Genomic DNA, 144,179 nt, shown 5'->3' with positions numbered 1-144,179 from the left:
GGATGTCAGCCCATTATGACAATATCTTGTTTTTTTTTCATCTATTTTTACCAACAGATTGATTTTTCAGTCCTGCTCCTTCTTGAATATTTAATTTTTGTAAATGTTGGAATAAAGAAATCATTGTAGGCTGACTCATTTTTCAAAGCCTTTTGTTTTGCTGGTGCATTTTGTCTGTTCCAAACCCCAGAAAATAACTAAATATTATGTTTGTATTGTGAAAATGTCTTTGAGTATTGATGTTATATTTTCACTCTATCGCTCACTCTCACGACAGGGACAGGACTGGTCTGGCCGCTCAAGCTGTGGCCTCTCTGATTTACTCAGGGATTCATTTCAATCTGACTCCATCTGAATTGGATTCCGTTAGAGGCACACGGTCGGGTTTGCATCTTCGTCAGCGGAATTTTGCGAGAGGAGAAAAAAGCCACCGCAAGCAGGAAAAAAACAGAAGACAAATGAAAAGACATGGAAAGGAGAAAGTGGGGGGGGGCTGTGTGTGTGTGTGTGTGTGAGGAGAAAAATGAAGGTTTTTGTCTGAGCTCCACTGTGAATCACCACTGACGCACATTAGAAAATCATTTATTAAGAGAGGGATGTGTGAGGAAGGAGAGCGAGGAGAGAAGGGAGCAGAGGGAGTGTGGAAAAGCAGGGCCTACCAAAAATAGTAAGAGACAGATGTCTCAATTTGTCAAATTATACCGGGATACACATCCACACACACATAGACATTCTTTCTCACATACACACACTATCTAACTATCAGTGTCCTCAGTAAATAGCAGTGGTGAAGAACACAAATCCAGAACTTGTTACATAGTATATGTATATATAAGTATAGATAAGCATATATGGATCATTCTACTAAAATGGTTCAAAGTTCAAAACACATTTCAGACTTTTAACTGACTTGGATATGGCGTGACCCTTCCTTAATTATGTTTATTTTATTAAAATAAATGACTGAATTTTTCATTTTGGCAAAAAGAAAGCAATCACAACACCATGTTTCAGTAGTGATGACAATTTTAGCTAATTTTGAGCATAATTCAAAAATGCTAACCAGTGCATGAATAGCAGACATAGCTTTGAACAGTTGTACACACATAAAATCATTATATTTTTCATTAAAACACAAACAAGTTTACTTAATTGCTGGAAATGTGTTTTGGTGGTGGCAGTTCTTAATGTTACACACTAATTTTCAGATTTTCGGACACATTTGCTTATCATGTGGCCATGAGAGACAGGGATGCAGTCTCACTTCCTGCTTTAAAATGCAGGGGTGTGGCTAAAATCAGACTCCGCCTATGTACTAAGGCAATAATTTCAACATCTAGTTTGTGTGATGCTAATTGCTGTGTACAAGCTTCCATTACCTGTTAGCTACACTAACCTCGTAGCCCCACTGCAGCGCTAAGGAAGCAAACTTCAGACAACAAACAAATTTTTGACTGACTGCATTTGGAATAATGTGAAAATTGCATAAACTGTTTTTGCACCAAACTATTTCTTTAATAGCACTGCCCTTACAAAGCAACATTAGCTTGCAGCACCTCACAGCAGAATAAAGCTGACTTCTTTCCACCTGTCTAAAAGAGCGTTATCTCTCCTCTCCTCTTCTCCTGTTCTCTCTTCTGTCCTCTCCTCTGAGCACAAGGAAACAGTCTCTTTATCACCCCTTCCCATCACACCCTGAAACAGGATGACTTTTCTTCTTTTCCTTCTCTCTCTCTCTCTCTCTCTCTCTCTCTGCTGGTTGCTAATGGAAGATATACAGTGACATAGTAATGATCTCTGCGTAGCCAGGGTGCACAGGCCCTATCGATCGGCCCCTGATTTATAGCAGGTTACGCTTGATTATCGGGCCATTAATCAGTCTTGGATTACCCTATCAATAAAGCTGCCAGCCTGGGTTTGTTTGTAAAGTGCTTGTCAGTGTATGTGAAAGGGGGGAGGAGGGGGACGGTGCACTTTTTTTCTCTCCCCGTCCAGACAATTAGATAGAGCTATCTACTCAGCTTCTTTTTTCTGCCTTTTGAGGAGCAGCTTTTTGTTTCTGTATGCAGTTGTATACCAAACAGAGTCAGCACACAATGATAATGTGTACTGAGAAACTTTGATTATTGTGATGTACTCTACCGTTGTTTATCTTAATGTGATCAAATGGGTCTGCTTCTTCCGGCAATACATAATGCACTCGCAATGTAATATTGTAAACCTTTTTTTAATCAATTTTTTTATTGTCTTTATTTTTATTTTAAACCTTTACAGGTAATGAGGCATGAACATATTCATATTGTTAATTTCTTATGTTATCAATGAGTGTATTTACATGCACTCAATAATCTGATCATAATCGGATTTCTGCAGTTATCCGATTATTCAAATGGTCATGTAAACACCATATTTCAATCTAGAAATCCGATTAAGAAATCCAATAAAGAGAGCTGGATTTTAGCGCAGTAGTCAGATTCCTGAGTGCATGTAAACTCTTACTCTGATTTCTTTCTGATTTTTCAGTCTGCGCATGTGCGAAAACAGACCACGGTACCAGAAATGAGCAGGCAGCGTTGCCGTGAGACGGGAGCAAATCACTTTTTGAGAGATGCTGAAACCAACTCCATGCTTGATGAAATGAAGGATTTAAATGTTCTTCATCTTCTAGATGATGTATGTTCATATTTTTAGGTAAAGTGGCGCAATGTTTTAAAAAAAAAGCTGCAGCATGAAGTTTGAATTTTATATTACGTTTATGTCACGTCTTCTTCTGTGAGTTTATTAGCTGGTTGCAAAGCAGAAATCTGATTACTGTCTGACTCATCTAGACCCAGAGTTTTCCCATTATCAGATTGCTCAAGTGCATGTAAACACGCTGATCAGACTACTGACAAAATCTGATTTTCTGCAATTATCAGATTATTAAGTGCATGTAAACGCAGTCAGTGATTATGTAATATCTGATGTTTGCAAGTTTAAGTTCATTTCACATAAGAGAATCATCATGCTTGTTGGATTTGAACTCTATAAGTATTGTAGTAATACTGTTATGTCATTGTTAAGCTTTGGTTGGAAACATAAGGGTTAAAATCACCCAATGTAAAATTGTTCAATCATTTTTTTTTTAAATAGAAACAGCCAAGCAAGCTCTCCCAGTGTATTGGACTTCAGGAGCCAAACTGAAGGCCTTGCACATTAGATTAACTACCAACATAATTAATATGCGACAGTGAAGTCAACCAATCACATTTTGGTTTCTAATGAGTGAGACTGTTTTCAGAAATATCATTCCAGGCCTTCTGAAATGTCCTAGACATGTCACTGACTGCAAAAATGAATGGTAGCCCAACCAGTAGGTTTCAGTGAGTTGTTAGAAAAGGAAAACAGCAGCAACGGCTCTGTATCCAAGCTCTTTATAGAAGGCTGCAACATACAAGATAAAATATATGTTAGGGTTTATGATTGTCTTCAAATAGAGCATATAGGATGTCTTTTTACTGCCTTCAAATGTCCATGTTTAATCTTGAATGACCAACAGTGTTAATATGCACCACATACTATGAGAAATCCCATAGGGATACTAGCAGAAATGATCATTATCACTGAGGTGTCTTGATATAAATGTTTTGACATTTATGGCCCAAACTAAAGGCTTAGCACTTATAGTCATGGTTTGCCACTGTATTGCAGTTTACATGATCAGAGAAAATACTGTATATCATTATAATCAATGTAACATAGAAGGCGGTGAACAAATGACATATAACACAAATTCATTGAGTTCGATTCTAACAAAGTTGTTCTAATTAACTGACTTCCACATTTCTATAGTGTCCAAAGTGTCAGATTCTTGTTACATTCCCATGAATGGAGCCTCATACTGTTCATTCTGTCCCTCATTGCTGGAAGCGAATATGGGATGAAATCGCCTTTCCTAAATTAATGTCTGGCTAAAGATATTATTGCTGCTGTTGCTGCCTGTACCTTTACAGCATGCCACGGAGCACGGCATGGTGTAAGATCAGACCCCCATGAGCACTACCTGGAACCAGATTTTTACGAGAGCTAGCAAATTGCCAGTAGTGATTTTCCTATAAAAGCTGCAATAATGGTCCTTGATTTAATGAGTGGCCTGCTGCAGCTATAAGACCTGTGGCAGTGAGAAGAATTACTGGAAGCAGAGTGAACATGTTTGAGGGCAGCTTGATGGCTTAGCTGTACATGCTGAGGAGGTGTAAAGGATGGGTTTAATGGTTGACCCTTCACAGGTATGTGTTATCTCTTACTAAGCATTATTGAGCAGGTGTTCTGATGGACTCACAGGCCCATCAAGTAGATTTCCTACTAAAATAAACACACTATCAGCCAATCACAAACTTGTGGAGTCCAGTTAAGTTTCAGGTACAAAATTGCATTTCTCAGGTAGTAAACATTCCTGAATAATTACACACTGCATAGCTTAATACCTGGTATAGCAAGCTGGCTTCTAAATAGCCTTGCTTAAAATGCTAATTTTAGAGTAAAGTACAAGCCTTTTTTAAAAATGCTATCATGCTAATCATAGCATAGCTCTTAAACATGCTGAGTGGTATGTTATGCACATAAACTGATGTTTATCTATTGGTGAAAATCCTTGTCGTTGTGGTTTTATCATATGTATGTAGCAGTTGGCTGCAGATAGACCGACTATAGACTGTAAACAGGGCTGATTTTTTTGTAAAAAGAGAACAAATAAATCAATAAATAGCTTCATAAATAGCTTAGGTGTAGGCTATATGGAAGATGAAATAAGTGATTATGTATAGTGCATTGTCCATCATATTTTGAACGTAGCTCTACTATTTATGAAACAAATAGAAGTGCAAAAAAGGTGGGAAAGTGTAAATTCAACTGTTATATGTGGCACCACTAACTGGTCTAATGTATTGGCAGAAAAAGTGCTAATTCATCATGCTAGTTAACCTAGCAAGGGTTAGCTAAATTAATATTTTTTCCATAAGTAAGCTAGCTAGTCAGGGTTTTGCCCACCAAAAATTACAAGTCTTCACGCTTTTGTTTGTCTGTGTCATGGCTAGCTAACCCAGCAAGAACTAGCTAACCTCATATGTTTTTGTAAGCTATTTGATAGTCAGCCCACCAAAATTACATTAGACTTCAAGCTTTGTGTGTGTGGTGTAGTAAACCATGTCATGGCATGCTAACAAGCTTTAGCTAAATGTTATTTCATCAGTCAAGCTAGCTTGCTATAGTTTCTATCCATCAAAGTGACACTAGCATTCTAGCATTTACATTGTATGTGTGTGTGTGTGTGTGTGTTCGGGGTGACAGACTAAATGTGGCTATCTAACCTGGCAAGTGTTAGCTAGCCACCTGCATAATTCACTAGGCTTCACATTGTGTGTGTATGTAGGCGGGGGGGTAGTGGTTGGCAGACAACATCATGGCTAGATAACCTGATAAGTGTTAGTCAACAGATGTTATTCATATTTTTGCCCACCAAAATGACATTCTGTACCACCTGTAAGAAAAACTTTCTCTGTATGTTCCCATTGAACAGGCTAACACTGCAAAATCTAGTGCAGCACTAATGGGGTTACTCCTGTCAGGAACTAATCCTGATTGTTACAACTCCAAACTCCCTTATGAACGCCACAAAGCCCTTTTGGACATGCAAGATCAGTGGATGGTGGTGTGTACAACTGGCTTCAACATACAGCAGAGTGGTGGTGAGGACCCCGATAAGGCTGGCAGCAGTGAGCACCCGCCCCAGCGCTGTCTGCTTTGTGCAGGGTGCAGTCGCAGTGTAATTGAGGAGTGTGCTTAAACAGGCATTATTCTAAGTGCTGCAAGCTCCCACTGCACGGACGGCCTTTCATTTATCATCAGTGGCACCGGAGAGAGAGAGAGAGAGAGAGAGAGAGAGAGAGAGAGCAGCCAAGTCTACAAGTGTGTGTCAGCATGCGGCTCCGTGGGGGGATGGCAGGGCTAACGACTCCTGCAACGTTCCATCATTCATCTTCTTTTAAAAGCACTTCCTGCTCCTCATTTCATGCAGGCCTGCATCTCCATGACACCCATAATGACGGAGGGCTATTCTCACGTTGAGAGAATATTATAGTGATTAAGTAATGAAAAATTAATTGCAAAGTCTGATGGGCCTTGTAATTTTTCTTATGAATTTGTCAAACGTGGCAAAGTCACAGTAATATTTTTAGGGCTTCGCTTCTTTGTTAGTGACATGGTATGAATAGAGTCGCTCTCTCTAATGCGTCCATTCTGCAAACACTTGCATTTCATTCTGCGAGATGATATAAAAAAGAGGGAGAGAGAGAGAAAGAGAGAGAGAGAGAGAGAGAGAGAGAGAGAGAGAGGAGGGTAAAAAGAAAAGAGAGACAAAAGGAGAAGAGAGCGAGAGAGAGAGAAGGAAATGAAACAATGGGGTAAGGAAAAGAGAGAGAGGAGAGAGAAGAAAGAAAGAAAGAGAGAGGGAAGATGAAAAAGAGATGAGGAGACCGAAAAAAAGAAAGAGATGGAGAAAGAGAAGAAAAAGAAACAAAAAAAGAAGCTAGTAAGCAGGAAGAAGCCAAAGAAGAGAAGAGACAATAAGCATAGAGAGTACAAAAAGAAACAGACAAAAGATAGAGAGTGAGAAATGAAAGAAAGAGGGAGAGAAAGGGAGAGAAGAAAGATAAAAAATAAATGAGGAAGAATGGGAGAGTGAAAGAAAGAGGAAGAAGAAAGAAAGAATTAGAGGGAGAAAGAAAAAGAGAAGAGAGAAGGGCAAAGAGAGAGGAAAAAGAAAGAGAAACAAAGGAGAGAGAGAGAGAGAGAGAGAGAGAGAGAGAGAGGACAGTGGGGTTTAGGTTACTGAGAGAGATTACATTTCAAAAATATCACAGACAGGACAGACAGGATAATCAATCACTCCAGGGAGTACACACACACACACACACACACACACACACGCACACACACACAAACTCACTCACACTTGTGCACACAGTGTGAGTGTGTGTTGAGCAGAATTGGAGTCATAAATCAGTGCTAGCTGTCATTGGGGCTAATGTGTGCAGAGTGCTGGAGAGGGACAGTGGCGAGGCCTTCACGCTGTCCCACGCTTCACTGCCATCTCAGAGAGTGTGAGTGTGTGTAAGTGAGAGAGAGAGAGAGAGAGAGAGAGAAACAGAGAGAGAGAAACAGAGAGAGAGAGAGAGCGTGTGCCGGACCCACAGAGGCTACAAACCTCATTACAGTGACATGGTGCAATTGGCTTCACCATGTAACCTCATCATTCTCCACTCACAGATAAGGACAGTGATCGCCTTGCATTTCTATAGAGAAAGATGTGTGTGTGTGTGTGTGTGTGTGTGTGTGTGCGTGCGTGCTTGTTTTTGTACATTTTCAGGACAAAAGTGTCTTGACTTTTAGTGGAAATTTGCCACAGAAAACACAATGGTCCACAAAATGGTTCTGACTTTGTAAAGTGCTTTTTTACATGTTTAAATGGCAAAGACTTTTCTAAGTTACTTTCCTTCGGGTTCAGGGTTAGACTTAGAAAACTCTTTTTGCACATGAAGTCTTAACAACTAAACATATCAATTTTAGTATTTTTACCGTTTAGTGTGTCCACTTTACCTTAATTACAGCTTCCAGTCTTTTCCTGCTTTCAGTTTTTCAAAGAAATCCGTAGGGATATTTTTCCCCATCTCCAAAGTTCAGTCTTAGAAGCTGGTTACATCTTCTGCTTCTCACAATCGAAATAATCCCAATAACAAATTTAGACTCATCAGTCCATACAACCTTACTTCACAGCACAATGTGTCCAGTTTTAGTGTAATAGTGCAAATGTTCTTCTATTTGGTCTGTTTCCTTTTCTCAGTAACAGCTTCTTGACAGCTACACATCCTTTCAGACTCATAGTGTTGAGTTGTCTTCTCACAGTGGAAGGATGGACAGAAACACCTGTGTTTTTTTCTCAGATCTAAATCTAAAGTTGAGCTTGATTTTCTCCTCTCTCTCAAAGATGAAAACTTTAAGTGCTGTTTATCTGATGGTGACAGTCTTGGTGGTCTACCAGGTCTTGCGTGGTTGTTAGGAGTCTCATTTTCTCTGTATTGTTGTTTTTTTTCGAACTCCAGCCTCCCGTATTTTCTTTTGACTTTCTCCCTGCTTATGCAAGTGACATAAGCAAGATTACCTTATATCTAATCTCCAGAAATATCTTCTATTATAGATGCACATGAGAGAGAAACATGCAAGGCAGCTAAAGTCAGTTTGAGTGGTTGTAGTATATCATTATGATCAAAGTCAGTGAAACCCCTTGGGGGCACTTTTTGTTGGGTGATAACGCTGAAATCATTTTATAAGGCTTTTGGGTAATTTTCTGTAATTATATTAAATTATTGTTGTCGAAACAAAACCTTGTATCTCCAAAAGGAGAATTTTACAGGAGAAGGAAAAAACCTACTTTACTTTTAATGGAACCAGACATTTCCTTTGGTCCATTCATAATAAAATTCACAGACAATGTAAAAGGCCACAGGCACTTTTTATTTCTGTCAAAAACTCAAAAATGCTATACATAGAGATACAAAGTTTTCGACAGCAGTGATACATATATGTATATGGGACATATGTATGACCCCATGTCCTGATTGTCCAAAAATAAGTATATGTGTGTGTGTGTGTGTGTGACATGCTTTATTATCTGCACCTCTTTTTTCACGCAGGCCTGTGTTTCCTGACAGGATTATCCTACTCATCACCTCCCTCCGGATTTGTCCTCTGATGACTGAGGCCATTGCCTTGTTTTTGCAACACATCATCAGTCTGTGATTTATGCAGTTGTCATGAGCACAACTCCAAAGTATTGGATTATATAATTAGAGCGACCTCTAATTTCCTCCGTGTTTAGTTTTTCTTGTCTTCTCGCCATTGAGACGCTTATTCTTCCATTAGCCGCTCGCAGCCTGAGTGTGGTCTGCTGACACGCGGATGAAATGAATGACAGTTAGGAGCAGGGAGAGAATAAACCGGCTATTATATGCTGGAAGGATTTTTCAGTGAGCTCTCCCCTCTTTCGCAGGTTGGGGTTTGTACAGCTGAAGGCTGCGGCAAGGAAAATATTGCAGCGATGACAGTTGAAATAATACGCTTGAATCAACTGTAATGTAGAGTTAATGTTAAACGTAACCTAAGCTGGCCTGATGCGCACATGCATACACATATTCACACTCACACACACTCCCTCTCACATACACACATGCGCACATGAAGACCACCCACAGTTTCTACTGCTCAAAAGTGTCTCGCTTTATTTTTGCAGCTAAATCTTTCTTACTGGCTGAACCTCAGTTATATAAAGTACTGATTTGAAAATATATTACAATTATATGAATTTATGTACCTTTCTATTAAATTTGTTTAAACTGCGATCCCACAGTCAAAAAAATATATAAAAAAACAAAAAATTATCCAGACGTTAGATATGTACAAGGATTATTTCATGTTCTATTTATACTCTAGGCATTAATTGAGAGTGTTAATGAGTTAAATATACACAAAATCACCATTTGAAGTGTTTTTATTGTTTTACTGTCCCAAACCCTAACCTCTACATTTCAATTTGTGAAAATGATGCTGTTTTTTAAAAGATTGATTTTTTTTAAGTGAAGCTGAAAGATTTATTATGGATTCATCTAAAAAAATGCTAGCCCACATTTTTATGTCACTACCGAGGCACAAACATTTTCGTCCACAGGTGGAGCCTTATTTTAGCCACACTCCTGCATTTTAGAGCAGGATGTGAGACTGCATCCCTGTCCCTCATGGCCACATGGTGAGCAGTTAGATCCCACTGTTTTGTGTCCCAAAGTCTGAAAATCTGTGTTTTACATTGAGTTGTCACTACCGAAACGCAAGTTTTCTGCACTTACATAAACGTTTTTGTGTTTTAATGAAAACTATGATGATTCTATGTGTGTACAACTGTTCAAAGCTCTGTTTGCTAGTCATGTCCTGGCAAGCACTTTTAAGTTATGTTCAAAATTAGCTAAAATTGTTGGTGCAGTTTCAGTATGATTATTTTGGTACACTCCTCAAAACATTATTCATTATTAAAATATTTTCATTATTAAAGACAATAGTTCTGTATAGAACCATGAACACCCAAAGAACCATTTGAATGCTTGTGGTCTACACAGATCAGACATAACATTATGACTCCTTGTTTCTACGCTCACTGTCCATTTTATCAGCTCCACTTACTATATAGGTGCACTTTGTAGTTCTACAATTACAGACTGTAGTCCATCTGTTTCTCTGTAAACTTTGTTAGCCCCCTTTTACCCTGTTCTTCAGTGGTCAGAACCCCCATGGACCCTCACAGTGCAGGTACTATTTGGGTCGTGGATCATTCTCAGCACTGCAGTAACACTGATGTGGAGGTGGTGTGTTAGTGTGTGTTGCGCTGGTCTGAGTGGATCAGACACAGCAGTGCTGCTGGAGTTTTTAAACACTTTGTCCACTCACTGTCCACTCTATTAGACGCACCTGCGTTGTTGGTCCACCCTGTAGATGTAAAGCCAGAGATGATAGCTCATCTCTTGCTATATCATCCTCTAGTCCTTCATTGGAGGATTCATATGGAGGGTATGGACTTCTCTCATTGATTATGTAGAGAGGATGATGTACAACTAACCCTGCTGTGTGGAGGCTGTACTTTAGCCTGGCTAACTCGCTGTGAGTCTTTAACATGCATCAAAATGAAGCCAAGAGTGTAATTAGAATAACATAGATGTAAATTCTGTGACTTACACACACTATTCACTGACTGAAAAACACATTTGATGGAAAAAGTCTTTGAGCGTGAATCTTGAGACATATCTGTCCACTTTCAATTCTTTAGCTATGGGAACATGACAAAAGAACTAAAAGCACATTCTACTTGAATCTGTATAACTACATAGAATTCTGTGCTACATGCCTAGTAAAATTACACTGGTACACTTTATCCAATAAAGCAGTACTGAAGGAAAATGAGGAAAATGACTAGCTGCAATCTGTCATTGTGACAATTTTAGAAAATGGTCATTGGTTTAACAATTTAGGACTCTTGGATTAGAAACAACTGATGTAATCAAAAGAAAGTCATATATCTTTCAAATAATTTCTTTCCTTTATGGAAGAAACCAGACAGAATTCCAAATTTCCTACATGCAGGGTTGCTTGGCAGCTGAGGTTATATGAATGGCATTTTCCATAAATAGAGTTCAATTTATGTCCCATTACTTTTTTAAGAGCAATAAAGTGACTGTTGTTTTTTTATTTCTGTAAAAAGTCAAAGGATCTGAATTTTAACTTAAAAAGTCATTTTAACCCTGTTACCAAAACCTATTCCCCCATAAAAACATGTACCATTCCATTTATCATGATTTCTAGATGAATTTGCTTTATCTTCTTGTTTTCTGTAGAATGACCATAAGACAAGTCACTATTCTCATTCTGTTTATTCAATTTTCACACACAAAATTTGGTTTGGCTGCATGAGTAAAGCTTGATCATTCAACCCGGTTGCCAAAATTATTGTTAGAAAAAATGCTCCCTTTCAAGCTAACCGGTCCTGAATGCCAGTTTTTTTAAGATAAATTTGCAATTCTGTTACTTGCAAATCTGCTACCCATTTTTACCATTCAATTATTTTAAATGAAAATGAAATAAAAATAGCTCAGAACAAAGATTTGCCTGAAAACTTTTTGATTAAAATATTTTTTCAACTTCCCCTTCCTCTCCATATTGTATACTTTATATGTTTATTTTACTGCATTATAATTATGATCTCTGTGTTCAACCTTGTTACTCACTTCAGCCCTGTTAGCAGGGTTTCCCTGTTATTCAGTCATTTCTGCTGAAAATAGTCTTAAAACTTTTTATTTAGTTATGTTACAGGGCGTGTCCATATGTGTCCATATAGTAATGAGAGTCATTAGTTAAAATTATTTTTGTTCTTTGTTTAGAAAGACAAAACTCTAAAGGCCTTGAAGTAATACAAATATGAAAAATAGAAAATACAAGAAAAATTTTCATTATTTATTTGAAAAGTCTTTCTTGTTAGACATTAATGAATTTAGTTTATCTCCATAACAATTGGTAACATAATTCAAAAATGCTGTACATTCCAGAAGAAATAGCTCATATAGCATCTGATTTCACAGGTGGGAAAATAATATTTTCTGTATGTTAATAATGTATTATAATAAAATTTTCTGTAAGCACATACTTTGATTTATACTTTGTCAAAAACACCAAAGAAAAAGTAATGTTTAAAGAGTTTGGAGGCATAAATGAACTTTATTCATGGAAAGTGCCAAATATACTCTATAAACCCCAGCAATTTTCATGTTAGCAGCATCTGTATTATGTGGTCAGTAACCCCAGACAATAATGGCAGTGTGTTTCTCTGCAGTTCCCTGTATCCAAGAAGCCCAATGATTGTTGCTTCAGTAAAATTTGTTTGTTTACTAAGTACATGAGAACTTTTAGTTTTAGTTTTGATACTAAACAACTATGCTAGGGCAGATGGCTGATCGAGATTAGGTTGAAAATACTGGAATATTCTTTGTTTATGTGAAATTTAAATGTTTGGGTGATTAGTTCTGCAGCATGGCTCTACTTCCCCTCCAGCTTTTGTTAGTCTGTTAATTATCACTGTTCAGTAAAATACTGAGGAGGGAAAAATTTGTCTGTTGACTTCTTGAAAATGTTAATAAAATGTTAAAAAATAACTCATGATTCTGCACCACCTGCACAATCCAATGACATCATGCTTGTAAACAAAGCAATAAACTTGAGGGTTGGAATCCACTGATGTCATCTTCACTTCTCACAAAATAAACGAGAAGGGGGTATAATTGAGCCTGGTTCAGTTTTATTATAGCTCCTAGAAGCTAACTGCTTCATGTCATCTGTGTTGTTTGCAATAACAGCTCTGTTTTACTGTGAGAGGCAAATCAAAGTGTCTGTGCAGCTTAGTGTACATGTGCTATTTCTAAAGTGGGTCATGTAATGGATTTATAGCGAGGCCGTAATGATACAGTGCTGTAGTTCAAACTGTCTGCCTCTTGCTGCCCACTCTTAACCACATGGGTCAATTCCGAGCTGCCGCAAGTGAGACAACATAAATGCGACTCTTTCAGGCACTGAGTTTCTCTGTGCGTGAACTCAAAGCACTGCAGACTAGGACCTGATCGATATGAACATTCTGTTATCAGTGCTGTGGAGCTCAAAGATGTGATGATCAATTGATATAATTGATCAAGATCAAAAATTAAACAGACTCTAATAGTTTTTGTTAATGTTTGACTGATGGCTGTGATCAAATATGATTGTCAGATAAACAGCAGAAAGGTTTATTATTATAAATAATATTTCAGCACCGTTGTAGGGGAGTGAGGATCTCATTTGAAACGCAGATGCAACAGTTGCAAGCGCCTCATAATGCATCATGTGATCACGTTGAACAACACTATTTCAAACTATTGATTACAAACAGCGATTTACAGTGTAAAGCGAGCCTAAAACCAGCTTTTGTGTTTCAGTATATCAGTATTGGGCTGATATCAGTAGAAAATGCTGGATTGGATGATAGTAGGAAAAAATGAATGAATTAGATCCAATCCTGTAAAGGCCTGTGGCAGCGCTGACAGGGGCTCACCTGTCTGTCCAGTCTGTTGTCTATGCTTTTGTTGTTTTTGGTCATTTGTCTTTGTCTTTGTTTTGGATTTTGTCTCCTCCTTTGTCCTGCCCCATCATCATTACCCACCTGTGTTTAGTTTATTGACCCACCCTTTTTTTTTACTGTTTTCAGGTGTCTCTGGTCATTAGTGTGTGTTTATATACCCTATTGTCTCCATTGTTCTCTGGTCAGCATTGATGTTATGTTGTGAATATACTCCATTGTTTTCATAGCTTGTTTTGTATCCTGTGTTTCATGTTAAGTCTTGTGTTTTCTATGGATTTATCTACTGTCTACACTCCTGCCTGCTTTTTGATGCTGCTAAGACTGACTTAGAGGACATGCACACTTCTATCCTGTCTTCTCGTCTGCCTTGCTGGTCCCCTCATCACAAGCACACTCGCACTGTGTGATGTGATGTTGTTAGCTGTGTATTTCTTCCTGAAGGGTAGTAGAGTGATGGAGGAGTTTCCGCATGATAGCCTACCTTCAGATGTTCAGATGTGCTTCAATTAAAAATACCTTGTTTTAAAACGTAGTAAAAGAAAAGAGCCAATACTCAAGGTTTCAATAACAGTATCAGAAAAGAAAAAGCGGTATTGTGTCATCGCAAGCTAGTTAGCTTTTATTTTTCTTATTTTTCACATAACGTGTGGTTGGCTATGTTATCCTCATGCTAAATGTTAGATATGGATGCACTTTTTTATTATTATTTAAATCATGATGGTGTTTTGAAGTTGACTTTGTCAATTAAGTCAGCAGAACCCATAAGCAGTGTCAATTATAATAGACTGAGGTTGAGGCTGTGTCAGTTACTGGCAAATTTCTTTTTGAACACAAAGTAGGTCAGCAAAGATCCACCTGATAACATTTTTAATGAATCTATGCATAAATTTGACCATGTTGAGTTGATATGGGGAGGGTATGGAGTCTTCCATTGCTTACTGTAGGAAGTTTCCTGAGTCTGGACTTTAGTCTGGCTAGCTCTCACGTTGAGTTATTTCTATATTTAAAAAATGAATCGATATTACAGCCACGAAGAAGGTAATTAAAGTCATATAGGTGTGAATTCTGTGACTTACACACTTATATGTATTTTAAATTTTATGGAAAAATTAATTTCCTTCAGTTTTTTGAAATAAAGAAGTTTGAAGTAACATGTAAACACTGATAAAGTTTCAAAACATATTCCCTACCCAGTCCATAAATGAAAACTAAGCTGCAAAAACAGCCCGTTTTGAATTCATTACTTGTGTGACATCACTCTGAGTGCTTTTTTGAAAGACGGACAATAAGCACAGCCAATCAGAACAGTGTTCAGTTATCTTACATCAGTCTTAAAGGCACAATAACATATACAGCCTGTTTAATTCTAGGGTTAGGATTAGGGTTAGGACATCAGAGGTAAAAAATAAATCACAATGAAAATGTAGGATATCTGCTCTTTAATATCAGCACACTGATACATTGGTCAGGCCCTACAGTTGAAATACACATACAATCCCATTTGGAGACAAAGGTTATACTTTGTGACAGACAGTCAAGAATAGAGAGGTCAGCCACTGAGCAGCCACTGTCAGTGATCCATCATTCCTCTCTGCTAACTCACTTGACATGTGAGTGAGTGTGTGTGAGTGTGTGTGAGAGACACACATGAGGCAGGTATGTTTAATCAATGTCTCAGTGCGGTTTGGAATATGAGTGTGAACTCGTCTTCTTCAAGTAAAGGAAAGGTCGTCTTTGACTCTCTCTCCCTCTCTCTGTCTCTCTCCCAGGTGACTTTGTGATTAATAGTACTCAGCTGTCAGGCACACTCTGCCCTGAATTTCCTCCCACAGTGACACCTTTCTCTCTCAATCTCCATCTCCCTCACTCGCCCCCTCCCCCAGAGGAGCAGAAAAGAGCTCACTCACACATTATCCAGGAGAGACAGGCCAAAGAACAGAAAGGGGGAAAAGATGTTAGAGGAGTCTCTCTTTGAACGGACCACTTAGACAGGTTCTGGACATTATGCTGTTGTCTGCTCACTTTTAGTCTGGCACCCATGTGTCAAACACAAGGCCTGGGGGTAAAGTCAGGCCTGCACAATCCTATTCGGCCCACAAAATCATTTGAATTTTCTATTAATATTAGCCCATTCCACCATGTACTGCACTACAGTTCCCAGCATGTACTGCAACATAATATGTGCTCCCACTCCCTCCCAGGTGCCAGGTGTCTAGTTCAAGTGAATGTTCTAGTTCAAGTTCTGCAGCTAATGTAAACTATTGTTTTATCTAAAACAATTTGTTTTATTTAAAATGGTTTTTGAATCATTCAAGTATTCAGTGCCTGTTTTTACTGTTGTAGTTTTGGCATTTTTTGAACAAACAATGGCCAGTTGGGGTCATTAATATGGCCCTTTTAGTGGTTGAATTTTGACACCCCTGGCAGATTCCATCACTGCCAGATTCCATCTCCTCTATTACACAAAAAGTAAGCTTGAATTAGTATGTAAACAGTGAATGTGTAAAAGCTCAACATTACACATCAGTTTAAATGCATTAAGTTTAAACACCACACACTGTCAGATTATGCACACATAGTCCCAACCAATGGTTCTGATTCACAAAGCCTCGCAAGAGTTTCTCATGAACTGCTACATTGTAGGATTTTTCGCAAATTAATGTGACTTTGGACCTAAACAAATATGGAGGATGACAGCGAGGCTGTTGCTTTGCTGGTGGTGGATTCTTTCTGTGCAGAAAAAGCCAAGTGGAAGAAATAAATAAGGTATGTTTTACAGCAAACATTCTACAGACATTCATGCTGTTGCCACAACTCAGCAAGTTTATCCTCCTTTTCTGTAGTCCACTTAGTTCTTGATTTAGCTGCCATGCTTCTGCCGTACACCTGTTTAACTTGGCTCTCATTGGTTGACAATCTTTCGGGTATGACATCATTGTTGTGTTTTACACCAGAGTGTCCACCCCAGACTATAGGATAGTGAGTCGTAAATACTAACCATGTTTAATATTTACGATTTAAAATTAAGGCCCTGACTGGACTGGGAGTATATCGAAGGAGTAAAAGATAAAACAGACAATCAGAATCAGAGTTCTTTCAAGTGTAACAGTCTTAAAATCACAGTGACAAAAAAGCCAGTTCAGTTCTGAGGGAAAAGAGCAGTCAGAAATTGTTCATGTAAAAATGAATCATTACTGTGTACATTAAAAATGAACAGAACTGGGCAGCCACTTGTGGGCAGACAACAGGCTCTGTATTTACAAACCACCTCAAGAGTCAGAGTGCTGATCTAGAATCAATATTTTTGACAATGAGCTTTATAAATATAGAGGAATCTGATCTGAGATCAGTCCTGTTTTGTGATTATCAGATCTGGTGTTGTCTGAAATGGCTTCTCGCACTATTGAATTTTTGCTCATTTTTATAGCTCACAGTAAGCTACACTGTGCTTATGCTTTGGCAAGTCTGTGCGACCATAATGAAGACCTGGTTGCATTTTAAGTGCATTAAGAGATGTTTTAGGGGTATATTTTTGCAGAAATAATTTGGGGTATTTGGGTGACCATTGAATTCTAGTGTGTGTTAGTAATGTAAGCCTCATAGCTCCAATTCTAAACAAAAGAAGCAGAAATTTGGACTCCAAAAATCTTGACTGATTGACCACGTCTGAGGTAAGTGGAAAAATTGGGTAACTTTATCTATTGAATTATTCCTTTAAGAAATGACAAAAACAGCAAAAAGTATGGCTTTCTCTCACTTTTTACTCCTTGTTTCAATAAGTGAAGAGTGAGAAATAATTAAATTATAAACAAAGGCCTTGTACAATGGGAGACCTAGGAGGCCTAACGTCTCTAAGCATTAGCATAGTTAACTTTTTCATTCTGGCTTATTTCTGACTTTTCTGTCCCAGAAAGCCCAAAGTCTTATAGTGCAGATGGTGGCCTTAATACTTGCATGCACTGAATAGCTGTGAACATTTTAAAGTGTTAATGACTGCATTTAAAGTTTATTAGGTTACTCCAAAGCCGATTGTTTAGCCAGTGTGAGAACAGTCAACAAGCCTGCACAAGGAGGCATGAGAAACGCAAATAAAATCTTAAGAGTCTTGTTAATTATGTTGTCAGCCTACATGTCCCTTTATTGTATCTTCATCTGACATTTACACCATTGTTCCCCCAGCCTGCATGCACGAACTTTTATCTGCCAGAGGAGCTGAAGGGCGTGTGAGTGTAAATGTGTGTGTGACACACACCTGATCCCCAGTCTAAGGCGAACTGTCAGTCTGGGCTGATGGTGTGACAGCTGGGTGACAGGGGCAGGCCGGAGAGCCCGGTGACAGTGAGAGATCTGTCTCTCTCACTCTCCCTCACTCTTTCTCTCTCTTCAGCACCTCTCCTACTAACCCTGTTTCTCCTGCTGCCTCCTCTGTCTCACTTCGCACACACACAAACACGCATAAATGGATCTAAATGGATGCACATGCAAACAGAAATACGCACACGTGTCTATATTTTTTATTAAATGTTAAAATCTACAATAATACTTCAGACCTTTAAACCAAATGCATTACTCCACATACACTGTTTTATGGTTAAAGGGCTCATACTCTAGTTTTTGTGTCTTATTTTGTCCCCTGAGGTCCAGTTATAACATTTGCATGGTCATTTTTTACATGGCCGCATGGCCACCTGTCTCATTAAAGGGCTCATAGCATAAGAAACCAAAATGTCTTTAGCCACTTCTTTTGGATATCTGGATCCTTTGAAAGGCCCCGGTAATCTGTTTCCTTCCCAACAGCTGTGAATAGCACAGCATTTAAATGTTTTCTCCAAATCATCTGCCCTACTAGCCCTCTACAGACTGTCTGCTGTAACAGCACACCTTATCACTTCAAAAGAAAAAATGTTTTTTAAGGGTTTTTTTAGTAAAGTCGATGGTTCTATATAGAAATATGAACTCTAGAAGAACAATTTGCATGCTTAAATAGTTCTTTGCAACGGTTTTTAAATGATTCTTTGTAAATAGCATGGTGCTATATAGAATCATTTTTTTAAAAGGTTTTATATAGAAGCATATACAACATTTCCCTTCAATCTGAAGAACTTTTCCACCATACAAAGAACCATTTAAGCATAGATCTATATAGAACCATTTTCTTTACCAAATAACCCTTGAAGAACTATTTTTAAGAGCATAGCTCAAAACAGCATGGATGTTTTATGGGCCACTTTAATGTATGTTAAATGCTAGCTCATAACATTTATACAGCTGCAAATTCATCATTTTAATTGCTTGTTGTCTTACTCCTCATGAAACAGAAGACCAAAGGTTTTTGCCTTGGCAGATGACATTACATAATTTTAACAAACCAGTGATCTCGACTGTAAGGTCCACTTGACTGAAGGCAGAAGCATAAGAAAATATCCAGGCATTAATTAAGGGTCATTTAAATGATAAATGGTTAAAGAAATACAGACATATTAAAAATGCAGAGTTATATATCTTGCCTTTTGGCCACAATTAATTTTCGCTCATTTGTGAAAGGATTTCAAGGAGAAAAAAATGTTTTTGGCACTATTTCACTGCCATATAATGCAGCCTAAGTGTCAAATTCTGGCTTTCTGACCACGGGATCCTAGAAGCCTGGAAAAACAAGTGGACAACATTGGCCTGGAGACCTATCACTGGGGTTTGGACTGGATCAGTTGACCTGCTAAACTGTTCTTTCTCTAGAGTTCAGTATTATAGTGCGTCTGTAACGTTACACACTCTACAGACTGAGAAACAATGGACCACATCTTTGAATATGGATTAAGTGTATAGCTATATAGGATTAACAGAGTAACCTGGTAGAGCTTTTGTGTACTGTGATAACTGGCTCACAAGCATATGTGGGATTCAAGCGTTCATTTAACATTGGGTATCATCTCCCCAAAGAGCATATGCAGACAGGCAGAGAACACAAAACCAGACAGTTCAAAAGTTCTTCCATTTAATCAGCACAAACCACCTCGTGCTCCCTCCTTCATCAATCTTGAAGGTGCTATTTGACAGCTTTGCCCCACTTCATGAGTTACTGTGCTTTCACAAAAGCTTGATAAATCTGCCCTCTGGTGTCTGTGTGCTGTCGTGGGGCAATCTTCAGAACCTGTAGTGGGAGAGCTGCATTATAGCCTGGGATACTGATAAAAGCAGTCAGTGCTGATAACTGAAGACGTATATGAACACATGTAGTGTGATTTCATGGTATATCATTACAATATGGCACGGTTATATCAATCTGTGAGTGTACATATATATATATATATTCACAGATGGATATAACAGTACCATATTATAATGATATACCATGAGATCACATTACATGTGTGTAGTGTGGTAGTGTGTTCATATACATAGATTCACACACACACACACACACACACACACACACACACCTTCTGTGCTATACCTTCGGCACAATTTGCTGACCACGCTGGACAATGCCTGTGGGAGACCTATAGATACATCAACAAGCACCAAACTAACAAGCATAGCAAAATTAGAGTTGAAGACAAAAGTCAGACTTTTAACTGACTACAATCCATTTGCTTTGAGTGACCATACACCTTAATCTTGTTTATCTTATTAAAGCAAATGACAGAACATTCAATTCACTACCGAAATAATCATAACACTACCGAAACGTTACCAAATGTTTTGGTACTGACTGTTCCTATGGTGACAGTTTTTGCTAATTTTCAGCGTAATACAAAAACACTAGCTAATTTTCACACTTTGTGACACATTGACTTCAAAACACTGGGATCTGTCAGCACCCAGTCTGCGTCTCCTGCTCAATTTGCACCATGAATGCGCAAACATGTCATGCATGCTTATAGAACATTACCTTTACCAACCCTAACCAGTCTTTATCGCATATGTTTAGGCATTTTTCAGCAGTTTACATTGTTGCTGTTTAAAACAGAGTTTTAAGGTGTGATTATCTACCTTTGCTTCATGTATGACATCATTCTTAGCCTGTAGCTTGAACAGGGCTGGGGAAAAAGTAGGTATACTCTCATATGGCTTCCTATTCCCTATATAGTGTGCACTATGTAGATCATTATATAATCACATCCACACACAAACAGTGCATTAAATGTCTAAATGAAAGTTATTTATATTCAGTCATAGCTGCACAACATCCTGTCCAACATTAAGGGCACAATATGGCTGTAGAAGCCTGTGTGAGGTGCAGATTGGGCATAGTCATAAAACGTGAAGTACACTGAAGTAAAAACAGTATCTTGTCAAGTAAAATTATTTTGAATCTAGTTGATGTATCCAACATTTCTCCTGTTGAGATTGCTGTAAGCTTATTTTAAGATTTACTTATTTTCAAAATTTTTTACTTGTTTAAAGTAATTTTATTAAATAGAATTATTTCACTATATTGGCAAATAATTTTGCTTGTTTTAAGAAATGTGCTTGAAATAAACTAAATTATCTGCCAGTGAGATAATTTTACTCCATAAAATTAATTAAAACAGGTAAAAATGTCTAAAAATAATAATGAAAAATAAATGATCTTGTAATAAGTGCACAGCCATCTCAAAATTAGAAATATTAGATATGTCTGCTAGAATTCAGATAATTTCACTTGACAAGGTATTATTTTTTGCAGTGTAGCATACACATGCACAGTGCAAACTGGGCCGGGGGCACAGATCATGTAGCGACAGGATCTAAGTGGTCGCCATGTGGCCATGAGAAAAAGGGATGCAGTCTCACTTCCTGCTCTGAAATGCAGGGGTGTGGTTCAAAATAAGGCTCCGTCTATGGACTAAAACTCTTTGTGTTTCAGTAATGACATGAAAATGCAGGACCGCATTTTTGAATTTTTTTATTTAAAAAGTATTATTTTAGGGTTAGGGTTTGGGACAGTTACCTCCCAAAAGAAAGTACCCTATAAAAGATGAATTACTTTTTTTCTTGAAATGAAGCTAAATACGTGAATTTCATATTTTGAATGTTTTTTTGATTTTATGGCACTTTTCTCTTCATGTTGACAGTACTTCCTGTCCACTCTGGATGTCCAGCTCCATACTGTGGCACCCTCTCCCGGTTCCTCTTTTCCTCTCTGCCTCCCTGCGGCTCCTCTGTTCCTCAGGGGCGGATGAAGGACAAGCGTCAGAGTGAAGGAGGTCAAGCATTACTGCAGCTATCTAATAACCACGCAGACCCCTGACAAGCCATCTGTCACTGGCTGTGTGTGTGTGTGTGTGTGTACGTGTACGTTAGCCTCTCCATTAGCGTGGCACCTGAGTGATGCTTCTGCCCAGTGCGCCCGCCGCTCATACATCTCCACTCAGACACCTTCCTGTGGAGAGAGGATCAATGCCTCCAGCACCATGCATCATGTGTCACTGGCCAACGCTCGCTTTAATGAGCCCCTGTGTGTGTGTGTGTGTGTGTGTGTGTGTGTGTGTGTGTGTGTGTGTGTGTGTTTTCTTACAATTTCAGGAGAAAATGTCCAGTAAAACTAGAGAAAAACAGAGGCAGTACCTTTCACAACCAGCAAGGTGCTTTGAAATAGCAAATATCATTTCTTTATGTTAAGTTAAGATCAGGTGCAATTTTCGGGTTAGGCTTGTGAGAAAATTTTTTTAAGTGCACTTTCCAAAATTGTATTTCATATGAAAAGTTTCATATTGACACTTTCAACATACTTTAATACATACTAAATGTATTTTTTGGAACAGGCTATGACAAAAAAGTGTGTTTAAATTGTAATTAGGCTGTGATTAAATATATATTAATGCATTTAGTTGTGCTATTGAGTGCTTTCACTTCAGTGCTACATATTGGGTTACACTGCAATTAAAATGCTCATAAATGCATTTTAAATTGTTTTTCAACATCGCTGAATACATTTAAATAATTCAAATATATTATTAACAACTAAACACAACTTATATACATAGCTTATATAATTTATATTATATAACATAAGTAATGTTGAAATCTTATTTATGCTTACAAGTAGTTTTAAACTTGTGTTGCAATGAAGTCACACAATTTTAACAAACAAATTTTACTACACTTAAACATATTTTAAATAGGTGCACCAATACATTTTATAACTAGTTACTTTGATTTATATTGCAACTAAAATGCACAAAAGCATAGTTTAAAATGCATTGCTTTAAACTTCAATGGAATAAACTTGTGTTGACAATCGAATATACTTTTGTTTAACTGGGCTTCAGTATGTTAAGAAATACATTTAGTCAAGAGTACTTCCTTATAGCGCATTAAAGTATAATTTCAAATATGTTACTTTTTGAAAAATACATAAAGGTATATTTTAGGTGAATTTTCGTAAAATAATTGAAACAAAAAACTGTACTTTTAATATTCTCTATATACTTTTGGTATTCTATGCTACTCAGTACACCATGTACTTCAGCGTAGACTTGTGATTTTTATTACATATAGGGTAATGTTTCTGTAACAATTCCTAGATTTTAACTGGGTCACTGGTACAAACTTCTAAGCTCTATGTAATTATATTGGGTAAAATGGAGTTCCAAGGTAGCCTAACTCAATGATACTGATATTTCTAACAGGTTCTAGGTTTTAAGCTGATGAAGAATGTAGTACAATCTCATAAATGGATAGTTATTTGGAGTAACAGGAGATAAATACCAACATATCCTCACTCACCTTTACTGTAAAATCAAAGGTTTAATCAGGAAGGTCAATCTTACAAAACTCGAAGAAAATATTCAGAATCATCGCACACTTTCCAGCCCAGATTTAGTTTTGTTTCTCAGAAATAGACAGATACACACTATACAAAGACATAAGAGTCTTGTACAGCCTTTTTACCCCATTTAATTGTCAGGTACTTGGAGGTTTTTCTGACCTACTTTCCTGCTTAAACATGTGATATTACCGTGAAATGATATGATACATATCCAGGTATTTTACTATGTCCTTTATCAGCTTAATATCTAGAACTTGTTAGATGTTTCAGTGTAATTTTGTTAGATGCTCTGATTACTTAAAATCATTTTACCCAAAATAAATACACAGCACTTTGGAGTTTGAAACTAGAATCTGTTGACCATCGTTGACCATCTGTTGACCATAATGACCATCATTATGTATAGAGGAAAAAGGGGGAGGCTTGCAAGCCAAAAATCACCATCCCAACCGTGAAGCATAGTGGTGGCAGCATCATGTTGCAGGGGTGCTTTGCTTCAGGAAGGACTGATGCACTTCACAAATGGATGGCGTTATGAGGATAGAAAATCATGTGGAAATATTAAAGCAACATCACAAGACATCAGCCACGAAGTTAAAGCTTGGGCACAAATGGGTCTTCCAAATGGACAGTGATCCCAAGCATATTTCCAAAGTTGTGGCAAAATGGCTTAAGATCAACAAAGTTAATGGAGTGGCCAGCACGAAACCCTGACCTCAATCCCATAGATGTATGGGCAGAACTGAAAAAGCAAGTGCAAGCAAGGAGGCCTTCAAACCTGACTCAGGTACACCAGTTCTGTTAGGAGGAATGGGCAAAAAATTCCAGCAACTTATTGTGAGAAGCCTGTGGAAGGCTACCCCAGTTAACAATTATTTTAGGGCAATGCTACCAAATGCTAACCATGTTATGTTAACTTCTGAGCCAATGTGAATGAGATGAAAGAAATAAAAGCTGAAGTCATTATCTCTAGTATTTTTCTGACATTTCACATTTTTAGAACATAGTACTGATCCTATCTGACCTAATAGAGGTAATGTGTACTAAAAACTGAGTTTAAATAAATGTGGCTAAGGTATATGTAAACTTGTGACTATACACATATATATATGATATGTAGGTGTGTGAACATGGTTAGGGCAGTAAAGACTAAATGTAAGCAGGGAGGTAAAGGAAAAGGTGAGCTGGGTGGAGCTGAGGTTGGGATGGGTGTTGAATTTAAGCTGTGCCAAAGTGCTTGGTTTAACTGGATGGTTATGGCCTGTGTTATCTAGGACATCATATGCAGGGCTCAGTTATCAGGGTGAGTGATGAGGAGAGGAGGAGGAGGAGGGGGACAGAGTAACTTAAGTACAGAATATATAGTGAGCGGTGGAATTACCTTAACAGCACTGGAAGGTTTGAGCAGAACTCCTATTCATGGAAATAAATAATAACATAATGATGAAAATGGAGGATCTATCTGATAGACAAAAATATCAATTCTTTGATATTATTACAAGAATAAAATTAAAAATAAATGTACATGGTAAGAAACAAACTGGTTTAATTTAACTCAATTAAATAGTTCGAATGAAACAATAGGCAAATTTTGAGTTTAGATGAACAAAATCATCTTTTAACATCACTGCAAACCTCAAAAATACTTAAAATCAACTTCTGCCATCTTCAGCTTTTTACAGTGAAAGCTTCACTTAGCTAACTACTGAACTGCTCAGCTAGCAGGGTTCATGCTAGATAGTGTTTACTTTAGTGTTAAGATATTGTAGTTAACTGAAATCATTTGCAACCAGCTTTTACAAAAGATCACACATCACTAACACTGGTTGAAATTATGTGGGCCTGTATTGTGTGATAGATGGGGGTATCACTTCACCACTGAGCTGACATGAAAAACCTAAATGCATCTTGGGACGTGGCACTCTCTAAAGACTTTAGTTTTGTAGAAACCCTCCCTGGAGTCAAATCGAGGGCTTGAGGGGCTGCCAATAGAAACTTCTCGACCCTCTTGACCCCTAAAGTTTCTTAGCTATTTTGTTTTCCTCTTCTCTGATTTTCTAGTAGTTTCTGCAGTCAGACTTTGCCCTCCTGTCTTCTGTGTTGCAATTCAGGATGTTCCTTGTAACCCTGACCACCTGTGTTTTGACATCTATTTTGACCACGAATGGTGGAAAATGGCCAAACAAAGTTTGCTGGCAGATGTATCTTACTGCATCTGGCTTATAGCAGATGTCCAGGATTATAGACATTTGAGTTTATCAGGTACAGACTATCACTCACTTGTGAATTTCTGTTTTATGATGTATTCTTGCCTTTGTGACGTCTCTACTAGTCTTTTAATTTATGATCGTCACTGTTGTAGCAATACCTTTTATCTTTAAAATTCTAACTGTATATGAAAAAGGAACAATTTTTAAAGCCCCAGAGTACCTAAAGCCTTACAGAGAAAAAGCTAACAACCAAGCAAAAGCTAACATAATATATACCTGTCAAGCTGTGAGTCTGCCATTTTCCTGAATCCATTAGTTTGTTAATCCATCCATCCATCTGCTTGTTCATTTGATCATTCATTCATCCATTTGTTCATTTTTCTGTCCATTCTTTCTTTTCATTGCTCGACTGTCTCTTCTAGCATTCCCCAAATGTACATCCAGCAGTAAAGTGAATAGGAACCTAACCTTCTCTAAAAGAATATTTCTGCAAAAAATCTCATTTATATGATTTTTCACTTTCCCCAAATGCAGTCGTTCAGCCAAGACATGTTTGGTGTCCAAATTTTGCTTCCTTAGGTTAGAACAGGAGCTGCTAGTCTAACATTGCTAACAAATACTAGAAGTCAAGGCTCACCAGCAAATGTTGTTAGGCTAACAATGAGCACGCCAGAGAGTTTCACCACCTCATTCAGCAGCTGGAACTTTATGTGAGCTTTATGTGACTTTGTAAACACCACTGTGTCATTGCTAGACTGGGAATAGTCCACCAACCAAAAATATCCAGCCAACAGCGTCCTGTGACCACTGATCAAGGACAAGAGGATGACCAACACAAACTGTGCAGTAACAGATGAGCTGTCTCTGACTTTACATCTACAAGGTGTCTAATAGAGTGAGTCTATTAAAGTTTTTGCTGTGCAAGATTTCAGTTATACACATGTGTAACATCCTGTCTTGCCCTGCTTTGTCTTTCTTCGTTTCTGTCTGTCTGTCTTTGTTTATCTTCTATCATATGTCTTGTTCCATGTGCTTTTGTGTACGTAGGCCATGTGCTTTTGTTATTGTTCTGGTCTTTGTCTCCCTCCTGGTCCTGCCTTCTTGTCATCTGTCTCACATGTCTGTTGTCTGTAGTCCTGTCCTCTCATTAGTCCCAGGTGTTTCTGGTTTGGTCTATGTGTATTTATACCCTTGGTTATGAGCTTTGTGTCCACTTGGTGTTTTGTGTTCTCAGGCCCTGTTTCTGTTATGTCTTGTTTGTTTTCTAGTCCTCTTCATGCTCTTTAGTCTTGTTTCTGCTGTGGTATTTCGTTAGTAAGTGGTCTTATTGTTTTGTTACTTTGCATTTGCATCCTGCCTCTTCATCTCCCTCTATGTTACAACACACTTAAAGTAATTTATTGTTGTCCAAATAAATCACACAAATAAACTGTGCTTGGTGTGTAAAGGCCTAAACTTTCATTTTGTGTCAAGATCATTGATTTGACTCAATGTTCATACAATGTTTTTTTTTTTTGACTGTAATATAAAATTTGGAACATTTCTATTGGTCCATTTCTCTGTTTTCAAATGTAAAAAAAAAAAACAAAGCAATGAAATATACTATGCTTGTTATGCTTACGCTCACCTTAATCACCCTGTTGGCCTGTATGTGCTGAGGAGACTCTGAACCCTGTGTATTTTTCCTTGCCCTCTTTAGTTGCACCTCCATCCTTCACCTCACTACACACACACAAGCACGTAGGTCACAATTTTTCTATGTTTTGCACTTCTATGACCCATTCATCTTTTTTTATGATTGAATTCTCGTTCTGCTGCAGGGGGCATTCATCACCGGCCCCCCTCCTCACTCATCATTTCATCCATCTCTTTCTTTGTTAATAACTCCCCCTCCACTCATTTGCCATTAATAAAGATGAACTGACTCCACTGTCACTCACCCCCCCCGCCCTCTTCTTTCTCTGCTATGTACTTTGTCTCTTTTTTTCTCCTTCTGGATTTTGCCCTTCCCCTCACTTTTCTCCCCCCTTCTGCGTGCTTTCCACTTCATCTCACCCTCTCTTTCTTCATCTGTACTTCTCTCTCGCCCTCGCTCATTTTTTTGTCCTCTTGACAGAGACGTCCATCATGAGCTGAGGCCTGGACACCGGCTGCCCTTCGATACCTGCATCATTTGCTCTCTCTCTCTCTCTCTCTTTCTCTACTCTCTCTCTTTCTCTCTCTCTCTCTCTTTCAGTCTGACATATTGGGCCATCAATCATGTTCAGCAGGCAATCAGTTCAGGCCGCTGTGAACCTACTTTGCCTTCGACTATCTCTCTCACACTCCTGCGCTCAGCTCGTCCACAGCTTTTCACATACCATCCCCTGAGTCTGCACTGATTAACTGCTACCATTGAAATCTTTAAATCAGAATAATAAATACAGAACTGTGATTGACCTATCCAGGCTCCGCCCACAAATGCATTCCTTCGTAGCTACTATTGCAAAGTTGGACAAGCAAAAATCCGATCCAACCTAAAAGCGTTGCGCAGTTTGTTTAGAGATGTCCAGTTCTAGCTGGACTGTGTTGGTGTAGCGAATCAAAACTAGTCTGAAAACAATAATGAATTTGTCCTTATGGTCATGAGAGAAAATAATTCCTAACAGTGTGACATGCATACAAAACTAATCTGATTTAAAATTAATAATGCACTCTACATTTAGGCATTTTGACAAAAACTGAGGGGTGCACTACAGTTTCTCTTTAAATTTTGGTCAGTGTTTTGGTCAGCCTGTCCAACCTAGCAACAGTTGCTTTAAACTTATAGATAAATCAATACAGAATCTTTTTTAAAAACACAAGCTATTATTCTACAGTACTTTGTAGAGGTCCAAGACCACCTTCGATTTTTTGATTTCCAGTTAAAATGGCAGAAAAAAAAAAAAACATATTTGACAGAAGATGACACATAAGCCTCAAAATCCTCAAAAGTCATTATGACAGAGATTTGTTTTCAGTTTTTTCAAAGGGATATTTTTCACACCTCCAAAGTTCAGTCTTAGAATTTGTATTTTCTGCTTCCTGCGAGGGCGACACGGTGGCGCAGTGGGTAGCGCTGTCGCCTCACAGCAAGAATGGCCTGGGTTCAGTTCCCGGCTGGGTGACCAGGGTCATTTCTGTGAGGAGTTTGCATGTTGTCTGCGTGGGTTTCCTCCGGGTACTCCGGTTTCCTCCCACAGTCCAAAAACATGCAGTCAGGCCAATTGGACGTGCTAAATTGCCCCTAGGTGTGAGTGTATGAAAGTGTATGTCTGTCTGCCCTGCCCTGCGATGGACTGGCGACCTGTCCAGGGTGTATCCTGCCTTCCGCCCAATGATAGCTGGGATAGGCTCCAGCACCCCACCGCGACCCAGAAGGATAAGCGGTTTAGATGATGATGATGCTTCCTGCGATTCAAGTGATCCAAACACATTCATTGTCATTAAGATCTGGACTCTGGGGTGGTCAGTCCATTGTTCTGAAAACAGCAGTTTCTTTATTTGATTGTTTTCCATTTTGTCTGTTTCCTTTTCTCTGTAAGAGCTTCCTGACCGCTACACATCCTTTCAGACTCAAAGTGTTGAGTTGTCTTCTCTCAGTGGAAGGATGGACAGAAGCACCTGTTTTTCTGATCTTAAGCAAAGCGGAGCTTGATTTTCTCCTCTCTCTTAAAGATGAAGGTACTGTTTTCTGATGGAGGCAGTTTTGGTGGCCTACCAGGTCTTGTAGAGTTGTTAGGAGTTACATTTTCTCTGTATCTTTTAATCATTTTTAAAACTCTAGTTCTTAAAACTAGAATGTGTTTTTTACACTTATTTTCCTTTGATCTTCCTCTTCTTTATGCACTTGGATTATCTTATGTCTAATCTCAGGAATATCTCCTGAAAGTGTGATGTCTTTTTGTTTTTAATGGCTGTTTTAACTGTAAATTAAATATATGAAGGGTGATCTTTTGCACTGTCTGGTCCATTTGGAATAAATAAAAAAACTCTCAGGGGTTTTTTGTCCCAACCAAAAGTGTTTTTAGAGACAATAAAAGCTTTCACCTACAGCCAAAGTTAATGTGTACTATTAACTGACTCACATACACATATATACCTACAATTAGTTGGAAAAAGAACATAACGTAGGTCATATAAATCAGAGCAACAACCACTCTACCTTCTGTGGAAAATAAAATTTAATGACCATTCATGAATTCTAGCCCTTCATACTTGCTGTAAAAACCCTGCTGTTGTAAATACAGGCCTTCTGTTGGATTTCTGGCATGCTTGAACTCCTTCACATTAAGGAACTGGAACGAGCATACCAAAATATACAGGAAAGAAAGATACCATGTCCTCAAAAATAAACGTAATGCAAACTAACAGCGTAGTCAAAGTCTCCTATCCATTTAAGCAGAGTTTCCCTGTATGTGACACATGTGCTTAGAGTCAAAAGTTTCTCTGAATTTGGACAGTGCCTACGTTTCCCATTAACCCCACATATGATTCCCATTGCACTCGTCATAGCGGAGCACAGCCACATGCCATCGCTCAATATTAGCACTCATGTGTATGAAATGTGCAGAGACAATAATGTAATATTACAGGCATATCAATTATGGAAAGACCCTTGGGGTCAGCTGTGGGGGGCCTGACAGGAAATGGATGGAGGAGGGTGAGTGGAATGACTGCATAAGCTTGATGAGTATGACATACTGTTACCTAAAAATACATCGGGTAACTCACAACAGGATTAGCAGCCATCTTGAGGCTGAAGTTTGTCTGTAATTTTGTCAACTTGTATAGAACAGTATGTCATACAGTATCAGTAACTACACAAGCAAGTCTGTTTGAGATTATTTGTTTGATGCAAATATGCGATGGTTTAGGCATAGAGCATACTTAATGCTAATTAGTGGGGATGCTATTCATTAGCTGAATAGACTTTTGAAGACATTATAGCTGGTGTTATGCCTAAGAACTCCACATCTACATTAGATATCTATGCTATTGCATCTTGTGGTAAACAAAAATGTTCCAAAGCCAATACATTTTGCCATACAGACCCCCTCCTGTATTACAGGAGCCAAAATACGATTATTGCTACAAGCAAGCTAACACTGCTGTGCATTGAATTGACATCATATGACTCACATAAATACCCCACACACACCAGCTAACTTTGTCAAATCTGGTAATTAGTAGTATCTACAGTTTGAGTAGCTGGTGTTGGTTTATAGCACTCTACTGAATTAGTTCAAACTGTGGTCCCAATAAAAAGCTATTTAAAAAAATGATTAAGTATTCAGACCTTAGATATTTACAAGGATTATGCAATGATCTGTTTGAACCCAAGGCATTAATTGAGATAGTAATAAGCTAACTACATACAAAATCATCATTTATAGGGTGCTGTCTTTTGGGTTGTGGCTGTAACCCATCCATCCATCCATCATCTAAACCGCTTATCCTTCTGGGTCGCGGTGGGGTGCTGGAGCCTATCCCAGCTGTCATTGGGCAGAAGGCAGGATACACCCTGGACAGGTCGCCAGTCCATCGCAGGGCAGACAGACATACACACACATTCACACACTCACTCACACCTAGGGGCAATTCAGCATGTCCAATTGGCCTGACTGCATGTTTTTGGACTGTGGGAGGAAACCGGAGTACCCGGAGGAAACCCACGCAGACACGGGGAGAACAGGCAAACTCCACACAGAAATGACCCTGGTCACGCAGCCGTGAATCGAACCCAGGCCATTCTTGCTGTGAGGCGACAGCGCTACCCACTGCGCCACCGTGCCGCCTGGCTGTAACCCCTAAACTTCAAATTATGAAACAATATTTTTTCGGTTTTATCATTTTTTAAACTCATTCTGATTTATTTTGTAAAGTATTCAAAAAATGCTGTCCCATGTTTTCATGTCACTACCAAAACTGAGTTTTAGACCATGGGTGGAGCCTTATTTTAGCCACACCCCTGCATTTTAAAGCAGCTAGATCCCACTGTTTTGAAGTAAATGTTTCCCACAGGCTGAAAATCAGTGTGTGACCTTAAGATTTCTTTTTTACTGAAAAATGTTATGATTTTATATGTGCACAGCTGTTCAAAGCTGCATTTGCTTGTTCTGTACTGGCTAGCGCTTTTACTCAAAATTAGCTAAAATTGTCCCTGCCAAGACATGTGGTAAAGTTTGGTGTTATAATTGTTTTAAAAGAGATAAATCAGACTGTTCAATCATTTATTTTAATAAAATAAACATAATTAATGTATTGGATTATTGAAAGCAAAACATTTTTTAAATCTAAGTCTGTTAAGAGTCTGAAATGTGTTTTGAACTCTGACTTTGAACCAGTTTAGTAGAATGATCCATAATGATAACATTATATTAATTAATGATTTGCTTTGCTTCAAAACAAAGACTAAGAGTAATATATTCGATTGACCTTTCCATGCTCCTCCCACAAGTGCACTATTAATTTCAAATGACACTCATTTTGTATATGTCACACTGTTAGGATAGATCAGACGTAGCTCTTTTATTGCATAATTGAGCTAATGTTAGCACGGCTGCAAATTCGTGGCAAATTAGCTGCAACAAAACTGCATTTGAAACTAGCAACTTGATGTTATGTAGGGAATTTAAACAAATGTCGCTACATTTAGGTTGAATGCCATTTCTCCCAGCATTCTGTAAAGCTTGTCCCACCTTCCAGCAGTTGCTATGAAAGAATGTATATATTGCCAGAGCATGGAAAGGTCAATAAAATCTCTCCTAAACTTCTCTGATGTGCATTGTTGGTAATAAGACTTGAGTTATGGCACACCTTCAAGTATGTCACATGGACTGCGGGCATCGTGATAACTTTTAGATCTCTGCCCCTCTGGTTCATTTTTAGAGATGAAAGTGTGTTTATGCATGCCTGAAATGTTAATGAAATTGAGTTAACTTAATCCAGGGGACAGTGCTGTTTAACAACTGCCATATTCATCCACTTTATTGGATTTGGAACCACTGTCCTGCTCTCAGTCTTCGTCTCTGATTAAACCCAAGCGGAGCTGATTGTTTCAGACTCTCTCCCAAACCATCAGAAGAACTGTTTGACATCTTTGCAGCCCAGCCAAGCCTTTATGTTAAGTGCGGTCACGAGAGGATAAAAGAGTCAGCATGAATCACGGAGAAAAGAGATCACAATACAATGCGGGAAAGAAAAGGGAATTACACCAGAGAGGGAAGCGGACACGCGTGGAAAGAAAGGCACTCAGATGAAGAAGCAAAATAAGGAGAGAGAAAAGAGAGGACAGATATTGCACGGGGAGGGAAGGAACAGGGAGAAGAGATGGGCTTTAGCTGGGGATTGGGGCGGCCACAGCGGGCCTATCATTACCATACATCAGCACAATGAATGAGGCTTTCAGCGAGCGGTAATAAGAATTTGATAAATCATGAGCAGAGAATTAACTAGACGTCAAAACAATGAGAGGAGCCCTGATGGATGGCAAGACGGGACGACACCGATTAGTCTAGCCAGCCAGCGCGGGGAGAGAGGGACGAGCGAAGGAGAGAGAAGAGGGATGAGGGGAGCGAGGGAGGAACAGAAGGGCCAGACAAGGTCAAAAGTGGAACTTGGGAGAGAACAGGCGGGGAGAGGGGGGGAAATAAAAGCCACGGAAGGAGATAAAAGGAGGGAAGACAGCAGGCTGGGGTGAGAGAGGGGGGAACTCATATGAGAAGAAAATACATGGGCATGTTTTTTTAATGTAAAATACATCTCAAATTGTGCTGCATTCCCAAAATGCACTAAAACTACTTCTTGACTTACTGGCTGTATGTAAATACACTTAACCCCTTTTCAAAGAAGCCATAAAAAGCTATTTTCACCCGTATTGGAGAAGGTCCCTCAGTTGAACCTTTTATTTTTTTACTTCGAAAACATTACTGAAATATATATAGATTGAAATGTGAACGATTTACGAAACCAGAAGTGAACTGGATTTTCATCTCTGTAGGTAAGCAAGCAAGTCAAAGGTCATACAGGTCGAACAGGATTTTTCAACATCAGGAAAGCTCTGTTTTTTCTTGGCCATCTTTGTGGAGAGATGGGAAATGTTTTTCACAGCAGGGGATCATCAGCCCTCCCCTCCTCACCCCTCATAGCTCACTAGTAGCTCCACAGAATCACAACAATCCACACACAATAGCATCCTAGTTAATCGGATAACTACAGAAGTCTGGAGAAGCCGTGAGATTGTTATCTTGAGATAACGAGTTAATTATCTTGTTATCTTGCGATAACAAAAGTTGTTATCTCAAGATAATGAGTAAATTAACTTATCTCGAGATAAAGTTTTTATCTTAAAATAACAAGTCAATTATCCTGTTATCTTGAGATTACAAAGTTGTTATCTTGAAATAACAAGTTAATTATCTTTATATCTTGAGTTCATTATCTTGTGATCTCAAGATTACAAAGTTGATACAAAGATTACAATAGTTAACTTGTTATTACAAGATGACAATCCAGAAAATTATAGAAACAGTTCATGCCCCGCCACAGACTTCCCTAGATAACAGAATTAGAAGGTTTTTTTGGATTGTATTCATTAGTAATATAAAATTACAAAATATCAAAAATATCCGGTAGGGGCCTACAGAAAAGGGGCCCCTACCCAATGTGGCCTACACTGTTGAAATATGTGAGCTAATATTAAACTTACAGAGGTGGTTCACTTTAATGTCAGCAAATGTACATTTAACCTGACAAAATCAAGGGTTCTAATATGATAGATTTATGCTGTTGGATGATTTGGCACAATGCATTTATCTGAAGTAGATTTTGTGGCAGTACTGTCATAGTGTTATATGTGTCACAGCATTGTAATGTAACATAAATACTTTAAACAAAAATAAATTATACAAAAACATGTTTGTCATATAGGAACAATGATGGAAGTAGAGAAAAAGGAGGTACACAAAGATAGCCCCATACAGATAAAGCTGGAAGAATAAGATCTAATCTAGTCTCGCATATTCATGGACAGAATGAATGCTGACAGCTAACAGAAACAGCTTTCTCCATTCGCGAACGCACTGAAACTCAAACCTGAGGCACAACTGCCAAAACTATACACAAATCACTTGCACGTTTTCTCCTGTTGACCCAAAATGTAATTTCATAATAGGCTTTTGGCAAAACACAACACATAGTTTTCGACACAGGCCGCAGGCCTAATTGCTAAAATTTCTCGTGTTGAAAGGAAAAGCAGTGATCAATGAGTCAGCGCGAATCACAGAGAAAACAGAGCATGACAATACTGCAAACTACTCACATTCACTGCACACATGTGAAAGCTTATTGAGTAATTGTTCAATGTGCAATCAGGCTTTAACAAAAGGCAACATGAACAATTTTTATATTTGAACAATGAAAACTTCATAGGGAAAGTGGACAACAGAACTATATGACGTGTTATACATGCTTTAGTAAAATAATCAACACTTTTAACTATTAAACTGTACAAAAGTACAAACAAAAAAAGATGGTTACTAGGCTTACTGTTAGCTACAAAACATATTTTTGTCCATTTTATGGGTAATGGTTTGTCATGTGTAATGGTCTGCCAGAAGCCACCTAAGCAAGTCTTTTTAAGATTACTTAAAAACATGGTCTGAGGCAAGCATGTGTTGATTTAGGCATGCAGTTAGCTCAGTGCTATCTGGTGCAGTAGAAGCTTCCATTACTTGTAAGCTACATTAGCCTCTTAGCTCTAGTGAAAAAGTAAAGAAGCTAATTTCAGACACTAAGCATGTCGTGGCTGATTGATTGTATATGAAGTAAATGGAAAACTGTGTACATTAGATTTTTTGCCAAACTGTTCCATTAAGTGAGCCTTAACTAGAGCAGCCCTCCTGTTGTTTGCTCATTGTTCTTGCCAGTATGGCTGTGCGAGGTGAGAACATGAGCTACTAGTGCTCCCGATCTGCTGATGCTCCTGCCGACCATTGCATGTATTTTTCATGAGGCCAGCCTGGGGAGGGTAATGAAATCTGCTGTAATGTTTATAATACCTGCTCTTATCAGCACCGTGAGAGCATGACTCTACACAGCAACACTTGTTTTGAGACAGGATGCCCAGTGACCGTCTTATTATCTTACCCTTCTTCTGACACCCGACGCCAGGTCACAGGTGACCAAACAAACGCTGTGTTGAGGTGTTTAGCTTCTAATATGAATCTCGTATGTCACCTGTGCATTCTAATTTGCTTTTGGCCTGTGTGTTTATGTAGATTTTCAAAGAAATAAGCCTAAATCATCAACCATTCCTGCCAAATAGATGCTAACTTATTTAAAGCTAATAAAGCTAAATGATTTATTGTTTCTTCTTGAAATTGTTCATTGTAATTGTTCTTTTTATACATGAAAAACAGATGATTGTTGAAAATGCAGCCTAGTGTTTTTGAAGCCATGAGCACAAAGCACAAATCAATCGTTCAAGAATGCATGTCAGGAAAATTGTGCAAGTTCATTTGTTCTTGGCCGGTTCATACATGAAAAATGCACAACAGAAATGGTTCATGATCATACAGCCTAGTTTTTCAAGGCCTTAAGCACAAACCACAAATCATCCATCATTACAACAAAAGTTCAGAAATGCATGTTGATATTACCCAGACTGACTTCTGTTATTGTTGAAAATGCTGTCCCATTGCGCAGTGTTCATCTCTGAATTAAAGAAATATAAAGAAAAACATAAAGATATATAAATGAGAAATATAAGTAAGTGGTCTGTCCACCTTATTAAAACTTACAAAATGCTGGCTACAAAAAATCAGAAACCTACCCCAGAAAGTAGGCCTGTATGACAGAATACCAGAGGAAGGCCTGCAAAAAACTGGACAGCACTAGTATAATTTGCTGAATTTTTGCTAAATATAAAGCTGTGTCTGGTATTGTTGAAAAGCTTGACCCACGTCTAGAGTTTAAAAAGTTAAAAAGAGAAACTAACAAAACACGGCATGGTTTTAGAAAATACAAGATCATAAACAGGCTGTTCACTTCATAAAAGCTCATAAAAAACAGGCAGCACTAGTATAATTTTCAGCAAATGATACTGGAATGTTGGTCTGTACTCCAGAACACTAGACGTAGGTCTGTATTCAGAGCTAAATTAGACAGCACTAGTACAATTTGCTGAATCTTTGTTGAACGCAGATATTGCTGAATAGCGTTTATCTCCAAACTGAATAAGAATGGAAAGTAACAACAGCATATTAGAAAAGAACGTCCTGCAAAAGTTCAGAAATGCCTTTCAGGTAAATGGTTTTAATTTGTTCTCGGCCTTTGCATAACCTGTAAAAAGTGTAACAGGGCAGACGTTAATTTTGAGGTTTGAGTTGATATGAAATATTGCTTATGTTCATCTAAACTAAAATTATGCTTTGCATTGTTTCATTCAAAATATTTGTTTGAGTGGGATAAAAACAATGAAACTGCTTGTTACCACAAACCACTTTGACAATGTACATGAAAAACGCACAAAAAACAGCCTCGTTTTTCAAAGTCCTAACCTGAGGCTGTCCTGTGCCCAGCGTTCTTCTCAAAATTGAATTTGTTTGACCGTCTCAGAATTGAATTAAAAAAAGAGAAACTACCTTCAGTGTATTAGAAGAGGTGGTGCTTCCTTGCATGTGCAAGCCTAGAGGAAGCCCAGCCTTTGTGCCTGATGCAACGCAATATAGCGCTGCTTCACATCCCAAAGACAGTCAACATTGCCCCCTGGTGTGCAATGAAAGCATTCCCATGCAGTTACATTCACCCAGTCTATAATCAAATCCCCACTAAACAAGCTTTCTCCTAATATGAACACATATCCATTCACACTGTATGACACAACAACACCTCTCTTACTACTGAATGGCCTTTAAATCTTTTACAGATTTTGGAAAGCCAGGACGCGCACTATTGCAGCGCCTGTGTCTATTAATCCCCCCCTCCCTGCGCCCCTGGTGTCTGCATGTGTATGATTACTCCATGCTGATTTAGCTGTCAGACAGAGCATGTGTTCCCAGTGTGATTTATAGACTGTGGTGTCGAGCCAGTGGAGCGGCGATGAATTGGCCAATATTGCGCCAGGCTCATTTGCTTGGCATTACATTAGAGCGGAAATGATGGCCACACAAAGTCATGTAAATGAGCCTGGAGAGGCTCCCCATCACTCAGCCTGTCAGCCCCTCAGCTCCGTCTTTATTTACTGCTCTAATCACCCTGATCTGCCTCTGGCCGTGACAAACCTGCGTGCAGTCTGTCTCCTGCCAGGCCTCCACTCATCTCAATATACTGTGCTATGATCAGCAGAAGCAGGAGACAGAGAATAAGAGTGATGCTTTATATTAAATCAGTACAGCTTAACCTTTCCTTATGCATATGTGTGGATTTATTCTTTTACCCTGTGAAGAATTGTAAGTATACATTATCATGCTTCATCCTTTGTGAGTTACGGTGCAATTTAGATTCTAGATTGTGACAAGTATAACAGTGCTGCCACCTATTTATAGAGCTGAAGTCATGAGACTGGGGTTGGCTGGAACAGTTTTAATTCCCAGCAGTTTATATGGCAAACCATATGTTACAACATAACCTCACTGTCAGCAAATGAAAGCTTAAGATCTCAAAAAAAAAAACAGGTTGACTGTCAGAATGTATTTACTGAATTTAGCTCCTTTCTAACTGAAAGATCAAAAGCTGCTCCAACATATTATTGGAATAAAAAAGTCACTTATTCAATGGGTGAAATACAACATTTTAACACTGAGCACTGTGTATCATGTCATATGCTGTAATAGGCTAACTGAATTCAGGATGTAGATTAGCTACCTCAACCTCTCTCTGCAGGCCCCCTAGTGGACATTCGGCAGACAAAAATAAATAGTCTCAGATCTGTAATCAGATTAACAAGGATATTGTTGGCTCTCTGTGTGTGAAATGTAGAGACTGTTGAGCCGCTAGTGAGCAATGAGGGCTAAGGGGGAGGGGTGAGAACCCACTGCTGTGAAAACAATTCACACTTCTCAGCAAAGACAGCCGTGCCGAGATAAAACAGACAGCTCAACTGCAGCTTTCTGCAAAACTGACAATTGAAAAATAGCGTTCAAACACAAACATCAGAATGTTGACTTGCTTGCTTACCTACATAGACAAATATCTAGTTTGCTTGTTTTGTGAATCATACAAATTTCCATCAAACTATATTCCCTCATTATTGGAGCAAAAATGCAAAAACGAGTGCAAAAACAGAGGGACACTCAGAGCAGGCCGAAATTGATTTTTATGGCAACTGTGAAAAGGGGTTAATTTAGTATTCTGTTTAGATAATTTCGTGTTCTGTATACTGTATAAATGCTAAATGTAGGGAGACTGGGGCTGGCTGGCACAATTTTAATTCTCTGCAGGAGAAGTCAACCCAAAATCAAAACAGACCGTTTTGGCCTTGTTAGAATGCATGTTTCATAATATCATATCATTTAAAAGACAGAACTCTTGTTTTTCTGTAATCTTCCCTCAAAATGTAATGACTTTTGCTCACCTCTAAAATGTCTTCTGATTTTTGATGACATCACCGTGCTCTAGAGAGTGGACAAAAATAATAACCATGTTTAACCTCCCACCATGCCCATCGTCAAGCAAAATGCTCAGTCAGATCCTTCCTGATACTGTTTCACACTGAAATATGGCATGATACATTAAATGCATTTTCTGATTTTATAGGCAAATGTTTGCTGGGATGGAATTAGTACAGTCATATGCAAAAGTCTGGGCACCCCAGTCAAATTACATATTAGATTTTCTAAGTGAAAATAAGTTAATACATCTTCTACAGACAACACAATTCTGCACATTTTAACATACACTTACTGCTTATTTGCTGAATTTAACATATTGTGAAACAATAAAATAAAATGTGGCCTGTGCAAAAGTTCTGGCACACGTCACACTGTATGTTTTGTTTTTTTAAATATGTTTAATATGTGAAACTGCAAATAATTAGATTAAAAACTGCAGGAAAATGCTATATTTAAGTTTGGTTGTTTATGTTAACTTATTTTCACTTAGAAAATTAACAAAACATCATTTGACTGAGGTTCAAACTTTTGCATACAACTGTATAAGTTGATTAGGTGTGTTTGATTGGGAAAATCACCAAACTGTGCTCTACCCCAGCCCTCTAGAACTGGAGTTGTGCACACTTGCTCTAAAACTTTCAACTTATATGATTATTTTTATCTATATTTTATTTTTTTAATTTTTATGCTTCAAAATGGGTTGAATAGGTGAAATAATATTCCAATAGGCACTTATCAGAATCAATCAATCCTTATTTACTTAATAGTCTTTAGTAAAAGTTCAGTATGTTCTGGTGGAGTGAAGGTGGTTCAATTCATTTTCAATACAAAAACAGTATTTTAACCTATTAATATCTATTAGCACACTACTAAATATTTATTGTTCATATACTTTTAGTTAATGTTCTGTTAATTAGTCTTATATTTTGTATAAATGGCCTAGCAGGGCTAATTCATCCTTCTATTACAAAGAAAAAAGGCTTAAAAATATAGTTTAATTACTGGCATCCACACTGTCTTGATTGCTATTAGCAAACACTGAGAAGCTGATTATTTTGGACCTCTGTGGATCAAAGAAAAGAGGCAGAAATAGCCATAAGAAAACTAAGAACTAGAACTAGAACTGGTTAAGAAAGGGCTGATTTATGTCTAGCGCAAGTTGTATATTCACACAGTTGCTCATTGCATCCCACAATTTTGTTTCAACATATATGTGTTTCTATGTATATTAGCGGAGGCGCACAGATGAGTTTTAGATTAGCTGCTATATGTCTTGTCATAGTTTTATTGCTGTAACTGGAAGAGACCCATCTCTAATGTGATGCTGCAGTATTAGAGTTGTTGAGAAGTAGTGCTCCTTTAGTCCGTCTATTCAATATATCACTTCTTCTATTCAGTGTGTGTGTTTGGATGAGGTGATTCTGGCATACTTCACATGTTGCTTGACATCATTATCTGAGAAACTGGTTAAAAAAGAAACAGTATGGAGTGTTACTTGATAGGGAAACAGAAGTATGTCTTCACATTTGGAATCTTGAATATTATTATGTTGCTATTGTCACATTGTGTTACCTTGTCACTCAGTGTCAGTTCTGAAAGTTTCCTGTTGCCTGTCAGGGTGATCTGACAGACACATACAAACAGACAGAGGGAGAAAAGACAGACATGTAAAATCAAATGGACTGTATTTGTCTTTCTCATCTACACAAACAATACTTCAGTACTGAAAGTACAACCCTAATTCCAAAAAAGTTGAGATGCTATGGAAAATGTAAATGATTGTAAATAAAAACAGAGTGCAATGATTTGCAAATCTCATAGCCCCATATTTTATTGTTTTATTTTCTACCAATAAAAGAAAAAAGTTGACAGTTTTAAACTCTGACTGCAGGTTCAGATCCTGTCACTCTGATATGTATCACATCACAAGTCATTACCTACTTAACAAGGGTGGGTAGTATCCAGGTGCATTTACACAGTTACATGTATACACACACACACACACACACACACACACACACACACACATATTTTGTAAACTGCTTATCCTTCTGGGTCGCGGGGGGGTGCTGGAGCCTATCCCAGAGGTCAGAGGGTGGAAGGCAGGATACACCCTGGACAGGTTGCCAGTCAATCGCAGGGCAGACACACAGACATAAACATGCATACACACTCACACCTAGGGGCAATTTGGCCGGAGCATCCGGAGGAAACCCACAGAGACACGGGAAGAACATGCAAACTCCACACAGAAAGGGACCCCTGGTCTCCCGAACCCAGGACCTTCTTGCTGTGAGGCAAAAGTGTTGCCCCATTTACATGTAATCAGGTAAAAATTTAAATACATTTGCCATTCCCTGAGCTTTTTCAAGTGAGAACATTTTAATATCCCAAGTACATTTGTGAGAACAGGAATCTACTTACTCAGTTACATTTTAGTGATTAACATTTAGTTTCTAATTTAATCTTTTTTGGGGGGGTTAATTTAAGAATCGTATAGTGAAGTCAAACAGTTGCTACAGTTTACTACATAGTGCTACACAACAATAATTATAATACATTACTGAAACACGGTACTACAGGAATATACCAAAGTGAAATATTCTAGATTATCATGGAAGTTGTATACATACTATGGATATCTTATTGTTTCTGGTGGTTTTACTGTAGATTTTTTTGTAAGTAAGATGCCAAAAATACAATTAGATTTGGTCTTTGATTGATAATTTTGCTGGAATTAATATGAAATTCTGACAGTGTTAAGAGAAAGTTGACAATGTAAGTTTTATGTGATTTTTTTTTTCACTTGGAGATTCATCCCTAAAATACAGTCAGTACAAAGTGATGCAGCAAATACTCCAAATTTAATAATTTTGTATCGCATGCTGTTGGCCAGCAGAGCTGTAACACTGGAACTGCACATATATGACTCTTACACACACAAACATGCATCTACACACTAACTGAGCTCTCTGTATTAATGTAGTTATTAAAACTCATGGTGCTGCTTATGTAGATGTAGATCTTTGGATCAATATATTTTTTCATAGTTATAGCCGACTTAACATACTACAGTTATTGGCCATGTTATTGTGTTATTTTCATGGCTGTTTTAAGTATTTTGAGCTGTTCCAGTCAATAAAATAAAGTAATAACAGTAAAAGGCTATAATAAATATTTTTATTTTATCTTAAATTCAGCAAATGACACGCTAAAATTTCAGAAAATGCCCCAAAAAAGTGTGTCAACAAAATGTGACATTGTGGGAGTATATATATGTACCCATACTTTACCACATACACAAAAATAGAGAACATTAATATGCGCATATTTATATATATACACACACACATATATATATATATATATATATATATATATATATATATATATATATATATATATATACGCATATGATTGTTCTCTATTTTTGTGCTGTAGTTTGGAGAGGATGAGCTTTCCTCTGAGAGCCGTGACCATGGAAAGAAATATAAAAGAGAGAATGAAAAGAAAGTGCTGGTCAGGTATGAGATACAGGCATACAGTATTTTTACTACAAAAAAATTATATATTTGCAGTACTGACTCATAATTTAATGAATAATACAGTAAATACTTTATCATAGAAGTTTTCCTAGTGAGTCACAGTGAGCTTTGTTTATGTGTCATTAGTTTTTGACCTACAATGATCGATTAAAGAAAATAATAAAGGCATTAAAAGGGTAACATGATTGTTTTTGTGTCCTCGATCTCCACTTTCGCCACAGTTATTTGCTGTGCTGTAGCGAATGATGAGGATGCAGACAGTCAGGAGCTCAACATGCCTCTCTGTGGGAAAGGGGCTCCCAGGATGAGCTCTGTTGCTCTGCATGAGGAGTAAGTCATCACTCTTTGTGGATTTCAATTTTAAGACCAATAGTTTTATTTGCTAATGTTTGTATCTATTATGAGTAATTAAACATATCAATGCTTTTTTATTTCTGTTTTTGGGAAATAGCATGAGTAAAATGATGAAATGCCAACTAGCCTAATTTGTGTTAATGTCCATTTTAACAGTAAAATATATCATGTGGTAAAGTATGGGTAATTGTGTAACTGAAATGTCTTGGAGAAGACAACATGTTCTGGGTAAAGTTGTTATTACAGCTACTATGTAATAACAACTATGTTCTAACTGGCTGATTATAACATAGGGCTGGGCAATATGACTATATATATCATTATTGTAATAAATTTTGTCACAGTACAATTCAATGTGCTTTTCTGATATTGTACACATCATCAGTGCTTGTAGAACATTGACCAACTACGCATTTTATTATAATGAGAGCAAAGTTATTCCTGCTTAAATGGATTTAGGGCAACATAGTATGCCAAGTATTGAATAAAAATATCATCATTTCATATTTTGATAGTATTTTTAAAAATGTGGCACTGCTGTTTTTTCTGATCCAACTGATCTGAATTTCTTAAATTATTACAGTATTATTAATATAATATTATTATTATACTGAAAAAAGTATTTTTCACACAGTTAAGAGGGTAAAGTTTCTGACTGCATTCCACTTGACATAGGTATGTGTAGTTTGTACCTGTGAAGTTTTTCAGTAAATAATTGGGTTGTTGATCCAAAGCTACTGTAAGACCCCAAAGACCCTTAGAAGTTAGAAAACTGTTATATAAAAATAATAAAATAAATACATGCCTGTAATGCCCTCCTTTTCCCTTTTCATAAATATTAAAACAGATGACAAAGGAGGAATTCAATGAAGTGCTGAACAAAATCTCTGGCTGGGTGGAAGCAGCTGTGAAGGAGATGGTTTCTCCAGCTTTACTTAGAGGTCCTCTGAGAACATTTCAATCTCCAGCAGCCCCCATGGAGTGGAACATGGAGAGACATGCACTTCTCCATCTGAGAGAACCTCCCTCGGCCATAGATCTGTTTCAGAAAAGAGCAGCCACAGCAAAGTCAGAGTATAGCATACTTGAATGATGAAGTGGACATTAAAAGAAGAGAGCAGACACTTCCAACAGAGGAGCTGCTACTGCTGCTCTTCTCTAAAATAGATCCCTGGCTGAGGGAGTTTCTCTAAACCAATTTAGAGATCCAAACCAATAAAACCGTAAAGAACTAGAATTGATCTAAACCAATGAAACCGCAAAGAATGAATCTAAGTGAAGGTCTAAGTGTATATTATGGAGAGGACTGAACTAATATTATTTCTCTAAAATGATCAATGATCAAAAACATAATGAAGAGTTGCTGCATAATAGTATTTATAACATCATCTCTAGTTTGTGGTAATGTGTTCATTATAATATATCTGTAATATCTGTTTTTGTTCTCTCTCCTTAAGGAGCAGCATGAAATCCAGGCTGGATGAAGCCAGTAAGCCACTGGTGGACCTGAAGCACAGATTAAAATGCTTGTTTTTGTTGGGCCGCAGTGAGATGAACACAGCGCCCCATAGTGAGCCTCTCAGAGAATTGTTTGGGATCACAAAGGACAACATTTTCAGAAACATTCACACCGAGGTCAATAATTCCATACATAATATCATGTTACCAAGGATGATGAGCTCTATGAGTAGGAAAACTTCTTTCAACCTCACCTCTGGTATTTTGGATCACTCACTTACGCAGCGGAGACACAATAACTTTACATTTCTTGCATTTTTTAAAACTAACATTTCTGTAGAAAATATATCTATATAATATGGCTTTACATCATGAGGGCTCAGGGACTACAGCTAAAAACACTTTGCACACTAAGCACATTTATCTTTGAGTTAATAAGAGACATTATAAAGGTTCTGTTTTTGAAAGTTTCTCACAGTTTCTGAGGTTACAACTTCTTTTCTTCTCCTGTTACTCTAGATCCCATGTGTCAAACACAAGGCCCACGGGTTACATCAGGCATGTGACACAATCCTATCTGGCCCACAAAAATATTTTTTTATTTTCTATTAATACTAGCTTGTTTCACAAAGTGCTACACTACAGTCCCCAGCATGCACGGCAACATAATGTGCGCTCTGACTCTCCTACCCCAACAACAATCTATGGGACAGTGATTACACCTTAATTCACACAATTCCACACCAGTCGTATCACCTAACAACTAACTGCAGTTCAGCTGATATAAACACTTAACGTCAGCTCAGCAGCTGAGAAATTGAGCACTAGTATTAAGAAACTTGCAGCCAAGAAAGGATGCCAGATGTCTAGTTTGGTAGGTTTAAAAGACTGAGGGACATTTACATTTTTAATATTTCAAGTATTCATGTAATATTTCAAGATGTACTACAAGTGCCTATATTTTACTGTTGAAGCTTTTGCATATTTTGAATAAACAATGGTCAGTTTGGTTTATAGTAAAACGTTAATTAAAAAGGAAATAAAACATAGATGTTCACCGGCTCACAGATTTGTTGAGATTTTTTAATATGGCCCTTTTAGTGGTTGAGTTTGACACCTCTGCTCTAGATGAACTCCACCCTTACCGAGCTACATCATCTTGCATCATTTAAGACAGTTTTTCATTTATGAGATGCTTTCTTGTTGTTTTGAAATTTATAAGTAAAGATATAAATATATTTCATTCATATATAAATAAATATATAAATAAAGCATATATTTATATATTTATTTATGTTTTCATATCAAAAGCAAAAAGCATCTGAAAAACAAGGAAAAGGTTTCTCAGAATAACAAGAGAAATTCTTAAAATCATGACTTGATAAGATAGTATCTCAAAAGAATGACTTAGTATTTTAAAATAACGAGATTCACACAATTCACTTAACAATGCAAAAAAATGAATTAAGTGCCGTTTTTTTCTATTTTAAGTGGCAGGAATGGGCTTCCATTAAATATCGGCACGGGCAGATATGCACATTAATGTTATGCCTGAATCATCCCACAGTTCCCACATCGGAGCATCACCCCAGTGAGCATACTTTCACCTCAGTATGGGTTCGGACTACTGTACGAACTGTAGCCGCCTCTGCCCATTAATGAGTGAAATATTAAGTAATACCGCTTCAGTCTCCTCTGACCCTCGATAGTTAGGTCCCACGGCGATTCAGGAGGAAAGCAGAGAGAGAGAGAGAGAGAGCGAGAGAGAGAGAGAGAGAGAGAGAGAGCGAGAGAGAGAGAGAGAGAGAGAGAGAGAGAGAGGTTGCGGTGGCACAGCAGCTGAAGCTACTCGCGCTATGCTTTCGTTTACAGTATGAAATGAAGAAAATATGGGGGCCAAAGAATCAAGGATTGGTTTCCTCTCTTATGATGAGGCGGTGAAGAGAGGTAAGCAAAGCCGTTGTACCTTTAACGTCTTTAATAAGCCAGCAGTCCCCTGTTTGTGAAGCTAGCAGCGTTAGCTCGCTAGCTCGCTTAGGTTTGATCCACTTAACGCTACATTAGCGACAAGTGGCTTAGCACGTTAGCATCAGCTTAGCAGCTGTCAGCCTCAGTACTAGCTCTGTTTATCTAGCGTTAACAAAGGGGTGCCGTTGTTGTCATCCATCTTATAGACTTTAGTGCATCTGTTTGTACCTGATACTGTTCCTTTACAGTGTCACTGTTAGTTTAGCCTGCATATATTTACACCGTCGAGCAGGCAGACAGTACAGCTGTCATTTAGCTTACAGGCTGATAGCTAGCTAGCCGTTGGAGCTAGCTGCTACAGCTGCAGCGGCAATCTGACTTAAAGCAAATACGCCCTAAATTAATGCACATTTCTGCCACCGAACTGGCAAAATGATATGTATTGCTATTTGCAGTTTTTCTCTTACAACTCTCAGTCCTCTCTGGCCTCGTATATAACATTAGCAGACTTGTTTATAGTCTGAGCATTTGGCTAGCCTATTGCGCAATTGCTGTCAGTGTGAATCAGTTTTCTTAAATCTCCAATCTTAAAGCTGGAATGATCATCTTTAGCTAAACAGCTCCTTTTACACGTCATGCTTGCTTATTTCAGAGCTTCTTAAAACACTGGTTACTATAAACCCTCGTTACCACATCCTGCCATGTCTCAAACACTGCAGCATACCTCTGGCTAATGCACTGATTACATTTTAAATATGTAGTCCGATGTTTTGTTTATCTCATTTTGAATGGGAGACCAAACCTGACAGTGTTTCTGGAGTGTCTGTACGTTGGTGATCCAGGATGTTTCTGATGCATCAGCTAAATTGTTGTTGTTGTTGTTGTTTTGCCATTTTGTCTTGTATTAGGCACCCAAATAGCTTTATTTCTCTCTTTTTTCAGTGACTGATGTTGAGCTCAAAAGGCTAAGGGATGCTTTCAGGAGGACCTGTGGCTTGTCCTGCTATATGAGTCAGCAATGCTTCTTCAAGGAAGTGCTGGGGGACATGGTTCCTCTCAATATCTCCGAGGTATGACTAGTCTAAATCTTCAGCGGCTGTATCTGTAGTGGTTGTTGTGAATTCCTTTGAGTTCACAGTGCAGAAATATGGCCTATCTGTGTGTTGGCTGTGTGGAATGTGCCTCTGCGAGTTTCAGCAGGTGATAATTGACTTTGACACATTTCAGAGTTTCTTGTAAGTACCCTCTGTGAGCATCTGCACCGTAGCTATGGATGGTTTAACTGTATGGTTTTCATTTGTTTTATTTTGCATTATGAAGAAAAACTGCCATGACAGATTTGAAATAAGTTCATCTGAGGCGATTTGATAACCCAGATCACAATGTTTTGCCTGTGTGATGTTTTATGCAGGATAGATTTAATTTCTATTGTAACAAGCATGTAATAGAGACATTATTAATTAAGCCAGTCGTTTTTTGGGGGGATTTTGCTCTTAAAAGTGTTCTGTATAAAACTACACACCTTATTTTACGTTAAACTTATACTGACTGAAAATGTATGCTCTGAAATAGCTGAAATAGCTGATTTGGCCTTTGTAATAAGGAAATTAATTTAGTGTAATGCCTGCTAGACATGTAACAGAATATTGTTGTATCACATATATTGTGGTGTATATTGTATCACCACTGTTTTGTTTCTTTAGGCCATATAAGCTTGATTCATTTAACTGATTTCCATTATTAAAATATGGAGGTGAGCACACGGGGATATGTAAGTGAACTCTGTAACCTAACATGAATACAGATATGGGCATTCTCTATTGTAATGGTGGCTTAAGTTGCCTGTAATGCAGGGTGAAGTTTCTACATGGCTGAAACTGAAACAGTCTGATGAAAATGATTTCACTTTTGTGATTCTCTTTATTAGTGTATTCATGTTGTGTAATCCCAACATGTTAATTCAGATTCATTTATATTGTAGCTGCTTATTTGGGGAAAGATTAGATAAGCAAGCTGCAACACTGTTTGTCCAAAAAAATCCAGACACTCCTTCTACTACTTTACGGTGCATTCATTGCTGACCCAGGTGTAGAATCTTCATAGAAAAGCACTGACAATAGAACAGAACGCTCTGTAGCAGCCACACATGAGCCTCAGGTCACTTATGCCCAATGCGAAGTGTCAGCCAGATGGGGTACAAAGCTCCCAGCCTTGGGCTGTGCAGCAGAGTTGTGTTCTCTGGAGTGATGGAGCTCCACCCCATCTTTGGGATGAGGTGGAGTGGAGTTTGTGAACGAAACATCCAACATCAGTACCTCATCTCACTAATGCTCTCAATCAGATCGTCACTGCAATCTTCCATCTAGTGTTACGCTTTCCACTGCAGTCTGTTACTGCAGCAAAAGTGGTACAACTCCTTATTAATACCCTTGGTTAAAAAAGGCTGGAAGATCAGGTGTCTACAAATGTCCACATATAGTTTAGTGAGTTTGGTAATGATGGTGCCAATTTCCCTTCGGAACATGTGCTGCAGGTACAGAAACATTGCAGTAAATTCTGCCTTATGTCTTTTTACCATGTGCTGTTGTTTTAAACATGAAAAAAACAAGAAAATGACTGATTCTGTTTGAAACACCCCCCCATTCCCCATATTGCACCCCAGTGTTATTTTCTTTCCAGTAAATGCGTTTGCTTGGAATCCAAGGTTATGGGTGCAGTAGTTCAACTATCAAGCTCACTTTCAGAAGTAAACAAACAAACGTTTGAGGGCCAAGCTATATTGAGCTGACGTGCAGAGCGTGTAATGTTTTCAAGCCGTGACTGGATCAGGACGTGCTAGAATATACTGTTTCGTGTTCTAAAGTCATTTTCTTAGGAATGTAGGTCTCCTTTGAGTCTGAGTTCCATTACAACTGTTCATCACTCTTTCAGTATTCTTGTGAATAAATGTCAGTTCTCATGAATTTGAGGCACGTGACCACTTCCTGTTCCTGTACAGGACCCATATCTGTCTCCCTAGATTTTACTTGCAGCTTTGATGCAGTGTTAGTTGAATAGTACTGCAAGTAAAAGACCTTTGGACTCTGCTTTATCTTCTGTCCAACCTGGACTGTTGAACTGCATTCACTCTTTTCAGTCAGTGTGATTTTGGCAAGTAGAGACTTGATGAAAGAGTCTAACTTAAAATATTCATCATAAATATGTTCAAAAAAGACCTTGTAGCAAAAACTAAACATAACATTTTAACAATAAGGTGATAGCAAGAAAAACACAGAGGTTAAAATAACCAGAAGTGATCAGCAAGGCCAAGGAATTGAATGGGAAAGGAATATGGAATGTGATTAATGTGGAATGTGATTTCTTTGGAATGATTTGGCCAGGACCTCATGTACCACAAATCTCTCTAATTGACCAAATCGTATAGTTAAAAAGAGTTTTTATCTCTCAATGTATCATAGCAAAGGGCCTGTATAATTTTTTTAAAGACGGTTTGGTGTTGAATTTAAACACGGTCAAAGTTTTAAAATGTTCTTTTAAAAGCTTCAAAAACAGCCCATTTCCTATTCATTGTTTTTGTAATTTCATAAAAAGCAATACGTTTACATACATCTGCCTATTTAGCCTATAGCAGTTTAGCCCATTCACTCTGAAGTTATAAGGCTTTTGAATGTGCAAAAATACATGGCGGCCAATCATAACAGAGCTCATTTATCAGTCTGAAAGTCACAGTAACAAAAAACAAATTGTTTAATTCTGAGGAATAAAGAAAGTTTGGGAAATGATCATGTAAAAGGACTTTACGTTCACACAAATGTCATAAGTGGACCTCAGTGAAAAAAATTAAAACACAAGAAATATGTTGGATATGGGTGCTTTAAATCTAGCCTATTTGTCACACAGGACAACTGTTTATAACAAATGTTACGTAATAATAAATAAATGATAGACAATGCAAATTTGACTCTGAACAAAAGAAGAAAATTCAAGTAAGTCTTGTTTGATGTCTATTTAAAGTTTAACGATACAGAATTTCATCACGTTAGAACATGTTCTGTGGCATTTTCCTTTTCTTCATAAATGAAGTTGTTGGACATTGTTTACCTGCTCTTCTTTCTTCTTCAGGTCATCTATAGTTCATTTGGTGGCACATCGAAGGGCCTGCATTTCAACAACCTTATCGTTGGCTTGGTGCTGCTGACCAGAGGACGCGATGAAGAAAAGGCAAGATGTGAGTGACCTCATTAACAGCCAGCTGTTTTTCTGCCTCTGCAGGCATAAACTGATACCAGTTATAGACAAAGTCATAAGCAGCAACAAAGACAGAGCTGAAAATGATATGTTTGGTATTTTATCTGATGACTTGTTCTTTTTTATCTTTTGCAGACATTTTCAGTCTTTTTGCCAATGAATCAGGCAGCTATGCTACACGTGAAGACATTGAAACAATGCTGCAAACTGTGGATGGAGAAGTGCATCCCTCGCTCAGGAAGTGCTTTACAGAGGTTTGCTACTCGCAGAAGTTCACCTGACAAAGTTTTTTAGGGAATAAGCAGATTTCAGTGCATTGCATTTTCATTTCTGCAGAAATAATGAATCTGATGTAGTAAAAAAATGTAATTTTTTCTACTTTCATAACTTACTTTTAGATATAATCTGCTGTTTAGAACAAAAATAGTGGATCTTGTGGTGCCTCTTCTGTTGAATTGCATCACATTCATTACAAGACACATATGGCTTGCTGAGGGGTTCACAAAGAATTGGAAGATGGTGTTTCAAACCTAAATGTCTCTGTCATTTGCTGACCTCTAAGTCTGAATGTTTTAGTGCTGCTCAGTGAACTACCTAACGGTTTGTCTTTGTGTATTCTTCCTGTGCTCTGGTCTCTTGCAGGCGGAGAAAGTAAATTATGAGAAGTTTAAGAGCTGGCTGCTCCAAAACAAGGATGCTTTCACCTTCTCCCGCTGGCTCCTGTCAAGTGGGGTGTGTGTGACTCTGACTGATGACAGCGACACGCCCACCTTCTACCAGACCTTAGCTGGGGTCACACACTGTGAGTGCATTGTTGGCATTCTGCATAATCAGTAGGCATTGAACAGTGGTAAAGTAAAATGTAAGAGCTGATTCTCATAAAGTATATGGTGCTCCAACCATAGTCAATATTTCTTGATATGGTAGAACTATTTCCAAAAGTTCACTGTGTCAGACCACAGCATCCTCTTTTTGTTATTATACGGACACTTTCCCAGATCTGTATTGTTTTTGTCTAATCGTAGACTAAAAAATTATCAGTGGTGACTCACTGTTTGCACTGCAGTTTAGCCCAAGGCTTAAATTCAGTGGAATCATCTTATAACTAACTTCAAACGCAGACCACTTTTTTGTCCTGAATTTTGTAATCGCTGAAAACAGAACTGTTGATGTAACTGTTTGACCCCTAATGCTATACCTACCTGCGATTACAAAATCTAGGACCGGAAACTGGATTCAAGGATTCGCAGGAATTGAAAGACTTCTGTTGTAAAGGATGAGTATGTACGGGATGTACGTACCTCAGCTGTAGTGTTGTACTAATGTTACCTTAGCATTGATACAAGCCAGATGTGGCTTATGGAGCACTAAATAAGTAATCCACACAAGGGGTCTTGTATGTAATGATGGGCAGTATCACCCAAAATCACTATATCACAGTGTAATTAAGATTACTTGAGGTTTCTGTATATGTGTTGTGGTGTATTTATGTGTATACATTTTCAAATAAAACAGTTTTGGATGCTTACGTAAACCTATTATGTAGGTTAACAATGGCGTATTACTCTGGGATGTCTCTATTTTTTTTATTAGAACCATATTTAACAATTGAAGCAAATCTAAAATGTTTTTATTTGGAGAAATACTAAAAACAGAAATAAACAAAATATATACACATCAGTATTGCTTTCTAACCATAACAAGATAAGAGAGATGGGGTGGGAGATCAAGGAATTAGCATGTTTTGCACTGTATGTGTACTGTACTGCACTGTATCTGTGTTTATTAGTGGCATACCAGTGTAACAGTAATGACAAAATTTATAACGTAAGAAGAGTTTCAGTGGACTAACCAGTATATCAACCACTATTACTTGCATGCTCTGCTGTTCTGTGAGTGTCTTGTATATAACTATGTCACAGAAGCGAAACCTAATAAATCACTGTATATTGAGCAGTAGAAGAATCTGACATCATTGACCTGGAGAAGCGGTACTGGTTACTAAAAGCTCAGTCAAGAACCGGACGATTCGACCTGGAAACGTTTATCCCTTTGGTATCTCCTCCTATTCATCCATCCGTAAGTGAAGGTATGTGATTACTGATGAGATTTTATTAACTCTTGTTTAATGATTTTAGTTACTGACCCCTTTGATGCCCTCTTTGACTAGGGCACTGTGTTTTTGTGAACAACAGCTATAAAGTCAACTTAAATGAAGGATCGTGAGTTGTGCTTTTGTAATTCCTCAGGTTTGTTCCATGCTTTTGATGAGAACAGAGACAATCACATAGACTTCAAAGAGATCTCCTGTGGGTTGTCAGCATGCTGTAGAGGGCCACTGGCAGAGAGACAGAAATGTAAGTGCTTGAACTTGCTGCTTTATTGATGCAAGATTTTTACCAGCACATCAGTGCGTGCCTTTTGAACAGAGAACTGTTTATATTGTGGAGTAACTCAATCAGCTTTGAAGCATTGTTTTTTTTTTTCTTCTAAACCAGACCTTAAAGTGATAGTTTGCCAGTTTTTCACAAAATTCATGTCCTCATCTCCGGGAAAGCATTTCTGACTGAAAAAGAATGATTTAAATGCACTATGTAAGTCCAGAAATAGTGTTTTCCCTGGTAAACGGTATACAGTGGTAAACAATTCATGTCCAAATGATTTAGTTTAGCATCCAGTCTTCACTTAGGGGTGCCATTTTCAAAAAACAATGACTTACATCCCAAATAATGTTTAAGGAAGGCTCACAGACAGACAGTTTTATTCAGATTACATTTTGGAGTACAACCCTAACTCTGCTTCCAGGTCATGTTCACATTCCTCCAGACTGAAATGTTGACTGCATACTCTCATATTTGAATATTGTTTTGTATCGTGAATGTTTTGAATTGCTTCTAACCAAGTTCGTCGCTTGGTAAATAATGGCAGGTGACTGTGGAGTTAATTTTGTGCCAAAAGTTTCATATAAAACATCCAGAAGCAAAATATTAAGTACCAAAATACTGCTGCTGTGAGACAGTTGATAGACAGTAATGTTTAATCACTACGGAAGGGAATAAAGTCAAGATGTCTTGTTTGGGGGTTATGAAGGCTGTTATGTAAGTCTTCTCTTTTTTTCTACCCACAGAGTGCCTCTATGTCAGTCACTGAAAGGCTTTCTATTTCAGCATGCCAGTTTACAAAATGTGCTGCTCCAAATCACTGTCTTCACATTAATACAGTAAACTGACTTTAGGTATTTGAGCTCTTTAATTCTATTACCAGTATGGCTCTCCTAGTTAGCCCTAGAGGACACTTCCAGGCTAGCATGCAGCTGCATGCTTGAAAGGTGGTACAGTTTCGTTCATTCATAAACAACTAAATTTGTGTTCCTTGGCACAACATGTTCCACTGTGCCGGGGTGGTTCACGGTGAGTGGCTACATGTTCAGAAGACCTGTCACTCCAAATCAGCTGACCAATAGAAAGTGCAGGTGTACACACTCTTCTTGGAACTACCCCGTGTTAAAAAGTGACAAAAGTCAGAAGCAAAAGAGCGATTCCAGAAGCAAAAATATGTCAAAATCAGCAAATAGAAAAATACTGGCAAAATGAGTAATACATTTATATCAGAATAAAAGAAAATGAGTAGTAATCTTTGAAAAGTTAAGTTTTATTTTACTCTGATTATTTGTGTTTGCAACATATTTTGGACATTTTGATACTTTTTATTTTGCTTGTGGATTTTAGTATTTTATTTGAAACTTTTGGCACAAAATGAGCTTCATAGGTGGCATCCCTGATTTTTACGTGCTTGTTAATTTTACATAGCACAGAAGGTCAGGATTGATTTTATCAATAGTGCATAATAACAAGGACAAACTCAAAACAAACTCGCACTGGTCCATTACTTGTATCGGCATGCTCTCAAATAAACATGCCCCTTGGAGTAACTGGCTGCCACAGTGGATTGTGGAAGATGTAATGTTCTTAGTTCAAGTTTATTAAGATGTCTCTGGTAATAAATATGTTGATTTCTCAGACTGTTGTGGGGTAACTTAACCATTCTGGCATGATCTGTTTTCAGAGAGCCCCAGTATTTGCACCGCATAGGTCTGAACAGCAGTGTACCATCCTTTTAAGGCCTGAGACAATATTTACCCAGATTGTAGATCGTAGACTTAACCTGTAATATGCTGTATATATGTCAATAACCTGCTGTTGTTTATGCTGCATTTTTGCCTTGGAACAGTTTGTTTTAAAGTATTTGATGTCGACCGTGATGGAGTTCTGTGTCGAGAAGAAATCCATGAAATGGTTGGAGCGCTGCTGGAGGTGTGGAGAGACAATCGTACTGACTCCATTCCTGTAAGTTTACATTTACAGGACATTAAAACATTGTCTCAGGTTACAGTATCCTTCAAATTTTTTTCATTGTATTAATTATTCATAATTTTTAGATTCTGGCTTAGTTATGTAGCACTAGCATTAGCATTAATATCCTTATGCTGCAGTTGCCAAGTTTACCCCCCTTACATTTAATTTTTTCTCTTTTTGCAGGAATTGGAGTCCAGTGTGTTGGATATTGTTGAAGACATTCTTAGAGTACATGACACTACCAAGGTATCTTTGTGCACTTTTTTCTTTAGTTGTTAGAAGCCTACACTTATTATTATTATTATTGTTATTTTTATTATATGGATTGTTATTCTAAATAAATGTAAGTACATTATTAATTGCATTCTTAGTTATGTAACTCAATTCTTTTCCTTTTTATTTCTATTATGTATTGACAGGTTTGAGTCTGCATGTTTATTTCATTTTATTTAAAGTCAAAGTATGAGAAACGCATGGAAAAATGTAAAGGTTATGTTTTCTGTCCCCGAAAAAGTCTGCTCACAACAAAAACGTTATATAACAATTATCTCCTCTCCCACTTACCAACAAAAATGTGGGATTGAAAGTTCAGAATCTATGCTTTTGACTAATTTCCTCCACTTGTTTCAGTGAGCTACACTTTTTAAGCATTTATCATCAATTATAATTGTGACTTCAATCAGTTGTACTGACATGCATGAGGGTGTTTACAGCTTCGTTTTGCTCTGATGTTTAGAAGGGCCATTTGACACTTGAAGACTATCAGATATGGAGTGTGCAGAGTGCACTTGCTGCAGAATTCCTGAACCTTCTATTTCAGGTAAGAGTGAACACCACTGTGAATGTATTGATGTTCTGCCATTCTGACTGTCTCAGCAATGGTTTATCCTTTTATGACTAAGAAACTAGTTTTTGCTCATGACTCTTTTAAGGTATGTCACATTGTTCTTGGACTGCGGCCTGCCACTCCAGAGGAGGAAGGACAGATCATCAGGTTCATATCATTATCTCTTCCTGCTTTCTGTTCCTTTTACATCTTTTCCATTCTGTGTTTGGGCTACATGGTAGTCACACAATAAGTGTAGAGACACACTGTGTAAGAAAGTTTAAAGTGCACTAATCAGTGGTCTGTGCTCTGTATGCAGGGGCTGGTTAGAGAGAGAGAGCCGGCATGGCCTTCAGCCTGGAGACTACTGGTTCCTCATCTCCACACAGTGGTGGCAGCAGTGGAAGGATTATGTCAAATATGTAAGCTTAAAACTACAACATGGGTGACAGCCCAAATTCACCCCTTGTTCAGTGCTCACAGTTTGAAAAAGCTCTTAGACGACAAATGCTCTCATTTATAAGTACTAACAACATTGTCTGTCACACTTATCTGTACTCATGCATAACATAGTCTAGTTTTTATTCCATATATTTTACCCAGTAGTCTTAAAGCTTAAATTAAAAAAAAAGGTTCAAGGGTTAGCGTTTATGACATAAATACATTAGATCACATTAAATACAGCTTTGTCATAACAAAGTATAAGTACTAGACAACAAAATTTAGTCATGAAAGGTGCAAATAAAACTATTAAAAATATATAATGTGCTGACATAACTCATAATAATACTATGTACAGTACTGCACAGTACTCACACTAATTTAATTTCTTGTCAAAAGAAAAACTTAATTAAAAATTATTCATTTATCAGCATCATAAAAAAAGCAGAAAACATATTTAACAGAACATTAAATAGAGATCTCCACAAATAAATGTCATAGCATTTCAGTACTTAGTGTGTCCACCCTTTGCCTTTATTACAGCTTCCATTGTTTTGAGAGACTTTCAGTTTTTCAAAGAAATCTGCAGGGATATTTTTCCATTTTTTCACTCCTCCAAAGTTCAGTCTTAGAAGTTGGTTGCGTTTTCTGCTTTTCGCGGTCCAAATAATCTCAATTACACATAGACTTATCAGTCTGTAAAACCTTACTCCACATCTCAGATGTCCAGTTTTGGTGTTCTAGTACAAATTGTCTTCTTTTTGTCTATTTCTTTTTCTCAGTAAAAGCTTCTTGACAGCTGCAGTGACTTGCATGCGCATTATCTTAAATCTTCTCAGAAATGTCTCATTTAGCCATTTAAGATGCACATGAGAGTGAACTTAAAGGCAGCTAAGGTGTGTTTGGGTAGTTGCTTGTGTGAATGTTACTGTCTTTTTGAAGGGGGGGAGCATAATGTCAGTGAGTCCTTTGGGAACAGCTTTTAGATCGGAAGGATGGAAGAGTTAAAGATAGATTTGATCTTGTACTTAGTGTAGGAGGCTTATGTATATGTTTCCTGCTTTTTTCTGACACTGAAAAATGGCTTACTTAAAGGGCTGTTTGGAAATGAAATATACAAACTTGTGCACAGTACAGTGCATGGCAGCTGATCTTGGTGATACTTTGCTTGTAGGACAGCAAGATGATAGTGGTGGAACAGCCATCAGTATTTGCTGCTGGCAGAAGTCCTACATTATCAACTGGGGTGGAACAGAGTGGTCAAGGAGAAAGCATGGCCAGCTCACACTCTTCCTCTGAGGAGAAGTTCTCTGACAACATCTCCAGCGCATCTGAAGCCTCTGAGACCACAAGTGGCAGTAAGTATTCATGTAAATTTCTCAAAGTCTACTACAGGCTATAAGCCACAGCCACAGAAGCCATTGTTTCTCACTCATACGCTTTTATCCTTTCTTCTGCAGGTGTCCTCCCTTCTGGCTCGACCCCCACAGACATCTGCTTCTCACGACAGCCTGAGTCTTCTGAAGCAGACAGTCAGAGCTTCCTGGTGGCTGATGGGAATGTGACAGCCCTCAGACCTGGTGCCATAGACAACCAGCCACTGGTTACCTCAGAGCCTCTCAAGGTGATTCCAAATAAAGCTGTTGATTGCAGTCGCATGTATGACTGTATTGGATTAATGTGAGCTTATGGGCTTATCCTCCATTGATTGATTTGTAGGTTCATATGCTTTTATGCAAAATACTTATCCACTTAAACTGGAGTTAATATGGGCCCACTTCTTCACTCTCTTAACTGCATGGTTTATGTATAGTATTTACTATTATCCATAGAATAATGATTCTTAATATTAATATTAGATCTACAGATTAAGAAGTCATCCTGCTTAGATACAGTCTTACATGTGAAGATCCCATTTTGTCGTTTGATTAATTACCATTATGACTTCTGCCTAATAGGCTCCTACGTTGACAATGGAAGGGGGGCTGTTGAGGCGATCTCCCAACCTGCATCTTGGCCAGGACTTTGAGGTTGTACCTGAGCCAGTCTGGAGGGCTCTCTACCACTGGTATGGAGCAAACCTCAGCCTGCCGCGGCCGGTACGTATAATAATTGCATTATACAGTATAGTAAGTCCTTCTTAATTCTCATTGCAGTGTCTCTGTAGTCTTTATTTATATGATGGTTTACTTCTGTTGGGCAGGTGATCAGGACAAGGGAGATAGAGAAGGCTGAATTGGAACTCTTTCCCAGACACTTGCTCTTCCTGAGACAGCAGCCTCCAGCCCGCACACCACAGTCTAATGGCTGGATCAACATGGGTAGGACTGAAATCTCTAGATAAGCAAATGGAACAAACAACATGCTTGTATGTGGACTCACTGTACTACTGCGATTGAGGCTTGCCTCCACCTCTGATGTACAAAGGGCTGTACAGTAAACTTATTTATAGTTCAGCAATGGCACTGGTTCCCCTAGTAAACCTTTTGTTCTTAGCTTGTCAGCTGGTCAGTTGGCTGTTCCTGGTCGTGTCACATGATTCTTCCATTGTTTAAAGCCTGATGTGAACAGACACCAAAGCCTGGGTGACATAGCATCATTTTTATAAAGGCCTGCAATCAGAAAGGTGGGCTAACCTTTTAGAAATGTGATGCAGAATTTGCTAGTTTTTCCATAGACTGTCAGATCACATAAGGGCTATCATGCCTTTCTATATATATCCCTCAACATGTAATAATATTATGTTAGTGAACAGTTAGACAGTTTTGTGCATGTGTGTTACCTGATGTTATACAGTTTGTTGTATGACTACTCTCAAAAGCAAAGCCAAGGGAAAGGCTATGAAAAGAATCTCTAAGTGGAAGAAGTGTACTGAATCTGTAAAGGGGGAATAACTTCAGCATTGTGAACTCCCTTTTTTTTACATGCGCTTTAATGAACGTATGTGGCCGTACATGAAAGTCACAAGACTAGCAGTCTCTGAGCCCAGTCATGTGATGTCCGTTGCATGTGGTTAGACAGAAAGGCCTGACTTTGAACTGGATGTCAAAGCCAAAGCAAATGCCTTGTGTCATATGCAAGCAAAATGCCTAGAGCAGGTTTTTTACTAAAACTTGCAGTGGTCCAGGCAACTAATAAAACAAAATGTAACTAAAATTATTATTATTTACATTTATTTTACAGTTTTAGATTTTAGAATCGAATGGGTATTTTAGAGGTATGTGCCCGAAAAAAAATACCTTCAGAAGTATTTTACCACTGCTTTGAAAAAATGCTGCTTTCTCATAAGCTACCCTACCTTTTCATAAGGTAAAATAAATTTATTTAAAATAAAGAGGTATATGTGAATATATATAAAATGAGAAAGAGTATTCATATTGAGCATTACATGCTCTTGTGCTGTTAAGGAATAGACAAGTACTTTGGTGGTCTTTTATCTGTCTTTGGGTTTTAATTTTAAATTTTGTTGGCAAGTTATTTAAAGAGATGTGTTGTGCATCAGCATTTACCGTTTTTACTTGGCGAGCGCCACAGACTATGAACAGATGTACATCAGTTTTATACTTGTACTAAAAACCGCATAGTTATCAATTAATTGGTTTTAAAGCGTGATGTTTTCATGATCAACTTCCTTTTTTTACCCAGCCACATTGTTGCTTCACCACTCAAACCAGAAATAGTAAATAACATTAAAAATCTACAAAAATATGTGAAATTGTTTGCTTTCTGACCTGATATCTAACTCTGTAGCTAGTTTCTACTCTGACTAGCTGACTTTGCCTAAGTTGATTACATAAGAGCATCAGATTGGAAAATGTGCAGTAAAGAACTGCTACTGAAGTTCATGTTCATATATGTTGCTGAAATACGACCATTTTTTACATACATAGACTGGCTTTGCTGCAGACCTCCAGTTGATGATCCTGGGTTAGAGTATGCATTGACACGTTATTCAGTATCTGTATTGTTTTGTGATATTTTTTATAATATCTTGCTTTGCGCACTTTAAAATTCACCATTCTGTCGTTGGATTTTCTATTCAGCATGATTTATGTAACTGTCATAAAACTCTCCTGTGTATTGTAGGTAACATGCCATCTCCCAGTGCCCCTCTGAAGCGGGTGCTGGTCTACACTGGCTGCTTCAGCCGAGTGGGCACAATAAAGGACATTCACGAGTACCTGTCTCAGAGACTCCGGATTAAAGAGGAGGATATGAGACTCTGGCTCTACATCAATGAGGTGAAGAGGCTGTGAAACACACACACACACACACACACATTCTCTGCGGTATACAGAAAAATAACCACTGCATTCTCATTCTCATTTCCAGTTTTTGTTCTGTTCTACTTTTTATATACACTAGCATTTGAAAGCTTGGAATCACAATTTAAAAGTTTAGGATCGCTGTTTTCAACAAAATAAAAAAATGCTGATAAATGTATGAGATGATACTGTTATGATGCAAATACTCTACAACGTTACATATTTCAGCTAATGAGTAGGAAACTGTGAAAAAATATTTAGATGCGTCCAGAATGAACAAAGCTGTAAATGATTTCTTAAACTTTTAAGGCAGATGCAAAAAGTATCTATTTTTGTATTTTTTTTTTCTCTTTTCTGTTTCATATTTCGGGCCGTTGTTGTGTTTATTGTGATATGTAAGAATGTGATCTAACAAAGCCTATCTAAGATTTTAACTCAACAGAACAATAATAAGTGTTTACTGTTCTGAACTGAGCTCTGGTTAAGCTAGTGTACTCACTAAAAAAACAAATTTGCATACAGCAAAAATGAAGTCCTAGTACATATTTTATAAGGTGACAAAAAACACGACAACACAACAGAAAGCTGTGGTTTTACACCCTGAAATTGATAAAATGATTGCCACTGGGTTTGTGCACATGGCGTAACTCTCAGGCTGCAGACTGAGGTTAATGACTGAGGAAGCTGTAAAACATTGAAAATGAGGTTATACTAAAATTAGAATCATTAGTAGAAGGCTTTGTATTTGATACATGATGATCAAATCTTAAGAAGATTACTTACCAAGAAATTAGTATAAATAAATAATTCCAGTGTATTACTCATCATTTAATAACTTTTTGGTGTTCCCAAAAAGCTTTAAATATTAAATGAAACACTGAAAGACCTACTGATGTCTAGCCTTTAGTTTTTCAATGTACACTCTACAAGATATTATTGACAAGAATAAGAATAACAACAGTGATTAATATGACATGTGTTTCCAAATTTTTCAATGGTAAAAGAAAATATGCAGATACAAATTAGTGTAATCTGTTCTTTAACAGAATTACTTGACTCTTCTGGATGATGAAGATCACTCACTGGAAGCACTAAAGATCCCTGATGAACAGTACATGGTTATTGAAGGTACTGTTCTCACAAATGATTTGCCATTTTTGTGTATTGTATTTAATACTGGAGTGAATTTATCAATCTTACTTATGTTGTTTGTTTCCTCTTTTGTAGTGCGCAACAAAGACATGAGCTGGCCAGAGGAGATGTCATTTCTTGCCAACAGCAACAGAATGAATAGACACAAAGGTGCAGGGTCACTGAAGTGTTAAAAGTGAGTTCAGTGTATTATATGCTTATGTTTGAAGTTTGCTCATTGCTTTTTTTTTCTACAGTACCTACCGAGAAAGGAGCCACAGGACTCAGTAACCTTGGCAACACGTGTTTCATGAACTCCAGCATCCAGTGTGTTAGCAACACTAAACCACTCACTGACTACTTCACAACTGGGTACCACCTTTATGAACTCAACAGGTATGTGTCTATGCAAACGCCATCTGACCTCTTTGCATGATTAATTTTTAGTATGGTATGCACTTGTATGTTATGCTAGACATCACAGAAGAATTTTTCAGACTGAATTGGACTAAATGACCCATCCATCTTTGGCCCACAAATGCATTCTTTCATTTTAGCTGTTGTTTAACAGAATGTTGGCAAATATCCAATTCACCCTAATGAATTTCAGGTTAGTGAAATCGCTACAAAACATTAAGTTTTCAGTTTAGAGGAGCATTCTGATCTAAAACTAGAGTTTGTTATTTGTTGTGTTATGCAATATTCTGTAGCACAGCCTTGTTTCCCTAAGCCACACTGGTTTGACAGAAGTTTTTATATCTTATTCTTATATTTCTTCTCTTACTATAACACACAGCATGCATTTCACAGATACTTTGTACAACAGCTGGGGATCTCTGTGGTATCAACCAATCCTGACTGCTAGCCCAGGCACTGAGCTTTAGGCTAATATATATGACCAAGCTAGCATGAGTGTAACTCTTCCCTCGGACAGCAATTCTATGTTTATGCACAACAAAATCAACATCGGAGTTTTCAGTCAGGAAAAGGAACCAAATTGAGGTGGAGTAAAATAATATGCTAGTGTTAGCTTTTAGTGTATAAGTCATTTCAGTCATGTGATTAATTATTTTCTATATCATGATGATCATTTGAAGACAGTTACCACAATTGCACCTTTGCAATAAGATATTTGGCTTCCTAGCAATTTGGCATCTTTCTGGAATTGACAGCTAAATAAAAATAATTTTTACCGGTAACAGTCACAAACATCCAATTTGTATGTGAAAGCACTCATAAAGTCTCAGCTCCTGAATTAGGTGAAACTGTCTGTGCTCATTTTACTTTTCCAAAATAGAAAGTAGCCCACCCATGTCATCATTTGCCTATTTTATGAGGAGCAAAATATATCTTTGTCACCCGAAGACAGGCTGCCCGTTTGTACATTTTTGTCAAAACATGAAAAGGCTTGGGAGTCACTGCTATATATTCTTTGTTTCACTTTATTTGTGGTTTTCTTGTTTTTCTCAGTCTGAGATAAGGTGACTCTTCCACCTGTGGATGGTCCAGCCTCTGTATATTTCTTTTAAAAGACCTTTCTTGTAACCATTAATCCATGATAGATGAATTCCATGCAATTGAAATGAGAAATATTTAACATTGTCTCGCACCAGATTATAAAATATTAACATAGCTAGCATTTTGTCAAACGAATAAATAAGATCGACCTAAATATGCAAATGATTTTGCAAATAATTAGTCATATTTAAAATAGCATTTTGTTAAATGTTTACATATTGGCTGCAGCCCCCTAGTGGTACCACTATGGCCCACTTGCAGGCCGCGGCCCACAGGTTGAAAACCACTGCTCTAGAGTTTCTCAGAATTTTGCAATAAAGAAAAAAACCCAGTGAGCAGCAGCTCTGCGGACGGAATTGCCTTGTTGACAGAGGTCAGCGGAGAATGGCTAGCCTGGATCAACCTCACAGAAAGGCTTTGGTAACCCAGCTAACCATTCTATACAATTGTGCCGAGCCAAAAAGCATCTCAGAATGTACACAACATCAAACCTTCAGGCGAATGGGCTACAACAGCAGAAGACAGATTCCTGTTCTGTTTGCCAAGAACAGAAAGCTGAAGCTGTGGTGGGCACAGGCTGACCACAACTACACAGATGAAGTCTGGAAGAAAGCAGCCTGCTCTGTTGTTGTCTGCTGAGACACACTGATGGTAGGGTCAGAATTTGGCATCAGCAGCCTAAATCCATGGACCCAGCCTGTCTTGTGTCAGCAGTCCAGGCTGACACAAGACCACACTGGTTTCATAAACATGACTGTGGCCTTCCCAGTCACCAGCTCTGAATCTAACAGAATGTCTTTGGGATGTGTTAGAATGGGAGATTCATGAAAGTGCGCTTGAAAAATGTGTTGGAATTGCATGATTCATTTATGTCAACATGGACCAGAACTGAGCCTGTTTTGAGAACACAGGAAGACTTACCCAGTTTTTCTACAGTGTTCCTAAAAGTGCTCATTGAGTGTATGCAAACTTCATATTCACTTTCATAAATCTACTCCAAAGAAAGTGTAGTTTTCCTAGTCTTGAAAGTGTAAAATTTAGACAAAAAAATTCCACTTCTGTTTAAACAGTGTGACCTTTCACACGCATACTAAGTAGATATCATTTAAAGTTATTAACTGGCAGAAATTTAGAAGTTGTTTACTACAGTTTCTCATTGAGTTGAATGAGATTTTTTCATTGTTCTGTAAAGCTTGTTCAACCTTGCAACAGTTGCAACTAAAGAAGGCATTTGTGGGCAGAGCATAGGCATGTCAGTTGAATGTATCAGTTGAAGTTGGCCATCGGATTAATGTATTTTCTTGTTAATCCAATACGCCTCTTCCCTTACTTTAGTTTATTTAAAAATGTTCTATTATAATTTTGTAGGTTTGTAGTGTGTCATAATGTATCCATTTCAATCTCTCTCCTGTAGAACTAATCCTATTGGGATGCGTGGACACATGGCAAAATGCTATGGTGATCTGATCCAGGAATTATGGAGTGGTACACAGAAAAGTGTTGCTCCACTCAAACTCAGGGTATGCCTCCAAACAGCTTTTCTCACAATCAGATTGAAGCATACTAGTTTTCCTTATTATGTAAGTATCGATGGAAAGTTAGTAAGGTGTTTTTTTTTAGTGTTTCCTGATCATATTATAATAATCCTCTAGCTTATTTAAAATGATATAGCAAATGTCACTCGAAGATCTCATCTTAATCAGGGTCTAGACACCATAGAGAAACAGGAAGTTTGGCTGCCCATCCATCGTTAAGTAATAGCCATTTTTCTTGATATTATAATAAAATATTTTGTTTAAAACAGTGATAAATGAGCCTCTTACTTGTTGTCAGGAATCCACAAAAGTGTTCTACCGTTCTGGCGGGGTCTGAAGGGTAAAGAAAAGACAAAGCTTTTGAATACTAAATAAAGAAACAAATACCAACATAACTAATGATTACTCAAGTATTCAATTTGTTTGGGCCCGCACTATTTTAACGTAACAATGTATGAGTGTTATTACGGGAGTAATATTAGCTTTGAAATAAAGGCTGCAATGTTTCCACTTTGTGTTGACCCAACACTTAGTCTTTTTACATGTTGCTTCTGTTCATTTTTCAGTGGACTATAGCAAAGTATGCTCCACGTTTCGATGGCTTTCAACAGCAAGACTCTCAAGAACTGCTGGCCTTTCTGTTAGATGGCCTTCATGAGGATCTGAACCGTGTTCATGACAAACCTTATGTGGAGCTGAAGGACAGCGATGGCAGACCTGACTGGGAAGTTGCCTCAGAGGTTTGTCTTTTTATAGTTATTTATTATGCTTCCCCCCGTGTAAATTTATCAATTTCAGCATAAAATATTTCCAGCTAGATATTTTCCAAGCATGTGGTGAAGTTGTTGAGCTGCCTACATAGCAGATGCAATTAGTTCTAATATAAATCTGTGACTTCATAACCCCAGGTGTTTGTGCAAGCACTTTTGCTTATTACACAAGCTTTAGCAGTGAGAATTTCACAGCTTTACGATACCACAATTTTGCAGGTATCAATGCAGAGTGTAATAAAAGAAAAAAATAGACCATGTTGTACAAGAAGGTTTAAAATTATGATACAAAGATAATGGGATATTGGAATTTGGAAACCTTTTGAAATGGCACAGAACAAATGTGGGAATCTTGAAATGCTCAAACAAACATATTAAACATATAAAGGATTTTTTGTGCATAATATCATGATCATATCAATATCAATATCACTCAAGTGACTGAGTAGTAGTTCTCCTGTAAATCACTTAATTATTTTTTTGCAGTATATTTGTTCTGCTATAGTGGTGTTTTCATACCTATATTGCACTCAGTGCTCTTTCTTTTTTTGCTGTGTCCTTTCAGGCCTGGGAGAATCATTTGAGAAGAAACCGTTCTATTGTGGTGGACCTGTTCCATGGTCAGCTTAGGTCTCAGGTCAAGTGTAAAACCTGTGGCCATGTTAGTGCTCGCTTTGACCCATTCAACTTCCTTTCTCTTCCTCTGCCCATGGATAACTCCATGCACCTTGAGATTATAGGTGAGTTCATGACAGCATGATCACATGAAGATAGATTAAATAATGCACGACAAAATGAAAGTGGTAAGAAATGTTTAAAAAATGAAAGTGGTAAAGAGGGGTGGGCAATATGACAATATTTGATCATAATTGTGATAAGTTATGTCACACTCACAATTACAAAGTGACCATAATTAGGGCTGTTTCATTGGATTTAGTGCAGTTTGTAAAACATTAACTAAAAATCATTGTAGGTGTAGTTTTTATTATTATTATTATTATTATTATATTATTTTGTCTTTTCCAACCAAATCTCAGAAAACTAAATATTGTGGTGAATATTGTGTATTGTAAAAATGTTTACAGTGTTGTGATATTATATTTTTGTCATATCGTCCACTAGTGGTGAGACATGTACAGTATATATACAGTATACTCTGTTACACTGTGTTCAACTAACTGTATCTGTGTGCAGTTATAAGGCTCGACGGCTCTACGCCAGTGCGGTACGGACTGAGACTCAACGTCGATGAGAAATACGCTGGCCTAAAGAGCCTACTCAGTGAGCTGTGCCATCTGAAGCCAGAGCAGATCCTGCTGGTGGAGATCCATTTGTCCTCTATAAAGGTGCTTATATAACATACTGCCTAATTTCTTAAAGCTGTGCTGTTTGTGTCCCAAACTGACTGAGAGTTTTTGTTTTAGAATTTTCCATTAGATAATCAGAAAGTGCGGCGTGCAGTAAGTGGCTTCCTGTGTGCATTTGAAATCCCACTGCCTGCATCCCCCTCCTCTGACTTCTCTCCAAAAGAAGTGGCAACTGGTGAGACTGGAAGATTTCTTTAACCTTGGACAACTTTATTTGCACTTTAGCATTTTGTCACTTTTGGCATACGAAAACCTGTTGACCTGTTAACTTTTTATATGAGAAGAAAACCCCTTTTAAAGGGGGACCCTGCAGCCAAAACGAAAAATGTAACCATCCCTACATCTGTTGTAAACATGTATACTTGCCTCTTACTCCGGTGCAGCAGCAGATTCTAAAGCAAGATTTCCTGGTTTAAAGACTAAGGAACCTTGTATCTTGAAGGTGGAAGTATATTTTTTAAAAGACCACAAGAGTTAAGGGTCGGATACTACTGTTTTTCGCTAGCTGGCTAAATTATTCCGTTCACAAAGAAGAAGTTTGATGACCAGTTGAGATTTGTGCTATGTCACTAATGCCAATGATTGGGTGGTGTATTTGCATAATGCATGCTGGGTATTGTAGTGAGAGAATCCTGCTGGATGAGAACACGAAAATGATTCAAATAAGTCTTGAATATGCTGAATACAATATTACATAACATATAAAGTAATCTATGAAATGCTAATTTTAGGCCAAAATGCCCCATTAACATCATTTTGATGCTTATTATGTTGATAGGTGACTTCCCACAGGTAGCAAATGGAACCAGCCCTTCAGTCTCCAGTGGTACATCCCTAAGGCTTGACATAATTCCCAAGGGCATGCCAAATACTGTGGTGCCCTGTAGCACAGATGGTAGCCCTGCCAACGGCCTCCCTAATGGCCACATCATGACACCCCCTGCTGGCCCCCTCTCTGGATACATTATTGCCATCCACCGGAAAATGGTGAGAGCTGCAGTTGACTGTTAAAGTCTTATTTGAATATATTTATTATATACAAAATAAAGAATCATAATTAAAAATGATATGCATCACAAATCTACACATTTGTAAGAATTTTTAAGTGTTGTTGGAATCTAAGCATGCAGTATATTTTATATGGCCTTAGAAAACATAATTGCTGATTATTTTGTGATTTTGTTTTGCATTTTTTTCAGATGCGTGCCGAGTTGTACTTCCTCTCATCTCAGAAAAACAGGCCCAGTCTGTTTGGCATGCCACTGATCGTTCCCTGCACAGTAGATACACGTGGCCGAGACTTGTACAACACTGTGTGGACACAAGTGTCCCGTCTGGCCAGTCCTCTACCCCCTCAGGAGTCAAGCAACCACGCCCAAGACTGGTCAGTGTCTCAGCTATGTAGTAGCCATATCACAGGTTTTTATGCTGTGTGGTTTGGACACATACAGGTTATCAGTGAAGGGTAGTTGGCGTTCTTCAGCCACTCTAATACAACAATGATACAACAATATAAAATGAAAGCAGGTGCCACGCCTTCTGACAGCAGACAAGTGTTCAAAATGTATTATTGCATTGTGTTGCAAAGCCTTCAGGATGACAGCAATGGAACTTTCAAGCCTGTGTATCAAGTCCAAACATGAACAAACTTTCTGTACCGTCAGTGTAAATCCATTTGTTAAAGTCAAGATTTTTTTTTTTATCTAGTTCCACCCACTGGCTAGGTCTCCCCCTATCACACAATGCTACCGAACACATAAAGCACCACCACATCTTTTCAAATTGCTGATAATGCAGTGTAGTTTGATAGCTTAACATGCTTGGAGGAGAACACTAACTGTTATGTTCTGTCACTAACAGTTATGTTCTGTCAGAGGCCCATGTTGGAAAGCATCACACTGGGAAATGGGAGTAAAGGGACGGCAAACCTACCCACCAAGAGAGAGAGAGCGAAGCCTATTATGCTCTCTCCTGAATTAGTTTCTGCTCATTTATTTCTGTAGAGGTGGAACATCAGCAAAATGCTGTGTGACAAGTTAAAAAAAGAAATGGTGCGTCCGTCAAAAACAACACATTGCACAGCGCTCTGGTGATTGCCGCTGGTGTTGACATCTTTCTTGATTATAATAGCAGCATTCTGGTTTTGTCAGCGTCACTTCCTGTTAGGGCAAAGTGATTTGAAATCCATTAGAATAAATCAAGAAAAAATCACAAATTCTCTATGCTTGTGGTTAACAAAGTCATTACTCTAAAATTGAATACTGTATACAGTATATGATAAACTGTCTTTTTTTGTTATTGTCTTTTTGTTTTTTAGTGATGACAGCCTGGGCTACCAGTACCCTTTCACCCTACGTGTTGTACAGGGAGATGGGAACTCTTGTGCATGGTGTCCATGGTACAGGTATGAATGGATGCTTTGGAATTCATTATATACTACTGTTTTTTATTGGACTGAGGTGGACTGTACCTTTTAATAAGAAAAGTTCTGAACCTCTGTCTCCTGCCCTCAGGTTTTGCAGAGGTTGTACCATAGAGTGTAATGATGACAGGGCTGCAGTAGGCAACGTTTGCATAGCAGTTGACTGGGACCCTACTGCTTTGCACCTCCGCTATCAGACATCCCAAGAGAGGGTAAGACCTGAACACCAGTCTAGAACAGCTTCATTCTTTTTTAGCAAGCTCTGGAGTCTGAATTTAGCTAGACATGCTGCACATCTGTGCAATATAAGCTTCATTACTTGTTAGATACCTTCGTAGCTTCAAACACCACACTTCATTTGACTAATAAACTGCATTTGATGAAATGCATGTAAATTACATTTTTTGCCAGACTATTTCTATACTTGTACTGCTACATACAGAGTTAGAAGTACTCTGTAGACTGTAGGTATAAGTAATAAGTCCTGTACAGTAAGTTCTGTGCCTCGCTGTCCTGCAGCTGGTGGATGAGCATGTGAGTGTAGAGCTGAGTCGCCGTGCACAAGCCGAGCCCATTAGTCTGGATAGTTGCCTGCGGGCCTTCACCACAGAGGAAGAACTGGGCGAAAATGAGCTCTACTACTGCTCCAAGTGCAAGACCCATCGCCTGGCAACCAAGAAGCTGGACATCTGGAGACTCCCACCAATACTGGTACCAATACTGCACTTTCTCACAGACCCCAACAAAAATAAGACATTTAATGACAATATGTTTTACATTGCAGGCTGTGAGTAAATATCTGAAATCTAATTCTCTTCCATTGTTAGCTGCAAAACTGTTGTAGTGCAATTAAACTTGTCTGTTGGTGTTCTCTGGTACAGATTGTGCATTTGAAGCGGTTCCAGTTTGTTAACGGACGCTGGATTAAATCTCAGAAAATCGTGAGGTTCCCCAGGGATAACTTTGACCCCAGTGCGTTTTTGACCCCGCGGGATGCAGACCACAGCCAGCAGGGTTGGAGAGGCTGTTCGGGAGAGGAGCTGTCTGAACAGGAACGCTTGTCAAACTCTGGAACAGGAGAGACATACTCAAACTCCACCTTTAGTAGCATGAAAGGTCAGTCTTTAACCATGTAAACATGTAGTACATTAACATCATGATTTGGGCAACAATCAAATTTTCTCTTTTACTTAAACAAAAGTATGTTACCAAAACAATAGTAGCAGCCATCTTGAAGCTTTGTCTATATTTTTGTCCATTGTAGTTAATACCATGTTATACAATGTCATAAACCACAAAAGTCTATTTAGGATTACTTAAAAACAGTTGTTTGAGGCAAGTGTGTTGATTTGAACATGCTAAACTGGTGGCTATACACTTCCATTACTTGTTAGCTACATTAGCCTCATAGCATCAGTACAAAACTAAAGAAGCAAACTTTTGACACCAAATGCTGATCAGCTACATTTGGGCTAAGGGTGAAATTGTGTGAACTATACATTTGGCCAAACGATCCATTTTGCACTGTATTTTGGGCATTTATTCAGTTAAAGCTGAATTCCATGTCCTGTCCACTCAGATTGGGAATGAGAAAAGTGGAATAAAGTTTTTGATCAGCAGCTGTGATTTTGAATTTTGTAATTGTTTAGAATATTGTGTATGTGTATGTATGTGTGTGTTGTGTGTGTGTGTGTGTGTGTGTGTGTGTGTGTGTGTGTATGTGTGTGTGTGTTTGTACTACATAGACTCTCCAGGTTCTGGAAGGTTGCTGTCCACGTCTCTCAGCAGAGGCGGCAGCCCCACCAGCAGCCCCAGAGGCGACAGCCGAAAGCAGGGGCACAAGCGAGCATCCCGGCTGGATTCCAGGCTGCAGCTGTCCCTCAGTAAAGAAAGCCTGGACAGCGGCACAGAGAGCCCTCTGGAGCTGGAGCCCTGTAGCACTAAGCCTGACACCCAGAGTGAGGCTGAAGCCACTGGCCTGGACTCAGCACTGGGTGAGGACACAGGCAGAGACTGTGACAACGCCACGTCTGTTTCAGAACTGGAGAGCAACGGCTGCACTGAAGACAGCATAGACCTGGAGGCCTCACAGGACCAAAGAGACAGGATCTGCCTGGAGCCTATCTATGACCTGTATGCAATATCGGTGAGTGTTCCTACCTTGTATTTTCATACTGTTTGTATTGCCTTTGGCTTTGCAGAGTCTAAAATTCCCTTCCTCTAAAATGTGACTAGGGCCTGATTTTGTCACAGCCTCAATTCAGTTCAACTTAATTGTCATTTCACCAATACAGGGTTGTATGGTATATCAAAACATTCTCAGGCTACTGACAAACAGAAGATATAGACAGAAATACAAAGATAAAAGGTGCATACAGAATAGGTGCGTACGGTTTTGATGTATTAGGTTGATGTGATGATGGACAGAGATGCTCATTAGGTTTGATTCTGATTTGGGGGTGTTATGAAAACACTGTAGCTCTTCTTCACAACAAAAGAAGACAATAAACTACAACCACAGTCTTCAGTAAACTTTACAGATTGCAGCTTAGGGGTTTTATTGTGTATTAATTGGAAGTGTACAGTATGTGGAGGTAAACCAGGTCAAGTGTCTAAATGTAGTACGTATTGTTAACACAGTGTAAGCACAGCATCACAGTTGTCATATTCCCAAAGTAAACAGTGCAGGTAAATGAGCAATAGCATCTTAATTTTCAAGTGTACAGCTTGCAGCATAAATGTTCAAGTATAGAGAGTGTAAAGCTTAAATATTCATATATACAGAATTCCAGTTAAAGTGCAATGTGCATACAGTCCTGTGAGCTAGTGAGTTCAGTGTATAGATATGTTGAGTAAACTGGGAGGGCAGAGTTAGTTTAGTAACAGTCCATATTGTGTGTGTTCATGTTGTGACCAGTTTAACAGCTCGTGGATAAAAAACATTTTAGTAACCTATAATATCAACTGATACATTTTTTAAATGGTCAAAAATTAAAGTTCAGCAATACTTTACTGAATGATATGGCTTCTTAAAGTTCTTAAACACAATTGAACAGCAGAAACTTACAAACTCAAATAATACAATTACAAAACAAAAGCTTAGTGTCCATCTGTATATTTGGTTATTGTTCAAAACAGTAGCGATGTACTGAAATGCAGTCCTGGGCTGGGAACAAATCTCAGCCTTGGACATTTTTCTGCATTGCACTGACTCTAGACTGCAATGACACCACACTACACTCACAGCGACTCCACCACTGGAGTGTCTACTTAGCTAATTAATTAGCCAGACTTAGATAGCTAACCATCTGTAGCCTCCGTTTACAAGTAGACTGAATAAACTAACTAAGTATAACTAACTAAGCACAGGTGTCACAGGCTCGGAATGTACCCCTTCTGCACTGTGGTCCTGTGGTTCCTCACTCTGTCCAAACAAATTGTGTAATTTTTTTCATTTTCTGCGTGGTGTTCAACTGTCTTCCTGTTTCCATTATCATGCACATTTTCACACACCCCCACCACGCCTTTTGGAGGTTTTCTCCATCTCTCTGTCTCACTAGCCTTCACAGTTTACGTTTCCCAAAATATTGGTCAAATCTAATCACCTGTCCTATGGCTATAATTTGTTTGAGCATTTATCTGCTAATATTTTTTAGTTATGCCTTGTATTTTGGCTCTGTCATTTGTGAATCTTTTCATCATTTTAAAAACTGTGGCTACAGATGGCGGCGTGCTCACAGGGACTTTCCTTTTTGCTTCGGTTGTTTCGCCATTTTCTTCTTGTCGAGTGGGATGTCGTGTTTTTAAGTGGTATCAACCTGTTTATCTCTCTTTTGGTATTTAGCATGAACAGTGATTACAAATCACCTGTTTAATATCCTTTATTGAAACCAAAGCACAAGAGATTTCTACACAGCTGACATTTTCATGGTTTAGCTGCTGCTGCTCAAACCATTTGAGTTTGTCTGTGCTGATCAGCGCTGGAGAGTGAAAGAAACCAACATCATTTTTAATCACCATTTTCATTATCATTAAAATGATTTGTTAAACATTACATTTTGACACTTCACTGTAGACATATTTCAACTTTTTTTGGTCTGTTTTTCTCTAGGGATGCACATTTTAGCCACCAATAACGTTTGTTTTTTGGCCGAAAACTTTCAGTGGCTAAAGATTTGGCACATCTTTGTTAGAAACAATATTAGTGCTTTATTGGCAGGATTTTTGCTGATCTTTTGATCTTTAAACCATGGAATCATAATATCAGCCAATTTTATGGACAGTGCGATAAATTGGTTGGGCCAGAATGCAGAGAGATTGTGGCATTGTAAAAACTGAGCTAACTGAACTAATTTTGTAAAAAAAAAATTAAAGTTTTTGGAAATAAGTCATTTTGCACAGACACCTAATGATGCTTTGAAGTTGGAAATCTTGATAATAAAGGGCTATGAAAATGCTTCAGACATGTTATGCCTTTTTTCATTCCTCAAGTAATTATTGCTTCCATGTTTTCAGTGTCACTCAGGGATACTTGGAGGAGGCCATTATGTCACATATGCCAAAAACCCCAACGAGAAATGGTACTGCTACAATGACAGCAGCTGCAAGGTAAGTCCTCTCACACTGAGACATCCAATGGCAAACCTCTTTCATATATTTATAGTAACTTCAGCTGTACGAGTCATTGTGAATGTGTTTGTGTGTTTAATGTGTGCAGGAGGTGAATCCAGAAGAGATCGACACAGATTCAGCATACATCCTCTTCTATGAGCAGCAGGGAATAGATTACTCTCTGTTCATGCCAAAGACTGATGGGAAAAAGATGGCTGACACCAGCAGCATGGATGAGGATTTTGAAACAGACTACAAGAAGTACTGTGTTCTTCAGTGATGCCTGTGCTCTTGTCAGCGTCTGAGAAATGAACTCTCAAAAGATGAAGTCTCTCAGATTGAGAGGAACCCCCCCCGCCCCCCTTTTTTTGTTAATTTTAGCCAAACTGTGGTACTGTCCCATTATTTCAGGCTTACAATCTCTGACAGTTCAAGAATGCATCGGTTCTCCTGACAGTCTCGTTTGTCCTTCTCACACAAGGTTTTAATTTGTTTGTGTTGACCTCTCGTGATTCTGTGTACAGAAGAATTTAGTAAGTGCCGGTCACATACTGTACGAACCATGCGTGACAAGAAACAGTCATTAGCATCAGTATGTATAGACAAGATGCGGTTGGTACTAGTCCTATTTATTGTTTAGAATCTTCGGAATACTTTGTGGCATTGATCATGCTAGTATGATTTAATTTTCAGTGCTATCCTGATCATGGATATTTTGTTATGTAGATTACATATGTTTGATCATTACACATTTCTTTGTAAAGAGGAGTGGAGGATTGTAAGCATTTTATCTTTGTTGTAAGATGTTATGAATACTGGATGCACTTTTATGCTTTAAGTTGCTGTCATTTTATGGTCCCATTCTGCGATGTTGCACATTTTGGCTAAACATTCTATCTACATGTTGAATGTCATTCCACGCTTGTTTACAGAGTGTGTCAGTTTAGCATATGACATAACCATAATGCTTTTTTTTCTGTGACTCAAGCAGTTTTCTCTGTGCCAACAAGTCCTGTAGTAGAGTTTGTGCCATTGTACTGTCATCATCGTCTTCGCTCAGGATACCGGAATTGTAAATTGTGTCAGCATGTCACAGAGGAAATGTCTGAGCACTTTATTTATTCGTAGATTGCAAAAGAAAACATACAAAAAAGAATTCATATGTAAAGGGTTGGACTCTCTTCCACTTATCAGCTGTCTATGGCTAAATATGAAGCGTTTTACAGCGTGGACCTGTATCTTTGTGCTGTAATATTAATGTTAATATCTCTATGCCCAGAGAAGTCAGTCACACAGCAGCGAGTTAAGCAAGTACAATGATTAGTATTGTTTTGATCTTGTTACATTGTGCCACTATGACATATTTAACTTGAAGATTAGTAAACCTTGTCTAAATAGTATTAAATATTATCCAAATGTGGAACCCCAGCCCTCTTATAGTGTCTCTGATTGTCTCTTGCATTATGCTGAGTGGTAATCCGGACTTGGCTAGTAATGCTAATCAGTTAGCAGTGTCTTTTCCTTGTCTGTACCGGTTCTTGGTTATTCCTTCTCTTGGCTCTCAGCTGAGAGCCACTGTAGTCTCCTAATCAGGCCTCTTTTGTTACGTTCATAATCTACTACTGAAATGCTCTTTTTTATATTAACTGTAAACTTTTGTTCATTTGTCCGTATTAAAGTGTTTAATGTAATCCCTCGTAAAGTTGTACCGAGATCAAATGATTTGCACTGATTTGGCTTCTTAAAAGACGAAGATTGTGTACATAGCATTTTTGAAAATATGTGTACTGGAATGTGAAATATTAAAATATGTACTGAATATGAAGTAAAGCAGTGTTAATTAGTGTGCAGGTCAAAGATGAATAGAAGGTTTTAGCACGTTGATTAGGCCCAGCTCAAGTCTACATTTATGCATTGGGCAAATGCTCATTTTCAGCGCAACCAACAAATAAATCATGTTACATAGGAAGGTGAATGTAGCATTAAGGGATGTTGGGATGATGCTTTAATAAACACAAGGCACTCAGAAAAGTGAGTGTGCTTTATAGGTGGCGGGTTAATGCGGTTTGTGAGAAAACAGAGGACTGAGATCATTGATGAACACTTAAAAATGACACACATACACATGCAAAGGTTTGAATTTTGTTCAGATGATGTGTTTTGTTGCTTTTCTGAGTGAAAATTTGTTAACACTTCTTCTACAGAGAGCAAAATTAAATATGTCAGTTTTCTGCCAATTTTAGTGCATAATTTCCGCTTCGTTTAATATACCGAAAAAGTATATATAAGTAGAAAATGTGTAAGTTAAAATATATATTGCTGTTTTCAGAACAAAACCTTCTATCTCCAAAATGGTAACTTTACAGGTAAAGGCAAAAACCTACTTTACTTTTAATGTAAGTCAATGGAACCAGACTTTCAGCAAGGCACTTTCCATGAAATTTTGGGCCATTTCTTTTGGTCCATTCATCACGTAATTTACACATAATGTGAAGGACAACAGGCATTATCAAATTATGTTGAAAACTGACAAACGGCAAAAATGGAGAGTTTTCGTCCCATCAGCAGCAAGATATTAACGTTTTATTTCTTCCAATATGTTAAATTAAGCAAATGAACAGTAGTTGTGCATGAAAATGTGCAGAAGTGTGTTGCCTCTAGAGGATGTTTACTTGTTTTCACTTACGAGATCAACAAAACAGGTAATTCCATCAGGGGTGCCTAAACTTTTGCATACAACTGTATGTACTAATATACAGCAAATTCTTTGTTATGTTCAGATTTGTGTTGAGTGTTGTGCAGCTCTGCATGTTCAAAAACACCCTAGCTTTTCCTTCAAGTTGGATGAGTGACAGGCTAGAGACCAGTCGTCCTTAATATTGATTGGTCAGCTGTGATGATGTGTGGTGCTTTTTCATGGCTCTCAGCAGAAAATTTGGATGTTTTTCAACATAAATGCATGTCTAGAGAAGAGCTTTTCAGCTGCTGTGCACATGGTGCTCTTTGATTAAAGAGCATGTTCAAGAGAAAAGGTGTCATCTGAAAGCCCCAAGCTTAACTGGTGTAGCATGGTGTGCTTCCCCGGGCGGGGAATCAAACCCCTGTCTTCTGCTTAAAGATCTGCCGTTAGCCACTATGCTATACCAGCAGTAAGTTTTCATTGGTTCTGACTGGTGGAAAGGTGAATCATGCCATCACTAAAGATGAACATGCTAAAAAGCTTTCTCTGGAGTGATGCCTTCGAAGAACCACTTTTGATTCCCTAAACTTTTCTTTGAAAAACTGTTTTGGTAAATGGATGTGTGAGGGAGAAGAACCGTTTACTGTAAAGGTTCTATACCAATAACACATTGCATTTATTTTTAAATTTAACATTTAAATTTTTCCTTCTGCATCATGATATATTTCTGAGTGAAACATGGTATCAGGGAGGGTCTTTAATCCAGCTGATATTTTAGCTCAGTGATAGGAGGGAGTGGTGGAAGGGGAGGTGAAACAACATATTATTGGTTAAGGTTATTTTCCCCACTGGTTGGGAATGTAGTTATGCGAGAAAGATGTTTTTGAGGCAAGGAAATGTCATTACTTCAGTCATAAATTTGGGAAAATTAGCATCTTGTCTTTTAAGTAGTATGATATGATGAATTGTGATGAAAATGAATTTAAAAAGTACAAAAAGGTATGTTTTTTTTTTATCAGGTTGACTTCAAGAGTGTTATGTCTTTGAATGACTAAATGACTATTTGAGTCATTGAGTAAGTGACTAAATGACTATTTAAATGCGCTAACCAAAAGAAACCTATGTCACAGTTATACCACTGTTTACAATTATCTTCTTCGGAAGGCACCTTGGAATTGAATATGAAACTTGGAAAGAACTGTGTGAGAAAGGACATAAAGAGATCAGTAGCTCAGCATGAAAAGAGTTACTTTAAAACAAAATGAGATACTTTAAAACACCTTTGGTCATATCTAAATATAATACAAAACAACTGTGCTGGAGGGAAACTAAAGCCATACTGGGACAGTATTTGTAAGGAATTGTATGCCTTTGTAAATGTTGTGGCATCAGTGTAGAATAAGACAGGAGAGGCCATGACTTCCACCATGAGAAATGCTCTTTATTAAACACTAAGGCACATAAACAGAAAGGCACGTACAGAAGCACTGAATTCATGGGCGAGGTCACCCTTACAGTGACCATCTCCCACCACAAACACCCACAAATACACACATCACGCCTTTACGCTGAGAAACCATGACATTTAAACAACATTATGTGAGCCCCCACGTGTCCGCTCACATGGCACACAGTTCCACTCCAGACTGCTGATGGGGTGCCGTCCCACTTCTGACAAAGACTAAGATACAGAGGAGCCCATCATCTCCACAACAAGAAGTGATCTTTATTAAACATCAAGGCACAAAGGCACATACAGAAGCACTAAACTTGCAGATGAGATCACCACTAACCACTAATATGATGTATATTATTGGGGTTATCCCTCAGGGAGCCTGGGACAAAAAAGCGACTTACATTCTTAGTGATTACAATGTCCTGGCTTTAACCACAGACACCAACCATAAGCCAACGGCTAGAGAAGGTTAAATGCTTATTTTTTAATGGCCAAAATAACTGCAAAACGACAATTTGACATTTGTGGTTTTGTGTCCCGGTGGTGTCCTCTAATTGCTTAGATTGATATGCCCAGATAGTAAGACAAGTTTTCAGAGCCGGCCTGCAATCTTTAATATTTAAAGGTTTATGGTATATGGAATTCCAACTAAGCCCATGTCCCTAGAAGTAAATCAGCATACGCTGGTAGAGGCGTATTATTAAAGACAATAATCCTATACTGTGCACTACATTTAAACATTTATCAATGACTGCCTTGTTGTGTTGTGTTGTGTGTTGTTGCTGTTTCTTTTTTTGTTTTGCTTGTTTGTTTTTCTTTCTAATCTCTTTATTTCCCTTTTTTCTCTTGTAAGGCCTTTTACATAATGATTACATATTGTTAAATATCATATTTTATATAAAGGTTAAAAAGGTCACACCCCATGTTCCATTACAGTGTCATTAGACAAATAAAGAAGCATATGTGGCTTTTGCAACCACAACTCTTAGGCCTCCTGTGAGTAAACCATGTATTCTCACATCATTTTATTGGTGTCATCAGAGCACTTACTTCACACTTTACACAACTTGACCACTGTTAAAATGGCAAGATGGAAAAAAGTGTGCACAATGTTAACGTATGTGATGTTTTAACTGACAGGAAAAGAAACTATTGTGCCCCTCCTTTGCCGTCTGCTTTTAAAGGCTAAAGGTTACCTTTTGAACCGGTGGTCTATGTGTATTTGACATTCTAGTAACATTTGTGAGAGAAACTAGCCCTGTTATCCTCCTTTTATCAAGTCTGTGTGCAATCTCAGTTTCTGTTAGTGGGCTTTGGATGCGACGTTTTTGGGGGGATATATGCAGTAAAAAACCTACACATTTCTGTTGCTTTCACTTTATCATGGACAACAACTGTTAGGCTTCAGAGTCAAAATAGTCAACTGGGGAACTGTCATAGCAGCATGAGGTTGTGTGGGTATTATTTGTTTCTTTTTTGGTTTTGTTTTTTGACAGGAAGCCACAACCAAAGTGGGCTTTAAGCTTTGCTGACCTGCTAAAACACTGGATGCAACTTGTGCAACACTTTACATAGACATCACAAGAGGAAATGACAGCCCCCTTTTCTTTAGTAGAACTTATCTCCTGAGTTCACCACAGAGTGAGATGACTCACGACCATGATAGAACACCAGAGCTAATCATCATCTTTCTAAGTAAGTGGGTTTTCTTCTCTTATTAAAAGCAGTACATTGAATGTCTAGGACTGCTGCTTTCCCTTAAAAATCATGACAGTATTGTGACTCTTCTGCAGTCTCGTAATGTTGAAGGATGCAGGTGAAAAATGTTAGCCTGTATCAAAATAATGTGACCTAGTGCTGAGAATTGGCTCAGATAGTATCTAGATAGTTCAGATAGTTAATATTTCTATTATATTATTAGTAATAATAGTATTAATAGTATTGCACGGTGAACACTCGAAGGGCGAGGTTTTGGTTCCCATTTGTTGGATAATTCCTGTATATATTTAGGGAAATTCACCAGTTTATCAAAAATTCTGCAGAATTAAATGGTTAAGATGGAAACACCGTCTTTCAGAGTGGTTTGATGCGAAATGCTCTGTTCTAGAGAGTCTGCATCATTCACAGTGGTGGTGAGAGGAACCGGACGTCTGAACAGCCTAATGTCTCTGAAAGTGCTTTCCCAGAAAGTCTGTAACATGAAATGATTATGAATATGCTGCTTTGTCTCTGAAACACTGTTTTAGAATAGTTTTGAGAGAAGGTTACAGATTGAAGTACTTTTTAAAATCCATTCATGGTGGCAAGGTATCACTTTTTTACCAATGTTAAAAATCGACCTCTATTTTATCTTTAACAACAGCACATATAATAACTCAGAAGTATATTGACAGAAATTTAAATACAGTCACTAGAGTGGGAAAACACATGACATGACTTTTCCATAGTGTCATGAAGAATGTGTGTCAAAATGAAAAGCAATTCCTCTTTACTTACTTTGTTTCACCTCTTCACTGAAAAAAAATCATGAGGATAAGCGTTTAAAAACAGAATGCTGAACTGATGTACGCATTGAATACAGTCAACCTTGAAATGTAATCACAGCTATATTGTAGGGATGCATCAATACCATTTTTTGCAGACAGAGTACGAGTACACATTTTTAGTACTTGCTGATACCAATAACATTACACACCGAGTACTTAGAATTAAGAAGTTTTTAGTGTGAATGAGTGCTATGCAGGCTACCTTAACAGTTCAATCATTAAAATCTAGCTGATTTTAAATGATGTACATTAGCTAGCTATGCTACATTAAATACCTTTGATCGAGTAGCGCTGCATTGGAGAAGTTTTGTTCTAAGAAAAGCACTTCTGTACAGCTGTAAGTAAAGTACATTTCATAGTTTTGATCATCACCTGTCTCTTTCAGCAACAGTCTCTGTAGCCTAGTAACAGCAGAAATTACATCCAAGGCTCCTGCATGTGAGGAGCTCACATGTTGAGTTTTACGTCTTGTTGGAGTCTTTTGATTGGCTGGTTGAGCTGTAGTTGTCCCCTAAAGCCACAAAACCACTATATGATATTAGAAATCTTGTTCTTTGGTGACTTACACTGTATGTTTGAATAAGCCATTGTGTATAGAAAAGCCTATGATTTATATACTCACACTGTATGAAAATGCTCTGTCCAATTAACATGCTTGGTGAATCCCCACCTAAAGCTGTTTCATTCAAAATAACATAGCGTATTGAGCAAACGCTCAATAGGACACTGCCATCGCTCTACAGCCTATTTTACAAAGACACGTATAAAAAGATCAAATTTACTTTAGAGATTATTAAAGTTTATACTGTTTTTTATACTTCAATTCTCAGTCAAACAGAGTAAAGTCTTTAGTCTTTTTAAAAACCTTAAAACTGCAAATGTTGACTATTTCTCCTCCATTTAGCTGGCCTACGTGTCTCCAACCATTTCGGGGAAGTGTTTGTGATTGTGTTTGTGTGTGTTTAAAACACTCTGAAACAGTTTAAAGGGACCAGTAGCTTTGCATCCGACTCTCAAGGGGTCTGCAACATTTCACTGTGCAACAGACCCTCGTTCACTGCCAGCTTGAGCTGTTTGTTTATTAGCGTACACTAAGCTTACATTACATGGTATCAGGTGGTATCAGACTCATTAATCAAAGTACAATAAATAAAGATTTTAAGGCAGCCAGGTTACTTACGTTTTTAAGTTAAAACTCCACATTAGTTTTTACAGTGTACATAAAAAATCATGAGTCTGATGTTTTATGTTAAAAATGTTTATCTAATATTTTGTATTTGCAGACCACAAACAATATATTTTAAATATTGTTTCTTTTTTGGTTTTAAACAAGAAGAGTTCCACTGAAAGATTATTCAGTTTGTAAAATACCTAAAACTATAGATACAGTGTTTCGGTGTTAGCAGGACGTTAGAGGGGAGACGTGTGGATGAGCTGGTTGATGCTGAGAGAGCGGAAATGTGCAGAGGACTTAATAATGTCATTATTGAGGAAACATCTCTGTTTTTGACCTTTTTTTCACTTTCTGTTGCAAAGGTTTCTTATTTTCCTTTTGTTTATGATTTTGTGTATAAGACGCAATAGCAATGCTGAAGGTATGCACATTTTGTTGATGTGTAAATCTCTATATTAAGTAAAAAAGTAGCAGCTGCATATTTTACAGGTTAATTAAAAAAAATCCTAAAACAGTTCTAGGATACTATCTCTACATGCCCAACCAACACCGCTGATACTTTACTGCTTTCCACCATGCAATACTTAAAAATACAGCAGTATGCAGAAGTTTGAATACCTGCTGTAAAAGCATGTTTTGTTGCTTCTAAGTGAGAATAAGTTAACACTCCTCTACAGGGAATAAACATAAATATGGCATATATGCAAAAATGGCTAAACAGTGACATGCAGAAAATGTGCCAAAATAAAAGGGAAAAGATCCATAACATTGTTTCAGTGCTGTTTAAAGAGTTGTTTACAGAGCCTGTAGACAAAAAGATAATGATTTTATGTTCCCTTGCAAATACGATACGTTTTGCAACGGAATGCAAAATGTTTGTGAGGAAATATAATTTCATTGCAAATATCTATGTAATGGCATAAAGGGGCTCTGTAGCAATATAGCTGTGTGCTGATTACATTATATTGATTATATTCAGTTCTGACACAAATTCAGCACTTAGTTTTTTGAATGCAAATCCTCATGTGTAATATTCAGTAAAGACAGTGGTGCCCAATCCTGGTCCTGGACATCTTCCACCCTGGAGAGCTCAGATCCAACCCACCAGGCCCTAATACTCAGATGCCACTGAAGGCCTTCATTACCTGGATCAAGTGTGTTTGAATAGGTCTGGAGCTAAACTATGCAGGGTGGTAGATCTCCAGGATCAGGATTGGGGGAACACAATGTGGAAATAATGTAATAGAGGTTTTGATTTTCATTTTGGCATGTATTTCACGTCACTATGAAAAAGTAACGTAATGTTTGCATTGCATTTCACATTTTTTTACCGTAGTGATTGCAAAAAATTCTTCTCCATAGTGTAGGTTCACTGGTACTTTTGGATAGTAAATAAAATGGCCATTTTTGCATTGTAGACATTGTGACCCCCTGTTCCTATCACCACCACTATAAAGAAATCAGGATGTTGTCATGAAATGTTCACACAATGTAAAGGACAGCTGTTGTGTTCAAATGATGTTTAAAAAAATACAATGGAGATATAAAAAAACATATATGATGTATTTTTTATTTTTTGTTAATAAATGTTTAGTGATTTTCTGTAGTTAACATACAATCAACATGAAAACAACAAAATAAGAAAATTTATACATACAAATAAGTGAACAATATATAAAAGTATTCAACATGGTGTGGCGTATTCTGTCAGTGGTTATATGGCTATAGCCTAACAAACTTTAGCAGACTGTTTGTTAGCCTAGTTCCCTACATATTTGGAGTAGATTCACCAACATTTTTGTAACTTTAGGTAATGTTAAATTATAGAATTAATGGTTGAGGCAGATTTACATTTGCATTAGTTACTATTAGGTTCAGTTCTGGAGAAGATAAAATAAAATAAATATGAAGTGCTTTTTTATCAGTTTTTAAAACCATTTTTCAAAAATTTTGAGTGATGGCAGTTGAGAAACTTGAACTTTTAAAACTCAAAGAACACATTTCCTACGGAAGTCTGGAGAGGCCATCAGGTAGATATAATTTTCTGGACTGTTATTTTGAGATAATGAGTTGTTTAGTGATCTCAAGATAACAACTTTGTTATCTTGAGATCACAAGAGAGTTAACTGGTTATCTGAAGATAACAACTTTGTTATCTTGAGATCACAAGAGAGTTAACTGGTTATCTGAAGATAACAACTTTGTTATCTTGAGATCACAAGATAATTAACTCAAGATAGCATTCCAGGAAATTATAACTACCTCATGGCCTCTCCGTAATATCCTACATTTTTCTTGTGTTCTGTTTTTTCAATGATTGAAATTCATTTTTACATGATCGTTTTCCAACCTCAACCTTATCCCACAGAACTAAACAGGCTGTTTTTATTTATGTGCCTTTAAGACTGATATAGATATAGATAAGATAAATGAGCTCTGTTCTGACTGGCTGTGTTATATTGTGGCTCATTTAAAAAGCTGAAACACTCTTTACACTTTCAGTATGGATGGATGGGGCTAAACCACTATAGATGTATACAGAATAGATGTATGTATGTAAATGAGCTGGTTCTGGTGACATCACAGAAACAATGAATTCAAAACAGGCAATTTTTGGACCATGAACTGGGTATTAAGGGGTATCTTTTAAAACAATAACAATGTTTACATATCACTTCACCTTTACTTAAAAAAGCAAGGGGGATCTGTTTTTCCATGAAATGGGCTCTTTAAAAAAGATAAGATATGTCAGCTAATAACTTTTGTTTAACTTGCCCATTATACAGTGTTTATACATGTAATGTCTGTCTATAATTCTTTATGGACAGACATTACATGTATAAACCCTGTATAATGCCCTTTAATATTCCTCAAAGATAAAGTTTCCATTTTCTTTTCTTTTCTTTTCTTTTCTTTTCTTTTCTTTTCTTTTCTTTTTTCTTTTCCTTTCTTTTCTTATAGGTCCATATACAAGTGCAGACTACTGGCATGGCAGTCGTTAACTGCACAACAGTTAAGAAGAATGAATCAAATGAGAAATTTGGTGAGAAAGGTAGTATGGAACTTTCCATTGTTACTGTCAATGACCCATGGGATGGAAAGAAGCTAAAAATAGCATGAAGTAGGCATGCATTGCAGTGTCATTATTAAGATCATTCTTTTTTCCAGATATGCCTGATATGATGCTCTACATAATCGTAACTGCATCTGTCTTCATAATTCTCATCACTGGAATGGCCTTAATGTGGCTGAAAAAGTGAGTTTGCCTCCAAATGGTTGAAGCTACATCATGAGCTTTGCCAACAATTTTGACTTTACAAGATATGCAATATGTGACATACAAACAGTTTAATACCCTCTACCTCTTCCAGGTACAGGTCCCTAATGCGCACCATAAGGAAGCTACAGAATGTAGAACAGCCAGTGACAGAACAGCTGTCCCCTGTGGCCCCTGAAGCTGACCCTTTGGAGCGAAACTTTTCACCTGTGACAAATGTAACAGTCAAACTGAGAGAAAACAACCTTTCTACCTCCAGACCCAAAAGACAAAGCAGCAAGTCAGCTTCGAGAGCTCTGTGGAGGTCATCGCAAACGGTACTATGGGTGAAAGAATCAGAATATGTGACTCAACACACAAACCCTCCAGATGACAGCACTGTGTAAAAGTCTTAGGTGCAATAAGCAAATACACAATGCATTGTAATTCCACAGCTACCATCCAATACCCAGTTCAGCTCTTTAATCCTCTATTAAATTAAATCAGACGTGCTGCTGAAGGAATTTCCATGCATGTCTGCAGCGCATAGAACAGATATTTATACTGTTTTTTTGGCTGCTTAAGACTTTCGGGCAAAGCTGTGTTTGCTTGGAACAGCCTGTTTATACATTTTTACATTTACCTTTTTGATACAGCAGAGAAATTCTGTTGAATCTGCTAAACCACAAAAGAAAGAGTTTTTTTCATTATTTGAATTTGATTAGAAGTTATTATGGTACGTTTAGGCATGTTTTAGGAAAGATAAACCAACCTTTACATTTTTTTGCTTTACATTTCTTTACATAAAAACAAAGAAAAAAGTTCAAAGTATCAGAATAGTATGTAAATCAATTGTAAACGTTACTCTTTGAATGTAAATTTAACATAAATGTGATTCATTACTGAGTATATAATTTTAATAGAATCTTGAAGGATAGAATTCACAAAATAGTATAGCATAGACTTCTAGGGGTTTTAGTAACTTCAAGCACTGGCCTAAGAGTTATTATGAGTTTTATGATAATAAAATATCAAAATAATAAAACATATACTGAAATAGTGCTGAGAAGCACCCGAGTTAGATTAAACTAAACTACTAGTCTAAGTACATTTTACAGTATGCTATGTTTAACCTTATCTACATTTTAAAGGGGTCATCTTACCACTTTACTGAATAGCACACAATAGTATATACCATGTCACAGATTTTGTCACTATTAATATTATAATATTAGCATCAGGCTTCGGAGGGCAAAGTTACCTTACTATTTTCCTGTCAGTAGTAGTATACCTTTAGCTTAGCAACTTCTACCTATGAAATTTACCAAAGCACTTGCAGCTTGCAATGTCCAAATGTCATTAGGAAATGGCAGTTATGGGGAACTGTGGAAGCCAATTCAAGACCTGGAAGACTAAGAAAATTCTTTGATGGAACTGCTCATATGCTGGCCAGAAAGTAAATCCCCTTATGTCCACAAATGACCTTCAGGAAGGTTTAGCTTGCAGAAACATTATCTGCATGGAAAACTTACTGATGACATAATCTCAAATGTCAACATCTAAAGTATGCATAACAAGATCTGGATAAATCAGAGGCATTTTTGGAAACAAGTGCTGTGGGCTGATGAAGTAAATATTGAACTCTTTGGCCACAATCACCAAAAGTATGTTGTAGGCAAAAAGGGGGCAGCATTTGATGAAAAGAACACAGTGCCTACTGTAAAGCATTAGGATGGATTTGTTAGGTTTTAGGTTAGTGTGTCAGCCAGTGGCACAGCTAACACTGAGTAGGTAAATGAAAGAGTGGATTCCACTAAATGTCCACAAATTCTGGAAGCAAATGTGACACAGTCAGTCAAGGATCTAAAGCTAAAAAACAGCTGGCTTCTACCACAGGACAATGATCCACAACAACTCAAAAGAACCAAGAACTACTTCAAGAAAATCACACTAAAGCTTTTGGAGTTTCCCTCATGTTCCCCTCACTTGAAAATTATTGAAAACCTGTGGGTAGATCATAAAGGATATCTTCAGAATATTAGACCCAAGAATTTCAGAAAGAATTTCTTCTTTGTTCTGCAAGAAGAAATGGGTGGAAATTCCTTAAACAGGAAAAGAAAAAAAGAAAGAAAAGACTCCTAGCTGGCTAAAAGAAATATCTGCAAGTTGTGATATCAGCCAGAAGGCCTACTTTGCTGCAGAGTGTTTACTCCATTTCACTTAAAAACTCAACAACATATGTGCTCTGGCCAAAATGTTTGCATACAACTGTACATATTTAGTCTTGGAGGTTTAAAGTGTTACTGTTAGGACTAATATAGAAAAAAACACTGGTTTTAGTAACATAAAATGACTGACTGTCTAAACTACATTTCACAGGATGGCCGATTTAATAAGAACGACCTCGTTTTGCATCAGCTCATCAAAGCTGGAGGAGAGGGAGTGTTCTATAAAGCGAAAATGATGCATGGCACCATCAAAGGCCACAACACGTTCACCTGTAAGATCTTCAAAAAAGGTACGATTTCACTTCTTTACATTTTTGCAGACCTTACATCATTTTTTCTAACATTCCTTCATAAATAAAAGGTTACAGTGCAAACAGTGTCATTCAGAGTGGCCTGATGGGAAATGCGCCTTTCTAGAGGAAACTCGTTCACAGTGGTGGTGAAATGAACCAGACATTTGCGGACTAATTCCACTTTAAGCCCCCTTACAGAAGGTTATTACATAAATAGGTTACGAATACAGTGCCTGATGCCTGAGACAATGCTTTGTAATAGTTTTGATGTAAAGTTTTGCCCTAATTTTTGTTTTTTTTATCTATTCATGGTGGACAGATACATGCGAGGGTATTGTAAGGCAAAATATTTAGATTAACTACTAATTTACTATGATCAACATTACATCTTAAAATCAGAAGACATGTAGGCTCGCTGGTCATTTTGGATAGTAAATGCTAAATAAAATGGTTATGTTTGTGTTGTAGACATTGCGACCCCTGTTTCCTGGTTCCAAAAAATTGTCTTTACTATGCACTATTTCACGTCAAACTCTAAACAAATGACCTTGTTTACATCTCAATAAGTGAGAATTATGCAGAAATTTTTCCCTTTAATTTCTTATGTGTCCTTGTTGTTACCCTTTTGGCATACTGTGTTTTAATAATTTAGTCTTTTTTTTAGGTTGCAGCCATAGGCAGGTGGAAAGAGAGGTTTCAGTCATGCAGAAGCTGGGCACGCACAAGAACCTGCTGCAGTTTTTGGACTGGGACATCACAGAAGGTATGACATGGTTTACATTGAATCTCTGCTGAAAACTGCAATGCTGTAAATATTTCAAAATGACATTTGAAGCAGTAGAAGGTAGGGGTGTAGATCTCAGACCTTGCAACAAATCAATTCAATTATGAATCTTCAGAAAATTGTTCAATAGATTAGCTCAAACTTCACCACGATTTAATTAGATTCAGAATTATTTTTATGGAGTAGAATGTTATCGTGGATCATCATTATAATGCTAGATTTAAAACTAAAAATCAATATTCTTGTGTGACAGCAATACAGGTATACATGATATATTGACCAGCACTAACAACGATACATTAGAAAAAAGCCTGTGAATTTTATTCTGGCCAAAAAATAGGTTAAGAATGGAGCTGACTGCTACTTTCACATCAGATGCCTCAATGCATTTTACACCCCTAAAGGATTAACCCCTCAAGTACATCAGGGTGTGTTAGGCCACCTGTGTTTGGGTCAATACAAACATATGTACTTTATGTGCTATTGCATTTGATGGTCTGCCAACACGTTTTGTGTCGCAGCTCCGTATATGTTGGTTATGGAGTACGTCACCCACGGGACCCTACGCAGTTTCCTGCAGGTGAATCAGGAAAGACTGTGCAGGGATCAAGAGCTCCAGCAGCTCTTCACCATCGCAACCTACCACATAGCACACGCCATGGAGCACATGCGCTCTAAAATGGTACTTACACTACAAGAGCTTTGCTTTTACTCTGCATTATAACAACACGGGTTTTGTTCACAACAGGATGCCTCAGATTATTTCTACTTATTGGCTTATTATATATTCATCAGATAGTGCACTGTGACCTGGCACTGAGGAATATATTGGTGCACAGTTTTCCCCATGAAGTTAAAGTAGCTGAGTTTGGACTGGCCAGAGAAATTGCACGGACATGGAGCAGAGGCAGCAGCTGCAAAAAGGACTACAGGGTAAGTAAGATGTGTTTGTAGTTTTGTCTGTACACTGCCTTGGGGAGTATTCAACACTCTTGAGATCCATCAACATTTTCAGGATAACAGTGAATTTTAAAGGCCAGAATAAGTCTTTTACCTGCAGAAAGTTTAAAGAGGAATTCCAATGATTTTGCCATGGAAAATACTCGATAATTAAATGTTTATGGTGTGAACAAAGTCGTTCAATGTGGTTTGATGTGAAACGCTTTCCAGAGAAACCTCTCAAGTCAGAATTGTTTGCGGTGGTGCTGATGGGAAGCAGACATCTAAGGTGTTTAATTCCTCTAAAAACTCCCTCGCAGAAAACTGTTACATGGTGAAATGGTTATGAATATGTTATCTGATGCCTGAGACATGTTTTACATTTTTTACAGTAGTTTTGAGATTACTTTCAAAGCCATTTACAGGAGAGAGGGACATGCAGGGCATTATAAGGCAAAGTACTCTGATTTGCCATTTTACCATTATCATATAACAGTACTTATAAAAACTTTAAGTGTAGGTTGACTGTTTGTTTTGGATAACAAATAAAATACTTGCATATTTGTGTTGTAGACATTGCAACCCCTGGGTCCTATTTAGGGGTGGGAAAAATAACTGGTTCTTAAATTCTGAGATTCATTTGCAAGAGTCCAATCACAACATCAACATCACATAAATCAAAAGACTACTTTGTTTATCTCTCCGCTATTGACTTATGCATAAATATAAACAATCTGTGGAATACCCCTTTAAAAAAATGCTGCTTGAGTAAATATTCAAACACTTGGGCTCAGGAAGCTCCAAGGCTACACACACACACAAAAATCAGATTTGCCTTAATTGGACATAATTTTTTTTTAATCTCTCTCTCTCTCTCTCTCTCTCTCTATATATATATATATAGTAGTGAAGTAGCTGTAGTTCAGCATCTGAATACATTGTGGTAAACATCTTGTAGATGCTGATACATTACTGAGATTAAGTAGATGTTTGATATATGTTGATATGTGACACGAAGTAGAGTTTATGTAGTACTTCCATTAGGCAAAACCTAACCCTTGTCCTAGCCCTAATCCTAATCCTAACCCTAACCCTAACCTCAACCCAAAATCTAATCCTAACTTTCACCCTGGCCCTAATCCTAACCCTAAACTTTACCAAAACCTAATCCAGTTTAGCTCCAGGTACAGAATGGTGTCAGCAGTGTGTCTTTCACAGCTGGTTGAGGATGCTGAGATGGTCAGTATTATACATGTTACATGCTCAGTGACCTTTCAGGTTAACATCCACAGACATGGATTTGGACTCTCCAAATAAAGTGTAAAACAAATGAATTCGGCAGACTACAAACAAATTTTATTTATGCAGTTAAAGTCTCTTGATAATCTACTCAATGTATTCACTGCTGCTGTGTCATAGATATGTTGTTGATATGTCTGTCAAGTATTTATTTCATGTAAAAAGTACCACTCAAAATGAAGTGTCACAATACAGACATATATATATATATATATATATATATATATATACATGTGTGTGTGTGTGTGTGTGTGTGTGTGTATTTTGTATTGAATATTTGTTGCTCTGTACATTCATATGAAGGGGTATGAGATCATTGCACCTTCATATTTACTTTCTCAGTTTGAGGGTATAGTTTCAGGTTGTGGTGCTCTTTTGTCCTTCCTGCAGCAACGAATTCCCTCGCGGTGGTACCCTCCAGAGTACTTCAAGAATGATGTTTATGGCTTCAAAGGGGACGTCTGGGCATTTGGTATTGTAATATGGGAGATGCAAACATTTGGTAAGTGTGTCATTCACAAATAATTAGAGACCTAAAATGAAGTCAGCTCATAAAAAGGATTACATTCATGGACAAGCAAATCCAGTCATTAATTATCACCTGTTTTATCACTGTTTCCATATGTCTGCTAGACAGCTGTGACTAACTCCTCATTGCATTCTTCAGGCACGTTGCCTTACCCTAACTTGAACACATCAGAGGAAGTAGCTCGCTATGTGTGTGCTGGCCACAGAAATGGTGAGCCTGAACAATGCAGGCCGGAGATGTGAGTAGAAGTGGTTAGGTCTTTTCACACCTTTCAGGTTTTTTCACATCTCTCAGAATAGAGTTAGAGGAGAACCAAAGGTTTGTTTTGACTGCCTTCCATTTGTAAATAATTAAGCCAAAAATAGCATAAATGGAAATGTTTACTCATACCTGTTAATTTTAACAGGCTGAACATTCAAGATTAATTAAATACAATCCTATTTTATAATATATATCCAACCTAAAGGCATTTAAATATGTGCAAAAAAATGAGTACTGAAAAGAGGCTGTCAAACACTAGCAAATTTAGACTGGCAGATCCCCGACAAACTAGACCAGCAAATATCAGCAGAAAACGGACACATACATTGACTGGTCACTTCATTGAGTACATCTACTTATATCAACACACATTATCCCTTTTTATTAGCTCCACTTACCATATAGGAGCACTTTGTAGTTCTACAATTACAGACTGTAGACTGTGTCTCTGCATACTTTGTTAGCCACTTTTCACCCTGTCCTTCAACGGACCCCCACAGGACCACCACAGAGCACTGCAGTGACACTAACCACTGATGTAGTAGTGGCATGTTAGTGTGTGTTGCGCTGGTAAACCCCCCCCCAAAATATATATATATATATATATATATATATATATATATATATATATATATAAAGTGGAGCTGATAAAATGGACAATGAGTGTAGATACATGGATGTGTATCACATAATGAAGTGTCTGGTCTGTGTGTTTTATTTACTTTACTATTATTATTGTCTGTTGATGAATCTGTGAATAGAAAATGAACTTTTAGTGTGCACAGACTTCAGGGCTGCCAGCTCTCAGGCCCTGGCTGTGAGACTCACTCAATCTGATTGCAAGTCTAGAAGAGCATGTCAGTCACTACTTGTGCATAAGCGTTTAGAACAATGCGTCTGAAACACCTGACATATAATGTATCATATAATCTGCAAAATAACTTCTCGTGGTTATACAAAGAGAAAAACAAAACAAGCTAGCTTCTAGTGCAGGCCCTGCCTCTAAGAAACGGTCTCTATTTTACACTCAACAGGATACAAATGATGAAAGACTGCTGGCAAGAGCCCTATTCCATGAGGCCTTCTTTTAAGGATATTGTTAGAGTTCTGGAAAACATTCTTGAAAATGATCGAGTAAGTGTTCTTCACGCTTTAATGCTAAATATACTTCCAAATTATTCTAACGTGTTTGGAGGATCATGCTATAGCATAATATTATATGCAGTGTGTTCTTTCTATGAATGTCTATGACTGAACTACAGTGAATATTTTAAAATAATATTTTTTATCTTCAAAGGACTATTTGGACTTGGACGACAGAAATCAGAGGGCCTCAGCGGAGTCCGAAGACTCTCAACCAAGTTGTAAAACTGAGGTGTATTGTAACACAGATGATTGTTAGTTCTGCTCTGTTGTTCAGGCACAAACATTCATTGCGGTACTGTATCTGTGATTTTAGTGAGGAAAAGGTATGGTAGCAGTGATAAATTACTGAAGATAGACCAAACTACCAGGCAGAAACATTTCAAACAAGAATTATATGGCTGTTTATGTGAACAGTGTTACTGTGAGTAATATTAAAATGACTTAAATAAATAAATAAATGAAATAAAAATGAATAAATAAGAACAGACATCATAATTCAGGTCTGTCAAATGTACAATATTGAACATAGGCCTCTATAATTCACTGACTACCACAAACTATAAACTATTTTATGATTAGTTATAAATGTAGAGAAATACTGAAAAGATCATGTGGCGTCCATACAGTATAATGCAAAAATCAAAGACCACATTTCATTCATTTAATTTCTAGTGCGTTCAGTTTTCTAAATAATCCCCAGAAATACTTTTGCACAGCTTTAAAGTTCAGCCTTAAAAGTTAGTTGCTTACTTCTCACGAACCAAGTAATACCAAATACAAATTTAGACACACCAGTACATAAAAGCATACTGTACATCCCAGATATACTGTTTCAGCATTCTTATACAAATTTTCTCAGTTTTCTTTTCTGTCCTCCATGCTGCAGACTGGGGTTTGAACCCTGGGCAAGCACCCTAGCTACACCAAAAAGTGTCCTTGGGCAAGACTCCTAACACTACCTCCGCCTACCTCTGTACAATGATTGAATTATAAGTTGCTCTGGATAAAACTGTCTTTCAAATGCCACAAATGTAAACACTGTTAAATTGTGTCCTCATAGTGGAAGGGTGGACAGAAGCACCTGTGGATTTGTTCAGATCTGAAGCAAGAGTGAAGCTTTATTTTCTCCTCTGTCTCAAAGATGAAAGCTTTAAGTGTTGTTTATCTGACGGTGACAGTTTTGATGGCCTACCAGGTCTTGCATGGTTGTTAGAAGTCCAATTTTCTCAGTATCTTTTTAGGTTTTTTAACTTCAATTTTTGAAATTCATATTTTTCACTTATTTTCTTTTGACTTTCTCATTCCTCATGCAAGTGGATTATCGTTTATCTAATCTCCTCAGAAACATTTCAGAAAACTGAATAACTTGTAGTTAATGGCAATTTGACTGGAAATTAAATGAAGGGTGGTCTTTGATTTTTGCAAAGTACTGTAATTTTCACTTGTCAGGCAGAGTAGCTTTTTTCCTTTATTTTGACTCTTTCTTCATCCAGGGAATCATCAGACATTAAAAATTTTAACCAGGAGATTATACAGTTTATTCAGAGTGTTTTTGTTCTGTCTTTATCCATGATCATGTTCTATAGTCTACTTTTTGGTTGTTAGAAAAGGCAGGTGGAATGGCACTGTGGCAACTCAATAGTTCTCAACAGCAGAGTTTAAATCAGAATGGCAGTAGATCAGAATAGCAGGTGTGTGTAGCTCCACCATGTGGCAGTAATGTGGCAGTAACCTTTACAGTCATGGCAGATTAAGTTATTGGGGCAGATGCACCCACATGAAGAAAGTGTAGCCTATTCATAAAATACATTTGAAAGCATACAAAATGTAGTTTAGAATTAAACAAGGCATTTGAACTGCATTTCACATATACACTCACTGGCCACATTATTAGGTACACCTCCACAAACCGAAAATATCCAACAGCCCATCCTGTGCCCATCCTGTGGGCAGCATCCTGTGACCACTGATGATGATGATGATGTCTGTGGCTTTACATTTAAAAGGTGGGGCAAGGTAGGCGTGTCTAATAGAGTGGGCAGTAAGTGGACCAAAACTTATTGATCACCCCCAAAAAAATACGGTTGGCTGAGTGACGAAATGTAATTTGGTCACTGACTAAAACCACCTTTAATGTGACACTAACAACATATCTATTCATGAACAGGGTCAGTGTTTTTGTTTTGACTCTGCACTTCTTACAGCCTCAGATAGTAAACTCTGCTACCTGACATCTCTAAATAACATCAGGCTGTTTTCAAACCCAACCCATTTTCTACACACCAATTTTGCAGGGAAGCAAGCACTCTCTTACTCTCACATTTGTTGCCACAAAGATATAAAAAATAGGAAAAAAGTGCATCATAGCAATAGTAATAAATCATAATTGATATCTTCTTGTTTATGATTGGTTTGTCAATTTGAATCAAACTAGTCAGGTCGCTGATGCTTGGCCAAAAAAACACTCTGTGATCCATGTGCCCAAATCAAACACAAATCTTTGTGTGACTGACTGTGCGGACAGTACAGTGCTGATGTGCACTGAGAAAAACACGTTCTGGTGTTGAATTCCCTCAGGAATGAGCTCTTCTGTGTGGACCTGAATACGGATGTGTTCACCAAACTAAAGAAAAAGTTCAACAGGCCTGCACCAACCATGGTAGATCTGAAAACGTTCTCAGTTTAGCAATGTAATATTCTTACTGCTACATTGACATTGAAAAATCTGACATTTCGTAAATTCACATAGACTTCACATCAACATAAACTGCAGCTCAGTGCATTAGCTCATGTATCACAGTAAAACACTTTAACCAGATCAGTGAGCTGCAGCTCCTCTCACTGCACACGAACTCACAAAGTCTATACTGATTGGGAAATGTCCCGCCGCCAGTTGAAATGGAGATTCTGATTGGCTCTGTTTTTTTCACACTCTTTCTCTGTTCGTGTCTATTGGTCAGCGCTTCACGTAGTTTCATTTTTTTATGATGTAAGTGATCTGAACTCGATCAGAAAGAGGTGGGTCTTCGGCCCAGTATTTTGAAAAGTGGTGGCTCAAATGCCCGCTCGCAGTGTTTTTGGACGAATCATGCATATCACAGCCATCAGTCAGCAACTCTGGGCAGAACCTCAAAAGGCATAGGTAGATATGTATGTGCCTGACTTTTTGTGAACTTCAGTACATTCCTAAACAAATGCAACAAAGCTGGCTCACAACTGAATTAAATCTGTGAAGTTTTGAAATTAACTGTAAAGGCTTGCATGATCATTAAAACATGTTAACTTGCTAACTTTGGCCGAGGGTCCTTGGGAAGTGAAATCAGGACAGAGATGTGACATTTGGCGGCCCTAACATTGACACAGTGTTTAAAATCTCCAGCAGCGCTGCTGTGTCTGATCCACTCGTACCAGCGCAACACACACTAACACACAACCACCACGTCAGTGTCACTGCAGTGTTGAGAACGATCCACCACTCAAATAATACCTGCTCTGTGGTTGTCCTGTGGGGATCCTGACCATTAAAAAGGGGGCTGACAAAGTATGCAGAGAGAAAAATTTCCATAATTATAGCTAACAAGTACACCTGTGTAGGTCTAAATAATTAGAAATATTTGATATTTGGTTCCTATCTAGCTAAAGAGTATCCGGAAATTTTCCTTGACACCCTCTAAAAAATACGACAGCATCATTAAAGAGCCCCTTGGAAGTCGACGCTGCGTTGACGTGGGCGGTGTGACGCAGGCGGTGGCTAACGGTGTTAGCCTGGTTAGCTTAGCTGATGCAGTCCTATGAATACAGCATAGCGGGCGAGCGGAGGAGGAGGAGGGGGACGTTTTTCCGTTTCATTTACTTGGTTACACGAATTGCTGGACATTAATGAAGGATACTCTATAAAAGGTGAGCTAACGTCGTTTCACTCTTTTTGTTTTATGTTCAAAATGGATAATTGGTTAAGGTTAAGCCCGGTTTAGCTCGGTTATTCATTGACTGGTTCTGGTTCAGGGTGTGTTTATGTTGTGGGAGTGAGAGAGATCATGGAGGATGATGCTAGCGTTGGCTAGTCAGGGAATTAGATCGACATTACTTTATTGAATCAACGACATATATAATTATAGTCGTACATTGATTATTTCAACATTATCTCGTATCTTTCACCGTTGTATGGTGGTCGTCAGAAGGCTGTCGGTTGGCGAACGTTAGCCTCCAGCGCCACCAGCTAGCTAACGTTAAGCTAAATGCGAAGCTAACGTTAAGGCCCACGTTAGCCATATAGCTACACAACAGCTGATATTACGGATTCGTAGCTCCCCAATGTTGTAGTTACAGTTCAGTAATGATACGTTGCTAATATAGCTAGCTAAAAATAAGAACATAAACAAACACAGACAGGTGTTTTACTCGATCATCTTTACATGCTTGTAACGTTAGTGCTGAAGAGATTGAAGTCACGACCTGTTTGAAGAATACTAAAATAATTCTAGGACTGTCATTAACCACTGTGTCGAGCTGATTCCAGCTTTAGAGACATTAAAAATCGAGAACAAATAATGTTAAATTGTAATCATGTTCAGTTGGACCTCTCTTCACACTGCCACAACACTGAACCCCGCAACCTGAACGAAGCGAAGATGTAATTTGAGGAATCTGTTCTATTCTTGTAGACACTTACCACGTTTATTAATATGCCAAAATACCATCCAGTCTCCTCACGAAGTTGCTGGACCATGGTGTTAACAGCTGGGGGACTTTTTGTGTACAGTGCCTAGCAGAGAAAAATTATCACCACCAGAGTTGGGCAGTAACTCTTTACATGTACCTAAGTAAAATATTGATTAATGTTGTATTATTTTACTTCTTCTCAGGTGTATTTGTGATGTGAGGAAAGTAATCTACTTCTTACTAATTTACATTTTAATCATCTAGTTGTTGCTTCCTTTTTTGTGTTTAGTTCCATAGTGTTACGTTGGTGACAACACCTAAACTTGGCTGTTGCTCACACCTCTCAGTTTTGAGGTTTAGAATTTTATTTTAGACCAAAAAGATCCCAAAAGAGAACAATAGCACTTAACAAATGAAGGTTTCTGTGTTGTTAGGTGCAGATGTACTAAGGAGTTCCATTACGGTTCTCTAAGTTAGTACTTTTGAAAAGGTAGTTTTACTAAAGTCATTGTTTAATTGGAGTAACAGTTCCTTTTTCTTGATTGAGTTTATGCTCCCCTACCCACCTCTCTTCACCACAAAAAAGTACTGTATCATGGGTTACTTTTATTACTGTCATGGAAGTTAAAAAGTTCTTTTTGACAGCCCTTTCCAGAGGCTTCCAGCTCTGTGCCATGTCTTTGGAAAACTCTTCAGACGTGGTCAACGAGAACACTTGTCTGCCCCCTTCACTGAACCTCGATCTACGCTGCCCCCATAGTGCCCTTCTAGACGCAGAGTTAGGCAAAGCTAAAGGCTCGTGTACCTCATCTCCTAAGAGCCGCCGAATCTACGCCAGCACCACCCCATCCCAGCTCCTCAACGGCATCATGGGTGGACTGGATGATGACGCTTCCCTCCAACACCGTGAGGAAGAGCGGGCCAGGAATCAGGAAAATGAGCAGGGTCACCCTGTCTCTGGGAGCAATGCCAAGTGGATGAAGGAAGGCCAGAACCAGCTGCGCAAAGTAGCTGAGAAGCAGCAGGACCTAAACAGAAACCCAGACCAGAACCTTAACCTGGTCGAAAATGAAAACGAAAGCCCGGACATGAACCCAAACCGGAACTCCATGATTGGGGTGCAAGGGAATGACGTGGAGAATAATAAGACCCTGGAGGTATTGTGCTCTGACTTGGATGTTAGGAACGCCGCCAACGAGCCTATTTTAATTGATACCACTGAGGCCCCCAAGGGCAAGGTGGAAGAGAATGAGGAGGAGGAGGAAGAGGAGGAGAAGGAAGAAGAAGAGGAGAACCTCCCTCTCGGGGGTGGAGAGAAGGACACAGACTCCTCTGAGACACAGAGCACCAGTGAGTCGAGGAAAAGCATTGAAGGCGGAGGCAGGAACACATGCTTACTGTTCAGCAAGAATGGAGCTAGTGATGAGGACTCCAGCTGTATGTCTCTGTCCCAGGGGAGCACTGCCAACAGCACCCCTGACGGAGATCCAGGTAGCCTGCTTTATACTAGTTTTTATCATAGTACTGTAATAGTGCACAAATTAGGACCGCACAACATATCTTCTTGCAAAACTGGTATCAGAAAAGGCTGCAGTATGCAAATCAGCTCTCACTTAATTTTTATTGTGCAACTGACCGATCTCAGACAATTTAGGTTAGTGTTGTAATGAGTCATAACAAGGTAGATAATTTTGGTTATAAAATGCAATCTTTAATCAAAGCAGATAAAGAATTTACTTTTATGTTTCTTTCATGCTTAATGGCACAATTGCAATCATCAGGTCCAGCAGTGTAATTGTAATGTGATGTAGACCCCTGTAGTCGACATCATGACCATATTAGGAACTCCGGTCTAAGCAGTTTTTTTCAAGGGGGAAAATAAATGCCGTTTTCGAAAATTGCCTCCATTGTGTCCAGTGGTAAACAAAAATGTTGTATACATTTGACCACAAAGTGTTCTTGGGTCCTCTAAATTAAAAGGTTGTTTAGGAGTCAAAATATATATAATGCTACACACATGCTACACATGTATGTACACTTTTATATACCAACATCAGGTACTCAGACTGAAGGCTACTACTCCCAAAGCAGCTTAACTACCACATTTGACTAAGCTTGCGTATTTGTGGTGGGCTTGCCAGTCTCAATGTTAGCTTGCATGTAGCGGTATTCATAATTTGACTCTATAAAAATTTGACTCTCGTTATTTGACTCTCCGTTTACTTTGTATATATGTATATTATATTTTTATACTTGCATATTTACATTTTGTTTAAGACTCTACTGTCCTGAATTGTACATATTGTAGCCATAGCCTCACTTACCATGGTTACTTTCATGCACTTTATATGTAAATATTACTATTACTAAACTATTACTGGTTAGATCCTAACTGTATTTCATTTGCTCTGTACCTGTACTCTGCACAATGACTAAGTTCGGTCTAATCTAATCTATAACAACCTTGTAATTCAGGATCTGGTGACATTTGGTGGGGGAATGTATGATTGGCAAAACGTGTCAACTGTTCAACATTTTTGTTTACCACAGCGTAAGATAGTGGCAGCCTTCAAGACCACTGTTTGTTTTCCCCATAGATAAAACGCTGCTTAGACCCAGATTTCCTAATAGGAGCATAATACCAACTGTATGTACAGAGCTAGCGTAAATTGGGCTATTTCATGAATGTTGGTTTTAATTAAATAAGGTTAAATAGTTGTTTTCTTGCTATGAAAGGTTTATGATGAGCATAGCCGTGTGGTGTGTTGAGATTACAGCCTATTGTAACATTTCTAATTTTTTTTTTTTCTTTAATACCACCCCCACCACCATCTGGCATGAATATTAGAGTCTTATTGGGACCGCAGCGCATTTGAAACAGACACAGACCTGCCAGCTGGATGGATGCGCGTGCGGGATACCTCAGGCACCTACTACTGGCATATTCCCACTGGCACCACACAGTGGGAGCCACCATCTCCCCTGGAGGAGGGTGCAGCCCCAGAGAGACCGTCGAGCACTTCCCCTGCCATTACCCCCTCTGAGGAGCCACAGGTACAAGCAGTGAGCATTATTGCTTCCAGTGTATTGAATCATAATAGACAACCTTATTAATTTTTTTTAATTTACAGGACATGCAAGTTTTTGTAAGGCATGTACATCTGCAAGATGTAATGAAAAAGGAACAAGGGTATTTAAGAGTGGACAAAACATGTTTTATCTAATCAGCTAACTATACAGTAGTACTGTATAGTACCGTATAGTTAAGACAATGAAGAGTGCTGTTAATAATTCAAAGGAAGTTTTATTTCTGTCACTGCTTGGTTGAATGTATATCAAGACTGAAATATGAACATTTCATCTTTAGATTACGTGGAATAGTGTGTCCCGTCCAAATAGATTCAATGATGATCTGTGGAAGGTATGTGAACTCTCTTTATTATGCTGTTCATCAGTGCAGATGTTTGAAGAATTGGTAATCATGAAAGTCTTACATTTTTTGCCTGTCATTCTTATTGTTTAGGAAGAGGATGTAACTTCTGATCAGAGTCTGAAGGAATTTGAGGGGGCTACTCTGCGCTATGCCTCCATCAACCTCAGGTGTGCCTCTTTTTCATTTAGGTTTTCAGAGATGTGAATTGCAAAGTGTTGCTACTGGCATGTGCTAAACAGTACTGCTTCCTAATTTTAAGATGCTTTTCTCTGTATGTTTATATTCAGCTGTTCCCAGACTGAAGGAGAAGAGAAACCAAATTCATACAGTACTGACGTGGAGGCCAAGGTATGGAGCAAGATATTAATTTCCTATAATGTCTAACCTGCAGTACTTCTCATTAAATCTTTAATTGGTGCTAATTCTTACATTTTACATGTTTAAATTTAAAATTCCCAATAAAAGCTGCACTGCATCTAAGCATTTGTCGCTTGTACATGTTTGTGTTTTTATAGTGCTTTGCGGTACGATCTCTGGGTTGGGTGGAGATATCAGAAGAAGAGATGGCACCTGGCAAGAGCAGCATTGCTGTCAACAACTGCATCAGACAACTCTCCTATCACAAACATAACCTGCATGACACTGCTGGCATTTGGGGAGAGGTATGCATGTGTTTATTTTTAATGGAGACCTTGAGACATTACACATGGTGTGAAGTTAAAAGTTGGTGACATCTTCTGATGTTGTTCTTCAGGGTAAAGACATGCTTCTGGTGCTGGAGAATGAGATGCTGAACCTAATAGATCCACTGGGTCAGACCCTGCTCCACTCCCAGCCCATAGTCAGCATCCGTGTGTGGGGTGTTGGCAGGGATAACGGGAGGTCAGTGCAAGCTTTAGTCATACCTGCTCTAAATATTAGAGAAAAGATTAAATTCTTAGTTTTAGCTCATATTCTGTAATGTTTTTGCAAGATGTTGAGAAATGGCACATTCATACATCCTGTCTAATCCTAAATCACTCTTAGCTCACTAACAATTAGGGCTGAACAATCTTGGGTAAATATCTAAATCTGATTTGTCTGACCAATATTTCGAATATTGAGATTGATTAATTTCTATAATAGACATTATATCTATGATAGACCCACTCGGGGCCCGGAACGCCTGCTATAGCACTATGTAACCTTGGAGGAGCAGGCCCGAAACCTCTCATGAGAACTGCGTAATGCTTTACAACTTCGTCACACAGCTAGCTATAGGAACCTAGCTTGGTATTCCCAGCATGCACTTCATGGTGGAGGCTGCGAAGAAGACGTAGTTGGCGGAAGCGAGGAAGAGAAAAAGAGAGAGTGACTTAACAAGAGACAGGAGAAGAGTAAATCTCAAACTGGCTTTTACTCATGGCGAGAGCTAAAAGGGATATAAGAATGCAAGATAGTCTCACGGCTAATGGGGAAAACGACGAAGATCCCACATCAGAGTGTACAACTCTGCCAGTGTTATTTATGAATTGTGACAAGACTGTAACTTTATCTGTGTCATCCTGGTCTCCAGGGTTTTGTAGTTTTTCCAGATGCCAAAAAGTAATCTAACCTTTAGTCACATTTCAGGCTAGCATGCAAAAAAAATAATTTTTTAAGGGGGAGCCATAGAGCAAAAAATACCAATTCTCGCATAGTGCTCCTTTAAGTTGTGGAACTTTTTGTCAGAAGACTAGCACATCGATTTTATTTTTTTGACTTAAGGCTTGAACATGTATTATGCAAGGCTGCCAGCTCACAAGCTCTTTGTTGTTAGGGTAAATTTCCCATTTTAAAACTTATGACAGTATTCAATAATGAGAAAGACAGATGTAATTTGCAGCTCTTGTGATTTGAACATTGTGCTCTTTCCAATTTGATTTTGATTAGAATGATTAATTGTTCAGCCCCACTAATAGTGTGTCCTACTAACATTGCTGCATTTATGTGTGTAGAGTTGTTCTCTGAAGTTGTAGTTTTCCTGTCAATTTCAGTCAGAGTTCTGAATATTAATACTTTAATATATGATTAGATGATGTAACATTTAGAATTAGATGTGCTTTTTTACACCATCATTTTATTTATATTTTAATTATTGACACATTTTCTGTCTCATCCCTACTCAGAATATGTCTTCACCAGTCCTTAAAAAATGCCCTTTGTTTTAATTGGGAGTTTTGATGGGGATACTGTGGAAGACATATCCTAAATTACCACTATATAATGATAATATGAATAATAATTCTTTTCATGTAGCGCCTTTCTCACACTGAAGGATGCTTTACAGTATAAACAAAAAAATCTCTCAAAAATGGTCTCACTCTTTTAAACATAACCTTCAGCATAGATTGTTTGTACTTGCCTTCCCTGCTACTTTACGTTCTGTTGCTGTTTTAAGTTAAATTTAGCATCTATTGTGTAGTTAAACAATGTTGCATAAATAATACACGTTGATGCATATAAATTATGTTCAGTTACATGCATGCTTTGTTTGGTTTAGCCTTAATTTGACTTTCTAGACCAAGCTGGACTTTTGTTGTGCTCCCTCTTTTGTTTTGCTATTCAAACCTTGTTTAATTTCTCTCTATGCTGCTGCGTTCTGGGACTCAGGGAGAGGTAGTGTATTGCTATTATTGTGCACGATTTTCCATATATGTGGTTGTCATGGCAGTGTGCTGCCACAGCTCATTTTCACCCATCCAGCCTCACCTTTATGAGCTTCTCATTGCTGTATGCGGTTTTTGATGTCTTAATTATGTTTATGAAGTGTAGTAGATTCATAGGGTCAAATTATACATTTGTCATAGTCATTTTCGTAGCTTTGTTTTAAATGTGTAGTTTATTTCACTATTTCATTTAATACAGTATCATTTCCATTTTTTTTCGATTGTTGTCTTTTACTTCCATAGCCACCTCATACACTCCCATATCTATTTCATACACTGAACGCAAATATGCTTTAATGCACACAAGCACTAATTTTGATTTCTCACCCCAGGGACTTTGCATACGTGGCTCGAGACAAGCTGACCCATGTTCTGAAGTGTCATGTGTTCCGATGCGACACTCCTGCCAAGAACATTGCCACCAGCATGCATGACATCTGTTCCAAGGTAAACATTTTTCAGCTATAGAGTAAGCATTGATCATGCACTCTGGTTACTTGCACTTCTTGGCAACTGTTTTAGATGCTTAAGTGAACTCTTTTTAAACATTACCCCTAATCTTATGAGTAAGCATATAGGGACTCTTCTGGGCCAGGCCAAACATGGTACTAAGTGTTTTATGTTTCCTCAAGTCATCTGTCTCACATGTGTCCCATACACTTGTGCTTACATCAGTGACCATTCAACACTGCCGGAATTTGCTTAAGTCATTCATGGTAACAATTCCGTCTACTGCTAGCCAAAGACCAGGCCCTGAGACCATGTCGTCATAATACTCATTTATGTCCTCTGCCTCAAAAACAACGTTAGACTACCTCAGACTGCAACTGACTGCACATTTGGAGGTGATTGATGGACTGCTGCATTTTTATTTTCACTTGAGATGTGTCTGAAACATCCCTGACTCAACCATTGAGCTAAACACGAAAATGTTAGTGGCTTGTTTTGATCTGTCTATGTGTTGCACTAATTTATATAAAGGATGTGACAAAACTCACCTTAGCAAGAATTTCAAGTATACAGGCTGAACAGCTATAACGCCCACTACTGTGGGAACCATAGTTGTGTTTATCCATTGTATGTAATGCAGACTGGCCCTTTTTCTGCAGATTATGGCCCAGAGGAAGTCCTCAAAATCAAGTCTGAATAGACTCAACATCGACCCATCCAAACTGGTGGATCTTCCATTCCAGGGTATGATGTACAAATAATGCAACTAAGCAAAATGTATTATGTGTGACATCATGACAGCTTAAACTGCAAAGCATTGTTAGCACAATCTACAGCTTCTTACTGTCACCTTCATCAACATTTTTTCATTATGTAACATTTAGAGTTCCCAGCACCAAAGAATGAGCTGGTCCAGCGTTTCCAGGTGCGCTACCTTGGTAATGTGCCAGTAGCAAAACCAGTAGGTAAGGAACACTAATTCTTCTTCATTTTAAGTGGATCTACACTTTTTTCTATGTGCTTGTGGAAACGGCATTTGTAAAAGTCAGGGATGCAGGCTTGCCACTTTGTCACGATGATTATGAAAATGCGTTAGGTCACTGGTTGTCTTAAGGCAATGTTTTTTTGGTAAACCTTGTTACTAACATTTGGTTCTTACCACCCTTTGCTCTACTACTAAAACGTTTTAAGTGTCGATGCCTAATGCAGTAAGTGCACCAGTTCTTATGAGTGCATTGTCTTAAAATCACTTGAGAAAAGATGTCCTCTGCATGGGACAACTTCAGTTCCTACTTCATTTTAACTTTTATTTTACATTTTTTATGGTAAAGTGTAATACTAACTTTTTTTTAGAATTCATTTTGTTATCTTTAAACACCCTTTCATTGCTTGCAGACAAAGGGTGCATAATTCTTTTCCCTCTTCTAGCTCAGGTTGTGGAGAGCTAGCTAATTGATAGATTTGAAAGAAGCAGTTTGCTAGGTCTAGGACTGATTTGACTAAAGTAGTTGGCACATATCAGAGTGGTTAGCTCACACTTACAGTAGCAGGAAGTTTGCTATTGAATTTTTATGTAGGTTTGTGTTACTGGACATTGCTCTTACTGTGTGTGTGCTTCATTTAGGCATGGACATTGTTAATTCTGCCTTGGAGACTGCACTTAGCTCCAAAGACAAAGAAGAATGGACCCCAGTAACTGTGAATGTGGCTTCTGCTACTCTTACTATCCTTATTTCAGATGTGAGTATACCAGTATACATAATATGAATTACATTTTATACTTGTGTCTTTCACGTTAGATTTCCAGCGTTGCATAAGAGCTTTTTGCCTTTGTATTATATTTTTTCACACGTCTGTTTTGTGTTATTTGTGTGGATGTAGACTGAGGAGGTTCTGTCAGAGTGTCGAGTGCGGTTCCTGTCGTTCATGGGTGTAGGAAAGGACATCCACACGTTTGCTTTTATCATGGCGGAAGGCCCTGGAGACTTCATCTGCCACATGTTCTGGTGTGAGCCCAATGCTGCCAGCCTTAGTGAGGCTGTGCAAGCTGCTTGTATGGTAAGTGAGAGAATAATAATGCAGAACATGTACTGGAGAATGTGTGGAATTTACTGAAAACGTCATCTGTTTAACATTTGAAATGCTTTCTGCTTTTTTTTTTTTAAGTTCTACGTTCAAAACTTTGAAATCAGGAATGTTATGAACAAGTTACATGTGTGTGTGTTTGTGTGTGTGTGTGTGTGTGTGTGTGTGTGTGTGTGTGTGTGTGTGTGTGTGTGTGTATACACACACTAGTACTGTGAAATTTTGTAGATTTCAATTCATTAATAGGAAGCTAAAAATTGAGATTGTCCAGAATTATGAACTGCTGAACATGAAAATGTGAAGTGTCAAAAATATAAATTGAACAAAAAGTTAAAGTAATATCCAGACTTTATTTAAAATTGGTGATGAAATCAGCTTGAAGAATAATGAAGCAGCACGGTATTTATTACAGAAATATCTAATCACAATTATCTAAGATGACTGCAGTTATTTTGCAATATATTTACAATCACATCACATCAAGCAAAATGTGTATTTGTTGTTATTTTAATCAGTTGTGTTGAGGCATGTTTGAGATTTGTGGAAAAACAGAAGTTCCATTGTCTGACGGACGCTGTAAATGTTTTAGAGGCCAGTGGTAAATAAGGTTTGTTTATTTGAGCTCATGCTCTCTGTCTCCAGTTGGGAGCTGCTAAGTGTAAGGCAATTTGTCAACGTAAGGATCTATATACTTTAAGAGTACATACTTTAATAGTTGCATACAATTAATAAAGAAAGACCTTGCAGTTACTTACATGACAATCATCGGCTAAAATGTCTTGATCATGAGTGGCCTGTTAGAGATTATACAAATATTACTTATTACATATTAAGTTACTGTTGCATAGAGAATGACATTATGCCAACTGATTTTCAAACTTCTGAACCATAGTTTACTGCAACATTTGTGTCCTTGTGACAGCTGAGGTACCAGAAGTGTCTGGATGCAAGACCCCCGAGCACCACCTCATGCCTGCCAGGCCCTCCTGCAGACTCAGTGGCACGCCGAGTGGGCTCCAGTGTCAAGAAGGGCGTGCAGAGCCTGCTTGGCAGCTTCAAAAGGTCTGGAGCCCAGACGCCCTAAAAGAGAGTTCATCCCACCCACCCCTCTCCCGTCCCAGCACGTCCTCCACCTGCCTGCTCCCTCTGTGGGATTTCAAACGGGGCACGGCGGGCTTTCATCAAGCCTAGAACACACGTTTCACTTCTCCTGACCTCTTCTGAGGAGCTCAGGTTTCCCTCTATCTCTGTATTTTTGTGTTGTATGAGTGAGATTGAGTGTATGAGAGAGATTTGAGGAGGAAAATATTGAATTATAGTGCAAGACGTGATTGTGTTACACCACACAAGGCAACCATAGTTCACTCTTTGGTCTAGATAGATAGTACTGTGTATCCAATAACAATGATGATTAAGCAGTTGTACATTTTGAGGTTGAGTGTTTGAAATGTCTTGTCACCTTGAAAACTGGACCAAAATTGATTACTGTAATAATACTGTACACATGTAGGTGTGCACATTAAGAGGAACACTACGCATGCCGTTAAAACACTAAAACTACTAACAAGCAACATTACAAGTTAAAGCTTGGTACTGTTTATGTACTGTAACACTGTTATCGCCATAGAGTTTCCCTGTCTTTTTGATATTGAAAGATTTGAAGGGAATAATAGTTCAGGTTTACTAAAGTTGTGTGCATTACACACTGTCAGCAGATCACACTAATTTTTTTAACTGTAACTCCTGTGATAGATTTAGTGCAGCCACAAAGCAAGGCCTGCACTCAGTTTATTACCTTTACCTTTGCTGCCAATTACAGAATTTGACTCTGTTCTTGAAGTCATTTCTGTACCTGACACATCTAATCACATGTTGATGTGACCTTGTCAGCTTTGTATGAATTATTATTTACTGTTCTGAAGGTTTTTGGCTGAGTGGAATTATTTAAGCAGATTATTTATATTCTTTCCTGAAATAGCATTAATGGATCTTAGTCTTCCAAAAAACTTGCTTGGTGGAGAGCTCCTGGATATTTCACTAGTATAGATGGGTGTTAGTGACTTACACTATGTTCTGAAAGTGAATGTTAGTTTGAATTTTTTTTCTTCTAGGACTTTAAGTTGTGCTCTCTGTGGAATGTCTTTAATTTTCCCTGCTTAGTGGGAATTCTGTTTTTAGACACTTGAGGTCTCACCACTATGTGGTTTTGGCAAACTAGGCACTCTAAATATGTACAATTCTCAACTCTAAATAAGGAAAATCATGCCCTTGCATAAGAGGTTGAGAGTTAGCCCAGTCTGGTCTTTGACTGAATCTGATTAGAAATTATATGTAAAATAGATTTGAACATGTTCAGATTACTAAGGTATCTGAGGATTCCATTTGCTTCAGCTTTCTGCAGGTGTGCTGATGCACAGGTAGAGGGCACTCTCTGCATTGTCTTTTTCACCAGACTATTGGATTGTACAATACTGGCAGGCCCATTGCTTAAATGGTGTTTGAGTGTGTATTTTAGAACTACTAGAAGGATTTGACGTCTGGAATTTATCACAGACACTTTGAAGAGCCATGTGTCACTGATTGTCTTGTACATGCACATTTGTAATATACTACACCATGTGTTGCCTCACAGTTAGGCTAAACAACCACAAATATGCTCTGCGATTATTCACTAAATGTTCCTGTATATATTGACACTAATATAGTAATAGTAGCAGAATGCACCCCTATCCAGTAGCATATTTCTCTGAACACTATCTGACCAGTTTGTGTTTACTGTACTCCTCCCTAAAATAGAACTGAACATGCCCTTATTTTGGTTTACACTCCAGCTGCCATGTGGAAAAAAAAAAGCCTTGGCTTGTAGCTCAGCTGTTAAAAGGAGGAACATAGACATGATTGAAACCTACAGTTGAAAACGAATGAAAGTTATATGGAAGGAACTGGATTTCTCCTTTTTTGTACTCATCTTGTCATGTTGCTGCATTTGCTCTACTAAACAAAATCGTGTATGTGTTTATTTCCCAGCATTTCGTGTGTATATATAACGTAAGGGCCTTTGTTCAAAATGCACTCTAAAGACTGTAGATCTAGATCACTTCGTGTGATAGCTGAAAAAAATGGGGGTTGATGACATGGAATAATATCTGTGTATTGTATCTTATTAAGGGAACGTAAATGTTAGGTGCTTGTAATTCATCCAGTTTAGGAAAATATCATCTCTCACTTAAGTACACTAAGGAATGAATGACTGTGCAAAAGCGCACAGCGATAACATCTTAACCAGCCTGCCGATCAACATCATATTCCACTATGCATAATCAAACCGTCTGTGATTTATATGAATAGGGGGTATATGGTAGGGCATTTTCTTATCTGTAATATGCAGATATTATTCAGATGTTCCAGTTGGTCCTCCCTGGTGTCTTAGACTTGTAAGAATGCTTTTTATTTTATCTGAAGGTTGTGGTGCAAGAGAGATTGCTTTTTCCTTTTTTGTTATTGCTTGTTTTGAATTACTTTCTAAAAAATGTACATTAGGTGTCATGTATTTGTATATACATGTATATTAATATTATGTGTCACTGGGAAAAATAAAATGTTAATGTCTGTTTTCAGGTCTCCATTCTCTGCTGCTTAATCAGACAGTTTGGTAAAAATCATTTTTGGATTATTTAGGATCGCTGATCAAACAGCATAAAGTACATTTGTTTCAGTCTGTAAAGAGGTACAGAGTCAGCTCCAGTTGTTTTTGAATAAAACCACTTGACATAAACACTGTAGACATTCCACTATAAACTCCAAGTGAAACACTGGGGCTGTATTTGGATATAATTCCCAATATACATTAATTAATTTGGCTGGAGACATACAGAATGAATGTGCTAGGAGCATTTCTCCCCACTTGATATTCTCCTACTGATTCTGATTTGTGAATCTTAAATACTCTTACCAATACCAACTTTTTAGGTAGCCTAATTTAATACTGAATAGATCTTGATACTAAGCCTGCTGCCCATAAGGAATTACAAATACAAAACAATGGGATCCTGGCAGCCCTGTTTTACTGTTCATATGCTGTCATTGATGGTACAAATGAGCGCTTTTTCTTGTCCACCTTTGCTTCATATATGAACATTAAAGAATTCCACTGATTTTATTTCTGCACAGTTTAGTGGCTGAGATGTAAACAAAGTCATTCAGAGTGGTTTGATGTGAAACAGTTCATTAAGGTGATTTCATTACACTGGTGGTTAGAGGAACCAGGGGTTGCCATGTCTACAACACAAATACAGCCATTTTATTTACTATCCTAACCCACCAGTGAAGCTACACGTACCTTCTGAGTTTTTTAATGTAATGTTGTTGATGGTAAAATAGTCATAAATCTGAAAAACAAACATCACCGTCACCAATGAATTAACGTTTCTGTTATCTTCAAATTTACTAACCCCTTTATCCTTGGGAACAAGTCAATTTGACCCCAGCAATTCAAGAAAATGACTATAATTAATATTGTCACCCAAGTTTATGTCGGGTACTTTGTTTCTTTGCCAAGTCAATCAAAAACGATGTCAATCATGTTTAAAGATGATTAATGTTGAATGGGGACAACTATAATAGGAGGGATATAGTAAATTGATTAAAATACGTTTTATGCCAAACCTTCATCACAAAACTATCATTAAACAGTGTGTCAGACAGCATATATCTCACCATTTCATATAAAAGCTTTATCTGAGGGAGTTTTTTTTAGAGGCATTAACTTCTTCAGACGTCTAGTTCCTATCACCAGCACTGCAAACAATTCTGACTCGGCAATTTTCTCTAATGCTAAGCATTTCAAACTACACCAATGAAGTTGTTTACATGTCAACTATTTAATTATATAGAATAGAGTTTTAAAACATCGGTGGAGTTCCCCTTTAAGACTACAGACAGCTCATTTAGCAGATTAATTAGCCAATTATTTCTTAACTACTCATCTTTTTTGCTTTGGTAAAACAGCAGGCAGAAGTGAAGGCTGCTGGTTTAAGCAGTTAATTAATCCGGGTACTTTTATAGCTCATATAATCATGGTTTTCCAACAGACGTTGTTTTCGGAGTTTTCTCGGACTTTTACCGACCAGTGCTCGAGAAATATCTAAACACTAACGTCAGGGAGGAAAAGCTGAAGAATGTAACTAAAGGTGAGCATCCTCCATAATTACTGCTCGAGGGTTTGTTACAAGAAAAGACAAACACGGTAGCTAGCTAGAAAACTTACACTAGCTAGCTAACTAGGTATGTAGGCTAACGTTATATGCAAGAGCTAGCTGGTGTTAGCTTAGCAGCTTACAGATAAGTGTTTTTGTTTAGTTAAATAGGTGAAAATATTATTTAAGCTATTTATGAAGAACACAAACAAGTATAGACTTAACACAGAAATCACAATGACCAACCACATCCAACCATTAACCTAGCTAGTTTTTCACTGTGTCCTGTTAGGTGGTTAGGGTTCGCTGTATCTCACAGTGAAAATGCAGTTTGTGTCAGTTAACGTTATTTCTGCTTTTTACACAATATATCCCTTACAAAAAGACCTGTATTGATACTAAAATACACTATAAAATGTCTAATGTGGCACTTCTGATGTGATACTTAAGTTATATTTTCATCTTCATATGGTGTTCTTAAAAAATAAATCATAGAGCAATTAATCCAATTTAGTGTAAGACTCCTAAAGCAATCCTGTGGAAATTCATGTAGTTAACTTTATATGTAGTTATTATAGCCCTTCACAAAAATCATCTCCATTAAAAATACACTAGACAAATTTGTAATGCTTGACTTTGCAGCATTTGTAGCTACTGCCTGGTAGGGATGGGCAATGTTGCAGAACAATAACATTACGATGCTTGAAGACATTTTCACGATACACGATATGTATGATGATTTTTAGTTTCTCTGAGGTTTGATATGTTGGGAGAAACAAAACCTGGGAAAAAACAAAGTAGAGTGGAGAGAGTTGTAACATGGGATGAGTTCACCAGTCAGAAGTAAGTACAGGGGTGATATCACTATTGCGCACACCCACCCCATTTCTGAGCTGACATTGGCTTATGTAACAAATCTGGTTTCGAGGTTAGAAAGGAAAACTTCCCGTCTGGACTCACTCATAGTTGTGGAAGTTAAATGTTTCAGCTAATCAGGTCTAAATCAGCAGTTTCTCTACACACTTAAAAATGATGGTTCTTTAAGGGTTCTGTATAGAATCTTGAACACGCTGTTCTTCTATTGTAATAAGCCTTGCATCGTAACAGTAGATGATAGTTAGATAACAGTAGTTGGTGCTATATAGAACCATCTACAGTTCATTCTCCATCAATCTGAAGAACCCTTTCACGATACAACGAACGCTTTAATCATGAAAAGGGTTCTTTGAATGTTAATGGTCTATATAGAACCATTTTCTTTACTAAGGAACCCTTGAAGAACCATCATTTTTTAAAGTGTGTAGTTTAATTTGATGTATAGTAGTTTAATAATAATAATAAAAAATGAAATAATTTAATAATAAGCTAGGTTCAAGCATATATGCTAAAAAAACAGCTAGCAGTGTCATGACCAAGGTTAAAACAAACATTGTGATGTAGAAAAACTGACCAAAGAACAATTGGCACACATTTCTGTGAACCCACTTTAACCATCAGTGAAAATTAGACCTGAAGATCAAGTGAATACTAAATACAGCACAACTCTGGTTCTGAACTGAGAAATTTTGAGGCTGCTATTTCAAATTTGTTTTCATCATTCACTGTTTGCTCCTCTACACTGGAACAGTATGTCTAGTCAAAAAATCACATACAAAAAGCCTGAACATTTGAACATGCTAAATCAAGCTAATGAATATGAATGTGATGTGTGTTGTTGTGATAATTGTCGTGTGTTTACCCAAATTTGAGGAGCAGGAATGCTGATCATGTCCTGGGTTCCTTCAATTTACATATTAGAGTAAATATTCAAGCTTGATGAATATGTATGACTTCAAATCAATAAAACAAAACCAACAAGACTATCATCCCACCCCCCATGTTCCAAGTCGTTAATATTCAGATAGTGTGTGGCATGCGGACATGGAGGTAAATATATTCCCATGTAAATATGCTGTGTTTTCAGTTGACACAGTCGGCAGATTACAAATTTCCATTTCCACGCTCTCTTTGTGTGTTTTCCGCTTACCTTGGATTTGAGTCTCCTCGGCAGTCTTTCTGTTATATATCCGCGTCTCTTTCCCATAGAAATCCCCTACTTGTCACAGAAACTTGCATTTGCATTTGTCTGCAAGGGACAGGGGATTGTTAGGCTTTGGGAGCAGTGCTTTGTGTGAACTACATGCATCCAGTGGATATCGCTCATGATCCTGTCTAGTTTGGCAGACAGAATGTAAGCACAAGTAAATTCATTTTGTTCATAATTAAGCTGGCTTTCTTTGATTTGACTGAATTGATTTTCCTCCAGGAGCTTGTACTTCGCTCTTTTTTAAGAATATTTCTCTTTAAAAATGCTCCTGACCTTCTGATGATATAGAGCACCATCCACAAATATTGGTAAACATGAGAAAAATGAGCTGTACTAAAAAAAACAATCTTTTAATCTTTCATTCAAGATATAATACAAGTCTAATTTTTATGTGAAGTACAATGATGGAAAGAAAAAACGAAGTATTATCGTGAAATAAATATTTTTCCAAGTCTGTGTGTGCCACAATTGTTGGAACCCCTTCATTTAATACTTTGTGAGACTGGAAAATGCATGGCAAGCAATGTGAGACCATTCTTCCATACAAAATCTCTCCAGATCCTTCAGATTCCAAGGTCCACACTTGTGGGTTCCCCTCTCCCTCTCTTCAGCTCATCCCCTCTTGAGCTCATCCCCATTTTTGTATGGGGATAAGGTCAAGCCACTGGGATGGCCATGGCAAAACATTGATTCTGTGGTCAGTGAACCATTTCTCTATGACTTTGAGGTGCTTTAGATTATTGGCTTGCTGGAAAATCCAACCATGGCCAAGGTTAAGCTTCCTGGCTGAGGCAGTTTGACATTGATTTAATATTTTCTGGTACTTGAAGTCCATAATACTATATATCCAAACAAGCTGTCCAGGGCCTTTGGAAGAAAAACAACCCCACAACAACACAGATCCACCGCAGTACTTCACAGTGGGAATGAGCTACTTTTCTGCATGGCTATCTTTGTGTCTATGCCAAACCCAACTCATGTGTTTATTGCCAGTAAGCTCTTTTTTGGTCTCATCTCACCATAGAATATGTTCCCACTGAAAGTTTCGGTAACGTCTGGCAAACTGTAGGCGCTTGATGGAGTTTGTTGGTTCTGACAGCAGAGGGTTTATTCTGGGACCTTCCCAAACAATCTGTGGTTATGTAGGTGGTGTCTGATTGTAGCTTGGGAGACATTTTGACACCAAGACCTAACCAGTGTCTGCAGTCAATCCCCAGCTGTGGTCCAAAGACTCTTTAGCCACTCGAACCATCCCCCTCACTGTGTGTGGCATCAATAGATTTATATCCTCTTCCCAGAAGATTCTTAACATCTCCAGTTGCTTTAAACTTCTTAGTTATTTTCCTGATAGTGGAAATGGGGATTTTCAGCTGTTTAGTTATATTCCTATAGCCTTTTCCTGATTTGTCCAGCTCAACAACCATTTGTCGCACATCACTGGTGTTTTCTCTGGTCTTTCTCATAGTGATGGATGACTAAGGCTGTGTCTGAAATTGAGGGCAGCTGTCTCAATGCCTTGCTGCTTGCGCTGTCCCATAAGTCAGTGCCTCAGAAGGCAGTGTTGGCCTGTGTATCACCTCATATTTATACCTCAGTGAAACTAGCTGACCATTTAAAGCAACACTCTGTACAATTTGGGGATTTGGAGACCTCGCTTGTAAAAATATATAATTGCCTGCTACGTACAGGAAAACTATTTTGTTATATCGATTGTGCTTCAGACCTCCACGTGCGGATGAATGTGACTTTCTGCGAGTGTGCTGAAAGGGTATTCAAAGAGACCTCTGTCAAAATTGGTGAAGGACGTATCTTCTGAGAGTGTGAGTAAATTATCTACTATTGTCATCATATCTTCATCAGTGTAATGTTGATTTTGCTTTTGAGACCTAAATATTGAGTTGGATCTTTTTGCATGTGACATTAATATGTAAAGACTAATGATGTGGTCCGAAAAACTCTTGCCAAATCTGTTCCGGTACCTCTGACATTATTTCAGGCTTTACAGGGCGAATCACAGCAACGCACACACATCATGTTATAATGTGTTTTTTTTTCTCCACACTCAGTAATGCTACTTTCAGTTTTAACAAAAAAAACATATTACGTACTGCTGCTTTAAGTGTGCCATGTATTGGACTGGCGACCTGTCCAAGGTTATTCCAGCCTTCCGCCCAGTGACCGCTGGGCTAGGCTTCAGCACCCCCCCGACCCAGAAGGATACGTGGCTTAGATAATGTGTGCGCACGTGTGTGTGTGTGTGTGTGTGTGTGTGCGTGTGTGTTTTGAGTGTTCCTAATCACTCTGGTAAACTTTATAACATAAAATATGAATGGGAATATACAGTTTTTTAGAGGTTTTAGGGGTGCCAACAACTGGGGCACACAGATTTGTAGTATTTATTTCATGATAATTTAGTATTTTAGTAATTTAGTAAAGTATTTATTTCATGACATTTTTCTTTTAATCATTGTACTTGAAACAAAGGTCAGGTTTTGTTAATATTTTCAATAAACTATCAAAAAGATAAGTAATAAATGTATTATAATTTATTTAATAATTTGTTCATGATTTAACAAGAATGCCAATATCGGATGGCACTTTAGCCCAGTATCGTTTGCTCTTCAGAGTACAGTCAGTTTTGTAGCTGGGGATTCGCTGATATAGGAGTTGTGGGCTGATGCCAATATGCAAAATTTACCATGGACATATCACCTAATACTTGTATGTAAACATTTACAAAATGTAGAAATTAAGACTAAGTCTACCTGGATCAGCATTAAAGAGAAATATAACATTTGTCAGTATCGGATTCAGAATGTTTAATCGCCGGGTTCCTCAAAGAATTTCTCTCTCTATTTGTTAGAGGGTGACAAATGCAGAAAAATGAATGAAATGCAGTCATTTTAGTGTAGCAGCTTAGGTTCACTTGAACATTTTGCTCATCTGGATGTGCAATAAGTACATCATCAGATATTAGTTTGATATATCAGTAAACTTTGTCAGATGTCGGTATGTTTTTAGCAAAAATCTACCGATACCAATATGGTTTCAGTAGCTTTCCCTTTTGTACAAGTGAAAAAAAAAAACAATTGTAATTTTCACTTCCCCAGCATTATACCACCTGTACAATGCCTTTACCATGAATGAGCCTGTAACAAAATGATGCAGTGCACAATAGCAGTATTATAAGCTATATAAAGGAACTATGTTGAACAAAAAGAAAAAAAAACAAGCTCAGTGTTTTTCCTGCTATGCTTTTAATTTTGCATAATGCGTGTAATTGTTTTGTATACCTGTGATGTAGGACTGTCACCATTAATCTGTTAAATGAATCAATAAATGTCATAAAATAAAGTTTACCGTGTAGGAATTACCAATGGTTAGCTGACAGTTTGCATGATGATTAATACTTATTTTAAATTCTCCGCCTGTAATATGCATGTTTTGCTACATAGTGTGTTTGGGATGGCCAATAGAAAGTACCCTATAAATGATGATTTTGTATATATTTAGCTTATCAGTTCAATCAATGCCTTGTAAACATCTAAGGTCTGAATACTTAGTTGTTTTTTACTGTGGGACCACAGTTGGAACTCATTTGTTCCTAAATGGTCCATTTAAGAAAATGTTCTTCCCCAGCTGAACTGATAGTGATCCTAGACATTCACAATAAGCTCGCCTCAGCAAATACTCTGAACACACGATTAATGTGTTCCTTAATCATGATCTCAGGTCAGTAATTTCATCCTGTTATTGTGTTCCAATTCTACTTAGGGGAAAACAAGAGTTAAAAGAGGCATGTTTTTCTTTAAAAACCAAATCACATCACATCAGCGCAGCCTGCTGTTATTTACTTTACAGACTTGCTGAATACTCAGTTTGTGTAAAACTGCTGTTAAATTGTGTTTAGGTGGTGGTTCATGGGCAGAAGCACAGATGTTGTGCTCAGCTTTTTTGACGAGGAGTTTGCTCGACTATAAGATTAATTAATGTGCACTGAGCAATTATTTGCACAGTTGCTGGCATTACACAAGTCCAGCTAAAAAGCAATACTATTTGATTATTGCAACAAGCTTTCTGGGTTTTAATTGCTCTGTTCCAGGCACATACATCATTAAGACCTATTTTGGATTGGTTGAATGATGATCATTTAAAGTTGACATGTATGAATTAGAAATTATAACACATTTCCAGAGACATGAACTAACAAGTTAAAAAATATTAATTCCAGATTGACTGTAAAATCTAATCTAATCTATCCTTTCATGCTCCAATAATGCTGCTAAAGACGATTTTAGAGTATGAAACAGCTTTCCATTGATGCTTTCCAGCTGTGTGCCCACCTATGGACCACTGACTGGTCACAGTAGTCTGAAATGTTTGACATGTTGAAGTGAAAAAAAGATGCTTCCTGCAATGCAGCAAAGGAAAATGAAATTGTGCAGCATTGGCCTGCATGTTTCACTTATATTGAGCTGAACCTCATTTTGGGCTTAAACCAACTGCAGTTAGCTCAGTGTGCTTCCTGAAAGGTCTGTAAGACTGTAAGATTCTCACGCTGGATAGGAAAAGGATGGTCAAACTCAACCACTAAAAGGGCCATATTAAAAAATCACAACAAACCCGTGGTCCAGAGAACGTCAGTGTTTTTATTTCATTTTTAGTTAATGCTGTAACCTGAACTGGCCATTGTTTCAAAATACCAAAAACTTCAGCAGTAAAATACAGAGACTTGTAGTAGATCTTGAAATATTACATGAATACCTGAAATATTCTAAATTTAAGTGTCCCCAGGTGCTCGATCTTTTAAACCTACCTATTTTCTTGAACTATTTTTGGGCTCAATTTCTGAGCTGCTCAGCTAACGTTAGGTGTTCATATTGGTTAAACTGCAGCTGAAGTGCAGCTACTGTGTTTGGTAATATGAGTAGAATTGACCTGTCTCATAGATGGTTGTGGGGGTAAGGAGAGTCAGAGCGCACATTGTGTTGCAGTGCGTGCTGGGGACTATAGTGCAGCACATTGTGAGCTGTTAGCCTCCTTTGCCTTCGTGAAGTCATAGATTTTTTTTCTGAAAAAATGAAAGGTTCTTAGCGGCCATGCAGTGATCCAGGATATGTCTTTGTTAAAAGAGAGATTTTATTTTAAGCTGTGAGATGAGCTTTACTCTGTTCTGATCCACCCGTAATGAGACCAATAATGAACGTGGCTAAACCCTGCCTCCTTTGTCAGGAAAGAAGTTGACTGACGGTCCAAAAACAGAGAAAAAAATTTGCCAAAAACAGAGCTTTTTTGCATGACAAGAGGTAGGCAAATTCAGAGCCAGTCAAAACATTAAAAATACATACATGAATCATTTGTTTACATCGACTGTACTAAAAATGTCCATGAAACATTCCCAACTAATTCATATTCACATCCTTTGTGTGAGGGTGTCCACCAAGTGAAACTTTATGTACAATCTTTATGGATGGTTAAATTAAGCAGTTAGTTGTTAATGTTGGCAGGAGAAGCAGGTTATCAAAACTGATTTTAGGAGAGTTGGCAGGTTTCAGTATTAAGCTAGCTAGTTTAGCTGCTAATCGTAAGTTTTGTTAATGAGAGAATGCTGTCATGGAAACGATTGAATTTTACTACAGAAAAATCTCATTCACTATTGTAAATCTCTCAGCGTTTTTCGCTAACTAAGGGAAACATCTGTGGGATTTTATGCAACATCCTTAACGAATTAAAACGTGAGATGTCTGGATGTCTCTCTATGGCAGGGAAGAATCTACATCTTATATTTTGGTAGAGATTCTAAACTGTTAAGTCCATAGAAAGACAGATTTGACCGTAAAGCCTGTTTGTTTAAGTAGCTTGTATATCCTGCTCTTCAATGTCAACTTTCTTGCTAGCCATCAAAAATGCCTTCATAGAAAGTCTGCCAATATCATGAATGACACAAACAATAATAAAATAAATACATTTGGAAAAAGTCATTCCAGCACTTTGGGTGCTTGGACCCCTAAAAAACCTATTCATACTTGCTGTAGTGACTGCTTATACCACTTGTAGCGGGAACAGCCCTGCTCCTCATGGTTTACTCCTGTTTAGGCTCCCTGAGAGAGCTGTTTCATGAGGCTGCTGAACACCCCTCCTGCTGCTGTTATTAATCATGATAGTGTGTAAGCAGGAAGCATGCGGTGTTGTGGCAGGGGGGCTCCCTAGCGAGACAGCCCCCAAAAAACACCTCAAACATGCCTTCTGTCACAGCTGCAGACAGATGAAGAAAATGCAGGCACACGGCTGTAAGTGACGTGACACAAATTGCCGCCACCTTCCACTTTTATTTTCACTTAGCTGACATTTGCCTCCAAATCCCTCGCTGCAGAGCGTCAGAAAGCGCCCCGTTTGATAAAGCATCCTGGAGAGACTTGGATAAACCACATGAATTTTAATTTAACCATGCTGCATGCCTATGCTTCACCAAAGCCATGACTGACTGTGTTGTGGGACAAACCATGTCAAACAGTGTCTTGAAATAAATACCACTTCACCTTCCTGATCTTCGTCTCACAAAATTCAGATATTAGGAGGTTTTGACTGGCATTTCTGGATTGAGATAGTGGGTGACCTGATGATAAAAGGCTCAGGTTGTTCATGTCCACATAATTGACTGTAGAGGGAGCTGTTAGTCTCTCTTTTCCAATAATCAGGGCTGAACCTTTGTCTAGACCTGCCCGCTACAACTACAGTCACTTCCCCAGCAACATGACCCCCAAAAACCACAATCCTTCCCCGCCAAACATAACCCCAATGAAGGGACTGCTATTTTGCCAGTCAGTGTATGATGGTACAGTTATTACAATTTTACAATTATGCTGTGTTCTGGAGACAAGAGCCAATGGCCATACACTGAGAATGCATTGGGCCAATAACATGTCTAGAAATGTGCACTCCAGTATTTAATGCCAAGTTCAGAAGCAAATGCAAATGCTAATGTGATAGCATGGATCTAACAGAATGTAAAATAAAGCACAGGTTGTTTGTTATTTCAAGAACTCTTCAGTTTTGTTTATGCCGTGAAGCAGGTATGGTTATGTATGATGGAGATACAGTTGTATGCTAGCGTCCATAAGGGAATTTGTTGTATTGTTAGCGCCAAGCTAATGGTGTTGCATGATCACATTTAATGCCAATTGTAGCTTAAACACAGGCTTGAGAAATTTGTAGCAGATGTTTCATCCTATATGCAGCTTTACCATGACTCTTCTGGAAAGGTGTGAATGTGAAGCCTATTAGCTACCTGCTGACCTCGTCTAGTGAGGGTAGAATATAGTTCAGTTATGGAGAAAATAAAGTATAAACTGGTTAAATAGGGCCTGCCACAATTTTTTATTTGATTGCATGTTATAGACAAGCCCTGCGATGGACAGGCGACCTGTCCAGGGTGTATCCTGCCTTCCGCCCAATGACAGCTGGGATAGGCTCCAGCACCCCACCGCGACCCAGAAGGATAAGCAGTTTAGATGATGGATGGATGAATGGATGTTATAGACAAGATTTCAGAAATAATTTTAGGTCTGCAAATTCCACAAAACTCTGGCAGAATAAAAGTAATGCAAGCTAAGAGAAGCAGAAATGCAAACATTGCAATCAAATTTACAAGTAACTATATGGATTTTATTATTTAGACCCAGTACTTTACCTAGCAGAATGTCACTATACCTAATAGATGAAATTTGACCCTGAGTTGACTAAGTTGTGACAGTAAACGAAAATAGAAGTAGTTCAGTTTGAATAATTTACGTTTTAACAAAAAACTGATGTGTGTGCTACAACTTCTTATTGGGTTAAATGGGATTTTTGGTAATATTCTGTAAAGCTTGTCCAGCCTTGTGACAGTTTCTACAAAAATGCATGTTGTAGGTTGAGTATTGATGGATCAATTGCTAATTCAAAACACTAGATGGAGATGTGCGTCTTTTACCTGCTAGACGGGAAGGGAGAAAAAGTCTATCCATTCACTCACAGCAGTACAAATCAGCACGCCAGTTAGGAAAGTTCGCTGGCTTCAGTGTTGAAATAATGGGTACTAAAAAGGCAGTGAATTTGGCAAAAAAAGGTTGTGTGTCCTCTGAAATGGGTTTGGTTTTATAAATCAAAAGCAGGCAGAACAAGCCTGTAGATTTCTTTAGGTTTCAAAATGCTGCTGAAACTGTAGCATTGTCAAATTGTAGACATCATGTATTATCATGTTCATCTCATGCCATGTCGTGATTCACAGAAGGTGTTGTCTTGTGTGTTGAAATCTCTCCTTCATTGTAATTCTGGCATTAGTGAGGAAATGACGCTCTGATCTCCGTGGGGGAATAGGCCGTCCTTGGAGAGCCTAATTGCTTATGAATGGGAACGTTTAATGAAAGGTGGAAAATCAAGCGTTGATGATGATTTATTGTCAGTGCCGGGAGATGCATGAGAGGGCCATGAGGGACTGCGAACACAGGGATAGGAACATGCAGGGCATACAAGAAAAGACCTGAAGTGGAGAAGAACCCTGGGGATGTGGATGTGTGTATAAAATCAACTCTTATTCCACACGCAAGCATATTGCCCTTGTGGCTTTGCATATTTGCTTTAATAATCAAGGTTTTATGGCATTCAATTAACATTTAGTCCCAAGGATTACAGTTTCTCTCAGATGGACTATAAATCCCATAGGTCCTGTGCATTTTTCGCTGGATAGAGGACAGCTTCTCTTTTTCTGAATTCCTTGCAGCCTTCTGTTCTATGCTAATGTGCTGTTGCCCTCACACTTGTCCTTTCTCAGGGATGTTTATGTGCATCTATTTATTAGAGGTAAATGATCTCCTCTACCATGATTAAAGATTCAGATGGGGTTCATTAATCACTTCGCAGTTCTTGGCCAGCAAGAACCTTGTGGCTGGCTCACACACACAAATACTCGTACTACTACAACCTCTCTGAGAATGAGATGGTGAGGAGAAGAATACAAACTATGTGGTACATGCAGCTGAACAAATGAAAGTCCCAGTAGAAGAACATAGTCAATACTCTGGAAGGGTCCCTGAGTCACACTCGCAGAAAGTAAAGGTACTAAACTGTCCCTGGGGTGGTACAATCAAGCGTGTATCTTTAATACCTTTAGTTAGGTAATATAAGGTACCCTAACATGACTCCATGCACCCTGCCTTAAGTCCAGGCTTTGTATTTTATTTTTCTATTTTAAAATATTTGGTTAAGAAAAGGTACAGAAATGCACTTTCCATTGAGAACATGAATGTAGTGTATCTTTAAAGCTGATTTAAGGTACACAGATAGACCTGAAGACCATTGCTGTATCTCTGAGGGTACATTTACATTGTTTGTTCCTTGATGAACAAAAATGTACCTGTACATTTTTTCCCAGTAGTGTAGCTCAGCATTTCGCTTGATGCTAGGTAAGCATGGTGAAGGTGGGAGGTAAAACATGGCATTATTGGTTAATATTATTAGTGCTGCGTTCAAAAATTCATGGCTGAAAATAAAATTAGAAATTTGCTGTTTTATTTATTGTATTGAATGAAACAAAAAAAAAAATCAGTTTAATGAGGAAAAATACTTTTATTATTGATAAAGTCAGTCAGGACAAGACTGAGCTGACAGTAAAGAATTATAGTTAGGATAACTTTAGATTTTTTCAATATGTGCCTGCAAAATCCAGCGCCCTCAACAACAAAGAACAGTTGGTTATCCAAGTCAGTGAGTTCCATTATGCTTTAGTTATTCTTTGCATGTTGGCAGTGTCCTTTGTCTTTTTTTTGGTCATTTTTAAAAACTGTGGCTACAGATGGCATCATCATGTTAGCGGGGGCTTCCCTTTCTGCTTCTGTTTTGCTGTATTCTGTGTATTAGGCAAGATGTCATGTTTCAAATGGTGTAACAAACTTGCAGTCGAGATTTTCTTGGGCGGTTGTATCCTTTATACTGCATATTATGATAACCCTTGCAGAAACTGTAAAATGGTTCCACACAGCTGACATTTTCGCTGTTGATTTGCTGCCACTCAGACTGTTTGAATGTGTCTGTGGGTACAGGCACAAAGAAACAGTGTTTTTAATCAGTGATTCTAGTTTTCATGACTATTTAAATTATTAGTGAAGTGATAGATCATTGCTGGATTTTTACGCTCTGTTGTAGACCAATTAATGAAATGTTTTGTACTTTTTTTTTTCTCTTTCCAATTTGACCATTTTAGGTGGTCAAAAATTTGATTCATCTTTAAAAACTGTTTTCTATGATCAAAACTTAGAAGACATTTTAGACATTTTAAAGATTACAGGAGAACATATTTGTCTTTTTAAATAGTTTGGAAGGGTGGATCATTCTTAATATGAGCAGGGGCATGAAGTAACATGGCAACATTTTTAATTTCAGAGATGCTTATGTCAATTAAACTTGCTTATGTGGCTGCAGTTTAAAACTTAAGAACCAAACTTTTTAAAAGATGAAAGTGTGCCTTGGCTCATTGACGGCATTTGGGGTTTACGGGAAAGTTTGGCTTAAAACTATCATTTTAAGGATACTTCGAATGGAAAACATTTATCTTATTTAATGTTTGAAACAGGTCTCTTGACACCATTTTAGCAAGATGGCTGGCTTTGATGTAGGCATAGCTCAAATAATAACAGAAATGCTAGAGGGAATATTTCACTGGCTTAATGCAGTCTCTTTGGAAATGAAATGGAGCATATTTTCCAGTCCAGTCACATTGGATTAGGTGTTCTGAGTTGATTCTGTGTAAAACTGCATCACTGTAAGAACTTTAATCATAGGCCTGTTTCTCTGTAGACACCTGAAATGTGGGTGTTGAGGAGGTGTGCAGGTTTACAGTGAACTAATAATTTAGCACAGTATCTCCTTTTAACACTTTTTGGCTTGGTTTTATTTAGTTAACTGTAACACATGGATGTGTGTAGTGAGCATCTCGGTTATCTTAGGGTTATTTATCTAAGTAAGAGTGTTGATAAAGCAGGGCTTTCATGTCTGCATGACAAATATAACATGTCCTTTCACTGCAGAGTTATTTATGAAAGGCACACACCCTCCTCTTTCATATGAAGAATACACACTTCCTAGTACATAACTATTCCAGGAGATAGATGATATGTTGAGGAAATAAGACTTGGATTGGAGAAAGAGTCTCTGTCTTGTTCTAGTAGTTGTCACAAAGAAACTCAATAACGTATCAAGCAAAAAAAGTAATATTAGGAAAAAAATAACGTTATGTAATACATACAACCCACTTTTTTCTTTAAATATTTTTAACTTGATCTCTGTTTTCCGCAGTGTGTGGTGGATATCATAGACAACAATTTAAATGTGTTTATCCATAGCATCTTCTCGTTGGCTTCTTCTGTAACTGAGTCTGCAGATTTTGTGGTCTTTCACTAAGTACAGGGAAATTATGGAGTATGGTAATTGACTATATGCCACAGACGTGTAAGACACAGGGTAATGCAAAGAAATGGCAACCAAAATACAAAAGAAAAAGATTTAAGCAGGAGCCTATTACGCCGGCGTACTGACTCTTACTGAGTCACTGACTGACTGAATGGATACGTTTACACGCACATATTTTTGCCTATCCGATTGAATACATTATGATTATAGATTAAGACTGCGGTGTTTATATGCACTCTACTCAACAATCTGATGAAAAATCTCCATTTAATTGCACACTACAAGTAATCCGATCCAAAATTACACGCTTGCACAGAGTAGTATAGACGTTACCATGACAATGAGCAACATGTGAGTCTAGTCAGAGTGAGAGACGCAGCAGTGCGTTACCTGTTTTCAACTGCTGCACTTGTGTTTTTAAGTGCTTTAAAATGATGTCAGACTCAGGAAAACGTACTTCACATGTACTTATTTAAGAAGGGCGAGAGGAAGATGTCGTGTTCTGAGACACATAAGCTGGACGCCTCCCACCACCATCTTTTAAAGTTCAAAGCATAAACTCGTCTCCTCTGCAGACCAGTTTCTGGCGAGTGGGAATGTAATCAGATACAGGTGTTTACACGGCTACTATTATTCTATTTAACAGATTATTTAAAGGATTAGTTCAGTCAGATAGAAATTGTATTCTGAATTGCTCAGTCTGACTAGACTATACTGACTGAGGTGTATACATGGATGTATTCTATTCCTATTAAGCTATTAGTTGGAACATTAACAGATTATCAGGCTGCATGTGAACGTGGCTAATGAGGGACTGAATGGTGCCAATTGTTGAAAAGCGTAGGTGGTAGTGTGCGCCTAATTAAATGACGCTGCGTTACATACATGTCTGCATTACACACTGTGATGTTGTTGCCCTGTGGAGAGTGTCGGGATTTACACATGGGCGAGTAGTCTTGGTCTACTGAAGGTGAGACAACATGAACGGATAAAACTTCAGACCGGTTTACAAAGCTCAGTGTGAGTTTTATTCTGTGAACCGACACCAAAACAAGAAGAAGAAAAGAAAAACTGTACAAAATGAAAAGTAAATGGAAAAGATAAGTATTTGCAGTATTTCCAACTTAGCTAGACTGAAAATAGCAGTCTAACTGGGTCTCTTGATACTACTGCAAGGTTAAGTATCTCGTTCTACTCTCTACACACACTGCTACTCAAACGGCTGCCAGCATCTAGACAAGTGAGTACAGGCGAGCGAACCTTACTGCCATCCTGTTACAGGCTTTTAACGAGGTAGCCCCTCCCCTTTAGAGACTCCATTTCCTAGGCTGGGAGAAACCTCTTAACGTACAATTCTCTCACAGAACTTTAAACACTGTCATCGTCATTGTCATCATTATTAATAAGTATATAGACAGATGTAGATACAACCAGATCTAGATCATTAACATGTTCATTTCTATTTACAGGTTAACCTTCAGTTGGAAGTGACCGCCCTGCTCCCTATGTTGGTGGATCCATCTAAACAGGATAAAGTGGCTTCAACTCCCACCAGCATCTCCTTTTAAAAATCTCAGGTAAGTACATACACACAAATGTCTTTACATACATACATAATATCAATTGGCTACAGAAATAGTCTGCAAGGTGAGTAAAGGCTGGTGATGGGGTCCCTGGGTCATCACATCACACACACATACATATTGCCCCATTATACCTCAAATGTAGGGCTAACATACAAATAATGAAATAAAGCAGAAAACACCTTCATTAAAACATGGCATGGATCTTACAAAAACAACAAAGGCTATCCTGATGGTGGGTGCAGTAACACAGCAGTGAGCACTGAATGTTTATTAGACTTTGGACTGTGTCTGACTTCCGTTGGAAATTCTGACCTTGCAGCATAAGTAGTGTTATTTAGCAATTTTTCACTCTTCCTGGGGAGGATAAAGTCTTTAAGTATTAGACCACGACCACCAGAATGTATAGTACATAATAATAGCAATAGTATTTGGTGTGGTAATTGCTAGTTTTAAAATGATAATTTTTTAAATAGTTTGCCAATGTAATGTTAGCTAGCTTCTAAGCTATAATGCTAGTGCTATTACCCTAAATGCTAGCAACTAGAGAATTTTCTCGTATTTTTACACTTTCAAGGAAAAAATGGTAAATTTGCTTGACTTTGCACATGATTATGTGTAACTGTTTCAAACTCTAGACATTTGTGTGAGTATTTGTTTGAGTAGAAGTCATCTTAGAGTCTGGCACTATGCTAATAACAGTCTAATTTAGTCTAATTTAGACCTAGCCAGAGGGTTAACTAAATCATACGGTTGCCAACCATCCCGTTAGATAAGGAATCATCCCGTAATTGGAAACTAAAGGATGTATTCTGTATTGAACTGATATGGAATGTGCTTTGTTCTGTATCTTTGAGAATCAATTCAGTGCAGATCTATTGCAGAGGCTATTAAGACAGGACAATTTGTATGAGACGGAGGAAACCCTCAGCCAGTCTGTCATGTGTTGCCAAACAGAGAATGCGTGCGAGTCACGACCAATGAGAAGCGCTGTCAGCGTTGCTATGATACGCCTGACAGCGGCGCGGGATTTAAAAAATGGCAACCTCCTAGCAGAGTCCGCCGGCAAAAAAAGAAAATAATACAAAAATACAGGAGGGAATCGGAAAATGACTTCCAGTGGCTGGAAGATAGAATGTGTACCTGCGTGTAAGGCCACTGCGCCGCCTGCCACTGGGTTTTCTCTTTATGTCAGTGAGGAATTTGTGACATCAAACAGCACACAAAGGAGAAAATTGAGAGGTTGCGGAGGACGCAGAAAGGGAGTGCTCTCAAAGGTTTTTGTCTGCCAGGCAGAGGCTGGTATGGTATGTAAAAAAATCATGTACATTTTTTGACATCCATATGTGGTTGATAGAAGCTACTTGAAAGAACAGCTTTGCAAGCTACCAATTTACTTCACACTGGAGGAACTTACAGCAAAGCTATCTAGAAATCTAGTTTGGTTGACTAAAGCTACTTAAAGTAGTTCAAACTACTAAAGTACTTTGTATCGAATTGACAATATACATAATATGAAATTCTAACAAAATATAATACAAAATAGTCACATGCCAGCAAGAATGCCCACTTATTCACAGCTCATACATACACCAAAAAATAACAGTACCCCACTATTCATGGGAAAGTGCACAGAATGTTAGCTTTTCAGAAGTTAACTCACAAAAAGTAATTTACTTGGATCACGTGAATATTAATGTAGTTGAACTGATTATTTTCCATTTCAGGAAGTTGGCAACTATAACTAAATCAGAATTCATGGATTTATTCTTGTCATAGAAGCAGGTATGGCATGTTAGAATTGTATAAAGGATCCAGAAACGCCGCCAACTTCCCTGGGCCCCAGTTCATTTAAGATGGACTGAGGCGAAGTAGAAAAGTGTTTTGTGGTCTGATGAATCAAAATTTGAAATTCTTCTTGGAAATCTTGGACGCTGCAGTCTCCAAGGCTGAAGACCAACTGGCTTGTTATCAGCGCACAGTTCAAAAGTTAACGTCCGTGATGGTATAGGGGTGCATTAGTGGCATTTAGGGAAGGCCCTACTTATTTCAGCAGGACAAGATGCTTACAGAGTAGGTGATGCAACACAGTGGTAAACATGCCCCCATCCCCACTTTTTTGGAACGTATTGCTGGCATCAAATTCAAAATAGGCATATGTTAAAAACAATAAAATATCTCAATTTCAACATTTGATATGTTGTCTTTGTACTATTTTCAATGAAATATAGGCTTTGTGTAATATGTATGTCATTGGATTCTAGTTTTAATTACATTTTGCTCAGCATCTCAACTTTTTTGGAAACAGGGTTGTATTTATGTGTTGATAAAAAAATCTGGTAAAATATGTAAAAACAATCTAACTGGCGTCCACCAGACACTATGAGCTGTTGGACTAAAATGTTAATTTGCCATCTTGTGCATAATGGAAGGGGGTTTCTAACCTGTATCATAGACCCTTTTGTGCCACAAATAACATGCAGTTCAACAAAATTAGGCTCACCTTGTCTATAAACTGGTGATTCAGCAGAACCTTTATATATCTGCTTGAAACACTGGCACACACACGTATCCTCACAGTTCTGTCACTGACACAGATTCAGTGTCAATTCAACAGAAGATGCCAGAAGAGGGCGATCACGAACCATGTTTCTTCAAGTGAGACCCAAATAGTGATATTTTAGTATTCCATGAAACAAGCGCATGAATACATGACTGGCAGAATAAACATCTCTGGGATTATTTGGGTATATCCACATTAGCCTGTTTTAGCCTCATAGCCTTTATGCTGCTGCCTTTTTACCTCAGAGATCCATAAGCTGGCGCAGGTAAAGCCAGCTGCTGCAAAGTACGTTGATAATCCATCATCCTTTTATCTCTCCTTGTAGTGCTTAGAAAACCATCATTAGTTCTTCGGCCTTGCGATAAGTAATCGCATTCTATTGTCATCAAGCTTTGGAGTTTAAGGAAATGTATGTTAATTGTTAGAGTGTCAGAATGTCTTATAGAGATTCTTACCAAGTTTCAGAATGCTTGGGAATGGTACGAGCAGCGTTTTGTGGCCAAAAATCTAATTTACATAATTTCCTCCTTACCCAAAATGTAATGTCAGTTAGCTAAGATATGTTTGGTGTCTGATGTTTGCTTCCTTTGTTTTGCACTGGAGCTGTGAGGCTAATGTTGCTAACAAGTAATGGAAACATATACATAACCAATTAGCCTCATGTAAACTGACTGAAGCATCACACGCTTACCTCCAACCATGATGATTTTTGTAGTAATGTCAAATAGACTTGCTCATGCAATTTTTATAAAAATGGGCATAGCTAAAAACACTCATCGCAGCTACTTTAGACCTGAATTTTATCCATACTTGGTGTAAAAAAAAACACATAAGAACAGCTATGTGAGCTTACTTAACAACACTACCAAATTAGAGGCAAATGTGATGATGGGCAGTTTGCACTATGCTAACAGTCAGCTTCCTTTACATGTTGGCCACATTAGGGTGTAGCCTCAGTGCATGTTTTGGCTAATTGAGCGAATGTTTTGGGGTAGGGCTGAAGGATTTTGGCAAAATATCTAATTGCGATTTTTCTGACCAGTATTTCGATTGTGATTTAAATTGCAATTGTTTATAATTGAGGTATAAATTGAGGTATGGATATTTTTTGGCTAAGAAGGCCAGCGTATATTTTTTCGACACTTGAACTGTTAACACAGTGCGCCAGCCTGGTGGTTATTTGTGGGTGTGATGTCTCAGCAATTCACAAGCTCTTTGTTATTACGTACAGTTTCCCTACTTAAAACTTGCATCGTTTCAATGCGTATCATACTTCAATATAAAAATGATTAATCTTTTAGCCCTATTTTGGGGTTAGCTGTGCAATTTTATTTTTCACCAAACTGCCACTTTTTGGGGAAGGAAAATAAACGGTCTCTTTATGGCTGCATATCCCATTCCATTTAGCATTCATTAGCTAGTCTGGCTGAGCTGAATGTACGCAAGGGCATTATGAGGAGCAATAGCAAGAGCTGTGTTCTGGGGGCTTTCTCAGTCTGGTCCTGTGAGAGAGGATTAGGGGGTGGTCCTCTAGGGGTCAGGGGAAAACGGAGCACAGGAGGGAAGGGAGTGTGGGCGTTCAGACTGAGGGGACTGCATGAATCGCACTAATCCCTGCGACGGATGTGCAGACACAGGGAAAACTCTGCAGCCAGCTGTCCCAGCAGATGCTGCGTGTATACGCTGGGAAGTCGAGCTGTGGGCCAGGCATAGAGCAGCATACTAGTGTGTGTCTGTGTGTGTGTGTGTGTGTGTGTGTGTGTGTGAATACATACATGCGTCTGCATGCCTTGCATGTAGAGCGAATAGTGCTGAAGCCCAGAGAGGTGTAAAGTGGTCTCTATGCTGTATAGGATAGACTTAAGTATGAGTAATGCATGTAGATGTAATGGATGCAAGGTAGTGCAGAATTAAAAAAAAACACTCAGTACTATGAAATTCATCAATACAGGCATAGTTACAACAGGTGGAAATACCTTTGCAGTGCCTAGTTGTAAGTAACATATTTGCCTGCATGAGATGAATAAAATACTAGTATCATATTCAGTATTATATTACAGTATTATATTCATCTTTTTTAATGCAGTGGTTGAGAGACGCAGTTCACGCTGTGAATCGAATGCAGGTAGATTTCATGATATGAAGCACAGGACAAGAATTGTGTTCTATTTAACACAATCCATGATATTCCTGAAAGTCATAACCAAAAATGTCAAAAAAGGATCAGATATCCATGCTAATACTTTAATTATGCCAAGTCTTTTGTGACGACATCACCCGGTGTGTCAGTAACTGGAATGAGGAGAAAACACACAGCTGAAATAACTTGCTCCATAATGATGGTAATGTTTATAGCTTCTGATTTGCACCACTACTCAGTTGTAGAGAGACCTGTGTTCCTCCAGTTGTTGTATGTAATGTAAATAATGGTAAAAATATGGCAAATCTGAAAAAATAAGTTTGCGTTACTCTTTCCACCATGAATGGATTTAATGTAATATTTCATGCAGTAAGTTTCTGTGAGGGTGTTTTAGAGGCATTCAGCCATTCAGATGTCTGGGTCCTTCACTACTGTGAACACTTCTGACTCTGTAACTAGAATTACTAGAATGGTGTATTTTACATCAACCCACTGTAAATGGCTTTGTTCACATCTTAGTGATTAATTATGCAGAAAATTTGAAGAATCAAGTGCATTTCCCTTTAAAAACTAATTGGTCAACCAGTATCAATCATGTGACATGATCAAAGATTAACCTGCATGATTTTGATACTCAGTGCTAATCATATTGTGAACAAGCTGTCATTATATAAGGTACATCTGCATTGATTAGCTGTGTATTTTTTGTTTTACCAGTCAAGCATAGATACTATTTATTTGCCTGATTTTAAAATACTATTAGAAATTAATCTTCTCTGTTTTCTGTTAGACTATCAGTTTAACCATCAAATGTATTTCCTTTCTCTAAATGCTTCCTCTCCCTTCTGGGCAAATAAACCACAGTGCTGAGCTGGTGCTTATGCAAATGAAAGAGTAAAGCACTGATTCTGCCCTGTGGTTCTGATTCTGTGGTTGATTTATGTTTTTGCTTTATCATATGCCTGTTTATCCATATAGCTTATTCTGGGCTACCCTTCATTGAAAAAGAATAAAAGGCAGCTTATGTTGTTACACAGTCATGCTTGGTAGAAAAAAATCGACTGAATTTGTTTTTGACCACTTTTCATAATATAGCCTCTTTAGCCAATTTATGCAATGGCATATTGCTGAATAACATTATTCTGTAAGTCATGAAACTTGAACTTGACTATAAATATAATATATATATATATATATATATATATATATATATAATAAAAGTTGATTTATCATATTTAAAAATAAACTATTTGAGCACTATAGAGCAACTGGCCACTTCAATAAGTACACCTCATTGTATCTACACTTGTTGTCCATTTTATTAACTTTACTTGCCAGATAGGTGCACTTTGTAGTTCTACATTTACTGACTGTAGTCCATCTGTTTGTCTGCATACTTTGCTATCCCCTTTTGCCCTGTTCCTTAATGGTCAGGACCCCCAAAGGACCACCACAGAGCAGGTATTATTTGGGTGGTGGATCATTCTCAGCACTACAGTAACACTGACATGGTGGTGGTGTGTTAGTTTTTTGTTGCACTGGTGCCAGTTGATCAGACACAGCTCAGTTCTGCTGTACTTTTTAAACACTGTGTCTGCTCACTGTCCACTCTATGAAACACTCCTAGCTTGTTGGTCCACCTTGTAGATGTAAAGTCAGAGTCAGTAGCTCATCTGTTGCTGCACAGTTTGTGTCGGTCATCCTCTAGTCCTTCATCAGTGTCACAGGGCACGGCTGGCTGGATATTTTTTTACTGGGGTGTTCAAAAATTCAAGCAACACTGCTGTCACTGGTCTGCTCATACCAGTGCAACACACACTAACACATAGTGAAGTTCAGAGACATAGCCACCTGTATTTGTTTAACAGACAACATTGTTTCTATTGGCACACAAAAAAGTGGGTGTGGTGCTGGAAGTGGGCATATTTACTGACCACTTCAGATTGCAGAGTTATCAAAGGAGCACAGAGTGGAATTTGAGAACCTCTGATGAAAATATGCTGAGAGTTAGCCTTTTGCCAGTTTAAAGTTTGGAACAAATAACTATTGGCTCACTGACACTGGTATGACTGAGTACTTTGGGATTGAAATTTGGTTTTGAAAGACAGAACATTTCAGTACTCATGAAGTAATTTGGTTGGTACCTTAAAGGAACTGAATTCTGATGCCCAGATCTAAAAGTCTATATGTTGGACTATTTAATATGCCTGTTTCGAATGATTTAGAGAGCCAGCACTTGTTAAAGCTTCACCTTTTATTGGGTGTAATAACGTGCCTGTTACTCCTAATCAGCAGAAAGAAATTAAAGGGGTAGATGCTCCCTGCTAATGTTTTCCTTGCATCAGTTTCCCTCAACTGGGAGACTGCATTGATTCCAGATGTTAATGGCCGCAATCTAGACTCATTTGTTTTTGTTTCCTATTATGCACTAGGATGTTTTACACAAGACTGCAAAGATGTGGCATTGCATTGCAAAGCTCTGGAAAAGGAGGTATTTGAATGTTATGATAAAGTTCATTTTATTGATCCCCAAAGGGAAATGGAGTTGTTCCAGGGTAGAAGAGTGTGGGTGTGTGTGCATACACTGATCAGACATAACATTATGACCACCTCCTTGTTTCTACGCTCATTGTCCATTTTATCAGCTCCACTTACTATATAGGTGCACTTTGTAGTTCTACAATTACAGACTGCAGTCCATCTGTTTCTCTGCATACTTTGTTAGCCCCCTTTTACCCTGTTCTTCGGTGGTCAGGACCCCCATGGACCCTCACAGAGCAGGTATTATTTGGGTGGTGGGTCATTCTCAGCACTGCAGTAACACTGACGTGGTGGTATAAATAGAATTCTAATTTCTAATAATTCTAAATAGAATTATGAGGTATAAACATTAACCCCTTTAAATTTCAAGCTTATTACATAAAATATATAAAAACAATGATAACAATGATGAGTGCAATGATATACAAATCATTAAAACTCTATGCTTAACTGAAAATAGTATGAAGACAACACATCACTGAATTATGCACTCTTTGTATTGAAACATGTAGTTAGTCAGTGCTCTTGATGTACTCACAATACCCATGATATACTTAGAAAAGCTAATTGTGTCTAAATTTATCATGATAACAATAAAATATTCTTATATTGCCCTCCCCCACTTATAAATTTCATACAAGTTGTAAGAACAGAAAATATTATTAAATTTAAAGTACATTCATTTAATGAAACTAAGTTATTTTGGGCCATTTCTTTTAATTAAATTATATGTTTATGCATGTACAGGCACAAGGAAAAATAAAATTGAAACAATTGATTTTGGGGGTGGACATTTAAGGTTTTGATAGACAGAGCTTACTGAAGCATTATATAAATTGGCTGAACATGATTAAACTTTTAAAATACACAAAGTTCTAATTTAATCCATTTAAATAATCTGTTGATTATAGAATTGTGGTATATTTGTTTTTTATGTAGAAGAAACTGTAAGAATCTCATATAAGCAACTGTAAACCTTTCCTACTTACTTATGATGTGAAAATGTATGGGTGTGCTGTCGTAGAGTAAAGCTTGTTGTGGTGCAAGCGCAGTTCCTGCTACTTGACTCCACCTTATAGTCCTCTCTTTAGCAAATTTTAGTATGTTGGACCATGGTAGGTTCTGGATATTTTGTGAAGTATAAAAATAAGCTAAAGCCCACAGGTTTTTTTTTATAAAAGCACTGAGAAAGTCTATACTTTATGGATAATGTAAAATGTGCACTTTTGTACCATATGTGACAATGATACAAATTTGAATAATCACAAGAGTAGTTAACCATTTAAAAGGCATGTTTTTGAGAACACAGTCAATAAACATTATAGAATGTTGTTGGCAGTAAGCACATACAGTTTGAGTACCTACGTTGTATCAGTTTAAAGAGCCCATATCATGGAAAACCACATCAAGTCTGCAGTACTCCCACACATAACTTTTAAATGTTGGGTAATGTAATATCCTACATTAACACCACATTTTTTGTACCTGACATAGATGAGATTGTTCTATAAATGCGGCTTCGCTCGTTAAACATGCTCTGTGCTGCAGTCAGATATCATGCCTATACAAAAATGGTACAGTGTACATTTTAGGACATCATCACACAGCAGCGTCAAGTTTCAGCCTCAGAAAAGGAGACAAAGGGCTGAGTTAAGCAGATACAAACTCTCAGATGGTATTTTTTGTGACATTTTGCAATTTTGTTCTTTCTAACTAGGTTAATAATTATTATCTTCTTTTATTTGTCCAAAATTAAGACTCAACTCTCCTGGCATCATCATATTTGCTCCTGCAGCCACTTCAGTCTAAGGGACCATCAGAAAATTACAGAACAAAACAGTAAAGAAAAGGAAGAAAATATATGGCACCCAACCATTTATTGTGGTAAATTTTAATTTGGACTCTACTACACAAAATAAAATAAGCTGTGTAAGCTGTGCAAGACAGCCCTGGAATACAAGCTAACAGGTTTAGGTTTCAAGAAACGCCATCTGTGATAGAAAAGGGCCGTTTGATGTGCAAAATGACCAATTACAGAACATTTAGTATGACGTGCATGGGTTAAGGTTAGCAAACACTTCAGAATATCTCTTTTACAGGCTACATACGGTCTCAAACAAAACTCAACAATAACCTCTTAAAACGGATGTTTTCTGGTTTGTGACTTTGCCGATATCTCGCTCTGAAAGACTTATTAGTTTGTACATGCAAGTGCTTGCTACTAGCATTTAGATTGATCCCATCAGACCGATAAAACCAGTGCACAGAAGCGTGGAGTGCCAGGGAAGTCTCCAAGCAATGGCAAGATACTGAGAGCTGATAGAACAATGTATATAGAAATGAAGCTGCAAAACGACTCTTTTTGAATTCATTGTTTTTGTAATGTCACAAAACCAACCCATTTACATACATGATACAAATCAGCGTCAGCAATTTAGCCACGCCCATTCATATTAAAATTGTAAGGAGTGTTTCAGCTTAGACTGCTTTTTCAGTGAGCCACAATGTAGGGCAGCCAATCAGAGCAGAAGTTGTTTACATGTTTCAGTCTTAAAGGCACAATAACAAACATTCTTAAGGATAAAGAGAGGTTGGAAAATGGTCAAGTAGAAATGAATTACGAAAACCCACACAAACGTCATAAGTGGATCTCGGGGATAAAACATAGCATATGGACATATGATGGTGTTCATTCGTAAGGCTGTAATGACCTTTGATACAAAGTGTGAGCTGTTGTGAAATCAGATGTTGTTGTTAACAAAGGAAGAGAACAAAGGGAAGCAGAGGCGGAAAAAGAAAGGCAGGTGGAGCTGGAGGGGTTGATTCAGGCTTGGTCGATTACATGGCGAGGGGAAGAGTCTCTCTGGGTAAGCAGGCTTCAGATACGCACTGCGCCGTGCACAGATAGTTCAGGCACTTTTAGGAGGCACACAAAGAGTGTCCACAAGGATGTGTGCTCTCAGTAAAAAACAGAGGGCCGCAAGCCTCCAAGCTCACTCTAAATATGATCAAAAGCAAGCCGCCAGCTACTGCACACTGGCTGCACACTGCCAGACAACAGCCTTTTCACCAGGGCTACGTGCTCTGAGATAATAGGATGGGGGTAGAGAGGAAAGACTTCGGTGTATGTGTGTGTACAGAGGGAGAGACAAAAATAGTTTCGATTTGATATGAGACTTCTCACTTCAGTAAGTCTGTGTTGTTGCATCAGTTTTGTCTTTTGAGCAAAAGGAAAAGTAGACACACATAGGCTTGGTGGATGTTTTTTTAACAAAACCAGAGAAAATGCCCCGTCTCTGCAGTATGTCACTAAAAAGCCCACGTTTTTTCGCTTGTGTTTATGTTAAAACAACAGGACCTCCTGTGAGCCGATATGGGGATGTGGCAAAAATATAACATTGCGATACATTTTCACAATACATGATATGCATATTGATATTCAGTTAGGAATGGGCAAAATGTACCAGCAAAATAGCCACATTTAAAAAAGGATATATAAATTATGAACACATCAAATAAAATATCTGCCCTGTGGGGGTCCTGGCCATTGAAGAACAGGGTGAAAAAGTGCTAACAAGAGAAACAGGTGTGTAACGCTGAGTGAACGAACCAGACACTCATGGATGTAAAAATAAACCGTAAGGTTTATTAAAAAGAGGACGATCCAAATGAGCAGAGTTAACATCAAACCAGGTCAAAAACCAAAAGAGCAAAACGTGGTACATGGGATCAGACAAAAAAGGTTGTAAGGAAACAAGCAAGGGTCTGAACCAAAAAGCAAACAATCCGGTAACATTAGCAAAAGGAGAAAATCTGAAAAACAACAGCGTTAGGCAAATCAGGCTCATACCAGGGGAACAAACCAGTGAGAAAGGGTCGGTATGCACTGGCAAAACAGAGGCAATGTTTCACAATGAATGAAACAAACAGACAGCTATATACAAGAGGTAACGGGTGACAACAATTAGAATTCACTTCACCTGAGATCTGACGACTGATACATGATTGGTTGGCTGGGTCACGTGACTGACTAATGCATCTTCGGAGTTGGAGTTTTAAGATAGTTAGAGTTCGTCTGAGAGCCGGGAAGTGTGACAAGATGGACTACAGTCTGTAATTGTAGAACTACAGAGTGCATCTGTATGCTAAGTGGAGCTGATAACATGAACAAAGAGTATAGATACCAGGAGGCGTAATTATTGAAGTAACCGGTTGGTGTATTTGGAGTCTAGATTTTGCACTGGAACTTTGAGGCTAATGTCGGCTAATTTAACCATTGCATGCAGAAATATTAATTATATATGAATTATATAGTGATATAAATTTTTACTGTTAATCTTGTATGTTCTAACTGAAGATGTATGTAAAAATGGAAAGATTTTGAAGATTTGTATAGTTCACACATCAACAAGTCAACCTTGTGTGCAGTTCGGGAATGTATTTATGAAAAGGTTTTGGGTGACTATTGACTTGTATTGTTTGTTAGCAGTGTTAGCCTTGTAGATTTAGCGTTTTGTTAAAGAAGCTAAATTTGGACACTACATGTCTTTGGCTGATCATCTACATCTCAGATAAGTGGAAAACTGTGTATATTAAACTTTTTCCAAATTGTTCCTGTTCAAGTTATTGCAATTATTTCTGTTATTTAAATTTTTAAATCGCTGTTGTCAGAAGAAAACCTTGTATCTCCAAAATGTTAACTTTACAGGAGAAGGAAAAAACCCACTTTACTTTTAATGTAAGTCAGTGGAACCAAAGTTTTTCCAAATCATTTTCAGTCATTTCTTTTAGTCCATTCATCATGAAATTTACATGTAATGTAAAGGACAACAGGCATTTTCAAATTATGTCAGAAACTGAAAACAAACAAAAATGGAGATGCAAGGTTTTCTTCCAACAGCAGCGAAATACTAGTTTCTGTTGTTGTTGTTTAGAGACACCCTGTAATTGGTGTTTTTTAGAATACATGCTGTTGTTCAGTGTTCTAGGGATACTGACAATACCCATAATATCCTCAGATAAGAGTATCATCATGTAATTTATTATAATATTGATAACATATTGTGGTATTGCCCACCCATAACCTACTTTGTCTTTTTACCTTACCTTAGGCCAGCAGTGCATGCTGATAAAAAGCCATAACCTATTAGTAAGACCATTAATCTGGGCAGTGTGCCTTTATTTGTTCAAAGAAAAACACTAATATTAGAATAAATGATAGACTTTAACAAATCTATACAGTGACCGGAGTTCATCAAAATGTTGGAAACCAAACCTGTGTTCTTCTAACCAGATTCTTCTAAACAGTATATAAATAACATTTAAAAAAAAAAACAAAAAAAAACATTCTTGTTGCATTTTTTTGTATTGATGCTGATGCTACATAGTGTTTTTACTGGCAAAAACACTTACTGCCAGCATCAGCAGTTTCAAAGATTTTTCTTAGCTGCCTAAGACCCAGTATGGTATGTTAGAATGGTGTTTTGGACAGGTATCAGCACACCTACCTCTGCACATCTGTTGTTAGCAAAACAAGCCTTCACTACCAGGCTTAATGACAGCACTGTACAGCGCTGAAGTAACCGTATACAGCTTTCTCACACATTCTTGAAACCTGTTACAAGCAAGTATGTGATACATACTTAAAGTTTCATACCAACTGTTCATTGTATATGAATGTTTACAGTGAAATAGATTTTGTTCATAGTTGCTAAATCAGCAATGCTGTGCTTTTAATTGCAAGTGATTGTTCAGGTTTGAACATGAGCACCATAGTGCAGTTTATCTGTTGGTGAAGATAAACATTATGTACATTTTTCTAACTCTTCTGATTTTGAATCATGCAAAAACCTATTTAACCCCTTAGACTGCAAAAATATTATACCATTATAATAGTCTCTCTGGGTTTAAGAGGTTGATAATGAGAAGTGACTAAAATGAATGCTTCAAAATCACATTTCCACTACTTGTACTCAAAATGTTGATCAGGCTAGATATGTTCGGTGTCTATAGATTTGCACTGGAGCTATGAGGCTAATGTAGCTAACAAGTAATACAGTACCTCACCAGTTGGCATTGTACAAACTGCATGCCTAAATCATCGTACACTTGCATCAAACCAAGCTGTTAAAAGGAAATTCTACCAATTTAAAAAAAAATTATTCATAATTCAATAGTTGAGATGTAAACAAAGTTATTCACAGTGGTTTGATGTGAAATGGTTTATGGTGATAGGAATCAGGAGTCACAACATTTAAAATGCAAACATAGCATTTTTATTTACTATCCAAAATGGCCCATGAATCTGCATGTCTTCTGAGTTTTTACATGTAATGTTGATAATAGTGAAACAGTGGTAAATCCTAAAAAAAGCTTTCTTTAGGTAATATTTTGCCTTATAATGCCCCGCATGTACCTCTCTGCCATAAATTGATTTTAAAAATACATTTAAGGTCAGAATCTTATCTTAAACCTATCATAAAATAAAGTCTCTGGTGTCAGGTGGTGTATTCATAACCAATTTATTTAATAAGTTTGCGAGGGAGCTTTTAAAGATACTAAATGCTTAGACATCTGATTCCTGTCACCACCAGCGTGAACAATTCTGTCTCTTAACCATTTTCTTATGGAATCCCACCCCCCCCCCAAATAATATAAATAAAAGAGACTTGCTCATGTGGTTTCTGACACTGACATAGTGCCTATAGAAAATGGACAAAAGATGACTGCTACTACTGTTTTTATTTATGAAACATGCTTTTTCATACATGTTTGTTTATTATTGCTGAACCATTGCTTTATTGCTGCACTCTGTAAACCAATATTATGTGCATCTTCCAAGATTTGTTACTCTTCCAAGTGTAGTTCAGAATGTAATCTGCAGTCTTCAAAATAAAGGTGCCAAAGTGGTTCTTTAGACTGATGTCATATGAGAACCGCCTTTAGTTGCCTAAAGAAACTTTGAGTGGATGATTTTTTTAAAGGTAAAAAAGACATCAGGTTTTGAGTAAACAGGTCTTCTGTTTGTTTAGTAAGTGCAGGGAAACATGTCTAAATTATTTTCTGAGGTAATTGGCTGCATGCTGCAGGTGCAGGAGATTGAGATTAGGCTGAAAAACATTGAAATCGTCTATTAAAAGGTTCCTGAGTGAGCAGTAGCTGTTTTTCTATAGCATCGCTTCACAGAACCCCTTTGGACCCTTACTATGTAAGCCAGCTGATCTGGCTGTCTTCATGAGCGTCTGAATGTTAAATTAGTGTTGTACACAGCGTAGAAGTGAGACAGAATGTTGTTTCACAGATTATTTCTAAGATTGCAGATAAACTGTATATGAATGTGTTCATTAGACTGGTTTGTTCAATACACACTGTAGCGCTACTCCAGCTCCTCAGTTCAATAATGTTTTTACACAGTTTTAGGCATCGATTGGCTCCTGTCTGGGAGGGATTTAATTGTCTTGGTGGGCCTTAGCTTGTATATGTGAAATCTCTGTACCTCGGCTAGCAAAGAGAAAAGGTCAGCATGGTCAGTCGATTGCAAATGAGGTAATTTGCAATAGATCTGATTGACTAATTGGCTGCAGTCCAATTATGGTACCAATGTTGAAACGTGATGTTCTACGCTCATGAACATATGGCTGTTTTGAAGGTCATGATTGGAAATAATAAGCAGTGTATTGAGCAAGTAGACTGTGATGTTATAGATAGCGCTTTTTTGGTATCTATAAGTGACGCCAGCTTCAGGATCTCGTCAGAGGACTAACATCTGACACAATATCTCATTATGTTCCATCAACATGAATTTTCTTCCATTAATGACACATTTACAGTGCAGGAGATTTGAAGAGCATTCTTGTAGGTGATTATACTGAGCTGTTTGGGCAACTTATAGCACGATCAATAATATTGATGCCCATAAAAAGGTAATGGTTCTCCAGATGAAAGCGTCAGTGAAGTATTTTCCAATTTCATTCTTTTTCTTTCTTTTTTTTGTCATGAGTTTGAAAACACTTCAGTTCATCCAGATGCAGGATGACCAATACTCAAGGCAAGAGTAAGAGCCAGTGCTTCTTCAAAGATGAGATGAATTATAGATCTTTCTCTCTCCGTCTCTTCTATCTATCTATCTATCTATCTATCTATCTATCTATCTATCTGTCTGTCTGTCTGTCTATCTATCTATCTATCTATCCATCTATCTGTCTACCAACCTACCTACCTACCTACCTACCTACCTGCCTGCCTGCCTGCCTGCCTACCTATTTATCTTTTGGCATTTTTCCACCAGTTAAAAAAAACCCGGAACTATCTTTACCCTGATGTACCTGTGTCTGTTTCCTACCACATATCAGAGGTGAGAGTTCTCTTTATAACTAGCTACTCACTAGATTCTGGATAGCTACTAGTTCTTTCTACCTATAATAAACGTAAAATATTTAATATTAATAAAATAATAAATATTTTATCATTCTGTAAGATCCTTTCAATTCAGTGCGCACAAGTATTAAACAATACATTCAACGGACTGGAGCAAAATAGTACTTTGTTTAATACTGATTATACTGCATGGAGTATATCTGTTTGTCTGTCGGTCTGTTTGTCTGACTATCTGTCTCTATCTATAGATGGTTCCTTACACTGAGTGGTTTTGTTGGAAATGGAAACCTTGTTTAATGTTCTGTGTGCTGCTGCCAAATAATCTTGTGTGTTCAAAGTGTCTCCCAAAGCCCCCTTCATTCACTGAGTCAGCTGAAGCCCCTTCTGTCCACACACACGCACGCATGCACACACACACACACACACACACACACACGCGACATACACCAACACACACACCACACAATCCATTCTCTGGGCTGCCCTCTTGTTCATTTCTCCTGCAGCTTGGCGGTATTGGCGGGGGGGACGGGGGTTGTTGAGGAGAGGGTAGGAAGCGAAGATTAATGGCTGAAATTAAAGGCAGAGACATGCACATCAGGAGAGCAGAGGTGAGTGGGGATCAGATGTGTGAAGAACTGTGGGGCGTGGCCATATGCAGTGGTGCAACTAGGATCCTATGGACCCCAGCGCAGAAAAAAACATGCTTGCCCGATGTCTCAACCATGAGTCAAATTGCAGAACTTGTAACATAAGGAATATTATGCCCTCCGTACTTTGGGCCCCAATACGATTGCCTTGTCTGCAGTGATAGGCCACTGGTCATTTGTATCCTTTCTGTATTTCTATAAATCATTGTTTCGTTGAAAAACAAAGAAGACTAAAGCTAGACAGAATATGACTTACTCCTTACATATGAATTTCATATTAGTTAGTAATTCATTATAATTACTGGATAACGTGCCTCCAAATGAATAACTCAGTAATAAGCCTATAGTTTGTGGTAACAAGAAAGCTCCCTCTCTGAGCTAACCTGTTCAAACAATGAATAAACCTGAAGTGGAGATGTGAGCAAACACATCTGAGTGGGGTGTAATTTTAGATTCCAACTTTGTCTTTTGAATCGATGCAATCATGCTTGAAAAAAGGCATTAAGTCCTGTTATTTCCAAGGATGAAGCTGAGGGTTGATTGAAAAGAGCTATTGTAATTCATCCCTACATGCAGATATCTTAGCTTTCACATCTATTTGTTGAGGAGACAGGACCTTTTCATCTAAGCCAAATGAGCGACATCACAGTCATCCTGTTATCCACAGCCTAATCGCTTCAATGCAAATGAAGCCACTTCTGAATATCTTCCCTACCGACAATGCAAGCCAATACCTTAGTGCTTTGACTAAAACCTTTTCAAAAACAGTGCATTCAAATATTGAGGCCAAATAACAAATAAACACAAAAAAGAGGAGAAGCCAAGTTCTTCAAAGGCCCTGGCTGGCTGGCTGCCCTGAGCATAAAGGGTGTTTGCAGCCATGCCACTGTAGGGGCATTGTGGAACGGTTTGTTTGCCCAGTCCTCCAGACGGCGAGCCGTTTTGTCCAGCTGTCAGTCTCCGAGAGGCTGAACAACAGGATGTTATCGGTGCGCTTCGCCTTCAGGCTAATGAAGGACGTCTGGCTCCCTACAGGTAAAGGTCAGGCCCCAGAACAGCCAGCGCCAACTCACAAAGACGTCCACATCAAACCCTCACTCTGTTTACCAGGCCGTCCACCGCCACTCTGATTGACACTATTTATCATTACCTTCATTTCCACATACCACGCATTCTCGTTTAGAATCAGGCAGCTGAACTGGACTTAGCTGGACCTTGAAAAGTCTCGGGGCAGGGCTGCTTCTTTAGTTATGGGTGCTGTATTGCATGCTTTTAGGTTTATGAATGACAGTAGAAGAGCATCAGTTGTTACTAAAGTGAAAGTTCAGGGTTACAGAAAATAGTTACATTGTTTTCCCCCATATCCCAAATATAGTTGGTCAGTCAAGGCATGTTTGGTGTGCAAAAGGGCCCAGAGCAAAAGTATGGACACAATTCAGTCTAGCAGATTTTACTACTGATGTGAGCTATGAGACATATTTTTTTCATTTTCATAGCTAACAATATGTGATTTGGGGCATGTGGGTGATGATTAGGCCCTGCGATGGA

At 38.0% G+C, this 144,179-nt stretch overlaps 3 protein-coding genes across 4 annotated transcripts; all 3 read left to right on the top strand.

The window, feature by feature from the left end:
• Positions 1 to 46,439: 46,439 nt before the first annotated feature.
• LOC118824342 (ubiquitin carboxyl-terminal hydrolase 32-like) lies at positions 46,440 to 76,381 on the top strand. The gene is made up of 34 exons (XM_036594424.1): positions 46,440 to 46,634; positions 47,598 to 47,725; positions 50,778 to 50,883; positions 51,039 to 51,157; positions 51,546 to 51,705; positions 52,861 to 52,992; positions 53,153 to 53,260; positions 55,134 to 55,249; positions 55,442 to 55,504; positions 55,995 to 56,078; positions 56,191 to 56,252; positions 56,404 to 56,506; positions 57,700 to 57,883; positions 57,986 to 58,149; positions 58,484 to 58,624; positions 58,729 to 58,846; positions 60,612 to 60,766; positions 61,837 to 61,918; positions 62,018 to 62,092; positions 62,179 to 62,317; positions 64,854 to 64,959; positions 65,541 to 65,714; positions 66,310 to 66,484; positions 66,939 to 67,090; positions 67,169 to 67,286; positions 67,890 to 68,098; positions 68,311 to 68,495; positions 69,429 to 69,515; positions 69,625 to 69,745; positions 70,053 to 70,244; positions 70,415 to 70,649; positions 71,279 to 71,679; positions 74,049 to 74,141; positions 74,251 to 76,381. The coding sequence occupies exons 1-34, from the start codon at positions 46,577 to 46,579 to the stop codon at positions 74,422 to 74,424; spliced, it is 4,719 nt and encodes a 1,572-aa protein (XP_036450317.1). The 5' UTR covers positions 46,440 to 46,576; the 3' UTR covers positions 74,425 to 76,381.
• Positions 76,382 to 79,609: 3,228 nt separating this feature from the next.
• LOC118824710 (fibroblast growth factor receptor 2-like) lies at positions 79,610 to 93,897 on the top strand. 2 transcript variants are annotated; one of them, XM_036595068.1, is made up of 12 exons: positions 79,610 to 79,975; positions 84,962 to 85,043; positions 85,169 to 85,256; positions 85,372 to 85,594; positions 87,636 to 87,774; positions 88,442 to 88,540; positions 89,083 to 89,243; positions 89,357 to 89,494; positions 91,190 to 91,301; positions 91,467 to 91,566; positions 92,624 to 92,723; positions 92,887 to 93,897. In XM_036595068.1, the coding sequence occupies exons 2-12, from the start codon at positions 84,989 to 84,991 to the stop codon at positions 92,989 to 92,991; spliced, it is 1,320 nt and encodes a 439-aa protein (XP_036450961.1). In that variant the 5' UTR covers positions 79,610 to 79,975; positions 84,962 to 84,988; the 3' UTR covers positions 92,992 to 93,897. The 2 variants fall into 2 exon arrangements, with proteins under 2 accessions (XP_036450961.1, XP_036450960.1); XM_036595067.1 differs by having other exon boundaries at positions 84,962 to 85,052.
• A 2,619-nt stretch (positions 93,898 to 96,516) lies between these two features.
• apbb1 (amyloid beta (A4) precursor protein-binding, family B, member 1 (Fe65)) lies at positions 96,517 to 109,665 on the top strand. The gene is made up of 14 exons (XM_036594772.1): positions 96,517 to 96,635; positions 98,043 to 98,888; positions 100,246 to 100,451; positions 100,765 to 100,818; positions 100,921 to 100,997; positions 101,118 to 101,178; positions 101,346 to 101,492; positions 101,585 to 101,712; positions 103,850 to 103,964; positions 104,627 to 104,711; positions 104,852 to 104,932; positions 105,592 to 105,707; positions 105,849 to 106,025; positions 106,975 to 109,665. The coding sequence occupies exons 2-14, from the start codon at positions 98,072 to 98,074 to the stop codon at positions 107,134 to 107,136; spliced, it is 2,226 nt and encodes a 741-aa protein (XP_036450665.1). The 5' UTR covers positions 96,517 to 96,635; positions 98,043 to 98,071; the 3' UTR covers positions 107,137 to 109,665.
• The last annotated feature ends 34,514 nt before the right edge of the window (positions 109,666 to 144,179 follow it).

This window comes from Colossoma macropomum, unplaced genomic scaffold (assembly GCF_904425465.1).
Source record: "Colossoma macropomum unplaced genomic scaffold, Colossoma_macropomum, whole genome shotgun sequence".
NCBI lineage: Eukaryota > Metazoa > Chordata > Actinopteri > Characiformes > Serrasalmidae > Colossoma > Colossoma macropomum.
Note: the sequence above shows the minus strand (reverse complement) of the source record. Positions and strands in the feature narration are given on the sequence as shown.

What these genes read in the sequence shown, in the direction of transcription:
- LOC118824342 (XM_036594424.1), top strand. Translation starts at nt 46,577, where the DNA reads ATGGGGGCCAAAGAATCAAGGATTGGTTTCCTCTCTTATGATGAGGCG. An exon ending in GAGTACATGACACTACCAAG is followed by an intron (nt 55,505 to 55,994) that starts GTATCTTTGTGC and finishes TCTGATGTTTAG; the next exon opens with AAGGGCCATTTGACACTTGA. An exon ending in GAGGAAGGACAGATCATCAG is followed by an intron (nt 56,253 to 56,403) that starts GTTCATATCATT and finishes CTCTGTATGCAG; the next exon opens with GGGCTGGTTAGAGAGAGAGA.
- LOC118824710 (XM_036595067.1), top strand. Translation starts at nt 84,989, where the DNA reads ATGGCAGTCGTTAACTGCACAACAGTTAAGAAGAATGAATCAAATGAG. An exon ending in TGAGAAATTTGGTGAGAAAG is followed by an intron (nt 85,053 to 85,168) that starts GTAGTATGGAAC and finishes TCTTTTTTCCAG; the next exon opens with ATATGCCTGATATGATGCTC. An exon ending in GGACTGGGACATCACAGAAG is followed by an intron (nt 88,541 to 89,082) that starts GTATGACATGGT and finishes TTTGTGTCGCAG; the next exon opens with CTCCGTATATGTTGGTTATG.
- apbb1 (XM_036594772.1), top strand. Translation starts at nt 98,072, where the DNA reads ATGTCTTTGGAAAACTCTTCAGACGTGGTCAACGAGAACACTTGTCTG. An exon ending in CACCCCTGACGGAGATCCAG is followed by an intron (nt 98,889 to 100,245) that starts GTAGCCTGCTTT and finishes CATGAATATTAG; the next exon opens with AGTCTTATTGGGACCGCAGC. An exon ending in TTACTATCCTTATTTCAGAT is followed by an intron (nt 105,708 to 105,848) that starts GTGAGTATACCA and finishes GTGTGGATGTAG; the next exon opens with ACTGAGGAGGTTCTGTCAGA.